At 54.3% G+C, this 120,461-nt stretch overlaps 9 protein-coding genes and 1 pseudogene across 22 annotated transcripts; 2 read left to right on the plus strand and 8 right to left on the minus strand.

Annotated features, from left to right (window-relative positions):
• The first annotated feature begins 7,960 nt into the window (after nucleotides 1–7,960).
• Nucleotides 7,961–23,349, plus strand: LOC120765870 (carbonic anhydrase 9-like). The gene is made up of 12 exons (XM_040091070.2): nucleotides 7,961–8,153; nucleotides 15,021–15,044; nucleotides 16,196–16,366; nucleotides 18,522–18,664; nucleotides 19,302–19,394; nucleotides 19,637–19,703; nucleotides 19,937–20,094; nucleotides 20,240–20,375; nucleotides 22,508–22,537; nucleotides 22,708–22,734; nucleotides 22,859–22,952; nucleotides 23,093–23,349. The coding sequence occupies exons 1-12, from the start codon at nucleotides 8,009–8,011 to the stop codon at nucleotides 23,154–23,156; spliced, it is 1,152 nt and encodes a 383-aa protein (XP_039947004.1). The 5' UTR covers nucleotides 7,961–8,008; the 3' UTR covers nucleotides 23,157–23,349.
• Nucleotides 23,350–24,088: 739 nt separating this feature from the next.
• Nucleotides 24,089–28,991, minus strand: LOC120765986 (gamma-secretase subunit Aph-1b-like). The gene is made up of 7 exons (XM_040091300.1): nucleotides 28,787–28,991; nucleotides 27,520–27,690; nucleotides 26,353–26,426; nucleotides 26,059–26,181; nucleotides 25,574–25,701; nucleotides 25,233–25,356; nucleotides 24,089–24,997 (listed from the first exon to the last, which is right to left on the minus strand). The coding sequence occupies exons 1-7, from the start codon at nucleotides 28,897–28,899 to the stop codon at nucleotides 24,960–24,962; spliced, it is 771 nt and encodes a 256-aa protein (XP_039947234.1). The 5' UTR covers nucleotides 28,900–28,991; the 3' UTR covers nucleotides 24,089–24,959.
• Nucleotides 28,992–33,788: 4,797 nt separating this feature from the next.
• TPM2 (tropomyosin 2) lies at nucleotides 33,789–47,251 on the minus strand. 11 transcript variants are annotated; one of them, XM_040091304.2, is made up of 9 exons: nucleotides 47,021–47,251; nucleotides 46,061–46,186; nucleotides 39,872–40,005; nucleotides 38,729–38,846; nucleotides 38,538–38,608; nucleotides 38,235–38,310; nucleotides 37,519–37,581; nucleotides 37,112–37,181; nucleotides 33,789–34,094 (listed from the first exon to the last, which is right to left on the minus strand). In XM_040091304.2, exons 1-9 carry the CDS (start codon nucleotides 47,132–47,134, stop codon nucleotides 34,012–34,014), a joined length of 855 nt encoding a protein of 284 aa, XP_039947238.1. In that variant the 5' UTR covers nucleotides 47,135–47,251; the 3' UTR covers nucleotides 33,789–34,011. The 11 variants fall into 11 exon arrangements, with proteins under 11 accessions (XP_039947238.1, XP_039947236.1, XP_039947242.1 ...); XM_040091302.2 differs by lacking the exon at nucleotides 38,235–38,310 and adding an exon at nucleotides 37,713–37,788 and having other exon boundaries at nucleotides 47,021–47,243; XM_040091309.2 differs by lacking the exons at nucleotides 33,789–34,094; nucleotides 38,235–38,310 and adding exons at nucleotides 34,106–35,344; nucleotides 37,713–37,788 and having other exon boundaries at nucleotides 47,021–47,243.
• Nucleotides 47,252–50,572: 3,321 nt separating this feature from the next.
• Nucleotides 50,573–86,113, minus strand: TLN1 (talin 1). Of its 2 annotated transcripts, XM_040089283.1 has the most exons (58): nucleotides 86,029–86,113; nucleotides 79,834–79,997; nucleotides 77,495–77,592; nucleotides 77,131–77,260; nucleotides 76,761–76,913; nucleotides 76,331–76,473; nucleotides 75,808–75,935; nucleotides 75,259–75,319; nucleotides 74,882–74,986; nucleotides 74,409–74,564; nucleotides 74,068–74,169; nucleotides 73,783–73,859; nucleotides 73,446–73,626; nucleotides 72,645–72,758; nucleotides 72,211–72,319; nucleotides 71,824–72,032; nucleotides 71,608–71,706; nucleotides 71,364–71,414; nucleotides 69,483–69,650; nucleotides 68,918–69,212; nucleotides 68,655–68,821; nucleotides 68,165–68,293; nucleotides 67,751–67,864; nucleotides 67,427–67,540; nucleotides 67,153–67,287; nucleotides 66,874–67,002; nucleotides 66,662–66,764; nucleotides 66,377–66,585; nucleotides 66,163–66,282; nucleotides 65,813–66,010; nucleotides 65,342–65,481; nucleotides 65,150–65,243; nucleotides 64,919–65,008; nucleotides 64,626–64,748; nucleotides 64,301–64,444; nucleotides 63,808–63,969; nucleotides 63,579–63,719; nucleotides 63,162–63,343; nucleotides 62,691–62,823; nucleotides 62,471–62,572; nucleotides 62,210–62,380; nucleotides 61,898–62,047; nucleotides 61,666–61,767; nucleotides 61,443–61,562; nucleotides 61,011–61,157; nucleotides 60,093–60,259; nucleotides 59,667–59,850; nucleotides 59,296–59,421; nucleotides 58,887–59,003; nucleotides 58,622–58,807; nucleotides 58,415–58,522; nucleotides 55,338–55,443; nucleotides 55,072–55,196; nucleotides 54,655–54,780; nucleotides 54,458–54,520; nucleotides 53,587–53,769; nucleotides 52,802–52,927; nucleotides 50,573–51,784 (listed from the first exon to the last, which is right to left on the minus strand). In XM_040089283.1, the coding sequence occupies exons 2-58, from the start codon at nucleotides 79,961–79,963 to the stop codon at nucleotides 51,653–51,655; spliced, it is 7,677 nt and encodes a 2,558-aa protein (XP_039945217.1). In that variant the 5' UTR covers nucleotides 79,964–79,997; nucleotides 86,029–86,113; the 3' UTR covers nucleotides 50,573–51,652. The 2 variants fall into 2 exon arrangements, with proteins under 2 accessions (XP_039945217.1, XP_039945219.1); XM_040089285.2 differs by lacking the exon at nucleotides 71,364–71,414.
• Nucleotides 86,114–86,544: 431 nt separating this feature from the next.
• Nucleotides 86,545–93,620, plus strand: CREB3 (cAMP responsive element binding protein 3). 3 transcript variants are annotated; one of them, XM_040090754.2, is made up of 11 exons: nucleotides 86,545–86,593; nucleotides 87,057–87,503; nucleotides 88,065–88,273; nucleotides 88,356–88,614; nucleotides 88,834–88,946; nucleotides 89,177–89,269; nucleotides 89,779–89,885; nucleotides 91,202–91,270; nucleotides 91,427–91,511; nucleotides 91,647–91,728; nucleotides 92,182–93,620. In XM_040090754.2, the coding sequence occupies exons 3-11, from the start codon at nucleotides 88,136–88,138 to the stop codon at nucleotides 92,520–92,522; spliced, it is 1,287 nt and encodes a 428-aa protein (XP_039946688.1). In that variant the 5' UTR covers nucleotides 86,545–86,593; nucleotides 87,057–87,503; nucleotides 88,065–88,135; the 3' UTR covers nucleotides 92,523–93,620. The 3 variants fall into 3 exon arrangements, with proteins under 3 accessions (XP_039946688.1, XP_039946689.1, XP_039946690.1); XM_040090755.2 differs by having other exon boundaries at nucleotides 88,136–88,273; XM_040090756.2 differs by lacking the exon at nucleotides 86,545–86,593 and adding an exon at nucleotides 86,705–86,727.
• Nucleotides 93,621–96,585: 2,965 nt separating this feature from the next.
• On the minus strand, nucleotides 96,586–98,239 carry LOC120765728 (avidin-like). The gene is made up of 4 exons (XM_040090889.2): nucleotides 98,152–98,239; nucleotides 97,421–97,631; nucleotides 97,184–97,316; nucleotides 96,586–96,807 (listed from the first exon to the last, which is right to left on the minus strand). Exons 1-4 carry the CDS (start codon nucleotides 98,221–98,223, stop codon nucleotides 96,774–96,776), a joined length of 450 nt encoding a protein of 149 aa, XP_039946823.1. The 5' UTR covers nucleotides 98,224–98,239; the 3' UTR covers nucleotides 96,586–96,773.
• Nucleotides 98,240–100,122: 1,883 nt separating this feature from the next.
• Nucleotides 100,123–101,751, minus strand: LOC120765669 (avidin-like). Its single transcript, XM_040090757.1, has 4 exons — nucleotides 101,643–101,751; nucleotides 100,893–101,106; nucleotides 100,370–100,490; nucleotides 100,123–100,222 (listed from the first exon to the last, which is right to left on the minus strand). The coding sequence occupies exons 1-4, from the start codon at nucleotides 101,712–101,714 to the stop codon at nucleotides 100,123–100,125; spliced, it is 507 nt and encodes a 168-aa protein (XP_039946691.1). The 5' UTR covers nucleotides 101,715–101,751.
• Nucleotides 101,752–106,177: 4,426 nt separating this feature from the next.
• On the minus strand, nucleotides 106,178–108,435 carry LOC120765501 (avidin-like). The gene is made up of 5 exons (XM_040090420.2): nucleotides 108,234–108,435; nucleotides 107,222–107,338; nucleotides 106,906–107,119; nucleotides 106,434–106,554; nucleotides 106,178–106,352 (listed from the first exon to the last, which is right to left on the minus strand). Exons 1-5 carry the CDS (start codon nucleotides 108,306–108,308, stop codon nucleotides 106,319–106,321), a joined length of 561 nt encoding a protein of 186 aa, XP_039946354.1. The 5' UTR covers nucleotides 108,309–108,435; the 3' UTR covers nucleotides 106,178–106,318.
• A 2,722-nt stretch (nucleotides 108,436–111,157) lies between these two features.
• On the minus strand, nucleotides 111,158–113,504 carry LOC120765279 (avidin-like; annotated as a pseudogene).
• Nucleotides 113,505–116,116: 2,612 nt separating this feature from the next.
• On the minus strand, nucleotides 116,117–117,536 carry LOC120765483 (avidin-like). The gene is made up of 4 exons (XM_040090393.1): nucleotides 117,419–117,536; nucleotides 117,122–117,335; nucleotides 116,583–116,703; nucleotides 116,117–116,260 (listed from the first exon to the last, which is right to left on the minus strand). Exons 1-4 carry the CDS (start codon nucleotides 117,488–117,490, stop codon nucleotides 116,224–116,226), a joined length of 444 nt encoding a protein of 147 aa, XP_039946327.1. The 5' UTR covers nucleotides 117,491–117,536; the 3' UTR covers nucleotides 116,117–116,223.
• Nucleotides 117,537–120,461: the final 2,925 nt, after the last annotated feature.

Consider the following 120,461-nt stretch of genomic DNA (forward strand, 5'->3'; position numbering starts at 1 on the left):
TTAGAGACATCCAGTTCTCTGTCCATGGGCTTCCACAAAAGTAGTGCCAGAGATGCTCAGGGCATGTGAACTCCCCAGCTCAGCTTCTGAGGGTGTTCTCTCCTGCTGCTAAACAACCTGCAGGGATGACTGTTAGGAGTTCTGCTGAAACTGGCTCTGTGTGGGGGTAATCTCTAGTCTGGAGGTTAATACCAGGACCCTCTGGCAAGATCCCAGATATGCTCAAGGTGGGGATTTACTGTGAAGCCTGAGTGACACAGGTCTCTGAAAAAGCATGGCACACGAAAGCCAAGCATGAGGGCAAGGAGGAGAGCAGGCTTAGGAAATAAAGGGTTTTTCCTTGGAAATCCATTTGTTAGAAAACAGTATTGAGTGTGAAGCAGAATGGTATGAATTCCTACCAGGATACTGTGCCAGAAGGAGCTAATGCTTTTCCAGACAAGAATGAATTACACTGAATCACAGAATAGTTTCGATTGGAAAGGACCTCAGAGATCATGGTGTTCCAATCCTCCTTCCCTGGGCAAGGACACCTTCCAACCTGGATCTTGGGTTAGTATGTGGGAAAAGGGAAGGGATTCCTCTTCCATGAGCAGTTTTGGTGAGGCTGTGGCTCATGTAAAGTGTCCTGTTCTGGTGTCCACATCTTTGAAATAACTTTGATGGAAAATTGGAGAACTCATAGGAAAAACATATGGACTCTAAGGCTGGAAAGGGGTCCTCCGAGGATTAATTTTAAGGGCTTTGTTTTGTTAATTTATCATGGTGGCTATTGAGGGGCACTTCAAGCGAGATATGGGAAACTACACAGTGACAGTTCAGCATCCTGGACTGGCCACAGAGCAGAATGAGAAGCAGCAGCATGGTGTTAGTCAGACTAATGAAAAACACAAGTGTGTCATTTCAACATCCATTGGAGGAGAGTTCTAAGAAAAATCCTAAGTCCCCTGAAGGTTTATGAGCTCCGGCTACGTGTTTCCCAGAAGTGAACCCTGGATCACGTGCAAGCTGCCAGGCTGGGTGCCAGGGTGATTGGGTAAGGTGATGCTTGGCAGAATGGTCTGGCCACTGTTTTTGCAGCTCTAAGTCTCTAACCTGCCACTGGGATCTTCCATCGCAGGTTCCTTTTATTTTATTTTAACTGCTTTACGTGAATGAGACAACGTAACAATAGTTCGGAGTGGTTATTTTTAAACTGCTCTTTCACAAATTCCCCTTTTTATATTTACCTTGTTGTCTTATGGCCCCAGCAGAGGCTTTACTACTCTAATTTCCTTTTTGGAGAAGCTCTTAAGGAAGAGAAAGTCATCATCCAGTACACCACACAGTCATCCACAATACCAGTAGTCTGTCTGAGTAGTCCTAATCGTCGTCAAGCATCTCCTAAGCTGCAAAAACATGTTTGGTTTCTAGGGTATAGAGTTTGCAGTGCTGGGGAAATTTCACCAGAAAGCATTTCACAATTTTTCTGTAAATTACAGGCAAGATCCTCAACTCCGCTCATTTCATATTCATTGAGACATTGTTTCTCTTTCCCTAATGCCGGTTCTCAACGGGGGAGTAGCTTGGGAGCTTCCTGTGACTATAACACAACTCAGAGCTTGCTCTCGAGCGGCTTGCACCAGCTAGGGCTTGCTCAATTTAAACATCTAGGGAACTAGCCTGAGCTGGTGGTCATTAATGACATTATTGTATACAGTCTCGTTACAGAAAATAACCTTATATCCACTGGGAAAAAAAAATTAATTACACTAAGTGAAAGGTTACAAATGTTTGCAATCATGACGCTTAATTTCAAGGACAGAAGTTAGAGCAATTACAGAAGCTAGTTAATGAAGTCACCTGGACTGAGAAGCACGAGGACTTGGCACAGAAAGAGGACTGGCATGGAATTTTTTACTTCTTTTAGTACAAAAAGCATTTGAAATTTGTGTGCTCAATAATGTCTAAATATTTTAGGAGGTGACTCCAGCCTTCCGTGGTTGTATATGTATGGTGAATTATACTGAGGATGAACAAATAATCTGAGCAATAATAAAAGTGGTCAATTAACAAAGAATGAGGTGACTCGAAGGTCAAACTGTGCATGGAAAACCTGAGAATTGTTCCCAGCTGATAACCTGCAGAGGAAACTCCAAAACTCCATGGAAAGGTGTTTAGTAGTCTTTGAAGGAGAAGAGCAGAGAGAAGGGGAACCTGCATGAAGACTAAAAATCCAGTGTTACGAGTGACTCCTCAACCGGACAAGCATCCACATCCATGTTGTGAGACAGAGGAACAGAAAAAGGGGACAAAATAAAAAGCAGGTGTAAGGACAGGCCATCGCATCCAGAATAAAGTCTAGAGATTAAGGTGCCCAGAGGGCTTGAAAATTGCACGATGAGAGCTGAAAGAAGCATTAGTTGGCCTACAGGTCTGGTGTCCAGCCAGAGGCAGTGTCAAAGCAGAGACTAAAAAAAGCACCTCACTTTCAGTGGAGAAGAGGGATCTGGATGCCTTTGGAAGAAGGAAAGTTATGGAATAAGCAAGAAGAAGGATAAAAAGAGGAATGCAAATTTGCTATAATGATGTTTTAGCTTACTAATGGAGATTCTCTCTGGACAAAGGAAATGTTCTGGGTTCCTTTCAGGAGGATTTCAACACGTTTTTAAAGTAGTTTCAAATGTGAGTATTAATGAGAGTCAGGATGACAAGGAATGCAAAAGTACAATTTTAAAAGGGAAAAGTAATGGTTCATCCTAAAAAAATAAAAAAGTACAGTACAGTAAAAAAGCCTGTACAGTAAAGGAGATATTACTGAAATGCACTGAAATGGATTTCAGTACTGATAAATACTGATAAATACTGTCATTAGGGACCTTCACAAGAGGGAAGAATGTGCCAATGTGAGAAACACTGCTGTGCAGCTGAAAATCAAATGGTTGCAGCAGAGGTGTGAAGACTGCCTGTCATGGAACCTTTTGTTCCTGAGTGCTCATGACTGCTAATTACAGTTCCTGGTATAAACTACTGCAGGGAAAAAGGAAAGGGGAAAAAAAAAAAAAAAAAAAAAAAAAAAAAAAAAAAAAAAAAAAAAAAACACACCACAACCACCCAAAACCACAGAAGAGCATGCAAACCACCTAATTGTGTGCTTACTGTGAGTGGTTCCACTTGTGGCAGGACAAGGGTTTTCCATGGAGGTTAAATGTATAGTTCAGCATGTCTACATTCAGGAAAGATTACTTCAACCTTGAAGAGGTGCAGAGATCCTGAGTAAAAGGGACATTTAATCTCTGACAAGCTAAACACATTCAGACTTCATTCTAAATTTTCAAAACATGGTTTTGGGATCTAAACTTTTCAAAACACATAGAAAGTATGGAGTTGCTGCCTATAAATATATGAGGAATAAATTAAATGCTGCCAAAAGGGCAGCCCTCATAGAGGAGTGAATAAATTCACTTTAAAGGAAAATTCAAAGAAGATTAATAAACTCTGAGGTTTTATAGTAGGACCAAGAAAACACAGGGTAGGAGGATGACAACTGCTTTCCACATGTGGCTTCATCATTTTGTGAGGCAGGCCACGAAGCTGCTTTTTAAAAAGAAGGATCAAACTCAATGCCCAGGGAAGGATTGTCAGTCCTGATTTGGATACAGATGTAGGTAAAGTCTTGTTCTGCTTGTGGCAATTAAAAAGATTGATGTATTCACTGCTAAAGAGAGATTATGGCACACCTCACGGTTCTTGGAAGTCCTTGCCAGTTTCACATCTCCACATTTTTGTCCTGCTGGAGCAACAGTATAGCTGGTGCTTGCCAGCAGCTGCTGGGGAGATTGCTTTCCTGCTTGGAACATACTGACATAAGGATCCAGAGGCTCTTATATAAATTTTGTCTGAAATCAGATTTTTTCTGTTTAAAAAAGTTTTATATTTTGAGATTCAGATCTGGTTGCAAGCTTCTTAAAATAAAATTCTGCTTCCCATTATTCAAGTTGTTTCTAACAAATAGGCAACAATGAGCATGTAAATATTATACATTATAATTGTGTATAGAAACACTAAAATGTGTATTTTAAACCCACCCAAACTATAGATGCTATATATTTTAAAGCTGCTCATATTTTAAAGCAGCTCATATACCTTAGGTTGGCCCAAGTCCAGGAGCTCCCTGGCCAGTTTATTCCCCTAGCTACCTGCTTCCTACAATTTGACCACACAGAAGAGCAGACCCGGATCTAGATTGGGTCAAGTACCCCACAGCACAAGTGCTGGGATTACTCTGAAACTTCGGACTGCTACCCTAGACATCCCAGAGAAAGCAACTAGCTAATTAATACTCTTGCCTCAAAATATCCCTTGTCATCCTACCCCCAGGCACTGGAAGCTGGTTATTTGCTGGAGACAAGTACTGTGCTGGTGTAGAGCTTGGGCAGGCGATGGCACTAGCGCAACAAATGTACAGGCGTGGAGATGAAAGTAAAGATGCCTGTGAGGAGACACTTCCTGCAGCTTTTGCAATTGCAAAGCAGGCTAACATCACCTCAAAGGAAAGACTGTTTTTAGTCTATTTTACCCAAATCTCAGTAGTGAAATACAAACTGCAGGTGCCGGTACCTGAGATTCACTTCAGTGAATGGCATAGATCAGCCTGATTTTGTTTGGAAACCATCCAGGGACCTTACCTCTAAATTGTGAATTGGCACAAGAGCAGCACTGATAAAACAGTGTCTTCGGTTTTTTACATTAAAAGTAACAGAAAAAAAAACCTCAATAACCTCAAGAATTCGCTAGTATGTCCCGTGGGAAAGGATTACTGGTACAGTTTTGAATCAGGCCCAGAGTGCCAAAAGTCTTCTAGACATCCAAGACTTTCCTTAACATGAGTTAATTTTCCTGTGAATGACATCCTTTTCCTGAGAATAAACCCTTTTACAAGCATTTAGAGATCGTCCCTCCCTACAACACTGGAGCTAAAACAAGACCAGCCAGTGTTTCCAGAAGTACACCCACTCTATCTCAGCCTGGTGCGTCTTGCGCTGCGCAGGATTGGAGAAGCTCCCTGGTATGCCAGTGCTTTGTGCCTCGGGCTGGATCCCTGCTGAGCCAAGCACAAGTTTGGTGCTGCATATTTCCAGATATCTCGCAGCAAACAAGGGCAGAGTGCTGGGCTGTTTGCAGAGGGCTGAATCCCTCTAATCAGAACTCCCCTGACATAATTCTGACAGGAAATCCCAGGGGACAGATTTTGGTGAGGATACAGCACTGGTGTGAACCTTGTACAGGACAACAAACCCCTTGTGCTCTTCCCTGTACGGCCGTCAAGGCTCACTGAATGTGGCTGTGATCTACAAATTCCAGCACTCCCAGGTGGCACTATCCAGACCAAGTGCCCTGATGATGGAGTCACCTTTCATTCTAAGTGTCCACAGCTGCCAAGTGTCATCTCTACAAAAGAGCTGACAAAGTGTAAGAGATCACAGGTGGAAAGAAGACACGTGCAGCTACAGCGGCTGTGATATGATATTCTCATCCTCAAAGAGCAGTAGAGAGGGAGGACAATGAAACCTAAGAAAGTCAGGGCAGCAAAGAGAATGCAGGGTAACCTCCCCGGAGAAGCAAGAAGAACTGATAGACTCAGGTGTGAGGTGGGAAATTTTATGGGGCTTGTCCTGGAAAAAAGTGTAGACTGAGTCTGTCGTTCCTCTATAAGACTGCCTTCTTCATCTCCCTTCAGGATAAAGACTGTTTAGATAAACCACAGGATCAGGAGCAGGAGAGAGCATTGGAATTAGGGCTTATAGTTTGTTTTGCCCCCACAGACCCATTTCGTTGAGGCTTCACAATGTCTTCTTATCTGATGGTTCAGTTTATCAGGTGTTGGAAAGAACGAGGTGGATCAGGATAATTGCATTGATCCTACCTGCAGATCACCCCTGGAGGCACAGTTCTCCATTAAGGCCAGGAGAGAGGGACCATCTCCGGCACCGCCCACGGCAGAAGCCCATGGTGCCAGGTAGCCAATGGCCAGCAGCTTGTGTCCCCAGCACAGGTTCCTTCTGCTCAACACAAAATCCAGCCCCTGCCAGATCTTCTGTGTGGCTTGATGGATCTCGAGATTTCTTGTAGCAGTGGCAAGCTTGTGGATATGGATGTATTCGCACGGCTATGCTGAGCACATTCATAAAGGAAGGTCTTGGGTTGACCAGTGATTTGGGCTGGGAAAGAGCTGGGCAAACTGGTTTAGCAGAGGTGTGGAGTCTATGGGGCATGGCGCAGGGCTGGGACTCTGGCAGTGCCGCAGAGCAAGGCACAATATCCCACTAACTTGTCCAGTACCCTTTTATGTGTGCACAAATTATATGTTGAAGGAAAGGATTTTCCCATTCCCTTCTTTACCACATGAAAACAATAATTTGTTGTTGGACTCAAACTTCGTGCTCGATGATTTTCATTGATTGTGCTCTAAATCCGCTATCCCGAAAAAGTAAGTGCTCGTTCCCTGCTCTCCGGTAAGATACAAGCCAGGATGCTATGGACACAGAGTTCAGTCCACCAGGCTGGGCAGCTATGATTGCTTTGCTCCTGCTTTACATGAAAATCACTCTTGCCCCTAAACAGCCCTGGGGCCCCATGCATGCTGTTTCTGTTCCTGATGGTTTTGTGATGGGAGAAACAAAACCATGGGCAAAAAATGAGAGGAGGTTTTACCCAAGATTTATTCAACAGCAGGATGGGGTGCTTTTTTTTTTTTTTTTTTTTTTAGGATTTTGTTTCTTTCTTGATAATCCCTGATGCTTACTGCACTTTTTTCTTGACAAGTGGTGAGCTGACTTCACCACGACTCTCTGGTCTCTTCTTTAATGTGTTTCATTAGCTGATTAAAGCCCACCCTTGTGCTGTGCATCCTTGATTACACCAAATGTGCAGCACTTTGCGTCCACCAACATGGACCTCAGTCTGTTGTCCATAGTCCCAGTCACTTTTGATGCAGGACCTTGTTCAAAGTTTTTGGTATCCAGGTACACTGTATACGTACACTGAGCAGCATCCACATGCTTTCTGCCACCTCTGAAGAGCAGGAGAAAGACTTCTGCCCAGAGTGGAGTTGTGCCATTCTCTAGCCTCCACAGAAATGTTTTACTTAAGTGTACATCATCAAGAAGAGGGGACATCCACCTCTGAGGAGTCCCTCACCCACCACTGAGGAGAGCAGAAAGCCATGGGGGGGGTCTGCACCTCAATACAACAGGGCCCTTCACCCATTGCACCGGAGAGTGGACATCCACCACAGAGAGACCCTTTGCTCAGAGGTCCCAACACCATTACTGAAGACTGAGGACAGCCACTGTCGAAGGGTTCTTCACCCAGCTCTGAGGAGAGAGGACATCCATGATGGAGGGCTCCCTGGCCGACCACTGAGGAGAGGGGGCAGTCATGGGCTGAGGGGTGCCAACTTCATCGCTGAGGAGAGCAGACACCCACTGCTGAGGAGAGCGGAAACTCATGGCTGACTGGTGCCAAACACATCACTGAGGAGCGGGGACACCCACTGCTGAGTGACCCCAACCACGACACCGAGGACAAGGGACACCGACTGCTGAGAGCCCCTTCACTCGTCACTGAGGAAAGGGGACACCCACTTGCTCAGGGATCTCTCACTGCTGGGGAGAGGGGCCCCCCACCTTTGAGGGGTCCTTGAACCATCACTGAAGAGAGGGGACGCCCGTAGCTGAAAGGACTGAGGAGCCGAGCGGGCTCCCCCGGCCCCGGCTCCACCGCACGTCCTGGCGCGGGACGGAGGTAGGGTAGGGGCACCCCCGGGGAGAATCCCGGGTTCGAGACCCGCGTCGGGCGGCTCACCTGCCTGGACCGTGCGGCGTCAGACTTTGGTTCCAGCCCCTATAAAAGGTAACGGAGGCGTGAGTCAGAGCCGCCGCCTCCTCCCCGCCCGCTCTCACTTACGTGCTGCCGGGCGGGCGGGCAGGCACGGAGCCGGCGTCCCGCACCCGCGCACTTGCTGGAGATGAACCGCGCCGCTCTGAGGGTCCCGCTCCTATTCCCCCTCCTGCTCCTGCTCCTGCTCCTGCCCGCCCTGGGCCGTGCCGGGTCCGACAGCGAGAGCGACCAGGAACACGGCGGCGAGGAACCCCCACACTCCCCGGGGAAAGGTAAGCAGGGGTCCCTGGGTGCGCGGGGTTCCACGAGTCGTGGGGCGTCCCGCTGCTGCCTTTGGGGTCCCCGTGCACGAGGAGCCTCGGAGCTTAGTTTGGGATCGCAAGTGCCTAAGCACCCTGATGCGTGGCAGCACCCCACTCTGAGTTTGGGGTCTCTCATACATGGGGTGCCCTGATGTACAGGGTTCCTTCCTTTGCTGGGCTGGGGGTCCTTGGTGAGCGGAGCGCTCCAGTGCAAGAGGTGCTGGATTTGCCATGTCTGATGCTTTGTGGAGAGGTGTCCCCAATGCCAGGGAGTTCTCCCCTTGCTTGGTTTCGGGTGGGGGGGCTGCTGTACCTCCTGCTGCACCCGTGTTAGAGCTCCAGGTGCGCCCCAGGATGAGGTGCCCCTGTGGAGATGTGTCTCCCCCGAGCATCGCCCAGCGGCGGGCGCTGCACCCCCCAGCACGTCCCTGCCTTTGTCCCTGCTCCCGCCAACTCCCGTGCGGCTGGACTGGCCCGACCCCTGCCCAGGGGCTGGGCACTCGCTTTGTCCGCAGCCCCTTTCCCTCACTAAGTCCCTATTGCATCAGACTGAGGGGCTCAGAGTTTCCCGAGATGGGGGTACAAGGGTTTTGCACCAAGCGGTCCCTGCTTGCTCCTGGGGACCGCCCGGAGGTTCCAACCCTGCACCGCGGCGCGGTGAGCGGTGGCCGGTCCCCTTTACCCTACAGAGTGTCGGCTGGGCTGCCCTGCATCCAGCTCGCCCCGCCACGGCCCGCCAAGAACGGGGTCTGGAGCCGCTGCAGAGTTGGAGGGGGGCTGCCTCACCGCTGACGACGTGACAGAACGCAGGGCTGCAGGGTTGTGTGCCCCTCCTCCTCCCCGTGAGATGTCTAGCTGGTGGTGATGTGGGGGCTTTCAGAGTTACAGGTTCAGGGCAAAAGTCCTGGGTCTTTGGTCTTGGTCCCTTTTCTGATTGGAGGCTACGGCACTGCCAGCGCTCTGCAGGGATTTTGGGGAGTGCTGTGGATTTGCTTTTCAGGGGCTGAGTGCTGCACTGGGACGTTGTTTTCCCCAGTCATGCTCCCTGTCCCCACTTTGCCCACAGGTTTATTTCCCGGGCTCAGCCTCATAGCATATCCCTGGTTTTCCCACTAGTAAGGAGTTGTCCTGGCCTGTGCCAGGACAGCTGCCATGTGGTAAGGCATGTGGTAGGACCAGGAATTGTTTCATGCCAGGAGCTGCTTTTGTTACTGCAATGAATCACTTTTCTTACCAGAGCCGCTCTTGCCGGGCTGAGCACTGGACAGGGATGGGGATGCAGGTGGTTCCTGCCACAGAGATTAAGTAACCCAGGCCACTGGGTAGGAGGGGGTCAGGCATTCAGCACACCGGTGTGCTGCGCTGGGCAGGGGGCTGGACACCGCGTGAGGTTTGGGATGGGTGGGTGGAAGGACTGCGATGGAGAAGGGGAAAGAAAGTGGCCAGGAGGTCAGTAGGGAACAGGCAAGTTAGCCCATGTTATACCAGTGTTAGAGGCTGAAGGTCTGGATGGAATCCCATGAGAAGCAGGTCATGGCTGGAACCCTCCAAGGTTCCTGCCAGGTGCCAGGAGCTGCATGTCCCAGCACCTCTGCTGGGTGGTGAGCTGGTTCCCTCTTCCTCGAGGCTTGTGCATGAGGTAGGGCTGGTGGCTCCCCAGCCCACGAGACTCAGCATGTGTTCAGGGATTTGCCATGAGATTGCTCCCTGAGAAGGCTGGTGTGTCCAGAGACCTGAGTCCCACACTAAGTGTGTCTTTGGGAAACAGTATCTCCCTTTCCCTGTTTCTTCTTCCTCCCATTCAGATGTGTTTTGATCTCAATGTCATCTTCTTGCCCATTCCCCAATGTCCTTTTCCTCCAAGTGAACTTATTTTTCTTGCTTAATACTTCTTATTCATCTCTCTCCCCAGCACTGATCTGTCCTCTGGGATTTCCCCATTTTTATCCCTTTTGTTGGGATGGCCTTTTCTCTGGCAGCACTCTGATTGTTTCCTGTTTCCCTCAGCACTTGCCGGTGCAACCGGATTCAGAAAGAGCAGGAACATGCCCTGGAGTAAAGCCTGCCTTATGCCTTCCTCCACCCAAACCCTTGCCCCTCCTGGGGGGAGCTGGCACAGTCTTGAGCTCCACAGCCCTAGCAGTCCTCCCCCAGGAGAACAAGGAACAATCCCTGCAGCGACCTGTGCTACCAGTGGTAGATTAAAGGCTGATCCCAAAGGCTTGGAGTGGGTCAGACTTTATAAACACAAAGGGGCTTTAATGCAGCCAGGCTTGGGAGAGATCAGTGCCCCCATGGGCAGCACATGGGGTGGTGTCCTGGGCTGAAAGTACATGGGTGCTGCTGCGCAGGGGTGCGTCTGGATGGAGAAACCATCCAGAGGTGGTGGGGCTGGGATGGCACAGCCCTCCCATAGAGACACCTCCTGTGAGGCTTGGCAGAAGGATGCTCAGGTTATGTGCCCCTATGCCCAGACCCTATGCCTCTGCTGTATTTTCCACCAACAGGAGAGGTGGCTTTGGACAGCATGAGCGCAGTGGCACAGTCCACCACCACAGTCAGGTTATTGCTTTCAAGGGACGGGGTGTTTGGGTGCATTTTGTAGGCTGGGACATGGCTGCTGTGGCTGCCAGGTTACTTTGGGACCTGCACTCTATGCATCTTTGCTTGTCCTGGTACCTCCTGTTCTACTGACCCCCAGGAATAACACCCCACTTACCCTGTCTTCTGGGCCATGAGCTCCACTGATCCCTTCATAGTCGGGGACTGATCCATGGACAGGGCACAGCAGGGTGGTCCTGACCTAGCATCTGTGAGTAGAACTCATTCCATGGGACTTTGAGCCAGGTGTGGCTCAGGATCAGGTCCCAATGGGAACAGAAGGCTCTGGCAGGATGCCAACACTCCCTGTGGCTGAGCACAAGGCACCACCACCATGTGCCCACCTGATAAGAGAGCAGGACGGAAGAACTAGAAGTAAGCCCACTGTCCTGCCTGCCACACACAAGCCATCAAGCTTCTGGAGTTCAAGGTGAGGAAACAGCACGAGTGGCTGTGTTGCTGTCAGGCAGCATCCACGCTGTGAGCAGCACATGTGCTTCAGCGTTGTCAGGTGCCCTACAGCAGCCTCAGATTGCATAATGAAAATATGAAAAAGTCAGCATGGGAGGTGCAGATCAATAGGGCAAATCCCCCTGGTCTCCTTCCTTATTGTTTGGCTCTGCTGAGGGTTGCCTCCTTGTCTGTGCGAATGATCCTGAGTCCTTTGGGTGCACAGTCCATTCCTGTGTGCCCCTGGTGAGGTCTACAGGGTGCAGCTTGCTGCATCAGTGCCTTTCCTATGTGGGATTCACAGCAGCCAGTGGTTGAGCTGGCTCTTCACGCTGCCAAAAGCTGCTCCTACCCTTCCTCCCGGGCTGCAGGACATGCCGAGCAGCACGCTGGTAATGGCAGCGTCTGCCTGAACTCAGCAGGAAGGTGTTGTTGAATGGTGTTGGATGTCAAGGAGGGAAAGGAGCTGGCACTTGCAGCAAAGCCTGCATCCCAGAATGGGAGGGCTGAGTGGGAGCAAGGAACAGCAGGAGAAAGCACAAAGGGAGGGTGTGAAGGGGGGAAACTCGTGGGAAACTTGGCTGATCGCGGGCTGCTGGGGAAAGGTGGGTGGCAGCCGGTACTCAGGTGGACTGGGGGGCTCTGAGCAGCTGAGAACAGAAGCCTGCAAGAGCAGGCAGCTCCTGTCAGCACTCTACTCTGTTCTCCCACTAGAATTCCTGCAAGGGGCTCTTCTTCTTGCACGTTATCTCCTGGTATGTGCATCGCATCACCAGGGCTATTTCCCCCTACGTTTTCGGGAGAGTTTTGCAGTCTCTGCCGGGGCAGTGGGCGCTCAGGGGAAAGGCAGGGCATGAGGGCATGCTGCAGCCCTGCCGAGGTGCGGCCACGTCTTTTGTGGTGAGCGGCAGCGCTTCAGCAGAAGAGAGACCTGGCATCACACAGCTTTCTGAAGGAGAAGACGTGCTCCGGCGGGACGTGTGGGAGGCAGACTGAATCACACAAACGGACACTTGGGCGGGGCAGTGGGTTAATGTTCACGGTAGAGGGATGCGAGATTGCAAATACCCCCAGCTGGAAGGGATGGGAGTAGTTAGTGCCGAGGCAGGGGCTGATGCTGAGCCTGACCCAGCGCCCCAGCTGGGCTCTCCTTGGCACTCTCCTGCAGCGCTCGGTGCCTGTGCCAAGGGGCCCAAGCCTGCACAGCTGCGCTCGAGAGATGCCTGCCCGAGGGGGTGGCCTGGCTCTGCCACCACTGCTTCCAGATCCACGGGGTGGGAAAACACACTAAGAGGAGCTTAGGCGGGTGGATAAGAGCTCATAGATCCTTTTGGGATTGATGCCAAGATACCCCTGGGGAAGTCTGTTGTGTTGAGGCGGATTGAACTGGCTCCTGGCAGCTACATCCTTTGGGGTGCCCAAAGCTGCCGAGCTGAGAGGGCCGGAAGCTGTGAGGAGGGTCCAGAGCCCCCTCGGGCTGTGGGAATAGGAGTGTGCTGGGAGATGTGGGAACTCGAGGTAATTGTCACAGTTGCTGACACAGCAGGGCAGGTGTCAGCACGGGGATATTGCTCAATATGTGATACAATGTTTGAGCTGCTTTCCGTCCAGGCAGAGTCCCTGGAGGTGAGCAAAAAACAGGGTGCCAGGGCTGGCCGTTCCAGTTGGGGCAAGAACCAAGGCACCATGTGCCAGTGCTGTGCCTTACCTATGCCAGGACTACCCCAATGTGAGTGTTTCTCTGTGTAGATAGTGCCAGGAGGGGTAGGAGAGTGGGAGCAGTCTGGGAAAAGATACACAGTGTTTCCAGAGGAGGGTCCGCGTTCTCTGGATTTTGTGCAAAGTCAGTGTTTGGGTAGCAGGTATCTTTTGTGTGAGCAAGGTGGGCAGGATAAGTGAATCTCAGCTTGCTATAGCACAGCTGGGTCCATCCCTGGGCAGTGCCATGCAAGCAGACACGGATAGGGCACTGCAGTTTTTCCTAGGGCACACGTGTCCTGGTGCGTGCAGCTGAGTCTTGCCCAGTACTCTGCGTGCTGCTCCTTCTTTCTATGCCTTTGGGAAGAGCAGCAGATTCCTGAGCATTGCTCCTGAGTGTCAGAAATGTGGCAGAGGTGAGTAACCAGTCATGCCAGAGGGAACCCTAAGGTCTGTTCCCATCTCTACAACACACAGTGCCCCTAGACACCCTCCAGCCCTTCCCAGCCCAGAGTGGCTGTGGTCATCCACTCTACAAGGCGGCAGATGCACCAAGACCCACAGCAGTGCCCATGCCTGGATCCTTGCTGAGTGAAGGGCAGGATCCTGCTGGGCTTAGGGCCTTGCATAGGACATCTGGGCCTGGGAAAGCTTGCCTCTTCCTTTCTCACCCCTGAGCTGGAATCCACTCCTATTAATAGCGTGTCGCTAGCTCTTGTCATCAGCAGGGATGGGGGCCAGAGCCGCTCCTGCTGAGGCTCTTCTGCATCCTGGCAAGGCTGGCAGATAAATGGCCCCACCAAGGGACAGAGATGATATTTGGGCTCAACTCTACCTCTTAAATGCCCCTCCATGTCATTACTGCTGCATGAATGCCCCCCTTTGCCCCAAACCTGTCCCATCCTGGCACTCTCTGCTCCTGCACTAGCAGGCTGGGGAGTGCCAACAGCCTGTCTGCAGTGACAGCGTTGCTGGTAAGGACAAATCAGAGGAGGAGAACATGAATTACCTGTTGTTCCAGTTAAAGGAGGCACATAATCCTTTTGGGCCATGTTTCCCTGCTTGGGCCAAATTTGAGCCCCACATGCTTTTGCCTAGAGCTGGTTGTTTAGAAGGGCTGGTGATAGCCAAGGTGTTTGGTCAGAGGCATCTGTGAAGAGGTTCTGGTGCACTTCTACACACAGCTCCAGTGATGTGCCAGGAATCCAGGCATTGCTGGCAGGCCTGGAGGAGAGTGACAGTGCAAGGGCTAGGCTCTTGGGTACTGGGTTCTCTCAGGACCTTCTCAGGAGGGCCCTGTCCCCTGTAGATATGCACATCACCAGCTGTGGGAAGATCAGGTCGCATCTTGCCCTGGTGTGGTCACAGTGTGACCTGTGAGTGACACAAGAAATTCAGAGGTCCTGGCATGAGATCTCCCATCCTCCCTCCTGGTTTTCCTAAGGAAAGGGTTTTGCATGGTAGGATTTGATGAAGCCCTGTGTTGGAATTTGGGTGATCATATGAATTAGAACAGAGGACAGGAGCTGAGCATTTGGCCTGACACATTTTCCTCTGGAAGTCCATGCCCACTGCAGGGGCACTTCCTGATGTAAAGAGAAGATTTTGATGCTCGTTTTCTTCCTCTGCTGTTGGTCCCAGGGTAGCTTTCCCTGGCGGGAGGAGGGCGTCTGCATGGTGAAGTGCATCTTCCTGCCCAAACTCCTTGTGGAGTGTGAGAGCTGCGCTTGTGAAGTGCCTTGTCTTGGGTCAGTGGGAAGTTTTGGCTGCTCTGGAGTAGCGGCTGGTACAGCTGCTCCATAGTGGAAGACAGTATCTCTGATTTTTCCTTTTTAAGGATGACAGCAAAATGCCAGCCCTGGGGTTTTCCCTCTGACTGACAACTGCAGGGAACCTGGCTGTGCTCCGAGGAGGCAGTACCCTCTGGGAACAGGTCCTTTGCTGGGATAGGGGGAGAAGTGAGAAAGCAAAGGCAGGGAGGGGGATGGAAGGCAGTGGGAGCCCAGAGACCCGCTGCCTGGCAGAGGTGTGTTTGCTGACAACCTTTCCCTTCCATTCATGTGGTTCTTTCTTTTCTTTTTTTTCAAGGCAAGAGCCATTGGAGCTATGAAGGTAAATACCCTGCAGTTACTTCTGCTTTTTTCCTACTACCCAGCAGATCCTGGAATGAAGCCAGCTGCGGTTAATTATTACAAGGCCTCTATGTGCACTCCACAACTCACCCTTCCCTCCTGCTTGACCCTGACACAGTGCCTGTACTCAGGCATGGATGGGCTGAAGAGCCAGAGGTTGATCTGGTTTCACCAGGAAGCAGCAGCTCCAATGAGAGCTTTCCCAGACCCCTGGATGTGGGGGGATGCCCTCAGGGAAGGGCTCCTCCCTGAATGAGAGCTGTCCTGACCCTGTGCCCAGTGGGGAAAAAGGCTGCTCTCCCCAGGCTGGACTTGCAGCCCATGCTGGGACTTTGACCAGCCCGGGGATTAGCTTGTCTTCACCTCTGCCCTCTGTCACCCTCCCTCCCCATCCTGCCTGGCCTGGCCCTCCCATCAAGGCCTGGGAGAGGGCTTCTCCACAGCACCCATGATGGGCTATGGCAGTGCTATGACACAGCACTGCTCCACAGTGCTATGGTAGATACACCCCTTAAAACTTACTGCACCATCACTCTGGGGTTTGGCTCAGCTGCTAATGCCCAGATCCACGTTTACAGGGGTCCTGCAAGGGCTGGCCGGGGGATTAGCCTGGGTTTGCACTGGCCCATGACGTGCCAGAAGCAGTCCTCTGCAGCACAAAGGGAGGTTTCTGTGGTACTGGGGAGAGGTGGCCATTTTGACGGCCAACCCAGCCATGTCAGCTGGCCCTGGTACCACAGGAGTACCGTGGTACCTTGCTCGAGCAGCACTGGGGGTGACACCTGCCAGAGGCCAGGCTGTGCAAGGCAGCAAGTGTGTGACGAGCTGCAGGGCAGCAGCTCCTCGGCTTGCCAAGTCCACTTGTAAATGATCTTCTTGCACTCTTCCTAAACACCCCAAAAATAGACTTTCCTGGCAGCTCACCATGCTCTGAGACCTTTCCTGACACAGCTGCATTCAGTCACATGTTGGCATAAAGCTGCTCCCAAGCTAACTTCATGGAAGCTAAACTGTGTGGCTACTTCCCTGGCCACTGCCAGCCCCCTTCCCCAACACCCCCAAACCTTCTTTCTGGAGGTGTCCTCACCCTGGAGATTCCACTGACAGTCCCTCCCTTCCTTCTTGCACCAGACCTGAGGCACTGGAGTACAGACTACTTGGACTGCGGGGGCACCAAGCAGTCACCCATCAATGTTGACACAGCTCAGGCCATCTTCAGCCCTGACCTGCGGCCGATCCAGCTCTCTGGCTACAGCCTGCCTGCCAACAAGCAGCTCAAGCTGAAGAACAATGGGCACACAGGTGGGGGCAGAGGCAACTTGAGGGGCTGGAGCACAAGGAGAGGATGCTCAGACACACCCAGCAGGACTGGGCTTCTCTGATGCCCTTCCCCTGGGCTCCAGGAAGGAGATTGTCTTGCAGGCTGCAGCTCTCTTGCCTTCTAGGCCAAAAGGGAAGCACAGGATGTACAAATTTTACAGGTCCATTTGTTTTCCTGGGTGAGGCGAAGGCCCAAGGTGCTCAGAGCCTTTGGGAGCTGGCTGCAGAAATGTGTTAACTCCATATTTTCTTTAAAAACATGTCCCTGATATTTCTGATGCAGGTTTTCAGCCACTGGTTCTTCCCCTATATTTCACTTTCAAAGGACTCATCAATTCTGGATGTGACTTAGACTTTAAGCTGTCTACATATGTCTTCTAGGGCACAACATTGACCACCTTACTTTGTCTGTACATAAGAAATCTACCTCAAGATCTTAAGAAATTTTAATAGGATTTCTTTTTTTCCCTTCTTCAATATTAGAATGTTTTTTGTAAAGTTCTGGACACAACTTACTCACATTATTTTAGTATCAGCCTCGGTATTCCAGATATGGAGGAAAACCACACCTTTACACAGGTGAGGATGGTTGGATCTGGTTGCTACCAGCTTTTTCTTGGAGGAGGCAGAATGTTTTGTGCACGCTGGTGTCTGCCAGTCCCTGAGCTAAGAAAAGGCTATGGAGAAAGGGACTTAAGGACCTGATGACGGTCTGATAAGGCACCTCCTTGCCCCGGTAGCCAACGAGATGGAGCTGACCTGTGTGTACAGCAAACTTGACAGGTCAGGCTTGCTGTGTATGGTCAGATCAGCTGCGTGCTGCATGCACAGAGCTCTATATGGTGGCCTCCTGCCCTAATGTGCCTGCAGAGTTAAACTAGTCGAGCTCAGTAGTTGCTATTTTAGACACCCTGTCATCTGGTGTTGCATGGTGTTTAGAAAAGCAGTAAGAGCATTTTCATTGGGAAGGGAGGACGTACTTTCTCACATGCTTTTAAGATGCCTTTTTTTTATTGTGGCAACCACTGCTCTGCTTTATGAAAAGCCATAAATAAATAAAATGTTTCAAGCCCAGTAAGATATTTGTACAGTTACTCATTTTGGTAACAAAGAACATATGCTATATAAGCTTTTTTGAGGGCCTGAAAATGACTCAGCTAGTTAGGAGGACAACAATGGTTTACTAATACAAAAGAAGTGTAAAAGCAGATAAACTCATAGGGAGGGAACAGTTTCTCACTTCCTGTATTTGAGTTTTCTATCTCTGAACCCAATGGCCGTGAACTTGGCCAATGACTCAACAGCCCTGTTACGTGGTTAATCCTAAGTCTGTGCCCCATCAGTGATGTTAATAAGGGACACCCCATCTGAAAATGAAAAAAAGAAAAGACCTTACATTAAAAATTAGGAAAGGGTGCTTAAAATGATAGGACAGCCCTTCTCAGGGTCCAAGGATGTTCCTGATATTTTTGCCACATGTCCAGGTAACTCGGTTTTAGGTTTGCCACGTTGCTACATAGGTCCAAAATAGTTGGATAAATCACGTTAAAGTAAAGAAAAAAAGCATGGTATCAATTTATGATACCCAAAGAGGTAAAATTTTGGCTGCAAGCTCTTTCAGAATTTTTAATGCTTCTGTACGACTAGCTTCAGTGCTGCCATGCACTTGCAGGCTGCTTCCTTTGAAAGGTTCCAGCTCGCCAAGAGTTGCAGCTCTCTGTCCAGCTACCCTGCTCTAGATATTCACCACTCTGCCAGTATCTTTCTCTATGAATTTTGTCCATTGTCTCTCTATATTATTCTCACTTACTGAATAAATCGTTGGATAACATTTGGCTTGGAGCTGGCCCCAGGAGCCTTTGCAGAGGGGCTCTTCACTTTCCAGCATTTTCGTAGCAGCTATTTTTGAAGCTGCAGTATTTACTGCAATATCTTACAACCTTAAGTCAGAAGTTGAACCCTGACACATTGGCAGGCTTGCCCACAGCCTCATGACAGATGAAAAGCAAAGTTTTCTGTTATGACCAGTTTCTAGAAGCCCAGGATGACAGCTTCCCTCGAGACACCTCCTTTGCATACCTGTGGAATGGACAGGGCTTTATGTTGTATTACCAATATCTTCCTTCTGCCTCTGCAGTTGTCCTTGAACTGCCCGAGTCCCTGGCCCTCACTGGTGGCTATGCCCAGCAGTACCGAGCTGTGCAGCTGCACCTGCACTGGGGCTCCCCATCAGGACCTGGCTCGGAGCACACCGTCAATGGGCGACGCTTTGCTGCTGAGGTAAGGAGCTCCCTCATGGTGCTGGGCAGGAAAGGCACTGGAATGCTGTCAGGCTCCTCGCCCGTGGCTCTGGTTGTTGCTGGATGTGGGCTGTAAGTCCTGTCCAGGATCCTGGGCAGCTCTGCAGCAGTGGAATTCAGTGTAGCTGGCCGCACTTTAGTGCTGAGCCAGGTTCATGCTGAAGCCTGGTCCTGGGCTGATGGAGCAGGAGCTGTGGCAGTCCCCAGGCTTTGGAAGCCAGCTTCCCTGGAGGCTGTGAGCCTGCTTTGGGAGCTACAGGGACTGTTTACTCTGTACACACTGTCCTTGTTCTCTGCCAGCTCCCATCTGGTCTTACCCCTCCTTCTCTAGCTGTTGTCCTCAAACTAAGCCTGGCTCTGCAGTATTAGCCTCTGTTGTACAGGACAGAGTGCTGTTTTGCTGTTCCTGAACCTGGAAGTTCCTGCAGACAGAGCTTCATGCTGGCTGCTTTGCAGCAGATTTTCTTGATCCCACCAACATTTTCCCTCCCCTACAGTGGTACCCATCACACCTGCGTGTCTCACACAGCCCTTGCGTCGGCAGGCTGTAGCCCAGTGGGAGTGAGCATCTCCCAGTGGTGTCCATCCAGCACTGGGATTGCATTTTTCCCTTCCAGATCCATGTGGTCCACTACAATACCAAGTATGACAGCTTTACAGAGGCAATGGTTCACCCAGACGGCTTGGCTGTACTGGGAGCCTTTCTAGAGGTGAGTTCCATGAATAAGCAGGGGTGAGCAGAGTTGGATACAGTTTTGGGGACTGGCAGAGGTGCAAATGTACTTCAGAAGAACAGGCGAGAAAGGGCAGATCAGGCCTGATAAGAATTAAGGGGTAACTGGGATAGGATGCCTCTCTCAAGGAGTAATACCTCCCTTCTGGCACTGCCATCACCGCCTTGTCTCCCTTTGACTCCTGGCCTTGTTGTTACCATGGGGTCTCTGTGTTGCAGGTTGGGCATGGGGAGAACCAATACTACCATGAAATACTTAAGCATCTGCTTGAAATCCAAGAAGTAGGTAAGGCCCTGTCCCATCTCATGCTTTGTCTCGGGCTGCAGCCCAGCAGAGAAACCAGCTGCTCAGCAGAGCAAGGCTGCAGCCAGCAGCCCACCTGCTTTCCCCTGCCTCCACAGGGCAAACCAACTGCTCTTTCTCCAGTGCCTGCAGTGACCAGACTGTCCATCATCTTCATGCCATTGTCCTCCAAGGGGTTTGTACCAGTCTCACTCCCATTATGTTTCCTCTCCCAGGAGAAGAAACCTTGGTGTCCGGATTTAACATTGCAGGTCTGCTGCCTGCCAACCTGAAACTCTACTTCCACTATAATGGCTCTCTGACCACCCCTCCCTGCTACCAGTCAGTCAAATGGACAATCTTCAACCAGACCATACTGCTCTCTCATCACCAGGTCTGTCAGGGCAATGAGCTCCGCACTGGGTCTTTTCCAGCCTCTCCCTGTAAGCTGGTGCAGGAGCCATGTGCCAGTGCACTGCATCTCATCTGCTCCCAGAGACGGGATGGATGCTACTCTGTTCACATTATTCTCCTTCTAGATGTCAATGCTGGTTTCGACCCTGAGAAGCCCTGACGACAAGCTTTTGCAGAACAACTACCGGCCAGTGCAGAATCTGCATGGGCGACGGGTGCTGGCGAGTTTCCCGACTGCCCCTTCAGTGAAGCACTCTCCTGGTAAGGAGCGCATGAGTGTGCTCAGGCTGCTCCCAGCAGCAGGGATGCAGTGATGGGACCAGCAGCAGGGGTCAGTGTTTTGTGTATCTTACAGAAACAGAGCATCTGTGTGGGTTAAACCTGCCTGGCAAGTGACATACGGCAGCACTAGTCTTACTGTCTTGCTCTCACCCATTTCTGCACTTCTTTCACCCTGCCTGGGGAAGATTGGTTTCTAGAAACTTATTCTATCCTTAGTCTCGCAGATATGACAGTAGCAGGACTAGGGGATGAATGGTCAAGAGCAAACAGGCAGGTCCTAGCACTCCAGCGAGCTACTTCAATCCCAAATGCAATGGATAAATTCAGTAGGAGCTGCCGGAGGTACAAGTTTGCAGTGAACACCCCTCCTCCACAAACCCTGTACGACAGGCAGTGCTGGGGACCCCTCCTGAAGGCTTGTGCTCTGCCAGTGGAGCCTCACAGCCATCCCAGCCAGGCACACAGTCCCCTGCCTGAGGGCTCCCTGAATTTTCACCCTCTATTTCTCCTTGAGGTCCTTTCTTGCATTGGTGGTTTCCAGGCATGGGTAGAAATCACTATTAATCCTCAGGTGTGACTATTGCTCTGCATCACTGAATTTTTTGCCCATTGCTGGTCTCTGAGGTCGCTGGGGGTTTTCTGCTCAACATCCTGTTCCCTTTCTGTTCTGATGGCATTTCCTACACCTTTTGTGAAGGTGACTAATAGAAGCAGCACAGGGTTGGTCCCAGGCCTCTGGGCAATGCCTCGATAACCACACAATGTGGTGCAAGGCACTTCCCTCACCATTCCACCTGCAGCCTGCTTGTTAATGGCTCCAGGCTTTTAATCACTGTGGTCTTCAGCCTGGCTTGCTGTTTCCCATGTGGCACTGCATCAAATGCTTCACTGAAGCTGGGAGAGATAAAATCTACTGCATTTTCTTTGTCTAGAATATCACTTATCAAAGAAGGATATCGGGTTAGGCTGGCATGCTCTATCTTTGGTAAACCTCTTAGATACTTTATCATATTTTCCATTTACCTCCAAGCCTTTCTTTTACTACTTTCTTGCAGAAGCCGTTCCAAAGCCTCCCAGCACTGGGGGAAGGGGGGAGTTGCCCAGCTCTACCTTTTTTTTTTTTTTCATTATTTGTTACTTCTATACAAAGATCCCCACTGTAGCAAAGCCACAAAGGTCTTGTTCCAGAAGTGCCAGGATAATGTCCCAGTACTCTTGAATGAGGTTACTGTCCCCTGCCTTGTGCACGCAGGATTGTTGGGGCTGCTCCCTACAACAGTGCTAACTGTCTGCTTTAGCCCTGGGGCTGCTGAGCACTGAGATGGAGTGCGGTCACATCTTGTTCTGCTTGCAGTTGCACCTTCTGTGCCCATGCTTGTTGATCTTTTTGCCAGTCACCTCCAGTTCAGGATAACCACTCCTGTCCCCAGTTGCTGGGTGGAGGTGGCAGCTTTCCTGCAGCAGCCATGTAGCTGAATAGAGCCCACAGATAGTGCCGCCCTGTGCACCATACCTGAACCATGTACAGGTGATAATGTAGCTCTTTATAAGCCATGCTTTGATGCTGGGCAAACATTTGTCCAGCACTGCTCCCTCCCAGCAGGGCCCAGGAGGGCCGCCAAGCCACCCCCAATCCAAGTGCCCTACCTGCAATGCGTGGCTGGCTCCTCCTGCGGAGCTGCTGACCGTCTCACTGCAGGCAACTGCCCCCATGGCTGCTGCCTGATGGGCTTGTCCCAGGTGCCTCAGATGCAGTCATGGGGTGCTGCATGGGGTGCTGCTCAGCACCCTGCCTGCCTCCTCGGCGGTGGCAACAACATTGGGGGAGTTTTTGGCTGGGCTCAGTGAGGCTCAGGTGTCGGCTGTGGTTCAGGGATCCTTTTTTCTCCCCTTTTCTCATGCCTCTGACATGGTGTCAGGGCTGGGCTTCCTGCAGCAAGATGCCGTGAGCTGCTGAGGATGTAGCAAGCAGTTTTCCCCGGCTCATTGGTGATGGGGAGTCTTGTGGGCAGCCCTACTTTGGAAATGGGGCCCAAAGGCCTGCAGGCTTGAGACTTACCTCCCCAGATACTTCAAAGGCAACCCCCTGACTGTGCTGCCTCTCTTTACAGATAGTGATGATTCAGCAACAGCAACAGCAGGTAGGTGAGGGGCTGGTACAAAGCAGGGGAAGGTGGGTAGGGGGTGTACCTGCCTGGGAACTGGGGTCCTGTGCAAGCCATGTGTGGAGTTGGGGGCAGGCAGCCACAGTGGGTTGCTCTAGCATCCACTCTGCTGGTTCTCATCCTCCGGTCTTTTGTCTCCTTTTCAGGAGGACATTCCAGCTCATTTCATGCAGGTAAGTGTGCTCAGCCAAGGCCAGTCCTTTGTGTCCCCTCTGCCCCTGATCTACCAAGCCTTGTCCTTGCCTCCTCTTACTCAGCCAGACCCCCAAGCGTAACACGCCTGTGCTTGGCTTGCAGGAGATGTGCTGGCCGTGCTCTTCGGGGTGCTCTTTGCCATCACAGCACTGGCTTTCCTGCTGTACATCTATAAGCACCGCAGCCAGAACACACGGTGAGCAATGGGCAGACACAGGAGGACAGCGCCTGGGGGCAGGATGGGTCCAGGGAATGAGAATGGGGTTCAATAGCAGTTTCAGGCAATAAGACCTCCTGCCTGGTCTAACAGTCCCTTCCTCTTTCTTTCCCTACCAGGCTGGACTCGCCGACCAAATCCAAGGTCATCTACACGGCAGCCAGCACCGAGAACACCGCGTAAACTCCACACCTCTGTGGCAGTCCCAGCGCCACTGGCTCAGCCTCTCACCTCCCCTCACCACCACCCCAAGTCAAAGAAGACCAGTGCTCCAGCACGCCTTGGCTGCACGGGCTGCCCACATGGACTGTTTGTCTGGGGGGCAGCATCTGGCCCCAATAGATATTTTTGTTATAAAAAAAGGGTAAAAACTATTAAAAAAAAAAAAGGAAAATCCTCCCATGCTACTAGTGTCTCTGCTGCCTTTGTGGGAAACCATGGGGCAGGAAAGAGCACCCTGGTGCACGTGGAACCACAGTGGAGAGGGGTGGGCAGGGACCCCTTCCCAACCAGCAAAGACGGCATCAGCCTCTGTGCACAGGCAGAGCTCCAGAGTAAGCAGCACAAGGCTTCTTCTACAGCCCAGCCCTGCCCTCCATCACTCTGGGACTTCTTCCTCCTCTTATTTGTGCAAAGGATTGGAAAAACATAGCTGTGGCTTGGTAAGGCTGAAGAAAGGCAGAGCTGAAAGCGGCAGAGCTACCGCTTGCTTGCTGGCCAGCCACCACCCAGCTCACCTCTGGCTTTATCATATCTGTATTAGCCAGAACAACCCTAGATCCGTGGCTACCTCCCACCTTTCATAGTGGCTCCTGTGGAGCTGGAGCCAAGTCCCAGGGAGTTTCATGGCCATGGCAAAACCAAAAGAAACTGTCCATGTCTGGGGGAGGAGAGGAACCTGCCAATCTCCAGCACTCAGCAGCCTCCACCCCAAAGCTGTAAAATAAGAGCTCAGCCACTGTTAGGATGGACAGAGCAGGAGCAAGGCCTGCAGGCAAACACGGTCCACAACTGCCAGATCATCCCTCTCCAGTCACAGCAGCACAAGCCATTGTTACCACTGCCCGTACCCTCCCCACAAGGGCAGTGCTGCTGGCCGCACACAACCCCACTTGTCTGTGGTACTTAATTTTATTGGTATAAAAGCCCACTGTGGATAAAACTGCCTTTTCAGCCCGATGGCAGTTTCTCCCTCCCAGCCCTGTGGCACAGAACCAGGGCTGGTACCCGCCTGAAAATCCCCAAGAACAGGAGAGGGCAATGATCCATTGGAATGGTCCCTTGAACCCCCTCCCAAATCTGTGCCGGCAACAGCTGTGGCATTGCATCTCCTCCCAAATCCTCCACCACCCTCCATACCGACTGGGTCCAAGACCCACTGTCTTTTTCCCTCTCCTCCTCCCATCTTGCATGCTGTCAGTATCCGTGGATGCCCCAGCATCATCCTGCTGCACCAGGATGCCAGCTTAGCCCTGCCAGGTCTATGGCTCCTGGGGCAGCAGGACTGGGCAAAGAGGTGGAGAAAGGAGCACTACAGCAGTCAGCCACGACCCAGGGCACAGCAGCACTTTGCAAAGCCCCTTCCTCCACTCTGCAGTGAGGAGGCAATGTGGACTCCCTGACCTGGCAAGGGGGGCAGCACATCTGTGGCAGCGGGGGGAGAAGCGATGGGTTTCTTTGGGCTCAAGCCTCCGGCAGTCACAGACAGGCTAACTGGGGCTGAGCTCACAGCAGGGCCAGCAAAGTCAGGTCCCCCAAAACTGAGGTGTTTTATGGGGACTCCCAAAGGGGTATTGGAGTGAGCCAGTCTCAGCCACATCGGTCGGCTGGCTACCACAGCTGGACCCCAGTGCCTGCCCCACCAGGGCTGGCTGGGGTCCCCCAGTCCAGGAGAAAAGATATTGCAAAGAAGGTGATGGTTGATCCTGCCACCAGGAGAGGAGGGGAGGGGAGGGGTGGCTGGGGACTGGAACATCCTGCAGGGCCTCAGGATCCTGGTTGGGGGCTGGCTCCACTCCGTAAACCTGCAGGAACCAAGAAGAGAAACAGTGAGTTTTCACCAAAATCTACCCCCCTTCTCCCAGGAGAGGCAACAACCTGATCATGGCCTCAAAAACCACCTACTCTTCTGGTATGGGAGACAAGGGGATGGTGCCCTTTGTCTGAGCCACGGGGACAGCCTCTCGTCATCCGAGCATCAGTTCTGGTACCCCACAAGGCCCAAAGTGTCCCCCACCCCCTTTCTGGAACAGCACTTACAGAGCAGGAAGCGACGCAGGTTCTGTGCAGATCCCCCCGAGAGCAGGTAAGCCCAGGCAGCAGCAGCAGCCATCAGCAGGTAGGAGGGCACCAGGCTGCCCACGTACAGGGGGTTGCAAAATGACTGCGGAGAGAGGCATGAGAAGGGTGAGCAGGCAGGAGAGGACAGGGGCAGGACATGTGGCAATGTCATCACTGATTGGGACAGGCAGCACCAACCCCAGGATTTGGTTTGTGAAGGGCCAGCTCCTTTGCTACTGCCAAAGGCTATTTCCTCCCAGTGCAGGCACCAGTACTCTGAATACAGGTGCCAGCACAGAGCCCTCCTCCCAGTTACTCACCAACCCTGAAACAGTGAGATGCATGATAACGACTGCCGCGATCTCCCACCAGCGTCGGTGCTCGCAGCCATGAAAGAAGAGGATCCCCCAGAAGGTGTGAAGGAAAATCAGCACCATGGTCATAAAAGCTGCAGGGAGAAGCAGAGGCGTCACCAGGGAATCATCCACCTGACATGGCCTGCAGGCTTGGGGAAGGGATGGAGATGAGTCAGTAAAGGGGGGGGGTAAAGAAACAGCCTGGCTAGACTGGGAGGTGCTGGGTCAGACTCTGAGTGTGGGAGACATGGAAAGAAGAGCAGGGAGGGTTGCAGGGAACAGCTAGAAGGGTTTGTCACGGAGATATGTGACAGGGGACTATAAGGGGCTCAGGTGGGTGAGGGTGCAGCGTGGAAAAGACAACACAAGAGGGAAAACTCCAGTGCCTCATCTGCTGCCTCTGTGCTGGGGCAGAGACATGAAGGGCATGAAGGGTGCCAGTTACTCACCTGAGGTCAGGAAATACAGCTGTGAATCTCCATGGATGCCCACAGTGCCAGGCCCTAATGCGTCTGCCAGGAGATTGATCATGGAGAAGGCGCCGCTCATGAGACCAAAGCCCACACCAGCCACTGCCAACACAGGGACACTGTTAAGTCCTGAACCTCCCAAGGGTCACCCCACGCACCTCCGAGCGAGCTTTGGCATGAGAACTGTCACTCTGCTCCCAGTACCATGCCCAGCCCTGCCCAGCCTTTCCCCCTGCCCCATGGTCAGGGTGCTCTGCTCTGCGCAGCACTCACCATATGCCATTTGCTGAATGGAAATGGGGGAGCAGCCGTCCTCGCTGAGGGCCACCAGCCCCTCGATGGCCTTCCTGTGGGGCACAGAGCACATTGGAGCCCAGCACAGCCAAGCCACCTCCCGAACACTATTCATTCTGCACCATGCCACCTTCCTGGCAACCTCCCCCCTCCCCGAGCAACACCCACCACGGAGATTGCCCGTGTGACTGTACCACCAGACAAACCAGGCATGTGAAAATCACGTGAGACCACACAGAAAGATTTTCCACAGAGGAATGTGGGTGCCAGCCAGCCCGGCAGAGCAGGGCTGGTGTGAGCAGGACGTTGGGTGTAAGGCAAGCGGCACCCCCGCATGGAGAGCAGCCCCACTGCAGGCGTGGGAGGCTGTACCTGATCTCCTCACTTAAAGATGTTGAGTAACAACGGAGGAGGTGCAGGAAAAGCTCAAAGAGTTAGAAAATTCTATGGGGAGAGAAACTGGGAGAGGAGAGGCTTCATAATTTGTGCCAGCTAGAGGTGGGACAGGTGAGGAGAATGTCAGGCAGCTCCTCAGCCCGGGGAAGACAGCAGCGTTTGGGACCGGAGATTTGCAAGGCAAAGGAAACACAGTGGTTTTATGTCAGAGGCTGCTCCACGGAGCTCTGCTACCCTCTGGCTGCCTGCCTCCGGCAGTGCCCTGCCACAGGGAGCAGCATGAGCTGGCCAACACGGCTCCCCCTCAGCATTCTCCCAGCCTCTATCCAGGAAGACCAGGGAATATAAAGGACATCTTCCTGCACCTGCCTGCCCAGCTCCAGTGTAGCATCCGTCCATCCACAGGACAGGGTGCAGCATGTGCTCCCCTGGCAGGAAAACCCCTGCGCTCCAAGACAATGGTATCAGGAAGGCTGGGCGCTGCCCAGGCTGCTTGGAGACTGTGGCCCAGGCTAGTCAGGGCACTGGATCCTCCAGACCTTAGGGCTGCTCTGCCCCACCACCACCTGAGATGTGCTAAGGTCAACACACTGAAACATGTGCCATCCACGTGCTCACGGTAAGCACTGAGGCAGCTTCCTGCCACACTTGACACTTCCCCCAGTCCAGCAGCTCACAGACAAAATCTGGCACCACCACAGCTGGGAAGAGTGTCCAGCAGCACTGGCACAATGGGGGAGATGCCATTACCTGAGGAGCTTGTAGTAAAGGAAGCGGAAGGCCTCCTGCAGCAACACAGAGAACATCACCCCAAAAATCAGGAGCCCCTTCTGCAGCCGCTCATCCTGGGGGTCGCTGGCTTTCACTGCGATAAACCAGATGAGGGACGAGAGCAGCAGTGACACTAGCCAGAAGAAAGCCCTGAAAGAGACAGAGCTTGTTGGCATCGGTGCTGTGCCAGAGCCCCTGCCATGCTGGGACTGGCACTAGCAGCTGTGCCTCAGCCTTGCCCACCCTCCAACCAGCACCCATGCCATTCTGGTACCAGTGCTGGGCAGGTGGTGTCTGTATGGGTCTCACTCCCGTGCTGTGCCTGCACTCCTGCTCTGCTGGTCACCAGAAGAGGCACAAGTGCCCCTGTTGTGCCCACAGCAGTACCAGCACGTGCGCCAGGCTCATATCCATGCTAGTATCAGTTCCAATAGCACATCCTTCTGATCCCACAGTAGTTTCCTAGCTGCACACATGCACCAGTACCATTACCAAGCCTCCACTGATACTGTATGAGTTCTTGTGTCTACGATCTGCAGTGACAGTAAGAGAAACAATATTGGCGCTCCTGTCATGCAAGCAACAGCACCAGCAGGAGTACTGGGGACTCCAATGAGCCCACCACAGCACCAGCAGGAGTACTGGGGACTCCAATGAGCCCACCGCGGCACCAGCAGGAGTACTGGGGACTCCAGTGAGCCCACCGCAGCACCAGCAGGAGTACTGGGGACTCCAGTGAGCCCACCGCAGCACCAGCAGGAGTACTGGGGACTCCAGTGAGCCCACCGCAGCACCAGCAGGAGTACTGGGGACTCCAATGAGCCCACCACAGCACCAGCAGGAGTACTGGGGAACTCCAGTGAGCCCACCACAGCACCAGCAGGAGTACTGGAGTGCCTGTTGCAGCCACGGTGGTGCCTCAGCCGCTACCAGTCACATGCCTAACAAACCCCTGATGCCACCACCACCCTGTCACACCCGTACTGGTACCAGCACTGCTGTCACGCCCATACTGTAGCAGCACCGTCAGTGGTACCAGGAGCCGTGTTCCGCGAGGTGACTGTGTTGAGACACTGGGACCAGCACCCCATCATATCCGAACTGGTACCAGCAACAGAATCAGTGCCCCGCCACGATCGTTCCGCTAGCAGCACCGGCGCCGGTCCCAGCGCCCCGCCACGCCCACGCCGCTCCCGGAGCCGACCCCGGTCCCACACCACGGCAGCACCAGGCATCGCTGACTGACCCGGCGATGAGGATGATGATGCGGAGCGGGTCGCGGGCGATGGTGAAGATGAAGAGGCTGAAGGCGGGCCCGAAGGCGATGAAGGTGCACCCGAAGAATACGGCGAGCGTCATTTCGGCGGGAGCGGGGTCACGGGACCGGGGTCGGACCCGGAGCTCGGACCGGACGGGCCCCGCGGCCCCTTCCCCCTCCGCCGCCCTTCCGGGGCCGATGACGTCACACGTGCGCGCGCCGCCGCTGCCGGAAGCAGCGTCGAGGGGCGGGGCCAGGCCCGTCAGTCACGGGGGGTGTTGGATATCGGGAGGGGCCCGCCCCGAGCGTGGGGAGCGCCCGAACGGGCGCCGCTGGGAGGAGTTGCGGCGCCGGCCTGCACGCTCTCAGAGGCGCGGTGTCACCCCTGGGGGTCCTGTGCGGGAGCTGGACTCGATGATCCCTGTGGGTCTCTCCCAGCTTGGCATGCCCCGTGATCCTGTGGGGACGCAGCCTGCGCCCAGGGGAGCTTGGCCTCGTCCCCACGGCCACCCCGCGAGTGGGGCCCTGCGCGGCCCCCCAGGAGCAGAGGCTGGGCGAGGTGTGCAGGATGTCGCGCCCTCAGTGGTTCTGTGTTCCCTCCACTTGGCACCTCCAGTCAACCCCATTTCAACGAGACTGGCAGGGAAAGGCACTTCACGACAGTTCCCGCTTACGGACCCGCACCCCAACACACACCCTTCCTGCCTCCAGAAGACTTTGGACAGGAGCATTGGATGTAGAGTTCCGTCAGCTACTGAACCGGCAGAAATACCGTGCCCATGCCAGTCTGGGCACATGAAGGAAGGTCAGAGAAAGATTTTGAGGGGTCTGGGTTTCGTTAAGTCACGGAAAACAGGCCCTCATTCTGAGAGGCCCGATTCACAACAGAGCACTCCAGTGTGCAGTACAGAGGGCTCTCCTGAACCAGGGAAATCCCAGGGGAGCATGAGATGTCTGTCCCGGCATATCCCCACCAGCTCATGGGCTTTCCTTCACAGCCAGCAAGTTGGTAGGTAGCTGGCAGCAGAAATCACAGGATCTTTTCCGCTTCTTCCGGGGACACAACTGACGTTCGGCTTCATCACCAGGGTTTGTTTACAGGGCCAAGTCGTGCCCCACCACAAGGGGGAGAGAGGGGAATAGTTTTGTCCCTGCCTAAGATTTCATAACTTTGCAATACAGCCCAGAGTCAGCCCACCTGGCCCGGAGAAAGTCACATCTCACTCTGTAAGCCAGGGACGTCCACTTACAATCCGTGTGTTACTTTCAGTTATTGCTCTAGGGGTTCTGCCTGCTTGGCTAAGAGAGCCAAGCAATGAGCTTGCTCCTGGGTGAGGACCCAGAGGGGTGGAGATGAAGGCTGGGGCTTGCCAGCTGGGAGATGCGTCTCTAGTGGCTTCGACATCAGGGAGGATGGGTCACAGCAGGAAGTGTCATCAGAGACATCACCAGGCTGCCCTATCCCCACCACACGTGGATCCTGGTGACCAGTGAGTGTGCATGCAGAGGAATGTTGGGCTGGATGGGGATAGAGGCCATGCCAGGGGGTTTCTAACAAGAAGCAATGCGAGTGCCTCAGGGCAGACAGGGCAGAGCACTGTACTGGGAGTTGAAAGAAGAGGAGCTGAGACCTCTCAGTGGTGGCAAGTGCCTAGAGAGGCTTTGGGGTGACATCCTGGTGTCCCCAGTGCACTGCCCCCTCCCACCCTTTTCATCCACCAGGCCTTGACTCCAAGACTTGTGTTCTTCTTGACTCTGATGACTTTCCAGCCCATGCTGCAGCATCATGACCAGGCCAACATGGACACAGCCAAACAGATAGAAGAGTGTGAGGAATATCTGCATCATGAGATGGCTTGGCTGCTGCAGGTGATAGAGGGAAAGAGGGGCACCATGGAAGCCCCATTCCTTTTGGCAGTGCAGCAGCAGTGGCTGTTTTGAGGTGCTGTAGCAGCTCTGGTCACTGTGGGCTGCTGGCTGGACAGGAGAAGGAAGCATACCTCTGCCAGCTGCAGGGAGCAGGAGAGCTCCAGCAGCAAGAAGAACAATGGCCAGAAGGAGTTCAAAGGTGCCCACAGTGGTCTCAGATCTTTGTGATCATCACCAATGGAAACGTTTCAGCTATGGCCAGATGGGGCTGTGAGTAAAATGATCTAGTTGAGAGTGCCCATTGTGGCAATGTTCTTTAGAGATCCCTTCTGACCCCAGCTTTTCTGTGATTCTAAAGCAGGACCTTCCCAGCACTTGAAGCGTGGACAGGCGTGATAGAATCAAGACCAGTGATTTTATCATCTCCTAAGGCAATACTGTGACGTTCACCAAAATTGTGATCCTAGCCCAATCCCCGAAAACAATAAACATCATCATAGGGAAGACATCCTGCAAGAAAGGCATCACATAACAGAACCCTGCTAACAAGTGTTTTTTATTTATTTTCTTTTGCTCTGAAAGACAATAAATCAACCTTGTTACCAGCAACTGCTAAACCAGTGCAGTGAATTGTCCACAAGAGTCCCTTTCTGCCTGTTACCCCGTCGTAGGACTGTCTTGCAGCAGAGATGCTCCAGTGCTGGTCCCAGATCCCCTGGGTAAATGGAGCAGGGGCCACGTGTCCTCCTGTACTGCACACTCCACTCTCACAGGCAGCGCAGCCCCCAGCACTGCATATGGGGCACGCTCATACAAAATTGAGCGCCATGTGGTCCTGGCTATCCATGCTTCCCTCCAACTGCCTTGTCCTTTGCTGGCATTGAGAAGTCCGTAATATCGATTTGGGGGCTGGGAGATGTGTGTGGCACTTGGCTTTAGGGGGCCTGACCTGTTTCAAAATCCCCCAGAGCCTTGCAAAACCCTCAGAACTTGATAACACAGTTTTTCTGGCTCTCATCCCAATGTCTCAAGCTGTAGATGCGGGGAGAAACTGAGGGGTGGCAGTAGTCTGTGCCTGGCTCTGTACAGCTTGACATGTCTCATCAAAATATCTCAGATGCTCTTTGTGTGGTCCTCCCACTCCAGCATGTAGTTCAAGGGCAGTGAGCAGGAAGGATTCAGAGATGAAATGAGGCACTGGAGAGATGAGAAAACTGGAGCAGAGAGCAGAGGTGAGAGGCTGCTGAGAGTTAATGTGCTGGTATATCAATAGGGTGGCAACCAACAGCAGGGCTGAAAGCTCTCTGGGGAGATCTTCAGTCTGCCAAGCCAAAATAAACAAATCCAAAGGTTGAAATTCCACGGGAGAGGTGGAGAGAGAGGAAGGGAAGAGGGCACAGGTACTTCAGTCCCCATCGTGGGTTGGTGACCCCTGTGGAGAGACAGGTTCGCATGTCAGCAGTTCCACAGTGCCCCATGCTCCCAGAACTTTCCCTGGCCTACCTATTTCTCTGTGAGGCCACAGGGGAAAGGAGATGGGTGGAAGAATGGAGGAAATGCAAGGCTTTGCTGAACCATGACATAGCTCATGTCTTTCTCAGGCTGAGCATCACCTGGGAACAGCAGTCAGGACCTCAGTGCCAAATCACGCGCAGTTCAAAGGAATAAAAAGACTCTTGCAGCGAGGTGTAAACAGTTAAATCAAGTGGACTGGTCCAAACCAGGAGGCAGCAGCAGCTAATGGGGAAAAAACAGTGGGTGTGAAAGGGCTCTTTGTCCCAGCAGGAAGGCGAAGGGCGCCCAGAGGCTGGGCACTGGGACGCACCCTAACTGGGGCACAGGGCAGGCTTGTTTGCAGTGTAGGGTGCAGGCTTCCAGAGAAGAGGTGCTGTTACACGCTGGTTCTCTTCAAAGGCAGACAACCCCCTGCCTGGAAGGTGCTTTGACTAAACAGCAGAATGGCTCAGCTGATGCACTGCAGAAGAGGAAGGCGGGCCCAAGGAGGAGCTCCAGCCCTTGTGCAGGGACAGCTCAGCAGTCCAAGACACCGAGTACTGTCCTCCCTTCCAGCTCCTCCAGGCCCAGGGTGGGAGGCTGAAGCTGACAGCGGACTTTGCAACCTTGGAAGAGTGAACTGAAGATGAGCACTCCATGCACGGGGAGTCTTTTTCCCTGCTGTAGAAGGCCTTAGAACCACAAAACAGAATTGCGGGGCCACAGATAAGGCAGGAGGCCAGCAGCACCTGGGCAGGAAAGAGATGCAATCTCAACACCCTCCTTTCCTGACCCGAGAGGCACAGCAAATAAAGGAAAGCAGATAACAAAAGCTATCCCTGTCAGGCTCTTGCTGGGTCTGGCTCAACGAGGGGTCAGCATGAATTGTGTTTCCTGGCAGTATGTGGATGTGCTTTAAGAGGGATATCCGCTGGGTAGCGTGAGACAACAGGGCTTGGTCCACATCATGGAGGAGCCTGAAGCGAAGGGCAGGACTAGATAATGGCTTTGGGCATCCCCAGGAAATCCAGCCCACTTTGGTAACAGCAGTGAGACACATCCGGCTGCTCTTCAATTTGTGTTGGAGAAAATACAGGAAGCCAGGAAGAAACTTCCTGAATACTTTGTCTGCTGCATTAATATTTGCTAGCTTCTACAGCTGTCCCTCAGGCAGGCTTTCAGTCACTGGCAATAGAAACTGCAACTAGTACAAAGGGTAAGCAGCTAATCCCCTACCTGGAGAAGACCCTGACAACTAATAATGTGTGCATGCATGATCATGTGCTTGTGTGTTTCCTCATTGTCATAAACACAAACCCTCCATGGAGACGTCAAGGACCTTGTAGCTTCCCCAGCTGGCCCGCAGCTATGGAAGGGGACACACCAGTGACATGGTTTATCACTGTGTACTTGAAGAGGATGGTGAGTTTGGACTGAGCTTGACACCTGGAGGTTTCCTCTGTGTTCCAAGGAAGCGATGAGGGAACACAGTCCAAACCATGAGGTTCCAAGCCTGCCAGTGCCACCGAGGTCCTGCAGATCTTCCAAGCGTGAACTGGGGAGGGAGACCCACACCTCCTCTCCCAGTGCCTGTACCCACCCAAAGAACCAAACACAGACATCTATTTTGTCAAACTGCTTTAATATTTGGACATAAAGACAGGACAGAGCCGGTTAGGCTGTGCACAAACAAGATCCCCTTGAGCAACAGTGCAAGGCTGCTGAGCTTCCCTTCTCAATGGAGGTGTGGATTTGGCCAAGATGCAGTTCAGCTGATGACGACATCCTGAGCATGCCAGTGGGGTGCATGTGTTGGGTAGGGATAAGGGATGGGGGCTTGCGAGGACAGCTCAGAGATTGTTCAGCTCCAGTAAGGTCTGGTCCAGGACCTGGTGTATCCCCACGTTCTCCTCTTTGGCACTGGCCAGGCTCTCTGTGAATACAAGGGACACCCAGCCACACACACAAACACAACCCAAATGTACCCAGGTGTAGCAGGACCCACACACACCACACCAAGCACAGACACACACACACACACACACACACACAGATGGACATTTCAGTACAGCAATGGCCTCCAGTCAAATGGGGCATTCCCTGCGGAGCATAGTCCACACAAGTAGCCCCATTTCTGGCAGGGATGAGTCCAGCTACTGTGGGATCTGCCAGGGAAGTCAGGCCAGTCAGGCTGGTCACTGGGGCAGGTAGTTACCACTCTTCAGCATTTCCATCTTCCCAGGGTGCCCCATTGCCCATGGCTGAGCACTGTGCAGCAGTGCTGCTGGCAAGTACCATTATTTGGCCAGACACTGGGGCATCACCACTGGCCAGCCGTGGGCACGTGCACAAACCCTTGGCCAGCAGAAGCAGAGAACCAATGCCTGCTGCATGACCCAGCAGTGCTCCATGAAGGAAAGGAGTGAGAAAACAGCCCATTAACAGCCCAGGAGAGTGGGCAGAGGACAGAGAGATAAGGAGCAGAGCTAACAAGGCTACAAGGATAAGCTCTGGCAGGCAGCCTGCTGCCAAGGCAGTCTCCCTCTGGTGTTCACTTCCAAATAGCATCCTGCTTCCCGCAGAGATGGAGATGGAACAAGACTGCTGTCCACCCAGCCCCATCTCCCAGTGTGCCCTGCTAGCCTCTTCCCTGTCCCAGGGAAGGCCTCCCAGCCTTCCCAGCACCCTCTAAGTACCTCATTCTAAGGGGATCCTCCTAGCACAAGGGGCAAGGGGTGGTTGCCCCCTTTGGGGCAACCAGGGTGAGGAGGAAGAGGCTGCCCAGTGACTCCTGGGACAAGGGGAGGAAGGCAGCAATACAAACCACCGCACCTCTCCCAGCAGAGCTAAGATGATGCCAGAGGACAGCTATCACTATGTGGGCATCCCAGGACATCACAAAACCCTTCATATCTCTCCCACAAAAAAACTGATCAACTCCAGAGGGGCTTCCTGTCCTGCCCAAGCAGGGTAGTTATCCCTATGAGGATAAGGCAAGGCTTCACACCCTGCCTCACCCCAGTGGGAAGGGACTCCCAGCCCAGAGCCAGCCTGGCCAAAATGGGGCAGGGAGGCTGGGCCAGGGCCAGGAGCTCTGGGCAGCTCAGTTGTTAAGTTCAGTAAGGATGACCCGCAGCTCGTTAGTGAGAACACGGTTTTTCTCGGCCTCCTGCTGAGAGCGCTCTAGAGAAAATGGAGACATCAACGCAGCACAGGAAAGAGAGAGAAAAAAGTTAGTGAAAAGTGACAGCATTTCTGAAAGCCTTAACTGGAAACACCACAGGCTACCCAGCAAGTGGTGGGATACAGCTGGACTGGCAGGAGGCAGCCAGTCTTGGTGCAGAGACAAGGATGTAGGTCCATGAGTTTGGAAACTGGGTTCTGGGACATGGTAGGGTGGTGAGGAAGGAGGTGGTGGATCAGAACCAATTTAGGGATCACTGCTGAAGGATAGCGCCAGCCTCTTCACAAGGGAAGGTGATGCAGAAGCTATGACAGGGCTGGGATTGCTGCTTGTAGGCAGTGTCTGGGAATGGAGACAGGGAACGGACAGGACCCAGTCTAACCCTGATATTTCATGCTGAAAGACTCATGGAGAAGATGGCATGAGATGAGGAAAGCTGTGTACGAGAGTCAGAAGGTGGCTGGGGTCAGCAAAATGGCCCTGTCCTGCTCAGCCGGGCAGCGTGGGAGCCTCTTGGGTCTCAGCCATGGTCAGCCCGGGAGGGCTGTGAGCTGCCTGCAACCACCTCCTACTACACTGCTGACAGTACCCACATGAGACAGGCAGGAGATGAGGGATAGAGTGGCATGAAGAAAACAAAGGAGAAACCAATGTTAAAATTTTATTGATACCAACTCATTAACCCAGAGGGACAGAACACAAAAGAAAAGGCATGAGATGCAAACTGAAGAGCAATGTGCAAAGGACAGAAGGGTGAGGGAGGAGTGGGGGTTGCCTGCCTGCCGGGGAACAAGGTGTCTGCACAGTTGGATCCAACCCTCTATCCCCCAGGCCTGAGCTTTGGCAGTGGAGGTGCCGCTTCCCCAGTGCAGGTCATCCCCATGCTGGGGCCAGCAAGCAGCACCGGGGAACTTTGCTGGAAGTATATGAGGGGGGAAATGGCCCCCCAGCCCCGGAGCTGCAGGGTCCCCAGTGCTTCTGCTGCTGGGGAGCCAAGGAGGGAGCTGCTGGAACAAAGGGCTTCTGGGCACAGTCCTCATCCCCAGGGCAATGCTGTGGCACGGGCCTACAACTACACTGTCCAGTCAGTATGTGGGGCTGCTCTCCTGCCCTGAACAAACAGCTCTAAGCACCTACATCTTGTCTCCCCAAAGAGGGGTACAGCGGGAACACCCCAAGTCAGCTCCTGTCCCAGAGGAGCTGATGGACAGGCACAGGCTAGGTAGGACAGAGGAGGACAGAGAGGGCAGGGAGAGAAGTGGGATGGCCAGGCAGGCAAACAGCTGAGCTGGGGAGAGAAGAGACAGGCAGGGAGCGGGTGCAGTGCTGGTGCCCTGCGTGGGGCTCAGAGGGAGGTGATGTCGTTAAGTGCATTGTCCAGCTCCTCGCTGATGGCTTTGTACTTCATCTTCTGCGCATACACTTCATCTGCAGGTGGGGCCAGGCAGGGAGCAAATGGTGGAATAGAGTGGAGGACACAAAGTAGAGAGAAAGAGTGGCTGTGAACAGCAGGCTGAGGGCAGCAGGGGTGTGCGGGCACAGGCAGCAAGGATGTGACCCTATTCCCCAGCCAAGGGCAGGGCCCAGACCCCAGGAGCTCTGTGCTCCTGCACCAGGTGCCACAGCATCTCCACGCTCCGCTCCCTGCTCCCAGAACTCCTGCCCACCCCCTCCCTCTGGCCAAGAACTGTCCAGACCCACCAGGGGCACGGTGTGTCCAGTGCTGCCCCAGGAAAGAGGGACACGGCGCTGGTGGGGCATTTTACCTTCTAGGTCATCAATGGTTTTCTCCAGCTTCGCCACAGACCTCTCTGCAAACTCCGCCCGGGTCTCAGCCTGTGAGAAGCACAGTGGGGAAAGGATGAGCTGCAGGACACAACGGGTGGTGCAGGCTGCACTGCACTCCAAATCTGCCCCATTTGCAGATTGGTACCCTTCCCCAGAAGCCCTCCTGTGGGAAAGGCAAGGGACAAGAAGTGACTAGGGCTCCATGCAGCCTCACACCCTAAATCAGAACAGACTAATGAAGGTCATCCCACACCCAGGTACCTGCTATGATGCAGGGCTGCAGTTTAGGAAACCATGAGAGAACATAGGCATAATGGGGTCAAAATTCATTCAGGATGGCAAGCTCATGCCTGCACTGATTTAGTGGCAGCCCTACACCCCTTACCTCCTTCAGCTTTTCCCCTAGAAGCTTGATTTCCTCCTCGTACTTATCCTCCTTGGTGGAATACTGCATAGACAGAGACAGGCACCTGTGAGTCCCAAGGCATGCCTCCAGCTGTCCTTCACCCCAGCAGGACACCACAGCATTCCCAGACCCCACACACTCTTCCCAACCCCAGCAGCCTCACTAGGTCCTACCTTGTCAGCCTGGGCCTCCAGGGACTTCAAGTTGTTGGTGACAATTTTCAGCTCCTCCTCTAGGTCACCACATTTACTACATCCCAAGCAGGGCCGGCAGGAGGGGGGGAGTGGGGCCAGAGGGCAGGAGAGAGGCAGGAGCAGAAAGAACAGGCACGGGGAAGCAGGAAAGAAAGAGAGAAAACCAGTTGAGAGAGGAGAAAACTCAGTGCAGGTGGACCAGGAGCAGAGCCACTGCAAGCAGGAGCTGCCGGGACGCATCTGTTCATCCATTCCTTGTGCTTCCTTGCACGGATACCTCGTGCATCACCACCAGCCAAGCTCTCACTGGTCCCGCCAAGGGGAAGCAGGGATGGAGGGATGGAGGAGCATGCCCGGCCTGCACCTTCTGGAGAGGGAGGCGAAGGGAGGCCAGTGGTGGAGGCAGTGGTGCAGAAAGGAGAGAGGTGGCTCGCATGGTTCGAGAGACAGCGACAGAGAGAGGGGGCTGCTGCACATCGCCCCGCACCCCTGTCCCAGTACCTCTTCCTCTGAGGCAATGAGGGATTTGAGAGACTGGTCCATGGTCCGCAGCTCTTCTTCCAACTGTCTCACTCGGCTGGGGTGGAAGAGGGGCACCCCAGGAAGGGGACAGCAGAGAACAGGGTCAAGGATGTGATGCCGGTAGGTTGGCACACCCCTACCCCCAGCCTGCAATCCCAAAGACCACCCCAATGACAGACGCTGCTGCTTCAAGGGACAGACGTCCCCATCCCTGTCTGCCAGGGATTTGGGACAAGGGCTGTGTGGGACCCCTGCACGCTGCCCAATAGGAGCCCCACTCACCTCTCTGCCACCTCTGCCCTCTCCTCTGAGCGCTCCAGCTCTCCCTCAAGGACAACCAGCTTGCGAGCAACCTGTTCATGGCAGCAAGTGACCCATATTAGCCCTGTGCTTGCCCCAGCTGGGACAAAGGGCTACGAGGAGATGGCTCTGGGTGCTGCCAGGGTGTCAAGACTGGGAAATGGGGTACACACCTCCTCATATTTGCGGTCAGCCTCCTCTGCTATGTGCTTCGCCTCCTTCAGCTGCATTTCCTGGAGTTCCATCTTCTCTTCATCTTTCATGGCCCTGTTTTCGATGACCTTCATGCCTCTAAGGAAAGACCATGCCAGGAGATGTTACTGCTGTGGGTCAAGGTGTCATCTGCACATCCTGCCTGCCCATCTGCACATCCTGTACCCTAACTACACCACCCTCAAGAGTCAGAGACATGGGACATTGCTTGGGGAGGATGGTACATATTAGGATCACACCACCAGTACCCCAAAAATGCTTTTGTGCAGAATTACAGTGGAGCTGGCTCCAGGGCTATGTTCCAGAGAGAGGAATGGCTATGGTGCCCCTCAAGCAGGCAGGTCCTAACTCATGTTTCGGGGGGGGGAAAGGTGTGCAGCCCAGGATGAGCCAGCCACAACCTCCAAAAAAACAGCCTGACAGGCTTAGGAAACATGGGAAAACATCCTGTGGTAAAGCCTTTCTCATTTGGGGTGATGTTCACAAAGGGGATTACCAAACCCCCACAGAAGGGGCTCCTGCAGAGTCTTCTCTTCTCACTCAGATGCTGTTGCTCAAACTGATCTTTGCCAATGGAGGGAAGAGCACATCTAACTGCCAGGAACGCTGTGACATGTCTGGGCACTCCCATACAACTTGAGCGCCCTTGCCTGCACAGCTCCAGTCTGGGAAACCTGCTTGCCGTGAAGATCAGGCAACATACACCCTGTAGAACTCTTTGTGAATGAGGCTGTCTTGTCCTCAAATCTGACTTTAGCTACCAGCACAGAGGCTCCCTCTTGGGCTGTTATTGTGTCTTGGAGCATAGAAAGCTGCTTTGGGGAATAGAAGACGCTCCTATCTTCCTGTGGCTTTGGTTACACTCTGGTGTTTTTATAAATACCAGATAAAATTTTTAGGATTTTATGTGCGCTCTGGATAAGGGTGTCTGTATCTGGGGGACTTCTTTGCATTGTGGCTTTGCTCTCTCCCTTTGAAGTCTGTGGGAAAACCAACAGAAACCCCAGCAAGGTCACCTCAGAGGGACCCCACTGCAAAACTAAGGGGGGGCATCTGCAATCGATGGTACCTGATACCACTCCCACTGTCCTTTTCCATCCTACCTCTCGCTTTCATCAGCCGCCTTCTCAGCTTCCTCCAGCTTCTGCAGGGCAGTGGCCAGACGCTCCTGGGCACGATCCAGCTCCTCCTCTACCAGCTGGATACGGCGGTTGAGGGAAGCCACTTCAGCCTCAGCCTGGGGGAACAGAAACACCTCAGTCATCCCAAGTGAAATATATATATTGAAAAAAGCATTTTCAATGATTACTCCTATTTACCATCCAGAACACCCCTTGGCACTGTGCAACAAGCCCATGTTCACTGGCATGGCATGCCTAACCATGCATTCCCTTGCCTCTCTATAAGATTATCTCCATCCCTAGTTGGCTTCTCCCAACCTTGCAGCGCCAGCTTGGCATGTGCAGCCCCACCATGTCCTCACACTTGCAGCTCCCACTCTGGAGGGGGTCAGGGCACATTCGCTGGGGCAGGGTGGCCATAGCAGCCGTGCCGTCACGGGGATGGTATTTGGGGTTTGCAGAGCAGTGAGTAAAGGGGGAGGAATGCCCTGTGTGGCTTCGCTCCCGAAAAGGAGATTGGAGCTGCTTGTGGATTTCCTGTTTACAGAGGCGGTGGAGTGAGCAGGGAGCTTCTCCTGCAGGAACCCCCAGGGCCCTGTGCAACAGGGCAGCCTGAAGCCAAGCACAGAGCCCCCCCAGCTGATGTACAGCACAGTGCTGGGAGCAGTGGAGCGAGTCACCCTCAGCAGGCTGGCGCCTGGCCAGGATGAGGCTGACAGGACCAGAGCCCTCCCTTTCCCAGGCTCCCCACGAACAGGGCTGGGAGCTGGGGCTGGCCAGGAGCAGTGGCCCTGGCCCTCTGCCAGCCTGTTGACGCCTGGCCTTGCACTCTTTCCATTTGGTAAAGGCCTCCTGCTCCATTGCCACAGTCAGGAAATGCTGCCTCAGCAGCTCTCAGCCCCGCTTCCCATTAGGGGGGTGCAGGGAAGACAAACCCCTGAATATCAAGGGATGGGTGGCAATAAGATCTCACTGTGGGGAGCAGCTCCATGCACCAACCCAGGAGACAGCAGCTCCTGCTTATTCACAGGCTGCAGCAGGACCGGCTGGCTGCAGTGCCTGGACACATCCACCCTCACGCTCCGACACTGGGAATGCCCGAGGGAATGCTAGCCAAGCACAGGGACTATGGGAGCAGGAAGGGGCCGTCACCCTGCATGGCCCCACTGAGCACCTGCAATCCCCTGTGAGGAGTTGGCAGGGTGGGGACAGGCGCAGCCAGCACCTCTTTGAGACGGCTGCCAGCCCCACATCCGCCAGCCCCACATCCCCCAGCCCCACAGCCGCCTCCGCCCTATGATCACCCGTTCTGCAGACACTCCGAGACTTTGTCCCTTGCCAGACTGCCCAATGGGGAACTGGTGCTGGCACCCACAGGGCAATGCTCTGCCTGCAGCATCAACCTCACTGCATCGGTAGATTTTTTTTTTCCAGGGATTCACCCCCAAAGTGGGTCAGAGCTGCCCGGATGGACACGGGAATATGAGCTCTCCCGGCAGCTCCCGGTGACCGGGGAACACGATCTGAGGCTGCAGGAAGGGGCCGTTTCCTCCACACACAGCCCGAGTGACAACAACCCGGGTACCGCACCCAGCTCTGCCGCTCCTGATATGGTGAGAATGTTGAATGAGTGGGCATAGGAAAAAGAAAGAAAGGAAGAAAATAGAAACCTCCAACAACTACAGAGACAAACCAGGAAAAAGCTGCAGCTTGGGCATGCCACCCCGCTGCCAAAATGGAAATTTTGTCCTGAGGCAGTGTGAAGGGGTGGCTTGTCCCCACGAAGGGACAGGCTGGAGCTAAACCTCTGCGACCGCAGAGTCCGCTGGAAGCCAGACAAGAGCCAGGGCGTGGGATTCTTAGCTGGGTACGCCGGCCTTCGAAGGAAGGGATCCTTTCCCAGGAGACACCCGATCCCAAGGCAGGGCTGGCCGCTGCCCGCGCCCGGCCAGCCGGGAAGCCCTGGGGAGCCCCGCTGCCCGCAGCATTCTCCCGCCAGACCGACGGAGGAGCGGGGCGGCTGGCGGAGGCTGCCCGCAGGCAGGGACTGCCGAGCTCCCTGCCCCGGGGCTCTCGCCAGCTGGGTGGCAGCTCCCCGCGGCTCCCCGGGGACCGCCCGGCGCTCCTGCGCCCCGGGGGCAGCCAGCTCAGCTACCGGGGCGCAGGGGGGCCGGGGCCGGCCCGCCCGAAGGGATGCCGGCACGGGGCCGGAGCCGGCGGGGCATCCCGAGGAGCTGCCGGGGTGCCCCCCGCCCTCCTCTTCCCAATCCCAGCGGCCCTTACCCGCTCCCGGGCCTGCCGCTCGGCATCGGCCTCCCGCTGCAGGTGCTCGGCGCGCTCCTCCGCCTCGTCGGCCACCTGCTGCAGGCTCTGGATCTTCTTCTTGACGGCATCGATGGAGCTGGCGCTGGCCATGGCGGGGGCTGACGGCGGGGAGGCCACACCGCCGAGCCCTTTGTGGGATCCGCCCGGCTCGGGCAGGAAGCGCTCAGGCAGCGGCCGCTCCCGCCGCCCGCCCTGCCTCCATCCCTTCCTGCTCCTCCTCCTCCTCCTCCTCCTCCTGCTGCTGCTACTGCTCCTGCTATTGCTGCCTCCGACCGACCTGCTCTGCCGCTCCCCCGGGCTAGGCGTGCGGTGCTCACCCACGGCAGGAGAGGGTTCCCACGTCGGGAGGGACGCAGAGTGCCCCTCATCCCAGATAGGACAGAGGGTGCCCCTGGGCAGGGTGCGTGGTCCTCCCCAGGCTTTGGTCACTGTCTCTGCATCTCCGTCAAGGCAAGATGCACAGTTGCTTCTGGGCAGGGCACACTGCCCCCCCATCCCGGGTCAGCATGCGTGGTCCCCGGCAGATGCATGGTCCCCACTGAAAGGGTACATGGTACCCCAGAGTGGCCCAGGATGCATGCTGCCCCCCAGGAGGGATGCACAGTCCCACTGAAATCCCCCAGAGCAATGGAGAGGACCCCAGGAAAATACACTCTTTTCCAGTAGTCCTCAGAGTCTGTGAATGCTGAAGCCTGTCCTGTGTGAGCCCCCGAGGCCAAAGGTGCAATGTACCCATGTGTACTCCCCAAGTGCTGCCCTCGCCAGCCATTGCTGCGGAACTGGAGAGGGTCGTAGTATTTTTCTTTATGGGAAGTCAGTAAGAGGCATGAGCAGAGCCTGCTCCTGGGCATCCTCTGGGGGTACCTGGGCTGCAGCCAGGTGCCCAGCATCCGTCACATTCAGTCCCTTGGAATCTGCTCCCCAATATGAGGACCTGTCAGCCCCACAGAGACTCATGGGGCCCATGGGACTCATGGCACCTCCTGCCCTGGGGACTGTGCCCTATGGAGGAGGTCAAACCTTCAGCTCCTGGCTCTCCATCCTGGCTAGGGCACATGTCTTGATCCATCAGAAGTTGGAGCTGGTGGCATTCAATCCTCCCTTAAGATGTACTGACAGCTCCCTGGCTGCACTTCACACCTGTCTCCAGGAATGCCAGTTCTCAGGCTGACCCCACCAGCTGGCATTAGCTCCAGGGCCAGGGGTCCTGGGGGTGACTCAGCCACACTGCTCTCTGCACCCTGCAGATCCACGTCCCCTTGCCAAGAGGCAGCGGAAGAGGCAATACTGTGGGCCCCTGGGAGCGCACAGCCTTGGGCTTGGCCTTGAGCCCAGCTGGTACTGCCCCTTCCCAGTCCGAGGCCAGGATGTCTGTAATGCAGAAGCCAGGACATGGGGGCCCAGAGCAGAAGCAAGGGTACTTGGCAGCAGTGGGGCAGGGATGAGCCAGCTGCAGGCAGGAGGAGGTCAGGTTGGGGGGCAGCCACCCTCATCCTGCAGGAGTCAGGCTAGGTGCCTCCTGCTGTGGCCCCACCCCGAGATGCAGTCACTTCCCAGCACAGTCCAGTTCCCTCCCACCAGCTGAGGGAATCGCCAAATAAGAACAAAGTCTTGGCTGGGGAAAGCAGCTGGGGCGGGAACGCGGGTGAAGCTTTTGGGATCATGGCCTGGGAACGGCAGAGTTTCCCTAAGGCCCCTTCGGGGTGGAAGGGGACAGACCAATGCTGGGGATGTGGGGCAGTGGAGGGGGGTGTTCTGGCCTAAACCGGCTGTCCCAGCTGCACCATTTCCAGCAGCTCTTGCCCATCGTGACCCAGGCACCATGGGCTGTCCCTCCTGGGTTCTAGGACCACGATGGTGTCACAGAGCTGCTGGGAAGCTCTGTGGAGTTACTGATCAAGAGTCAGGCATTCCCTGCTCTGTGCACAATCTGACACCTCTCCAAGTGCCTAGGGCAAAGTATTTGCACTCTTTAAGGCAGTCCCCATGGCCTTCATGCCCCATCATCCAGCGCCAGCAGCAGGGCAGGGCCATACTGAGGTGGGTGTTTATTCTTTTATGGCATTGATATTTTTGCCAAGAGCAGGAGGCTGCCTGGATTGCTGGTATGAGCCTGAGCTGTCTGAGGAATTAGGACACTCTGTGCTTGCAGTCACCCACTGTCCTGGCAGCCAGGGAGGACACAGGGGTGCCTGGGGTGGGTGTGCTCTGAGGGTCCACCCAATGCTTCCTCTGCTGGAAACAGGAGCAGTGCTGCACCTTGCACCAGGGAGAAGGTGACACCAGCCCTAGCACTTAGCGCTGTCAGCACATCCAGGTCCCTGGCGTGAAGGGGTGACTCCCAGAGCCCCACACATGGCACAGCCTGTCCAGGCTTTGGCATGGACCTGGGCGGGCTGTGCTGGTGATGAAGCCCTAGCCCTGCTGCAGCCAACGTCCTTCACATGGCTCCTGCTCCGGCCCTTCCCCGGTGGCTCCCATCCACTGTATCTTCTGGTATGGGACTCTCCATGCTGAAACCTACAGATTTGCCAAACTGCTGTGGACCAAGAGCAGGGAAACTCTCTCCCTTCCCAGGATGGCATCACATAGCCCACTGCCAGAAGGTAAGCACACGGCCTAGCTGACATCTGCCCAGTACCACTGTTTGCCCCTTCCTCTGAGCCCTGCATCGGGAACGGCACATCCACTCTCAGCCACACCGAGTTTGCCCTGTCCCATACCAGCACAGAACCAATTTGATCAATGTGAACACCACTGCACACAGCAGCCACCTTGCCCAGCTTTGGCATGTCTACCCCATGCCAGGTTGAATGTGCCCTTTCAGAGGATTCTCAATGTTTTAGAAGAGAGTCATCTGTAGGATCAGCAAAGAGGTCTGAGGAGACCCCTGACTGCTGCCCAGGGATTCTGGGCTGCCACAGGACTGGTGTTGCCATTCTTCGTCCTTGTCCACTCAGCCCTGTCCTTGGCGGCGGCCTCAGAGACTTGATGCATCTCCCCCATTTAGCTCCATAAACCAGCTGGGATTGAATTTTTTGTTCTCAATGCTGAAAAGCCTAGCTATGCCTTGCTGGCTGTGCTCCAGACAGCTCTCCTTTAGCTTCTCCTCCAGTTTCCAGGGTTGGTTTTCATCAAAGAGGGGCTGGCTATCAAAAGGAGGATTTATTTATAGGGTGTCAAATACCCTGTGTGGCACCACAGGTCGTTATACCCCATTCCCAAGTGGCCCCGTGGCCGCACACAGCTGTTCCACCCTTCATCCTGGCCAGGCACAAGCCAATTTCAACACCTTCCTAACATCTCCCCAGAGGGATCTATTTCCCAGGAGAAACATCAGTCATGGCACTAAATAAAACTCTTCCTGGCTTTGTCCTTCTCAGGGTACAAAGTAGCACGCTGGACCCCAAATCCACCCAAATCCCCTTCCATACACCCCAAGCATTCATTCTTCCTTGCACCCAGCACTCAGCAAGAGATTTTTCCATTTCTCTACTGTGCCACGGTTTAGCAGGCACCACAGTTTTTCCTACATGCATTGAGGAGGTACATGCCTGGGGACTTGTGACACAGCTTGGGACACTTGTCCCCATTAGCTTTGGGAAGCCAGGCTGTAGGCTCCCCACAAAACTCAAGAGAGGACCAGCAAACAGCTGCCCACCACAGCTGGCCTGGCCCCCGCGCCCCAGACAGGACCCATCAGCCCAGTTCGGTGTCAGCATCGAAGGAATGGGATCCTGACAGTCTTCCCCTCGGACGCTTTCCATATAAGGGCCCCCTCTTCCTTTAACCCCCCCCGAGGTCCAGAGCCTGTGCAGGGGAGGAGCTGCTGGCATGCCTACTTACATCTGTAGCTTTCTTCTCTGCCTGCTCCAGCTTCTCCTGGGCCTCCTTGACAGACTCGGAGTACTTCTCCACCTCATCCTCAGTGCCCTTCAGCTTCTTCTGCAGGCCCTGCTGTTCCTCCTCCAGCTGGGGAAAGGACAAAGTGTGGGGGTCAGGGGAGATGGCGGTGTCTGCAAGGCTGGAAGGGGATCTGTCCTCCCATTCTCCTCCTGGGGGCACCCAGCCTATGGGGGGCACAGCAGGAAAACATGGATGTGTCCTCTGACAGCTGTGGATCTACGGGCCCTTGGGGGGCTCTTCTTGTAGAGCAGTTCCCGGGACCCCTGAGCATGGTGGAGGTAAGGGGGTGGCAGTCTCCCTCCCTGTACAGGGGGCTGGAAAACTCCTGACTTGGGGATACAGCTCTGGGGACACCACTGCGTGTTCCCATCTCTTGGCAGTTGCGGTGGGAGTATGCAGTCCCCAGGGTTCTCCCTGGCACAGGGATAGGGAGGTGGAACTGGGGTGTCCCACTGGGGTAAGACAGGTTTGGGGGGACCAGCGTAAAAAATCAAGGAAAAGTGTTGGTTCCTGGGGACAGATCCACATGGGGTGATGTCACTGGGGACATGGTCCTAGAGAGGTAAGGTCTCAAGGGCTGTCAATCCCTAGAGATGGCATCCACAAGCAGGACACCCAGTGGGGCAAGGTCCTTGGGCCAGGACATGCTTAGGACATGCTGGACAACCGGTGTGGGAAGAATCAGTATGGGAATTGCATGCTACTAGAGAGAGCAGTGTCCCCAGGCTAGGCGATCAGTGGGATGGAATCCCCAGGGCTGGGCACTCAGCGGGATGGGGCTTCCAGGACTAGGGTGGAAGGTCCCTAGGCTGGACTCCCAGCAGAACAGGGTCCTGGGGCAGAACAACCCTAGAGTGGGGGGTACCCAGGGAATGCCGGGGAAGACCGTGGGACACCCACCTGCTTGCAGCGATCTTCCGCCTGCTTCTTGTCAGCCTCCGCTTGCTCGGCGCGGTCGATGGCATTCTCCTTGTCCAGTTTCAGCATCTGCATCTTCTTCTTGATGGCCTCCATGGTGGCGGGGTGTCGGGCGGCTGGGCGCGGGGCGGCAGAAGGACGCGGAGCACCGGGAGCGGCGGGAGCACCGGGAGTGGAGGGAGCACCGGCACTGTGTTCCCCGCCCCGCCGAGCTGCCTAAAAGCTGGGGAGGGGCCGTGCCGGGCGGGGGCTGCCCCGGTACCTCCCCCGCCGCCCGCCAGCACCTTTTAGGGACTGGCTCGCCACCGGCCCGCGCACCGAGTGGGACGGGGGGGCGGCCCCCTCGTCGGGCATCGCCGCAGCCCTGGCGCCTGGCACCCAGCGGGTCACGGCGCTAGGGACAATCCGGCGGTACGGGGCAAGAGGGGCCCCGGGATACTGTGCTATGGGTACCCTGGTGGCACTGGGTGATGGACACCCCGGGGCAACGCTCCCTGTGACACTGGGTGAGGGACGCTCCGTAGCACTGTGCCAGGAGTAGCCCAGTGGCACCGGGCAAGGTACATCCTTGGCACTGGGTACGGGTACCCTGGTGGCACTGGCTCCTGTTAGAGTTGTCCTCATGCTAGTGCCCTAGGTACACCACATGCCCTATCACAGCACCCTGGAGTCTGAGGGACCCTGCTTGCTGGCACTGGCTTGGGGACACCTCAAGGGCTGGCATGGCATTTGGGAGCACCAATGGGCTGGCACTGAAGTGTAGGAGACACACGCAGCCTGTGATTGCACTGAGGGACACGTTTGGCTGGCATTGCCCACACGGGGAAAATCCCCTAGGAGAGAAGTGATAAGAGCCCCTGACTTTCCCATCCAGCTGCTGGGGGGCAGGAGAGCCAGAGCTCTATGCAAACTTCTTGACATCCACCTTTCTCCTGTCTTGCACCTTGGTGCCACCATCCCTGGCACCCACAAGGACACCTGGCACATGCACAGCCCTTAGAGTGGCATTTTAGAGCTACCCAGGGCATACAGGCAGCTCACTGCCCCTCTTCATCCTCCTGCTCTAAATAAACTGTATTCCACAGGCAAAAAAATGCAAACCCTTCAAATCCCAGCTCCTCCAAAAATAACCTGTACTTTAATAACGATCGTAAATGCTTCTGGCACATTCCCAGCTGCAGGGTGGGCCGTGGGTCGGGGGGGCTGGAAGGAGCTGGCGGAGGGGCCATGGGAGTCGTGTGGCACGTGTGGAAGGCTGGGATGGGATGGGATGGGATGGGATGGGATGGGATGGGATGGGATGGGATGGGATGGGATGGGATGGGATGGGGACAGGAGGGGTGCACAGGCTACCCCAGCCCACTGCCCCTGCTTGACACAGCAGTGGGCTTGCAGCCAGCCCTTGCTTGACACAGCTTCTCGGCAGCAGTGATCCAACAAAAGGGGAACAAAAAGTTTTTGACAGCTGGAGAAAGTGCCTTTTAGGAGCCCTCAAGCCCCGATGGTGGAGGGCATAGGAGGGGTGTGAGCAGTCAAGGACCAACAGGCTGCTGGCTCCATGGGGAAAGCAGAAGAGCCCCTGCTGGACTTTGGAGAGCAGCTGTAAGTACTGATGAGTTAGGCACATATTTGGACAAGGAGTCTGTGACTGCCAGCGCATGGCTTCTGAGGGGAGGGGAAAGATTCATCTCCCATCATTCCTGGGAGAGAATAATTGTTTTTCTGTGAGATGTTTCAGCCTGGAGCAATTTCATGGGTTTGACAAACTTCATGTGCTCAGTGCATGGGGCAAAGATGATGATGGGCATGGTGCAAGCAGCAAGGAAATTGCCCTGGAGCCAGGCCAGCCCTCAGATATGCCCCCAAAGGATGTTGTGCTCCCTCTCTGCCCCTCCCCTTTGCTCCAGGCACCATAGCCATGTCTGATGGACACTGCTGCAATCATCCAGGAGCCAAGGTCCATGACTCTGCCCTTAAACCCATCCTCTGTGCTAACTTGTGGTACAGGGGGTGCAAAGAGGTGTGGATGTACATCCCTTCCATTGCTGCCCCAGGTCTCAGGGCTTGTCCTGGGCTGTTGTCTCCAGGGATGGCAATCCCCTCTATATTTGACGCTAGGGTCAAACCATATTCCCAAGGAAACTCTTGGCCTGACAACTTATGGGACCTTTACAGGTGCAATCCATGCTACTGATTATCACCCCATCCCTGGGCTCCCCAAGAAGTTGGAACATGGTGTGCCCACTAACTTCCGACTTTGCTGAATTTGTATCCCTGAAGAGGCCTGGCACCTTATGACTGTGTCATCCCAGCTCCAAACCTCTGTATGTACAGTTCCTGAATCTGCCTGCCAAAATAACCCTTTGATCAGTGTATGAGATTGAGGGGCAGTGGTTAATCACACCCCCTTGTCCTTCCCCTGGTGTTTATGTCACCACCTCTTGGTTGTAGCCAAGCTGGAGGACACAGCAGTGGATATGCTTACAGCCCTGTGCAGGGGGGTGCTGGAGCTCCCTTGTCCCCAGGATGCCAGGATGAAGCCAGAGCTGCTGTCACACTGTGCCTGCTCGCTGTCCTTGCTGGACACTCCAAAGGGCCCCAGGTCAAAGCCGGTACCTGGATGAGATCCTGGTGCCAGGTCAGGCCAGTGCAGATTGTCAGGGGACAGCTGGGAGGACTGGGATGCCTGTGAGAACTACAAATCCACCCTGGAGCCTGGCCAGGGCTAAGTGTCTTAGGAGAAACAGCCCCTCCACACCCCCAGGGACACGACCAGAAGGGGACAGGGGTTGCTGTCCAGGATACTGCAGGATGCTGTCCTTGCCACGGATGTTTGTAGCTCACGCTACCATGAACAGCCCCAGAGGCAAAGGACATGTGCCAACCTGCTGTGCCCGTGTTGCAGCCCACAATGTCCCTGTTGCGCCCTGCAATCACCCCCACCTGCCCTGCCACTGCTTAGGCCCCCCAAATCCCTGCTGAGTGACAGGGTGGGAACAGGTGGGGACATGCTGGGGCAGCTGCTGCCGGCACAGGTTGGCTCGGGGGGGCTATTTTGGGGCGTGAGATCAACGCTGGCAGCCAGGAAGGCTCCGGCCACATTCCCAGACCCACACCACACCAGACTATTGCTTCCCCACCAGTGTCTGTGGGGTGGGATGTCCCCCCACCTGCACCCCTATTGCACCCTACACAGGAATATGGTTGGCTGGTAGCAGGAATGGGGCCAGGAGCTGAGCTCCACATACAGATACCCACCCCTGCATTCCCTGAAGCCCAAATCCCCCTGAAACAAAATCCCCAAGATCCCCTCCTGAAGTGGTGGCCCCCGGCAGCACCTGCGAGGTCGGCACATGGCTGGCAGCAGGGGTCCGGCCTGGCGGGTGCCTGGGGCTGGACGTGCCTCAAATATTTTCCATGCTGTATAAGCACCCGTGGTACACTCGCCCCTCCCTTTGCCGGGAGGGAAAGCGCCCAGGCCCCCCTGCCCTCCCGTCTCCTGGAGAGGCGCGTTGATACCCAGTTGGCAAGAAAGCAGGAAAACCATATTTTATTGATGAATGCATCTTTCTGAGGAGACACTGGCATCCCCCACCCCACCCCGGAGGCTTGGGGGGGAGCTGGTTTCCTTCAATCTTTAATATGGGATGCTTAAAGTATCAAAATGGTGAGAGAAGCCTCAGCGAGTGCAAAGGGGAAGGGACAGGGGTCCCGGGACCAAGGAGGGGTGGGATACTGGGCTACGTGACCCCGGTGAGAGCTGGCTGTTAGTGGGCAGGGCATGAGCTGGCAGGGAAATAAATGAACTTTGAAAGCCGCAGGCTCAATACTAGAGAAATGGAAAAGTTACAAAAATACTGCAGATCTTGGAAAACAATGCAGGCACTTGGGAAGAAGGAGAAGGCAGAGCTGGCTGGGGCCACAGCTGGGGGGAAGCCCTGCAGGAAGGCAAAAAACAGCTCTGGGGGTGAACTCATCACATCATCCCCCATCCTGAGTGGTGGCACTGTGGCTTTCAGCCTTGCTGCTGCCCGGAGGGGCCTGGGCTGAAGATACTCATGGGGTGGACTCAGGGCCTTCCAGGGTAGCTGTAGAGGCAGATTCAGCCAGCAATAAGGCATTAGAGGTGAAAGGCAGCTCCACGCAAGAGCTCAGCGAGAGGTGGCTGCTCCCTGCACATCATTGCACAGGAAAGGGCAAGCCACCCGCCTGTCCCCATCCCACGTGGAGGAGAGAAAAAAGGGGCACAAGAGGGAAGGAAGAAGGCACAAGTAAATATCCCCTTGCAGTGGAGAGCTCTGTGGGCCCGCACCCCGGGGCTGGCGGGTGAGCCCTGAGCCAGTGCAGCCCCGGCTCCCACCCCAACCGAGTCCCTCCGAGCGCTCTGATTGTGCCTTGGGTGTGCATGGGAAGGTGGGCTGGGCAGCAAAGCAGAGTTGCTGGTGCAGCACCGGCTTGGAGGGGCAGCTGAGTTAGTCCTGTTGCTCTGGGTGCGGGCAGAGCTCTGGTCTAGCCCAGACAGCCCTTCGCTTGTGGCGGGTCATCTTAAATAGAAGCAGGCAGGTGGGCAGGCGGGCAGGCACCAGTCTGTGCGGTGAGCAGAGGGCGTGCGGCTCAGTTCTGCTCCTCGTCCCGCAGCTCTGAGGGCAGGAACTTGTACTGCTGCTGCCGGATCATTGCCAGCTTCTTCCTTGCTTCCTCCAGCTCCCGCTCCTTGCGCAGCATCTCCTCCTGGGCAGCGATAATCTGCCAGGAGAGAACCCCAGGGTCACAATTGCCTCCCACAGGGATGGCCAGAGCCTCTGCCACAGCAATGTCAACCCCAGAGCAGGGCTCTCTGGCTGCTGCTTCCCTCTCATCACAGCCACTGCCTCACTGGGCACGGATGGCTGTTTGTCCCCGGAGAGGGAGCACGGTACTCTGGACATAAAGCAGAACAGCACTGCTTCTCGGCTCAGCCCTATTTGCTGTGTAGAGGGTCACAGTTGCAGGGAGCCAGTACCACCGGATTGTCCTCACACTAGGTAGATCTCACCCTCTACCCACTGCTCTGCTTTTTCCATGTACCACAATGCTGGGATACTGTGGGCTCTGCACCAAGGACAAGCTAGGGCTTTACACTCCTGGGAGCATGCACCATCACCCACTGCTACCTGTAGTGGGGGAAGGAGAAGCCTCATTGTTTAACGGGTGCTCAGCGGGATAGGTTGTAGCAATGTATCTGAATAACAGGCCATTCTGTCTATACCAGCCAAAATGTCTGTAGATAACAAGCCACCTGCAGTCCTGTTTTCAGAGCTCTCAGGAATTCATCAAAGCTACTAAGACAACAACAGGACTAAAATTAAGAATGAAGAGCCAGCGAAACTGTCTACAAAAAATGAAAAACTTAGATAGATGACACACAATGTGATAATGGACACCTGACCAAGCAGGTGTCCTGAAGGATGTGTGCCTGCCTCGTAAACGAGTGGCTTTGTCAATTGAGAGATACCTGTATGGGTGGACAGTAGTTCTAGAATCTGTAACTGGACTTGAATGTAAACTTGAATGTAATAAAGTGGCTTCTGCTGAAATTATATTGATTCTGTTATTCAGCTGCCCATTTTCCCTGCAGTGGGTGAATTCACAGCATTTCTGTGAGGCTCTCTCAAGACATGACCTGTGCTGGTAGGTGGTAGTACATGCTTCTGAGACCGGCACACACAGGTTGTGGTAGCACCTGAGCTGCTCCGGCCCTGCTGGAGCAGCCTCACTCCTCACCTGTGCAATTCCCCCAACCATCTTCTCCTTCACCACCACCGTTTCATCATGGTCCTGGAAGGCAGCTGCCTTCTGCGCTGCCTTCACCAGATTGTCTGATGCCCTCTTCACGGCATTTCCAGCGGCCTGCAATACGGAGGAAGGAGGAGAGCGTCAGTGTGGGTTACAGCCCCAGGATATGATTGCTACAAAGGGTCTGAAGGAACTCCTGCTCCAGAGTGGGCAGCAAGCAGGACCGGCAGCCAGGAGTGATGGGAGCTGCAGGGATTCCTTTACATGGCTCGCTGCCTTGTCACACGCTCATGACCATTTCAGGCGCTTCTGCTCCCAGCCAGGTTCTGGCTTGTCCCTGAGCAGCAGGGCAGGGACTGGGAGGCAACCCCGCTGCCTCTCCCCAGCCCTTGGCCCCAGTGCTGAGACCCCATGTTAATCCCCCAACACATGGGCATCAACCTCTTGTGTGCCATGGCCTCTGAGGATTAACAGTACTACAGAATATGCACCACGCACATTAACCTCTTCAACGCCAGTGAGGAAGCGTATCCATTTCACGTATTCCTGTGCCAGGCTGCTGCTCCTGAAAGCTGCCAGGCTGAGCAACACAGCATCATTCACATGCCTGGCACACAGTGAAATCCAAGCAACATGGAGCCTGTGTTCCAATGAACTTCCCACCGATGGCATACAGGCAGGGATCATGAGCCCTAGACAGCATCCATGGGCCCTCACTCCACTCCCAGCGACCCTTCAAACAACAAGGCCTGAAGAGGCAGCCTAGGACTCACCTGGAGCCGCTTCATGGCCTCCGAGTCATGGTCAGCCTTCACCTTGCAGGCCACCAGGAGCTGGGCGGTGGAAGCAGCCACCTGCTTGGCAGAGGAGATGAGCTTCTCCTCACTAGCATGGCCCTGCACTGCGGCGTTGGCGGCTTCGCAAAGGTTGTTGGTGGCAGCAGCCACCATGCGTGCCTGTGGCGAGAGTGATGCCTTAAGTTTTAGCTTTCACGTTTTTCAGATTTTGTGCTACCTAGGGGTGTAGTTCTGAGCCTCATATTAAGTGTTAGTAAACTCTCTTCACAAAGTAGGTAGACCAAACAAATCCTTTTCCTGCTGAGGACCAAGAACAACTTTCAGGCCCAAAAACATAAACAACAGTGGACTGAAGGGAAAAACAAGAAGGATGAGACCTCACAACCCAAAGCTGTAATTGGACAATTAAACCCCAATATGCAAATGGACCAAAACTTTTATAAAAGTGTGAGACCTCGTGACCTGGAGTCCATTTTTGTGACCATTCTAAGGCCACCTTGGGTGTAGCCCTGGCCAGGCTCTTGTACTGCCCAAGGTGTACCCTTAAAGGACTTTCAGTAAATACCTACTTTATTCTCTAGCTCTGTCCAGTCTCTGTTCCAGGTCAGCCTTCCCAAGGCATCAAGAGAGGCTGTCAGGGGAGGTACAAAAGCCCCGATGGGTTTCAAGGAGGTTGTGGGGCATGGGATGGAAAGAACCACCCTCCACAGCATGTGGGAGAGGAAGGAACAAGCATGGCTGCTTCTTCCACTGAAGACAAGCAGAAAGGCAGAGCATCCTCATGTTTGCAGCAGGAGACAAGAGGAAAATTCCCCCCTCAACCCCTCATCATGACCTTGATACTCACAGCTGAAATTAGACCCTGGGACCACTGTCCATCATCCACTGCATTGGCTGGGATGGCGCCCACCTATGAAGAAGGAAGGGAGGAGTAAAGGGTCACCACCCTGCACACCTCTTGTCACAGGCATGAGGGTTACAAGCAGCCCCAGAAGAAGAGAGAACCCTTCTCTACATTTTCTTCTTCCCCTCTTATGGCCTTACTTTTCCTTGGGCCACTAATTCCCGCTGGGCTGCTGAGGCTGCCTTCACCAGGGCACTTGTGGCTGCAGCAATGGATTTGGCAGCTTCCAGGATCTGCTCCTCAAAGTTCAGGCTCTCGTCTGCTTGCTGTGGGCAAAAGCAGAAAGTGAGTCCCAAGCAGGAGTTCTGGGACAGATGGAGCAGAACAGGAGGATGGCTGCAGGGGGCTGAGGGAAAACAAAGCTGGATTAAGAACTGTGGGGTGAAGCAGGGCACCGGCTACCCGAGGAAAGTCCAGCTGGGGATGTGGGAGGTAGCAGGAGTACAGGAGGAGGGACCAGCTGTCAGATAGGGCTTCAAAACTGACTCTCATATGCAGGAGAGCCCCAGCCCACCTCGAGCTGAGCATGAAGGTTAGACACGGCTCAGTGCTGCTACCTTGGGCTTGGCTCTTGGTTTCAGCTGCTCCAGCTTCTTGGCTGCAGCCTCAATAGCAGCTGCTGCCCCCAGCAGCTCATTCTCAGCGATGACAGTGGGGTCTTCTGGGTCAACCCACTCCGTCCCTAGAATACCGGGAAGCCAGGCAGGTTACACCTGCATGCAGCCTCATTTGTGATTTTCCCTGCCTCCTCCAGCAGCTGCTGAGCCCTCCACCCTAATCCCCAGCCCCTGGTCCTGCCCCTCTGAGCAGGATCTTTCCTTACCTTTCATGGCCTCGGCTGCCTGGATGAGCTCGGTGACAGAGCTGGCCACACGCTTGGAGTAGCCTGCCAGCTGCTGCTTCAGCTCGTGGGTCGGCTTCTGCAGGATCTGGGGGGAAGGAGCAGATGTTAGCACCTGGAAAATGGGGACTTCACATGTCTTTTGGGGTGCGCTCCCCAGAGAAGTAGGGTGGGATCCCCCCAGCCCCCTCCCACATGTGTACACATCAGGCACTGTCTGAGATGCTTTCTCAAGTGACTCTGGTTATTCTCTTTGTGCCCCAGGACAGGATGGAGTTTGCAAGACAGAAGAGCTTCCCCAGGGCCCTCCTGCATCAACAGCCTCTGGGATATCTTACAGACACAAGACCCTCACCACAAGCCTTTCTGCACTCAGCAGCTACCCATGCCAAGGTTTCTCCCCTGCAAATCATTTCAAGCTCCAGAAGCATATCCCCATCTCTGTCCCCGTTTTGGAGGTTTGTTTGCGAACACAAGCTGGGCAAAGGACCATATCCTGGAGTGACGTCCCAGCCGAGGAGGGCTGGCCCCATCAGGATGAGGTGGCAGGCAGTGCCCTAAGGGTCTCCTCTGGGTTGGAGGCACACATGCACACACCACAGCACATGTGTGCACGCACACAGGGTCTGTATGCACAAGCAGAGCTCACTGCTGGCCTGACTTGCACCATACAGGCAGCAGCTGCCCATCAGCTACAGCAGGGGTGAGTACACAAACACAAACACATGGACCCCAGGGTCCCTGTGGACACACACACAAGTCCCACCCCAGCACTGGGCTGGGCACACACACACACACACACACCATGAGCAAGGCTCATGCTGAGGTTAGAGACTAGCAGGCACCCCAATGTTGCCTTACTCACCGGCTGACAGAGAGGAGGGAGAAGAGAGAAAAGAAAGCAGTGAACGCCCCAGCCAGGAGGAGGGGAGATAGGGGAAGGTGGGTGCTTTTCAGTGAGGGGTGAAGGGCAGCCAAGAGGAGAAGTGGGAACAAAGGATCAGAGATCCTGAGTAGGGAGCTCTGCTGCTACCATTACCTCTTACTCCAGCCTTGCAGGGCCAGGCAAGACAGGGCACCTGGATGAGGCTCCCACAGCCAGACGAGCCACCTACACTCAGAGTAGCCATTGATTCACTCTCCTTCTCACACCCTTTACACCTTATTTCTCCACACCCTGAATTGTTTCATTGCAGTTTTGAGCCACATAATCTCTCTGCTTTTGGAGGGAGTGACCTATTGTTGCCAAATAACAAGTCCCCATGAAGTTCAAATTGCTATCCCTCCCCAGTGAAATAATGCAGGCTTTCCCACTCCTCTTCTGGGAGCCATGTTTTCCAGCCCAAGACAAATAACCCTTATTCTTGAACCCTAACCGTACTTGTTCATGCTCTGCAGAAGGCACTGGTTCCCTTGGGGACACAGTGTACAGCAATGACCTTGCTGCTGCTGGGGAATGAGGCAGCACCCCGTCTGCCATCTGCCATTTCCCCTCCCATTCCCCTAGATCCTTCCTGCTTGTGGTTTCCCAGGAACCAACTGTCCTCTGATAAACAGGACCCATGAGCTTCACTCCTGTCTTTGCAGACCAGAGTGCTGCGGAGACTGAGGCTGAGTCATGGCTTTTTCCTGGCCTTGTGTTGGGCCATCCCAAGAGAGTCACAAAAGCAGTTTGAGGCTCAGAGTACTCAAGCTGATGGCACACAGTGATGGCTGGTTTGCTCTCAAGAGTACATCTAGTCTAAATGCCTTATTACTAAGCCTGCTGTCTGACATGTTGAAAATTGCTGAATTATCTCTGTCTGGAGCTGAAGGCACCCCGGAGGCTACGAGCTTACTAAGAGGCACCTCCAGTGAACATTTTAAGGGATGTTCCAATGTGTGATAGTCAAAACATTGCACGGCAGCAGGACGGCAACACCCAAAATACAGGGGAATGCCGTGTTCCGGCAAGTAGACTGACCTCGGGCACTGCCACACTAAGTCATTAGCCTAATCATCTGTTAACAACAGGTCAGCCAGAGAATTTCTACTCAGCACTCCAGCCTTGGCTGCCATGATTCATGTGCGCCTGAAGCATCTTCCAGGCAGACATTTGATCTGGATGCAGAGGATGGAAAACTCACTGCCCCCCTTGGAACCATACCCCAGTGGTTACCTCCCTTGAATAAAACCACCCTTTGACTTCTCCTCTACTCAGCTTCAATTTCTAGCCATTGATCTGCCCACCTCCCCCTGCTGCTGCCAGTGCTGGTTACCCTCTGCCTAAGGGAGCTTTCCCTGCAGGAAGCCACGGCCTGGGCTTCACCACTTTGTAGCTGGTGATCCCAGACAGCAGACTCACACTAACTACCTTAGCACAACCTTGACTCAGAGTTGAATCACTGTCAGTCTTTGTCCTGACCCCAGCTTGAGAGATCTCACAGCACCATGGGTTGAGTGTGCACATCCCCACAGTGCCCCTGACTCCACTTTTGTGGTCTTGCCAAGAATGCAAACTATTGGAAGAACTTCACTGGATCTTTTCTACCATGCTAGAGGCTTAATTTACTTCTTGTAAACTAATGTTGCAGCTGAAGTCCTTGGGAGGACACATTCAGAGAGACACTGGATCAAAAGGGTGCAGCGGGCTTTTGCAGTCATTATCTTTGCTATGGCAGGCACTGTCCATCTCCCACACATAGTGCTGTGGGCATGTGGGCGTGCTTTTTTTTCCCACTGCCTGAGGTCTATTATTCCTATCACTTTTACTGGAAGCTGTATTTTTACAAGATTATGCTACCGTGTTATCAATTTCCAGCCTCCATCTGTTTGCAGCCAGTTAATCTCCATCTGTTGTTAGCAAAATACCTTTCTTAGAGCCTGTTGAGCTCTAAGACATCTGCTTTCATGGCAGGGGCACGGACACACGCTGTGCCAGCACAGGCAGTGAATGGGGCTGTGCAAAGACCTCCGTGGGAAGAGGTGAAGAGCCCAGAGGACCTTGGGGATATAGGGAACACCCCGGCAATCCATAGTCAGCGTCTGCCCATCCTGGGAACCGAGGTGGGGACACTCACCACCAGCACATGCTCCAGCAGCTCCAGGTAGCCCTCAGCACACTCCTTGCCAAAGCGCAGCGCCCGCTGCCGCACGTCCCCGCTCACCTCCGGGTGGTAGGCTGCTTCCTGCAACCCAGAGACAGGGTAACCCCGATTCACATCCAGCACCATCCCGCCTCCACCCACAAATCCGTGCTAGAGATCCACACCCGCCGCCCGCCCCACCTTGCAGGAGCGCAGCATGTCTGCAATGGCCCGGCGGCTCAGGTTGGCCGTGGCGATGACATCCTCCTGCCGGCATGAGTTGCCAGCGGCCACCGCTTTGGCTGTGGCCATTGTGATGCCTTTCGTCATGCGGATGAAATCCTCCGGGGTGGAGACCTTGGCAGGAGGAACCGGGGAGGAGAAGACCTGCGAGGCGAGAGGCAGTGGTGAGGCACGGGGTGGCAGCTGAGTAGCGCGGCAGCCACAGCACCGCAGTCTTACTCACAGCCAGCTCTTGGCGAATGTGCTCAATCGTAGCCTCCAGTGCCCGTGTCCCCTTCGTGGCCTCGTCCTCGACAGCCTTCACTGTCTTCAGCAAGGAAGTGACGTTTGTCACCATCACCTATGGAAGGACAAAGAGAGCCAGGTGAATCCCCACACAAGCTCTGGCCTGTTGCCAGCACCTGTCCTTCCACTGTGGATCAGTCTAAAACTGCCCCCTCTCCATACTCCATTCACACTGCCTCAACTGCTCCTCTGCATGCCGTGTTCCACCTTTTATGTGTCCCTTCCTACCCTTTTGTCCTGACTGCACCCCAGTTGTGCTCCTGTGCCCACACAGGTAGAAAAAAACCCTTTCTCTTTTTCCAGCCCCACTGGCTCTTCCCCTTCTTCTTATTACAACCAGCACAGACCTTGGCAGAGTTCTTCAGCTGGTAGACAGCAGGGTCATCTCCAGCTTTCCCAGCAGCTGCTTTGGTGGCACCAATCAGGTCTCCAAGTGCCTTGGCCACATCCTTCACAGCATTGATCAGGACCACCTGGGGAGAGCAAGACCAGGGGAATGGCTAAGCTAAAGTCACACTTAGGCAGGGGGCGGTGTGGCCCAGCAGTGAGAGATTTGAGCACCACAGCGCACACAGGGAGTCCAGCTCAGCAAGCACCAGCCAAAGCCCAGCCTCCTCTCTTCCCAACTCTTGAGATCCAGCCTGAGCACCACATGACATCTGCATCCCTCAACCCCTCCAGGAAAGGTACCAGCAGCTGCCCACACACCCAATCACACCTGGGTTTCTGGGTCTTCAGATCCCAGGCTGGCAGCACCCAGCTTCACCACCTCTGCCAGGCGGGTGATGGTGGACACAGAGGACTGGGCAGCCTGGGCAAGCTTCTCCTGGCTGGCCGTGGCATTCTGCACCAACACCTTGGTGTCCTCCACCAGTGCCTTGGCTGTCTTCAAAATGCCCTCCCTGGAGAGAAAAAGTGCGTCAGGGAGGAAACAGCCCTCTACTGCACACATGGTCCTTGGGGTACAGAGATACTGTGGACCCTGTTCTTCTCCATGTACGAACTGGAGTTTCGGGAAACTGAGCTAGCACGACCTGAGCTTGAAGTTCTCCTTAGGGCTGGTCCACAGCTCAGAAAGACCACGGGACAGAGCTTGACAACCCTGTCTCTGGCTGAGCAGAGGCGGGACATGGTGCCTGGGTACCTGTGGTCAGCAAAGGTCTCAGAGTTCTCCCGGTTGAGGGTTCCTGCTGTAGCAAACATGATGGTGGTGTCAAGGTCAGCAATGATGCCGGAGACAGCACTGGCTGCTGTGATGCAAGCTTGTGTCCCACGGTTCCCAGCCTGAAGAGCTGCCAGCACATGAGACACCTGTGGGGTACAAGTAAAGTGACTGGGGAAACAGAGCAGGTTCTGGGAACCCTCACTGCACACACCTCCAACACCTCCAAGGGTGGAGCTGCTTCATACCAAGGAGAGGAACTGAGAATATTTTGGTCTGCATGCTCACTCTTAGCTTCCAGTTATTTATTTTTACTTTGCACCCATCATGTTTGGTGGCCTAAGAGATGCCAGACTCTGCTAGTTTTCAAATTAGTAAGATTTGCAGATGCCAGGCACAACTGACAAGTGTTTTGTGTTTTTTCTTACAAGCACTGCTGCTCTATCCTTATCAACTAGACTGTTTAAGCCACATTTTCATCTGTTCTTCAGAAATGAGCTCTTTTGATTGGCTTGATGGACAGGATGCCAGCAAAAGGCGAAGGCGAGCCTGATCTCTGAACATGAGCTGCAAGCATTGCTGCAGATGCTTTGCCCAACTGTGCAACAATTGATTTGGAGAGCCCTGGCCTGTCACCTGTGTAGGTCAGTTTTTCCAGGCAGGCTGCAGCACCTGGACATCACACTCACCCACCACAAGCACCAAGTGCTGTTAACAGTGTCTACACAAGGGGACCCATGCTTCACCCCCTCAGCTGGGCAGTGGGAGTGCGGCCAAGAGAGCCAACAGAATCCAACAGGACCAGGAAAGAACCCGACGTGGTAACTCCAAGGCCACATGGCTGAATCCAGCATCCCTCCCACCTCAGCATGCTGTCAAACCTCTCTCTCGACCACCTACCTTCTCAGAAACCTTGCGTGCACTCTCTATCAGCTCCTTCTTGGTGTAGGCATCACTGGGGCTGCACTGCAGGGCTCCAGCCTTGGTGACCAGGGCAGCACAGCCATGACCCAGCTCCTGCACCCGGCGCTTGATGTGGGAGCCAATCTGCAGAGGAAAGTGTGTGTGACAGTCAGCAGGGAACTAAGCCCTGCATCTGTGATACCCGCTGAGAAACACCCGCCACCCAGCTCCTCTTTCCCAATCCTCCCACTCAGGAGAAGGAAAAAGGAAACACAGCTTTGCTCCTTGTTTCCATGCCATGTTTCAGAGGAGTGTGAAAGCTGCCTGCCCCCAGCTCCAATGAGAGGTTCAAGTGTCCCTGTCCTCTGTTCTCACACCCGCCCCTGCTCTGCCTCACAGCACACTTCAGCACCTCCCCCAGGCTCGCACCTCCTCGTTCTCAGCAGTGAGCGCAGCTGGCTTGGCCTCTTGTGCCAGCTGCCCATAGTCATGGGTGAGTTGGTTGGCCAGTGTGCCCAGCTCATCTGGGTTGGTGGTGGATTTGGTGACCTGTTGATAGAAGAAGAGCAGGAGTTGGACAGGGCAAGGAGGGTAGCAGCCTGACTGAGTGGCAGGCAGTGCATTCTACAGTGACAGGCTTGCTTGCACCTACCATTTCCTGCACAGTCACTGCAATAGCCTTGGCTGTCTTCACCATCGTGGTCTGGTAATCCACAAAGGTTCCTTCTGGCTCACCCATGGGCCCCTCGTCCAGCTGCAAGAGACCACCAGGAGATTCTGGCTCCAGCTCTGATCCACAAGGTCTTTACCTTGTAGGGTTTGACCCTGACTCTTCCTCTCTCCCATACCCAGCCCTGTCCAAGTCCTCTCCTTGCTCTCCTCACCTGGTTGATAGCTTGGGTGATGGAATCCACCATGCCCCCCACAACACCTGCAGCACTGGCTGCTTCGTTCAGGGTGGTGGTCAGGTCCTCCACCGCTTCCTTCATCATCTGCACAGCCTCTTCCAGAGCTTCCTGAGTGTGGGCAGCTTGCTGCAGGGAGAAGCCAGAGTGAGGGAAGGCAGGCAGCGGCTCCCCTCCCAACATGGATGCTGCACATTACCCTGGGTTTTCCATGTCTGGCACACGTGTTTGCACCATGCAGCACCCACATGCAAAGGAGGACACGCCACTGACAAGTGCCCTCCTGCTCACCTTGGGGTTCCCACCAGCCTCCTTGGCTGTGTACAGCATCTGCAAGGCGGATTCAGCCAGTGTTTTGGTCTGGTCCAGGAGGTTCATCTGCTGCTGGTGGTTGGGTGTTTTGGAGGCAGCGCCAACAGCTGCCATAATGAGTGGCTCAAAATACTGAGCCATCTGGGACACCTAGGGAAGAGCAGTGTCAGCACCAGCAGCTTCCAGCCCTAGCTGCATTGTAACTCTCTTCCCCAGGCACCAAGTGCCTCACCCCATTACCTTGTGCCCCAGCTGGGAGGCCTCAGCCCGTGCTGCAGCAGCCACAGGTTCGATCAGGTTGTTGATCTCCTGGACAGCTGTGATCATCTGATTGTGCAACGCCTGTGCAAAGAGAGGGTGTTGTATGAGGCTGCAGCAGGGTGGGTGTCCCTTCATGCTGCTGAGAGCCTGGGGAAGGATGCCCAGTCCCTTAGGCTTCCCCAGCACATCCCTGACCCACCTCCTGGGAGATATCTTGCCGGGGGGCCAGCTGCTGGCTGATGGCAGCAAGGGATGCCTGGTCCACCTCCCGCAGGCATCTGTTCAGGACCTCAATGGCCTCATCACACTCCCGCTGTCCTGGAGCTTTGTCCCTAAGCAATAGATTAATCAGCCAAGCACTAGCAGCTGCTACACCACCTCTTCGCCCCCAGGCTCAGCTGGTACTCATGATGGGCAAGACCCCTCTCCCGGGCTTTACAGCAACCCATTGTGACCGAGCCTGGGCACATCAATCTGTGTTCCCATCAACCCCTGTGAGAACTGGAGGAGCAGCTTCCAGGAAAGACAAAAGGGATAGCATCCCGTCCCTTGCCTCCCTGCACCAGCTGCATCCAAGGACATGACGAGCCAAAACATCCCCATGAATGCTTGCTCAGGGCAGGGGTATGTGCCAGCAGGGACAGAGCCACAGCTACAGGACTCTGCTCACCTCATGTTGGTGATCAGCTTCTTGATGGAGTCCGAGACTGTGCGCGAGTGACCAGCAAGCACTGACCACTGTGGTGGGTCCTTGGGGTTGACAGCCAGAGAGCGGGCAGTCTGAATGAGGCCGGCAGAGCTCTCCAGCATGGTCTTGGCTGAAATGACAATGGGCTCCATGGCTCTGCGCCCCTGCACAGGGAGACAACATGCTGGTGAGGTAAGGGAGTGTGCATGGGAAGCTGCTCCCTCTCCCATCACCCTTACCCTGAAGCAGCCCTTTGAAGCCCAAGGCTTGCTTCCACTTCCCTATCACATCCCCTCAGTGCAGCCCCCCCCAGGCTCAGGGAAGGCACAGCTTCTCTCCACCCCAGAGCTGAGCCTGTCACAGCCAGGCTCCAGCCTCCCTGTCCCAGCAGCATCCCACCTCTGGGCTGATCTGAGCAGGAACGGTGGCGAACTCCGGATTGGAGGCAAAGGCTGTCAGGTTATCCACAGCCTCTATGAGAGGGGCAGTGGCAGCACGGCACCGCTCCCGGTTCTCTTCATTGAACTCGCCATCCAGGGCCTGGTGTGGAGAGACCAGAGCAGTTACCTAACCTCCACTGTATCCCAAATCCCATCACCACCACACTGCCTCAGAAAGGACTCTCTACCTTGATGGTCTTCACCAGGTTGGCTGTGCTGTTGGCCACCTCCTTGGCCGACTGGACAAACTGGCGCTTAGCCACAGGATTCGCGGTGCGGGAGGATGCCAAACGGCATGTGTTGCACAGGGCTGAGGTGTGTTTTGCTACAATGGTGGCTGCTGACAGCACCTGCAGGGGAAAGCACAGTAAGGCAGGATCCACCATGACCTGCTATTCCTACAGCCCTCCTTTCTCACCCACCCTATGCAGGGCACCAGTGACCACAGGCATCCCTTTTGGGACCCAAGAAGGATCACCAAGATCCTGCATGCCCACAGAGCCCCCTGTCTGCACTGTCACCACTGCACCAAAGCTACCAGCTGGTCCTCAGTGCAGCTAATGGGGCCTGATAAGAATAGCCATCATCTTGGCCAACTCTTGGGAAGCAGTACTTTCAACTAACCTCATACCCATTTTGATGCAAGCAAATGCCTGTAATGGAGCCCCACCCCACACTCACCTGGGACTGAGTACAGGCAGGGTCCACTAGGTTCTGGCATGCCATCTGGATGGCTTGGTTAGCTCTAGCAAACTGAGTGGGGTCCACCAACCCCTGCTGTCCAGCCTGGCTGTTGGGATCTGAGACCCCCACAAGGTAGGCAGCCTAGGAGAGCATGGGAAACATGGTGAGAGAGAGCCTGCACACTGCAGGGAGGCTCACAGAGGACATGGGCTGCCAGGGAATCTGGCAGCATTTCCCACTGATTTGGAAGGGCAGGGGTGGGCTGCATGCAACAGCTATGCCCCTGGGGTAAGGCTCAGGGCGGGGACTGAGTGTGTCTCACCTGGGCAGCTGCCTCTGTCAGCCCACAGAGAGCTTTGGAAGCGGCACTGATGGAGTCACCGAACTCAGGCAGTTTGCTGTTCTTGGCATTCTGGGAGATACCAGCCATGGACTCTCCCAGCACCTGCAGTACACACCACACACTGGCTACGGAGACCGCCTCCGACTCCCAAAGTGCTCCCAGGATTAGAGCTCACTGGGCCTCATTAGCAGCGGAGGAACCACCTTTCCCTTTGTTGCCATATCCTTCCCAAGCCCTCCCTGTTCTCCCTCAAACTTCCATTCAGGGCTTACCTTGGAGTTCTCCATGACACTGTCAAGGCAGTTGAAGTAGGACATGTCATTGACAGTCTGGGTGGGGTTCTCCAACAATTCCTTCACCGTCTGCAGGGACACAGAGCAAAGTTCTGCATCCTCCACTTGTACCTCCTCTTCATTCCCTCCTGTTCCTTGCAATGGGGTGCAGCTCCCCCCACACCCATCATCTCAACCCCTCCAGAGCCTTGCCAATACGTGGCTTCTTACCTCCAGCTCCCGCAGGGCATTGTCACATTCCTTCTGGCCTGGGGCCTGCTGAGTGCACATGGTGATCAGCTGGTTAATGCTGTCAGTCACAGCCCTGCCAAGGACATGGGATACAAATCCACAGATCAATGTCTGCCCTACCACGCAGCCCCACTGCTATGGCAGCAGCTCTCAGGGAGCAGTTCCTCTCACCGTGCTGCTGCTGCCAGCTGATTCTTGAGGTTGGGGGCAGCGGGGTCAGCAGAGAGAGCCTTTGCAGCCAGCAGCAGCTTGCTGGAGGACATGGAAATGCCCTTCAAGTTCGACACGACCTGTGCCTGGTCCTCCTTATTCTGCAAGGAGCCAAGATTAGTTTTCTGCAGCACCTTTTTGAAATCCACACCCATCCTGGGTCTTCTCTGGGGATTTTCAAGCTGAGCTACTTCCCTTCATCCAGCTTGTCCACCAACAGCAAGGATACATAAATTCTTGCTGAACTAACCGAAACCACCTTCTCCCTGTTGCTGTGATTTTGCGCAGTTCCAGATCCCATCTCCCTGGCTGCATTGGCCACAGCCACGCTAACCACCACTGCCTGGCCACCCTGCCTTTGGTCAGCCACCTTCTCAGATATCCCAAATCTTTCCCTGAATTCAGGATGCCCCAACAGGCATTTCCTCTCACCGGGGACTGGCTGGCCATCTCCACTCCTGCCTGCAGGAACTCATTGAAGTCATGTCCGAATTTGCCAGAGGACTTGGCCAGATCTTGAGGGGTGCCACGCGACGCCTGCACCAGCTCATTGGCAGACTGATTGAGCCCTGCTGCTGCCTGGTTCAGCTGGCTCTGTGCCTCCTGGAAGCTCTTGGTGCTGGGAGGGAACTGGAAGGAAGGAGAGAGGTTAGGAGAGGCAGAGAGATGAGTTAAGAGAGAGGATGAAAGTCTGGCACATGCTTGGGGATATACTAGAGGAACCCGATGCAGTTGGACAAACTTGCCATTGCCAGAAGACCTCCCCCTTCCCCTCAGCTCACCGAATCTGAGAGCAGCCTCTTGCTGGCCTCTCCCACCATGCGAATGGCAGCATCCACATCCCGCTGCCCTGGCAGGCAGTTAACGCAGCGATTCAGGGCCTGTGACACTGCCTTGGCCACCTGCAGGGAAGCAAAGAGAGGTCACCACCTCCCAGCCAGACCCACACCCTTCCCATACCCTGATAGGGCACACTGGGGTACCCACTGTTCCCACCTGGGCCAGGCGCTGCTGGCTCTCTGGGTCACCGGGCTTGGCTACTGCTTTCCGGGCCTCCTCAATGAGGTTGTTGGCTTTGTCCATGACATCACTGGCGCACTCCAGCATGGCACTCTGTGCCTGTGGGTCGGAGGTGTTGGCTGCCACACCACGGGCAGCCTGGCTGAGTGAGCGCAGGGCTTGGGCCACTTCCCGGGCAGCAATTCCTGGGGGGATGGAGAGGTCAATCAATGCCTGTCAGCTCAGTGCCCCTTCCCCCAGCTTCGTTGTGGAGGCCAGTACCTGTGTAGTTCTCATTGCCCTGGGCCACCTCTCCCAGGAGGTGAGCGATGGCAGAGCTGACAGCTTTGGTGCTGTTCCCCAGGTCCTGGGCACACTTCTCCATCTGCAGGGGGGCCGAGTTGGGACATGCTGGTGAGCTGCACCTTGTCGCACACTGAGGCAACTCCACTGCCCCAGAGTCCACCCTGAGCCACCCTTCCCTGCACCCTCACCGTCTCTCCTGGCAGAGGCTTGAGCTTGCCATCACGGGCAGCTGACTTGGCTTCCTGCAAGTCCCTCTCCAGGCTCTGCACCAGACCCAATGCAGAATCTATCTCCAGGGGTCCGCATGCCTCCTGGGCCTGTGACGGGGCAGAAGGGAAGGTGAGCAGGTGACCACTGAGCCCACCTGGCTGCAGCAGACACCAGAACCTGCCACCAGGCTGTCCCCACCATTTCCCACTGCTTTGCACAGCTGGTGCCTCACTGCAGGATGGGACTCAGCCTCTCACCTTCTGGGCAGCTGTGCGGAGCTCAGCTAGAGCTGCAGCCAAGTTCTTGGCACACTGGCTGAGCTGCATAGCAGAGGCTTGGTCTGTTATAGTGGGGACAGTCGCCTTGGCTGCAGCTACCATCTTCCCACCGGGCTGTTGGACCAGAAAAAAAGCAGTGAGAAGGGGACAAGCATGTGTCTCAGCTGTCTGTGTGCAGAAGATCTCCAAGTTCTTAAAAGGGACAGGCATGGTAAGAGAGCTGTAATGACAGAGCTGTCATGGGTATGTGTACCTGCAGGAAGTTCTGGCTGGCAGCAATGAGAGCCAGCTGAGCACTGGGGCTGTCCGGCTGGGACTGGCTTCCTCGCACACCTTGCACCAGCATTGGGATCTGCTCTGCCACCACCTGCCAGAGAAAAGTGTCACTGGAGAGGATCAGTCAGAAGGACATGGATTCAACCCAGGACCAGTGACCAAAAGATCATCTCCTACAGGAACTAAGTGAGGAGGCCAGGATCCAGTCTGACCACTGTGGTGGAGCAGGAAGCACCGGTATGGCTCATGGGAGATAAGACGGGGAGAGGGAGCACAGGAGATGCCAGGATCAGGCCCTTACCTTGCAGCTCTGCACCAGCTGCTGCTGCGCGGCGGGGTTCTTGTTGGAGGAGGAGGCATGCTGTGCGGCAGCAATGGTCTGCGTGGCCGAGGCAGCGGCCTGCTTGGCTGCGTGCTGGCACAGGGAGGCACAGGTTAACACTGGCAGTCTGTATCAAGCCCTCCCACCACGACCAGAGCCCAGATCCCCCAAACAGCTTCTCCTGTGCCTACTCCTGTGGCACCCCAGCATCCCCAGCACCCCAAAGAACACAGTGCACAAGGGAAGGGAGATCTCTCTATGATGCAGCATGGACACTGTACTTGAAAAGGACTTTACCCCTCTGGAAAGAGGAGTTATATGGGGACTCCTGGTCAGGTTTCGCTTACTGACTGTGCTTGCTTGCCCCCTGCAGATCCTTGCCCACCGTCTCACCTCCAGCTTGTGCACAAGCTTCTTCTTGATGGCATTCTGGGCTGCAGCATTGGTTGCCATGCGGAGCCCTTCTGCTGCCTCACGCAGCCGCTGCTGCTGCTCCTCACTGTCCGGGTGGGCTGCAGCTCCCTGGAGAAAACAGAAAATGCATCACACCTCTCAGGGACCATCAAGTCACTTTTCCTCCTGAAGCAGCACCTCTGCTTTGGCCCCCTCAAGGAAGCCCTGTTTATGGTACTCAGAAGATGTTCAAAGCCTCTCTGGAAGAGTCCAGCAGCAGGAAAGGTAACAGCTTCTCTGCTACCACCCACAGCTTCCTGAAGCCCCTTCACAGGAGGAGCCCAGCCCACAGGTCCCTGGCTCAGTGCAAGACATTGCACTAGGAACTGCTGCTAAACCAGGGGCTGCTCATCCCCTACCCAGCACTGAGCCAATAGCATTGGACAGGGCTGAGGCCAAAGCCAGCATCCATCCTTCCCCATACACTGACCTTTGCGGCCTCCACCATCTTGGCAGTGGCATCAGCCAGGATCTTGGCTGCACTCAGAAGCTTGCGTGAATTCTCCAGGTCTGTCTCTCCCTCAGCATCAGCTTTGATGGCATTGACAAGGTCAGAGGTGGCCTGGGCCAGAATACGAGCCTGACGCACCATTTCCCCTGGAACAGAATGGAAGTGTGGCCTGTCAGCAAGTCTCAAGGACTCTCTGATATCACCCTATCCATTGTGTTCTACCCTAGGTGTCTCACTCTCACCTGCATCGCCCATGGAGCTGAATATATTCTCGGTGACATTGAGGATGGTGTCAGTGGCCTGGTCGTAGCGCCCGATGGGCTGCCCACCCAAGGCATGCTGCTTGATGTGCTGCAGCAGGTCGTTCAGGGCCTGGGTAACAGCCGTGGCTGCCACCCCCACCTGCTTCAGGAGCTGGTCATCACTGGTGGCTGCCTTAGAGGCCTCCACACAGCCCTCAGCCGATTTGGCCACCAATTTGCCAGCCTCAATCAGCTGTTCCTGGCAAACTGGGGAGCTGATTGTAGGAGCCACAACCTGGAAGGAAGGAGAAAGGCTGGGCAGCAAGCATGGTATGCTCCATGGAGGAGCTATCCCAAACTTCTGTTCCCCCAAAGAGGATCCCCATTGCTTGGGCACAGTGGCTGTGTCTCCAACAAGAGGCAGCCCACATTTCCTGTGCCAGATTCCCAATGTCCTGCCTTAGGACATGTGGTCCTGGCATACCTAGGACTCCGCTGCAAAGCTGTCCCCCAGCCAGGTGAAGCTCACAGCCATGCTGAGGCAAGGGTTAACCTTGCTGCTTACCTTGGTGCAGGCCACGAGCTGGGAGGTGGAGAGGGCGCACTGGGTGGCCGCTGCGATCACCTGTGTCTGCAGTGTGGCATCCTCTGTTTTCTGAGCCACATTCTTGGCTTTGAGCACCAGTGCAGCGGCAGCGTTGGCCACCGCCTTTGCCAGCTGCATAAGCATGTCCTGGGAAGGGACAGAAAGGGTCAACGAGGCAGCCACAGCAGTGGGAGCAGCCGAAGCCATCTCATGAAATATTCAGTTGGGAAATGTGAGCCCTCAGGGGCCTTTCATCCACTCTGTCCCAGCATCAGCAGCACTGAATACCTGGAAAGGCTGGCAATACCTTGACCCCATCTCCACTGTGCGATACAGCTGGCAGTGAGGCTGTATCCTGGCCCTGAGCTGCAGCCTGCGCTGCCACCAACACCACCTGCAGGAGCTAGGACAATGCTCAGCATCACTACAATACCCACTCCCTAGGCAACCATCAGTCCCCAGTCGTACCACAGCAAGAACCTCCTGCAAGGCACTGCTGGTACTGCCTGGATTTGATTTGGTTTGCAAACATTTGAACACAGTGAAAAGATGACAAACCCTTATGGCCAAACAGCAGGCACAAGTCAGCCATGGCACACCCATACCATGGGCAGCTGCCAGCAAAAGGCAAGTGGCAGATGCTCCCATACTGGTCACCTGTATTGCAGGTATGCCAGCTATCTTTATTTTCAATTCTAACTTGTTGGCCGACAAGCTAGAATACATCTCTGCTGTTATTCCCAAAGCTAAAAGAGAGGTGGGACAAGGCAACCAGCCTCCTCTCTCCTGGGTGGCAGGTACACAACAGGTGCCAGGAGGCAACAGGCAGGGACCAGCACATGGCGAACGGCTTTCCTGCAGGGCATCAGATAGGACAGCACACTGCAGCCTTCAGGATTAGCCCCTGTGGCACACTGCTGGTGAAAACTGGCAGCAGCAGCACTAAATAGCGAAAACCTTGGTAGGCAGGAGAGGGCTCTCTGCCTGCTGCAGCTGCCAACCTCCTGCGGTGTGTGTGTTCACAGCCAGTGGCCCCGCACCCCACAACACGTAAGCCTCCAGCCACCAAATCAGAAGAGTCACAGCATCCCCTTGCCTCCTGCAAGCCAAGACTACTCCCACTGCAATCCATCACCTTTTGCAACAGGAGGAAAGACTGAAGAGTGCATGCATCCAATTCAAGAGTCCCCAGACCACAGCGTCTGCACCCATGGAGGAAGTACGTACACTCGGGTCTGACAGCTGTGAGGCAGAACATCCTGCTGCTTGACTGCAAACTGTCTTCCAGGTCCTAAATCTGACCTTTGGGGATATTCTGTCCTGGCACTGCTCTGTGGCCAAACACGGCTTCCTGCCCTGTTCCTAGCTTTTCTGCTCCCCTTGGATATCTTTCAAGGCCTCCCTACTCAGTTGAAGCTCTGTGGCTGCCATGGAAAGAAACATCTTCTTCCTGAAGTATTTTGGTCTATCATATGTCTAGATTGTCCTCCCCAGCACAGTGTGCTACCTCCTTTTTGCTGGAAGAAGCAATCATGGAAAAGCAAGCCAGTTGGCAGTCAGTTCATCTAAAAAAATCCGCCACACAGGGCTCCACCCATACTGGGTCTCTGATGGGGGCAGACAGGCAGCTCCCACAGGCAGGGAGCAGCAGGCAGGAGCTGAGGTGGCTGCAAGGGATGATCTCCAGAGCAGCACTTGCTCCAGCAGCGACCCGAGTGCATGAACTTCTGAGATCCAACCACCAGAAAAGCAGAATTTTGCAAGAGCCCTTCTCCAAAGATTTCAGATGATCTTTCCCAGATGAGCCCCCTTCACTCGAGATGGCAGGGAGTACCAAGCCAAGCCTACAGGCCTGTTTACCGTCTTTGGTTCAGAGGCAGGCAGGATCCAAGCACACCGGTTTTCTGGGATCTATACAGAATCCACAAGGTAAGAAGTGTTACATCACTCTAGAGACAGAGATGGGCAATGGCCTGTCACCTCCCTCATAAAGTCACCACCAGGCACCGGTGAATGTTCAGCCTGGACCCTTCCTGTGAGGTCCTGTGCAAAGGCTGATGGTTTTAGGGAGTGGGTGTCCCTGGTTGCTGCTGGCTGCACTCACCTGGAACCGAGGGTCAGTGTCACTCTCTCCTATCTGCTGCAGAAGCTCCCCACTGGTTTGCCCCACCAGGCCAGCAGCCTGCAGGAGATTCTGGCGAGGCTGCAAGGAATGAAGCAAAATCGACAAGAGGGTCATGAGCAAGCCTTAAAACTTCACTCAGTGGTTTCCCTTGGCTTCCCCCTTCCTCTTGGTCCCACAGCCCCTCCAGCTCCCTACCTCAGCACTGGCAGGCTGTGCTGTTTTCAGCAGGTCTGATACGGCACTTGCCAGATTCTTGGCTGCCTGCAGAAGCTGCCGCCCATTCCCTCCCTCATCCTCCATCAGCGCAGCCAGCAGCTTCACACCCTTAGACATCTCCGTCAGGTTAGAAGAGATGGTGGTGACGGCGCAGCCCACGGCAGTGTAGTCCGTGTCTGCTGGATCTCCTGCACAGGGAAGAGAGGAGTCAGGATGGGATGTGTTTCAAATGATGCTCCAAGAGCATCCCCACACCTGTCACTGATGTGGTTTCCCTTTTAGGAAGCAGGAGTCCTTCAGCTCAGACAAGAGAGATCAAGCATTTTTCTGAACTGGGGCATCCCTCTACTCCAACTCTCCATATACCTGCAGTGAGGTTGACAACTGAGGCTGTGCCAGCAGTTATGGCATCTACTTGGGAGTGGATCTCATGTTTCGACTCATCCATCTTGTTTTTGCGCCAAGCTTTTGATGCCTGAATGGGGAGAACAGGATCAGGAGATGATTGCAGAAGTGGTGAGTAGCTGCACATACACTCACAAAGAGAAGGGGAAAGAAGAAGATATAAAGAAAAGAGACGGAAGTCCTGTAACCACACAAATTCTCTAGTCCAATCTGACCAAACAACACGACCAAGTGTCCCCTCCATGTCTGCCCACAGAGTGCGATACAACTCCATCTCTTTTCAGCTGGCAGATCTTCCCAGGAGCAGCTAACAGTTTTGCAAAGGTGGCCAGCCTTACCCAGCCCAGCTTCCTGCAAGGCCCACCCCCAGCATTCCACCTTCACCCAGCACTCACAGCATCCTGCCCAAGAGGTGGCAAGGTCTCAAAGTCATCCAGCGTGGCCTGGGCTGCATGCACAGCCTGCATGCTGGAGTTGATAGTGCCGGTCAGCGCTTGCTGGGCTGAGGTCTGCAACACAGAGACAGACTGCGTGAGATATGCCAAAGGCTTGGAATCTAGGATTACACATTTGGCTCAAATGCTCCTCTGCAACGTGCTGCTGGTGGCACTGCTCTAGGCAGGTCTCCCCAAAGTGGGGCACACTTAGCAAAAAGGGAGACTCCCCTCTACACCTCCCACTGGAAAATGCTTCATCCCACCATGGTTACAATAAAGTCTCACAGTTAAACAGCTCTCGGGGAGTGGGGAGAAGATGCTGTGAGATCCCACAAGGCTTTCACAGCAAGCCCCCACACCAGGCTGCATATAGTAAAAGAAATCAGCCTCCTCATGGCCTTTTCCAAGTGCTCCCCCCATCTCCTGTGCCCCAGCTGCACACAAGATGGGGGCACCAAAACATGGTATTGAGTCTGCTGCAAACCACAGATCTAGTGGGGCTGTCCAGTTATAACCTGAATTAGAAGCTGCAGTCATTATCCAGATGGAAATGCTGGGGTGTGGCTCAAGTTTGCCGAGAAGGCTCAGGAGGATGCCGGTTCAGCCAGGCCAGCAAGCATGCAAGGCCAGTGGCACAGTGCCTCTCCTCTTCACAGCCAAGACAATGCCTTGGTCATGGATCCAAACAGATTGGTCTACACAAGTCTGACAACCACCTCTCATAGTTTGTGCCATACGGTGAGCGTAAGGAGAGCTTACCAGGGGAGGCATGTGCCCTCGGTGCATCTGGCCACTGGTGATTTGCAGCTGAGGCTGTGGCATCGTGCCCACCTGGAAGTTTTCTGGCCCTCCAGCTCCTGTCCGCATGATGGCTGGCAGGGCCACTGAGCCCAGCTCTGCCTTGCCTACATGGTTAAACTGCTGCTGCACGACTGTCGACCTGAAAAGGGTAGAAATACCAGGTAAAGGGACGCTACAGTGCTGGCCCCAGGCTCTGTGGGAGCAGCAGCTCCTCCTCCTTGCTGTGCTGCAAGCCTCACTGGAGCACACTCTCCACTCAACTTCTAGGCAGCTGCCTTGCTCCTGGAAGACTTACTTCTTTGGAGACACAGAGTCTTCCAGCATAGTGGACTCCTCATCACCCTCCAGTCCAAAGTGGTCCTTGCTCTTTTTCTGCAAAAGGAAAGAGAAAATTACACCCTCAAGCCCCCCCCTCCTCCTGTAGCCCAGACACCATACCAGGGCCACAGGGTCCACCTGCCCTGCCTCCAGCTTCCCCAACAGTACCATCTGCCAATGGCTGTTTGGAGGCAGCTGGAAGGCACATTCTGTATGCCTCTCCGAAGAGGGGCTACCAGTGCACTTCTCAGCATAGCCTCACCTTTTTGAGGATGATATCGATGTAGCCAGCAATCAGCTGGGCGATCTGCTCCCCTTCTGTCGTCTGCACTGAGTAGTAACCATCCTGGTAATCTCCAAAATCCTGCAACAGCAGGGCACAGGGTAGCACCGGAGCAGGGCACTGGCGGCCATCCTGAGCCCCTGTGGTATGCACTAAGCACCCAAGTGCCAGCCTCCAAAGCAAGTGCTGGGAGAGGCACCAGAGGAGGGCAAGGCTGTGCCACCATGGAGCAACAGCCAAGAGAGGGACTGGAGTGAGAGTAGCCCCCCAACAGGGGCACCAGTGGGGAGGAGGCAAGGGAAACCAGTGCTGGACCCTACCAGGGTGAAGCTCTTGGGCGAGGCTGCCCAACGCTTGATGTTGGTCAGGCTCCACTCCTGAATCACTTCCTTGGTCTTCTCGTCCACGCGCATCACGCTCTCCTTGGTGATCCCCAGCAGCCGTGGCACCAGCTTGTTCTTCCCCTTCATCTTCTCCTGTGGGCCACAACAGAAGGGCTGTGGGCTATCCCTGAGATGGACCCATCAAGGCAGAGACATCTGAGGTCTGCCACAGCTACCAAAACACACGCAAGGCCACACTTTCCAGTGGTGACAATTATCACACATAGCTCAACAAAGAGAAAAAGCATGAACCAAGGAGTAGGAAGGCAGTGCACAGGGAAATGCAACAGGGGAGATGCAGAAAAAAATGGAGCAACATAGGTTGAAGCAGCTGCAGACACAGCAGATGGACATTGAAGAAGCAGAATTTTGGTGAGTCTGAAGTGGGACCAGGGGAGCAGCTGTTCTACCTTGACCAAGAAGAAGGAGACCCCATAGGTCTTGAGGGAACGGGCAAGTTTCACATAGCGAACTTTGGCTTCGATCTCACTCATGTCCCCACAGCTCCTGTGGGCCTGCAACAGCAAAGACAGAACACTGCAACAGCTCCACAGTCCTGCCTTGACAACATTGCACAGCCTTTGTGGGCTCTCCCTTCCCCACCAGCATCCTCTGCCCCAGCTCTGATCTCTGAGACCTTAGGAGCTGCCTTGTCTGCCCACCTACAGCTCCTGCTCCTGTTTCTCACCCACCAGACTGCTGTGTGCTACCTCCTCAGACAGGAGCGCCTCAACCTTTAGTGAGGAGGAACAAGAAGTCCAGATCTTAGCCTCCCCACTGCACATACCATGAAGATCTTGCGTTCTCCTTTCTGCTTGATGTACTCCTTGGGCAGGAAATCCTTGAGCCTGCCAAGAGACAGCCAAGTGAGTTGTCAGCAGAGCCCAAAGCCAGTGTCTGTCCTTGACTATGAACAAGTCCAACCCAAAGCCTCAAATAGGCCCCTGCCAGGACACAAGCTGGAAGTTTTTGGAAGCAGTAAGAATGTAGGAGATTGCTGCAGTTATGAAAGCTGTCCTTGAGTTGCCCTAGCTGTGATGCTGAGAATGCACCCCTTTGTGCAGCAGTAAGGCAGGTCAGAGGGTGTGCTGGGGCCACCCCCACAGCAGCAGACTGCATGTCCCTATAGGGCTGCCAGAGGGAACAGGATGGGGGGCTGGCATCCCTTGCAGCTGGTGTGGATCCTTATGTTTGGGCATTGTGCTGTGGGGAGCAGAGGGGTTGCACCAGAGGCACCCAAACCCCCACAGAGACCTACAAGGCAATGTGGCGCTGGGTGCTGCAAAGGTGCTCCAGCTGCCTCAAGAAAAGCCCAGGGGCTCCCCAGGACACTCACTCCAGAAAGCCTGGCTTGTGCTTCTGCTCGTTATATGGCCCAAACTGGATCTGACACTGGTGGCCAGCAAACTCACAGGCTTTGTCAAAGGAGACAGGGTGGGAACCGTTCAGGATGTCATCACGAGCCTGTGTGGGAATAGAAGACACTGTTGTGGGCTGGGCAGCCAGGCAGCCCTGTCACTGCTCTCCTCCATATCAAGCACAATATGTTTTACAGATTTAAAATAAGTGGCTCTGAGAAACAGGAGTATGTAGGACCAGGTTGTTCCCTACAGCCTGGAAGAGGAACAGTGGCAGGATTTCAGGATGGTTCCTACCAGACAGAGCTGACATGGGGTTCCCTGGGGAGCTCTGGAGTACGCAGAGGATAGGGCTGGGATTGCCAGTGGTGGCTCTTACCCAGGACATAAGCGGGTACGCCAAAGTACCCCCCCATCATGGCTCCTGACAAAACCTTCAGCCACCAGCCTTGTCAGACACTGGCAGGAGGCAGAGGAACCAGGTGCTCTGGGAAGCTGTACCTGCACATAGAGCAGGTTGAGCTGCACAGGATCTCTTGAGTCCACGTTCTGATCAGAGTAGAAGAACTTGCGCCGCAGCAGCAGAGTTTCATTGTCATCGATGCCTTGTTCACGCAGCGTCCGGCCATGATCCAGCCAGTTCACTGCAGACAATGCCAGGATGTGAACAGGGACAGGCACCAAGGCAATGGATGGTCCCAGCCTCAGGGCTGCTCATGCTGAGCAAGAAATGGATGTCTGCCTGATGCATCCCAGCTCTCACCCTTCTGCCCTGGGCACCCAGGAAGGAGGTATTCTATGGAGTGTGGGCACATGTTCCCTCATCCACATGCTCCTCTCCACACCCTCTTCCCCTTACAGGGGTCCCTGCTCCCCTCCCCAAGGCCAACAGCACAGGCTGACCCCATTGCGAGCACACCCAGACACCTACACTCATCATCTGTGTGCAACTTCTGCTTGAGCTTTTCCATCTTCTTCTCATCTCGCAGCAAGGTCTTGTCCTTCTTGAGGGTGCCAGTAACCTCTTCCTTCTTCTCTTCCATGATCTCCCGTACAAGTGAGTATTCATCATAGTTGGTGATGCCTGCAGGAGAGCAGAGAACTAAACTCAGAAGGACTGTTCCGCCAAACACAGAGCATGAAGCAACACTGGGATGCAGAGCAGTGTCACACACCCCTCAGACACCCCTGCTGCCAGGCCATCTGCCACAGAGCTGCTGCTGCTCCCCCAGAAGCCTGTCAGATTCTGCCATTCTCTCCCCACCTCCCTTCTTCCTCCCCCATTGCTGTCTTCTCCTCACCAATCCGGGCACAAATTGTCATGAGCATGTCCGTGACAGTTTTGGAGTCATCCACCATCACTGTTTTCACTGTCCCGTCCAGCATGCGTATCTTCAGGGGCCGCTGCTTCTTCTTGTACTCCATGGTATCCTGCAGGCACAGCAGAGCACAGCTACCAGCAGTGCCATCAGGGCAGGGCACCCCCACCCCACCATCAGGCCAACAGCTCCCCCCTGCCTGGTGCAATTGTGGGGGTGACAGGGCGTGCTGCAGGGTGCAACGCAAAGCAGCACAGCAGGCACCCAGACCACCGCCACGCTGCAAGCAAGACATCCGACCACAGAGCAAAGGATGCAGCTGGAAGGATGTGGGATGGATACTTACCCCATTGCGAAGCATATAGTAGTCCAGAGCCTTCCCGGCCTCCAGCCAGATCCCTTTCTTTGGATCTTCATCCGAGAGGAAGAGCCCAAAATCATTGGCTAAAAAATAGGTAAAGTCTCTGACAGGGTAGTCCTGAGCAGCTCAGGGCCCTTAAGATGCCACTCTGTGCTGACAGATATGCACTGGTGCAGCTGAGTGTGTGAAGCACAGCAGCCCTGTCAACGCTGAAGCCTAAACCTAATGAGTGGGCAACAAAGCTGGAACGCAAGCTCTGAGGTTTTACCACAGTTATCTATGGGAAAAATCATCTGCAGCAGCCTGTGCATCGTTGAACTCTGAACTGACTGACACAACAGAAGGAAAAACTTGCAGTTGTGGCTGACAGCTCTCTGAAATCTTCACTGCAATGTGTAGTAGTCACAAAAATAAGGTAGTAAAATGCTGGGGATCACCAGGAAGGTGCTGGGAACTGGTCTATAAAATCTAGGCAATCCACACCTTGAGTATTCTTTGGTGGTAGGATCTGCATCTACTCAGAAAACTCCTCAGTTTGAAAAGATACAGAGAGACAATTTGAACGATGAAACCTTGGTGTGAGGAACTGGGGGAGCTGGGACTCCTCTTTTTGCAAAAGAGACTGAAGGAGAATGGGCTCAAGGCTTACAAGGTGTCAGAGGTGGTGAGTAAATATCGTTCACCAAATCCTGCTCCCTCAGGGTGGGGTACCTGGTGAAAGAGCTGCTGATGGAGCCTGGGGAGTGGCTCCCCAGCTTGGACCCACAAGGACATGGCTGTTTTCTTGTAGCAAGGGGCCAGAACCACGCCTGGCCCTTCCCTTGAAAGGTCTTTCTCCACCTCTGCAACAATCCTGCACCGCAGGCTGTCTTGGTTGGCTATGTTTATAACTCGTCATCTTATTGGCAGCTCTCTTTGGGGAGGGACAAATTCCTGAGCCGCCCTGCGCTTGCCTAGCTAACACTGCTATTAGGATCCTACTAAATAGGGAGCAGAAAAATCATGAAAGCTTGCCATTTTATTTTTGAAGTAAAAAAACCCCAAAAAACCAAAAAAACCCAACCAAACTGTTTTCAAAGCAAATTCCAAGCGGATAAGTCCAAAGCACTGAAAACCGAGCAGCTTGCCCCAGATCCACGGGTTGGGCGGGGAGAGGCACTTCCTGAGACAGAGCAAGAGCAGAGATGGAAACTTACACCGAAGCTCCCCCAGCCCAAATGTGAAAAAAAAAAAAAAAAAAAAAATCTGGGCAGCTCAAAAAAGGAGCCTGAGTGCCTGTGTGTAAGGACAGCAAAGAGAAGTCAAAGCTGCAAGGAACACATCGGAAAAGAAAGGCTGTGAGCAACTGAAAAGGAACGCAGGAATAAGAAGTTCCCTTTAAGGCCTTCCCCTTGCTGCTTTTTTTATAAACAGGCTGGCTCACACCCAGCAGCAGGAAATGCAATGCTCTTTCCAACACCACTATAGCCCTGCATATCCAGAGACATCCAGTCCCTTGCTGAAGCTAAAAGCCATGGTCTGCTGGACTGCTGACCAGCTGGGCAAGGCGCGAGAAGGCATTTCCTTTCAACCTCAAGGAATGTGCTGCTCCCAGATGTTGCTGCACTCCCCCTCCTCTTCCCACGACTCTTGACCTCCACTTTGCTGTCTCTCCTCTGTGGCACAGGGGTTGCAGGGACTCAAGAGAGTCCCTGAGACAGCATCCCAGAGGTTCAACCCCCCTATCCATGATGGGGACAGGCCACATCCGCGTGGGTGTGAGTCACATCATGAGCTCATGAGACACAGGCTAAATTGTGAGCCGAGCAGCAGCAAAAAATACTGGAGTTGAGGCAGCCTAGAAAGGTAATGGAGTGCCAACATGGGTCTGGTGGAGGGCTGCCAGTGGGACACAGACCCAGTGGAGATTATATATATCCCGAGAAAGGAAAACTTAACTCAAATGCTTTATTAATGTTTGCTATGACCCCTGCAACTGTTTAAACCCACACAGCCCTAGCTAGTGGTGATGCATGCAAGCAGGACAGAAGAGCAAAGACAGAAAGGGCAGCGGACTCAAAATGCTTAAAGAGTTATTTTACTTCCAAATGTGATTTCATAACATCTAAACACACACACGTTCTTTTGGAGTGTTGAGGAGGGAGTCTGAGAAGCTCAGACCCTCACATCAACAGGGCAAGAGAACTTGGACCCTGGTGCCCCTGCCCCACTTCTCTGGGATAGTGCCACAGAGGCACAGACAGAAAAGAAAAGGGAGACAAGTGAAATGCTAGGAACTAAGCCAAGACAGCCCTGGCATGGCAGCTATCCCACCATGGACTTACACTGTCCTATCTGTGCCTCAGGCACCCGCTCACGGATCATCTGACAGGCGTCGTACACCATGGTGGAGGGCTCAAACTGCATCGTCTTCACCACATTGCCGATGCTGATCTTCAGCGAGAGGGCAACCATGGTGGCAGCTGGGCTGTCCCCTCTCCTGCGTCACCTGCCAGAGGAGACAGATGGGTGAGCTCTTACTGCTGATCCCAGCAGCCTGCAGTGTGCTTGCTCTCTCCGCCTTCAGCAGCACCTGAAAGCCAGGACTCAGCTTCCCGGGGCAAGCAAGGGCTATAGCCTGTGCTGGTGAACCTGTGAGAGGTCACACTTTCCAGACCCTGGGACCTGAGACCAGCACTGGGACCTCTAACTCCTTGTCCTGAGGTCCTGCTTCCATGCGGGAGTGACAACAGCTGGTATTCACAACAGAGACACTGCCAGGGAGAGGAAGTGAGCTTGAGCGGGCTGCTCTAGATATGCTGCACACTAGATAAGCTGTGAAAGCATGATGGAAGGGGTTATTAATAAACCTGCCATGACACAGAAGCCACAAGAGGAAAACCAAGCTTTGACCCAAAGCTGGCAGGGCCCCGCTCCAGCTATCAGGACCCCTCATGTTGCCAGCAGACAGCGCTGAGCTGGCAGCCTAAACAGAGGGATGGAAAAGCCTGAAGCTATGCCGGGAGGCAACATAAGGGCATCAGGCATTGAATTCACACATTAAATACAATTACCTGTGAAAAGCACCACTCACACCCCAGGAGTGCTCCTGAGATCAGGGTTTATGGCAGCAGATACCACACCAACCCAGGGCACAGGAGGATGCACAGAAGGGCAAGGGACCAGCCGTGGCAGGTCTCACTGCACCAGCATGCAAGAACAACACCATGTCCTTTGAAAAAGGACTCAAGCTGGGCACAGCTTGAAGGTTCACTTCACAGAATAGAATCATGGAATCATCAGGGTTGGAAGATCACCCAATCCAACCACCCATGTAGCACTACCACAGTAACCCCTAAATCACTAGACCTTATCACCCTGCACCAGATCCAGACGCCTCTTAAATAGCTCCAGGGATGGTGACTCCACCACCTCCCTGAGCAACCTATTCCAATGCCTCATCACCTTAACAATGAAATATTTTTTTTTCTGATACCTAATCTGAACTTTCCCTGTCTCTCAACTTAAGGCTATTTCCTCTTGTCCCCTCACTGCAGGCTTGGAAGAGACTGGCCCCCATCTCACTACAACCTCCTTTCAGGTAGTTCCAGAGTGCAGGCTTAAAGGATTGCATAGAGCAGCTTCAGAGCAAGTGCTCCTCAAGAGAGCTCCAAAACACCAGCTTTAATAACACATAATCTGTAGAACTGCAACATCTGTATTGCAGAGTAAAAGCTGAGAGAAGTAGCAGAAGTAAGTGCCTCAAGTGCCTGATGCAGTTTATTAGGGCCCTTCTCTTTGGGTCTACCCACTGCGAAACAGATTTCAGTGCTTTCCCAGGTTGCCAAACACCTCAGGGGCCCCTACCAAGTCCTTTGCTCCTGCCCATGCCCTTCTCAGCATTCCCTGTCCTTGTCTAGCCCCAACCTGATGCTCTCTAGCAGTAACATGCCTTTTCCCCTCCCTGAGAGCCTGCTCATACATAGGGAGTCCCCAGTTCTGCTGACCCAGGATGCCATGTCCTTAAACTCCAGTGACAGGAAGAGGCAAGAACACTGGTGGGATGCACATCTGCTTATTCTCTTTTAGACTGATTTGCTCCTACCAGACTTCCTATTATGGCTGTCAGGTAAAGCTGATCTTGCACCCTCAGCCTGGCCCGGGAAAGTTCTTGGGCAAAATGTGCTGGCAGCTTTCCTCACAGTGCAGCAGCACTTGGTAAGTCTGTGCATCCCTGCCTGGCACTGCCAGCTCTGGTCCCCCTGGGCAGGGGTACACCAGTGCAGGCTTCCAAACACAGACCTGAGCAGCCTAGCGGCAGGATCTGTGTCCAGTTTTGGCCAGGAGCAAGTCAGAGGGCAGGGGCCCTGCTCCTGCAGGGCCATAAAGCCACACTGGTAGTGCGGGGTGGGAGGCAGAGACCAAGGAGCGTGCCGCCTCCGCCAGCACATGGAGCGGCTCCAGCTCTGCATTCCTGAGCCATTCTGCAATGTTTCTGCGGAGGCCCGTGGCCCCCACTGTCTCCGCTGCTGAGGAATGAAATGCACTTCAGCTCCAGAGCCCAATGGGAAGAGGGAAGGAGGTGGCAGAGGCACCCGCCTGTGCCACTGCCATCTATCCAGAAGCACTAGCAAAGCTGTGGAGCTGAATGAACGAAGAACACCGTGTCATGGAAAGGGTTTTCCAAGTATTTTATATGCAGGGCAGGCTTCTGCGGTCACCAGGCCATCTTCTCTACATCTAAAAATGTTCTCAAGTTGAGCATAAAGCTGCTTTCCATCCCTTGGCAGGAAAAGGAGAACATGCCACTGACAAGACAAGGTCAGAGACCACAGAGGAAGGAGTGGAGGATGTTGGGCAGTAGAGAGGAACTGAGAGGAGCCAGGGCATCTAGCACTATTTCTGCACCTTCTTGTTGCCCTCACAAAGCCACTCAAAACCAGGCACTGCACCAGAGGCACCCCTTAGCACACCCTTCACAGAGGTCACTGTGCTTCCCAAGACCCCACAAGAAGATGGCCACTCAAGCCTTTCCACTCTCAAACACTAAAAAAAAAAAAAAATAAAAAAAAAAAAAAAAAAAAAAAAAAGACAGAGCTCAGCAAGGAAGAAGCTGATGACATCAAGGAAGACCTCAGGGAAAAGGGAGATGGTTCACTTCAATTTCCATATTCTACGGAAAAAATACAGGCTCTAGCATCTGAACTTTCCCAACAGCAGTGTCTAGAGCAGAAACATTCCCTGCTGCAAAAGGACACCTCCTCAAGCCAGAGTGAGGTTTGTCAGCAAAACATGGCAATTAATCACACAAGGTTTGTAAATCTGCTGCTTGGTGCGAGGGCATCAGTGCAGGGCTCAGCCCCCACAGACCTCTCTCCTCTGGGAACCATGTGGAAGGAGAAAAGCTGGGCTAAAATGAGACAGCGTGGGAGCCTGGCAGCGCAAAACAGAAAAAGAAAAAAGGAAAAGGACAGTGAAACTTAAGCTGTCCTCCTAGAAAGAAAAAATACCAAAAAACTCAAACAAACCAAGTCTCAATGAACCAAATTTTTGCTGGCTCACCTCCAGAAAAAGTAAACCCATTCTCAGTCAAACCTATTCTCAATCATGTTGTCAGTATGCAAAGTCAGATAAGGCACCAGAGCAGCTGGATTAACCCACTTCGGCCTTTTATAGCAAGCTGTGTGCAACCCGTTTTGAACCATGGGCATGTTTCTGAGCCGATCCCAAGATGATGAAGGGGTCCCATCACTTCCCCCACGAGCTGTTGAGACTTCCTCCATCTCACCCCATGAAAGGTGAGCAAAAACAAGGTGATGGAGGCATCCAGGCTCTGCCTGAGGGCACAGTCAGTGCAGGCAGGGCTCAAGGAACCACCGTGTCATTGCCAGAGACCACTGACAGTGAGGTTTTGCTCACATGGTAGAACTGCTGTATTTCTGTCGGACTTCACTGCTGCAGTAACGATTACAGGGGGAGGGTTTGTGCCTTAAAAGACAAAAAATCAACCAAAATTCAACTAAAGACAGCTGGAACACTTGTGATGAGTTTCCAGAAAAAGCTGCAAATCTTCAAATGCAACAGTTCTGCCATTTTTATTACACTCTCTCTTAAGGGATACTCTGAAAGAGATTTGGTAATCCGGTTTGGTTTTTTTCCTTCTTTTTTTTATGGCAATACCAAATATTACCTGGGAAAGTCCCCACTGCAGACCACCCCTGGGCTAGGAGTTGGCTGCAGGAAGCTTATTCAGCTGTAAACCATCCCAGTGCCGAGGTTTTCCACAGGCACAGCCCAGTGAGTACAGCCACTGGCACCTCCAGGAAGATACCAGGCCACGCAAATGCAATGCCTGCAGCAGCAGCTTGGCTGACATGTCAGCATCTGCAGTCCAGCACCATCAACAGGGTCAAAAATTAAGCTGGAAAGAAACCAGACTAGGCTCTGGCTGGGTTGTCCTCTGTTCTCCAGTATAGGACCAGTATACACAGCCACAGCAGGCACTGAGGTAGACAGGGCTCAGCCCTGCACCAATGGGAAGGCTGAGCCAGCTGCCCCGGCTGGTTTAGTGTCACACGCTGCTGAGACCATTCAGCACAGTTCCTCTTTCCCAGCTGCATGCCCACACCAGAAGGGAGGACGGTTTCTTCCAGCTGAGACCAAGTTTGCTCCTGGAGAGCATGAGAGGCTGTCAAGGCCAGACACAGCACACCTGTGACCACTCTGCCGTTTTCCACGGCTAGGACAGGAGCATCCCCTCACTCATGCAGGGAGGGCAGGCCTATTCGGCATGGGAAATGGGCAGGGGCTGGGCAGCTGGGCTGGAGGATCACAGTTGCTGCCTGCCTGCTTACATGCACTGAGCTGAAGCAGCTCTGGTCATTAACTGCCCGCATTTCACACACATCTCGCATCCTGTCTGCTTCTGCTGGGCATCCCCTGACCTCCAAAGGCATGGAGCGCAAACCATGGCACAAACACACTGCCCATGACAAAGGCTTGCAGGGGGGTCAGTGCGACTCCAGCTGCAGCCTCTCCTGCACCCTCAGCAAGCTCACTCTCTAGCACAGGACTCCAATAGCAGGGGTTGAGGTGAAGTGGATGCTATCGTGACCTCTGAAAGACACTGGGTGCCCTGATCCAGGCACCCACACTTCCCACAAGAAACTTGCCCAGCACTGTGCTGCTGGACAGGCAGAAAAATGAAAGATGAGAGCGTGGCTACATTTTGAGGTCACTTCACCAAGCAGACAGCAAAGCTCAGTTCTGAAAAGAACAGCATCCCTCAGGACCCTCTTCCCCTTTCCTCAGTCTTCCCACTCCTCCTTCCCTCAATCTAACGGGATACATCACTTCGGGAAGCACCAGATTCCTGCCACTGCCATTCAGCAAGCAAACTGAGTGCTTGGCTAGTGCTCCCCACACACCATCACAGATTCACTTAGCACTTGGAGGGTTTCACCCCATGACCTAGGGAGAGGCAGGTGGTCTGGATCCTTTACTGGGCAACTCACAGATTTTGGCAAAACTAAAGATCCTAAAAATATGTGCCCTCCCCTTCTCAGCAGCGAGGCCCGGGGAAAGAGAAGGGAGTAAACAATTATCGTTACCAAATATGGGTCTAACAGCTAGCAATGAAGCCACGGTAGAAACATGTAGACATCCTGCCGGCAGATTCAAAGGGATGGGGAGCTTGCAGTGGCTCGGGCAGGATCCACCAGGGAACGGGCAGAAGACGGGGCAGCGTTTCCCCCTGCTTGGTTAGTTGCTTCGGCCAGGACATGGTGGGGACTCAGGCCTTGCCCGATTTGGGCCAGTCCCACCCTGCACGGGAATCCGGGGCCTATGGCTAGCTGCCTGTCCTGGTGGGAACTGTTGAGGTGAACTCCCTGGCTTCGGTGTGGCTATGGGGAGCGTTGTGCCCGCGTGTCCCCACCCAAAACCACGCAACAGAACACACACACACACCCTTGCCGTTTGCTTTTCCCCACGTCCCAGCAGGGTGGGCTGGGTACCGGGGAAAAAGCCGCGCCTGGCCTGCCCCAAAGGTCGCCCCACGGTCCACAGCCCGTTGGCCACGGCCAGGCTCGTCCAGCTCGGTCCCCAAGGACTCCCGAGCTGGGGATGCTGACCCGGGCGGACTCCAGGCCCAGGCCTGGTGGAGCAGGGCAGGAGCAGGGCAAGAGCAGGGCCGGGGATAACGTGGCCGCGCCAGCCCGTGCTCTCCGGAGCCTCCGGTGGGCGTCGGTGTTCGGGTGGCCCCGGCCCCACGGGCGATCTAGGCACGCCCCAAAGCCTGAGTGAACCCCGGAACTCCCCGGGCCACTGCAGCCCCGCGGACAAGCCCGGGTAACCGGGAAGCTACTTCCTCCCTGCCTCCCCGCCATTTACCGGGCGGGGTGCGGGGCAGGGTCCCCGGGACATCCGTTTCCGGCGGCCCCCCGAGAGCCAGGGCGCTGCCGCTCCGCAGAACCCCACTCCGCAGCACCCCCTCCCCGGTTACCGGGACACCGTGTCACCTCCGTCCCCCGTCCCCGTACCTTTGCGCGGGCAGGAGCAGCGCGGCGGCCCCGCGACACTGAGGGGAGCTGAGCGCCGGCACCGCCCGCTTCCCTCCACCCCCCCACCGCGCATGCGCCGGGACACGGCGCGGCCCCGCACGGTGCCCTGGGGCTGTCCTCCGCCTGGACACCGCGCCACGGGCATCCCGCTCCCACGGACAGCGCTACTCCGTAACCACGCGGCCCGACCCGCCGCCCCGGGGCTGGGCACGGTTCCGCGCCCGCGCAGCACGGCCACGCTCCGCCCGCTGCTCACACCACACCGCACCTCCAGGCGCCCGCCCGCCCCGGGACAGCCCCGGAGCTCCGCATGACCCCGAGCCCACCGCCCTCCCCTCAACCCGTGTCTCCCCTCCTTTCCCCACCCGTCCCGCGCTCCCACCGCCCGCGCGCGCTCCCGCCGCCCACGTGCCGCCCCCTCCCCCCATCCCCAGACCAATGGGGGACCGGGGCGTCAGCGCGGGAGGGAAGGGGGCGGGGCGCGCGGGGCCCGCCGGGAGACGGGGTGACGTCACCGCGGTGCGTTGGGAGCGGCGGGGCTGAGGTATGGGGCGGGAGCCCGGGGGCCACGACCGGGGGTCCGCTGCTAGGAGGGTCCAGGAGGTCCGGGGATCAGGAGATCCGGGGTCGGGCCTGCGGCCGGGGCTGGGCTGAGAGGGGCTGCTTGGTTCTTCTCGGGTGGGTGTCCTGGCCCCTGCGCTTCCTTCACCCTTCCTTCTGCCGAACCTGCTCCTCCTGTGCCTGCCCGGCACTCGCTCCCTGGGGGGAAACTCCTCCGATTTTGCGGAAGCCATGGGCCCTGGCATTGCCCGGGTTTGCCCAGCTCCTCTTCCTCTTGCTGATCCACTTTCTGCTGACAGCCCTCCTCCCAGTCAGCTGGCACAGCAGCCCTGGCAGGGGACCACCCTGGTCCTCTGGTTTTGGGGTGGGGTTTCAGGTGTTTTTGGTAGTATTCTGGTTTTTTTGGTTGTTTTTTTGTTTGGGTTTTTTTTTTTTTTTTTCCCCAGGCTGTGACATCTGACAGCTAGATGTGAAAGCTTGGCGGTGCTGATGGAGAGGTGCGATGGATGCCTGCGCTCTGACAGCCTGAGCGGTGCCTTGTCTCAGGCATCGCCCACGAGCCGGCCAGGCTGATCCCAGTGAGAGCCATGCGAGGCCACATCTCCTCAGGGACCGAGGCTCCTGGGCCATGTCTTGTCTGGACATAACAGCAGCAGCCCGAGCTGGGACCGGACAAAGCTGAAGCTGCCACAGCCGTCCAGGTGCACAAGCGCCAGGGCAGTGTTTGGCTGCGAGTCCCTCACTGCCCTCTAAGTACCTGCGGCCGCCTCCAGCCGCTGAGCTCTGCCACTCTCGTGCTGCCGAGCCCTGACCTTCCTGGCAGCAGGGGCAGCTCTCCTGATCACTCCTCAGGGCTGAGAGACGCTTTACTGGTGTCTGATCTCTGCAGTGAGGTAAGGAGCATTTTACTTTCAGCCTAAAGATATATTGTGTCCTAGTGACATTTTTGTATATACGTCTATTTACTTATTACAGGTGATTGCTAATCACCATTTGATTACCACTTAATTTCTGTTCAGTCATCAATTACTTAGAATTTGATCATAATTTAATCATTAACGAAATCCCTTTAGTTAAAACCTCAACAAAGACTGCTCTTAATTTTACTGGGACAGGAAGCTCTCCCTGCTGGCTGCACACCAGGAGATATGGCACCTTCAGGCTTCTGTGGAGCAGCAGAATCTTGCATGCTCTCCACACCATTAAGTCTGGGATTATTTCACTTTTCCTCTCCTTCCTGCAGCTTTTATGCTCTGGGTGGAGCATGGCTCTGTGGCAGGGTCACAATAACCTTGTGGGGAAAATACTGTATTGTTGTCACGAGTGGTGTTCTAACAGCCTTGCTGGAGAAGTGCCTGTGAACTGGCCATCCCTACAGTTGACATTGCATGGAGATAATTTGTCTGTAGGGTCTGAGGGACACCTTAAAGCAAGGCTGGTGTCTCCTGTTGCAGCTTTGTCTCACTTTGTGCCTGTGACACTGCTTTGGGAGAGCTGATTCCAGTTCTTCGGGTGTCCTGCTCAGATGTCGTGCCCGGAGGAGCTGGGTGCCCTGGCAGATGGGGATCTGCTTGACTTTCTCCTGAAGGATGATGCTCCCTGCCCTGAAATCCCAGGGGAGCAGAATGGTCTGCTGGAAGACTGGGGCCTGCCAATGCCTGAGGTGAGTTCTTTGTGGGAAATTGCTGCTGAACTGAGGTTTAGGAGGTTTGTCTCCCTGCTGACTAAAAGCTGTTCCTCTGCAGCTCCTGGACAAGGAGATGGATGACTTCATCAGCTCACTGCTGAGCCCTTTAGAAGATGAACCAGACAGGCTCAGTTATTTGCCTGCCAGCAATGACAGCAGCAATTCTGAGGATCAGCATCTGTCCCATTCCCTTGGTAGCAATATTGCCAGCCGAGACATTGTGCAGGTAGATCATAACTACTCCCTTCACCAGGACTGGCCTGCACTGGGAAGTGTGAAGTCTGACATGGCAGAAGGAGATGTTACCATTGAGCTAGGTGAGTGATGTATATGGACTCTTTCTGCCCTGGCTACAGGCAGGAAAGAGAAGAGCAGTCCCATATTGGTTTGTTTTGGTGGATGTCAGGCAGTAATGGAGAGAGCCGAGAGTAGAGCCTTTCTGCTGTTGTAAAATTGCTGTTTCATGCTACTCAAAGCTGGCTGGTCAGGTGCTGCCTCACTGAGGCCCAGCATTTGACTCATCTTTCCTTCCCCAGGGGCGTGGGTGGATTTGGAAGGCGCAAGCGAGGCACTGGGACAGAGCACTAGTTCCCTCATTGCTGTTGCTGTGGAAGATGAGTCCGAGCTTGTTCCTGGAGCCATTGTACAGGTACTGACTCCCATGCCTGTGGATCCCTGTCTTTGCTTCTGCTCACATCTCTCCTTCTCTTCTGACTTGGCTCATATGAGGGGTATCTCTGACGGAGAACATGACACTGCTTTGGGAGAGCTGATTCCAGTTCTTTGTGTTTGCTGCATGCCCTCTCTGACCCGGGGTGGACTCCGGAGTGAACTTCTGTATTTTGCATTCTCAGTAGGCTTATTTTTGCTCTTTGCTAGTCTGACTTCCCAGAGCTGGTTTTGACAGAGGAGGAGAAGCAGCTCCTGGAGAAAGAAGGTGTTACATTACCAACTTGTCTGCCACTGACCAAAGTGAGTCCTCACTAGAATCAAATAGACTTAGACCACTCAAATGTGTCAGGTAGTGTAGGGGTTTGAAACTACAGGACAGTACCTTGATGAGAATATTGTTGTCTAGGTGCTGTGTTCAGGGCAGTGTTCATCTGGGTTTGGTGTCCTTTTCCTCCTTTTGAGTCCAGAGTGTTGTCCATGTGCACAGAAGCTTCTGGCTGCTGTCAGTCTCCCTGCTCATGGGTTGCAGGAGACAGTTACACCACAAGTGCCTCCAGCTATTTTTTCCTGCTTGCCTCGTGGCTTGTGAGCTGTGTGCTTTTCATTTCCCTTAGGTGTGCCTTACTTCTGCTACATTATGGAAGCTGCTGGCTGCAACAGCAGGCCAGGGTTTGCCTTGCAGTTTATTCAGTGGTGTGGAAAGGACAGAGGATACAAGCAATTTGGCTGGGCACTGAGATGTGTGGGTGGTCTAAGAGGGTGGGATTGCTAACACCGTGGGATTGCTGTTAATGAGATGGTCCTTGCAGGCTGAGGAGCGAGTTCTTAGGAAAGTGCGTCGTAAGATTCGGAACAAGCAGGCAGCTCAGGATAGTCGTCGCCGGAGGAAGATCTATGTGGATGGCCTGGAAAACAGGTATGGTCACACAGCGGTGTAATACGACACTGATGTTCTTTTAGGAATCCTTGGCAAAATGATGATGGCACTAAATTGTAGTTTCAATCAGAATTTCATTTTCCTATCATGTTACAATTAGAACAGATAGCAGAGGATTTGTGATTATAATGGCATAGTTTTTCTAAAAGCAGAACAATGTAGTACAGTCTATAAGCAGTGTAATACAGGATTTATCAACTTACAATTTCTAATCACCTGCATTCCAACATATCTTAACTTAAAATTCCTAGTTACCCGGGCCCTCTGCAGATTGGATCAGATCTTAATAGATGGTTCTGTGTATTAATATAATGATCCTAACATAGATTCAAAAATGATACAAAGGATACAGGCCTCGGTCTCGGTCATGGGAGGAAGCAGGCAATGGTAGGTGTGTCCCTGAGCAGAGGGGTCCTGAACTGTCCAGCAGAAATTCTACTCCCAAGGTGCCCCTTAGGACTTTCTTATTGGTGGATTTTTGTGGACAGTGCACTCTGTGCCGTTGTGCTTCCCTGCTCTGTGGTAGGGCTGTCAGCAACACAGAGCTGGCTGTGCTCCTGCGACCTTCAGGGGTGGTAAGGGAAGAACCTGGTGCCCAGGGACTTTCAGGCTAGCATAGAGGAGAAGAAGAAATCTATTTGTTTTGGTACTTGCTGCGCAGGACCTTTGGGGCCTGATAACGAGGGGAAGGGAATGAATATATGACCTGGTGGGTAACAGAATGGCTGCTCCCTTCCTGTGTGGCCTCAGTTGTGCCGACCACATTACCAGGTCCAGGAACAGGGGGTGCTTGTCACAGGCTGCTGTGCTGTTTGGCTGCTGGGCTCATGCCACTCTGGGCAGAAAGTGAGGCTGGCCCTGTGGGGCAACAGCTCTCTGCAGAAGGTTCTGAACATCAGGGTAGAGCCTGCCTGGTGCTCTTGTCCTTGGAGATGTCCCAGAGCTCGCTCTGTTCAAGCCAGATAGCCAACCTGCAAGGTCAAATGTGTTTTGCAGGTCAGATTAGTTAGTAATGCTGCCTGATTTCTCAGATCTGAAGGGCTGGTGTGCCACTAGGAGTGAGCATCCATTAGGCTTAGTCAACAGCTTCTCTGCAGGACTGGCAGGGCTTCATCCCTCCCCGTATCTGGTATGAAGTGGTGTTCTCTAGGCTTTGCTGCAGGTGATATCAGGTGGACCCCAGGACCATTTTGTCTGCCCCAGCCACCCAGAGGTGGTGACTCTTGTGAAGTCTCCGCTTTTGACCAACAAAATCTCTCTCTTTTTCCCCCACACCTCTCATCCTTCCTGGGAAGGGTGGCAGCCTGCACAGCTGAAAACCATGAACTGGAGAAGAAGGTGCAGCAGTTGCAGAAGCAGAACATGTGAGTTTGTCTTACTGGGTTTGGCAGGAGATGGTGGTGGGCAAGGTTGTTCCTCTTCTCGGGACTGTGGCCTGTCCCTGGCTGCAAAGGGTGGAGGGAAGTGTGCAGCTCTAGGTCCAGCTGCTGTGCTAACCTGCGTTTCCTCCTCTCCTGCAGGTCACTGCTCAGGCAGTTGCAGAAACTTCAGGCCTTGGTGAGACGGTCCGCGCCCAAAACTACCAGAAGAAAAACCTGCACCATGGTAAGTGGCTTCAGCCCCAGTGTCTGTGGAGGTGTCTCTGCTGTCCTCACAAGTTTGGGAGAGAGGCATTTGTTGCATTTAGTGACGCCCCTCCATCTCCTTTGCTGAGATCTATGCTGTTCTTTCTGTTTCCAGATCGTGGTTCTCTCCTTCTGCCTTGTTCTGTCCCCCAGCATCCGCTCACCAGGGAGTGCAGAGCCACAGCGGGAGCTCAAGGGTGAGTGCCCAGCTTGCAGCTGAGGTGCCCGGGCTGGGGCTGAGGTGTGGCTCCAGGTGAATGGCTGCCCTTCAGAGCACAGCACCTTCCCCAGAGACAGCCTGAACTTGGGGGCACTTCGAGCTCAGCATCCCCTTGCCTGGGATGACCATGAAGTTTGGCTTGCTGTCTCGCCCCAGCTCTGGACTCTTTCTTAGTCCTGTTGCAGAGGCCTGCCTGGAAGCAGGGCCCTGGGCCAGGGGCGGTGCAAGGACAGGAGAGTTCCTGTCCCTCTTGGAGCACAAACCGTGCTTGTGCCTGGCAGCTGTGCAGCATCCTCTTGCTGCCTCCCCTGGGAAGAGGAAGTCCTGGTTAAACAGTTTGTCCTCTCTCCTGGGCTCTGTGGTGGCTCCATGCTCAGCACAGGAGGGTGGGAAGCTGGAAATGACAGTGTTGGCTCTACCTCTCTTACAGTGCTGTCACGGCAGATCCGCGAGTTTCCAAACCAGGGTGCACCTGATGTGCAGCATGACACTGAGCTAGAGGGCTTCAGCCCAGAGCCTGGGGACTCCTTGCTGTCAGGCAACCTCAGTCAGTCATGGGAAGAGGAGCAAAGTCCACTTAACTCCAGTCCCAGATCTTTCAACAGCAACTCATCCTCTGACCCTCCGGCAGCAGCAGGCTCGGAGCCAGGCCTGCACCAGAGTGACCCTTTGCCAGCAGCTGTGCTGGTGCCATGGAAATCCAAGGGTCAGGAGTGGGTGGAACACCCTGACAGAGTTCTTATCCAGCAGCACCATGCCAACGAGATGTGACCAATGCTGCGTCCTGCTCCTTGGGATGATACTGGGCATCCCTTGGGGCAGGGATGTAGCTGCACTAACAGATTATCTATCCAAGCAGTTTCTTCTGAATACTTTCCTGATTGCCACCAACTCAAAGGGTTTATCAGGGAGAAATCATTCTGACATGTTTTATTAGAATCCATCTGAAAAGGGACAGAAAATTCTGAGAACTTCACTATGGCTGCTGATGTGGCTTGCACATGGCTGCTGATGGCTTGTGGGGATGGGCTGTGGCAGGGAGGATGGAGGCAGGTGGACTGAGGTGCCAGTATGTGGTCTGACTGGATGCAGTTGGTGGTGGTGGCCACTGCCCTGCTTCTTCACTGCCCAGCTGGAGATGAACAGGTACTTCTTAGTCTGTGTTGTGGCCCCAAACATGTGTCCCATGTCACTGCCCCTTAATCGTGTAGTGCTGCCTGATTTCTACGAGTGAGGGAGCAAGTTGACCCTCAGTGCTCTCACAGGAGTAGTCCTGCCTTCTGCTGCGACAGACCCAGCATGTCGCCTGTTTCTGCTAGCTTTTGAGCCATGACCACAGCTCCCAGCCTGGCTAGAGAAGGTAATGTGGAGTCCTTCCTGAGCCGTGTGTGCTGTTTGCCTGCTGTAAGAGCTGAGTCTTTCATGTCCTGCAGACTTCTGGGCTTCAGGGAGCAGGTATGCTTTGAGCCAAACTGCTGAGGCAGCATGTTCATAGAGCAAACAGAGCTGCTTGCTCTTCTGAAGGCTTTCCTGGCTACAGGACAGTTTCAAAGCTGTGTCCTTTGTGTGCCGAAGCCTTGCTGTGCTGGCTGGTGATCCAGTCAATGGTTCTGGGCTGAACAGAAACACTTTCAGCTGGTGAGCAGTGTCTTTGCCAGAGTGCGGCTTAGCGGTACCTGTAGAGATCTGGTCCTACTGCAGGACATTCCGTAGAGTCATATAGAATGGTTTGGCTTGGAAGGGGCCTCTAAAGGTCATCTACTCCAGTTCCCCATGCAATGAGCAGGGATAGCTTCAATTTGGATCAGAACAATAATTAATAGCTTCCTCATTAATAGAGACTAAATAAATATTAATGGTGTGTGACCATGTCCACTCTGGTTGTTTTGGCAAGGTGCTGGGCTTCTGGGTGAAAGCTGTGGGCTGCACCTGGGGCAGGGAGCCTTGTGGGAGAAGCCCAGGGGAGGCTCAGGGGCTGTCCCTCTGATGCAGGGGAAGTCCACATGGCTTTGGATGTGCTGAGGGGCTTGTTGAGGCACAGCGTGGGTTTGCAGGGCTGGTGCTCTGCTCTCACCCTGCTTCAAGGGTGTGAAAGCACTCTTGGAGGAAAGTCTGTGTGGTGAGCGCTCAGCACCTACCACACAGACACAAGCCCCCAGCGCTGCGGAAGTGAGCAGCTTCCCCTGGAGGAAGCGTGAGGAGCCAGTGTCAGCCTCCACCACTGCTTTCGTAATGGGGAGCTGCACAATCGCAGGAAGTGGAGCAGAGCCAGGGTGCTGCAACAGCCACTGGGTGGGCCTTGCCTGCTGTGAGGTTGCTAAATTCAGGCTTGTCTCTGGGTCTGTTTGGGGTCACTTGGTCCACAGGAGGCACTGGCAAACCTTGAGGTCAGGCTGCAGCGCCCAGAGTAAGATTTGGAGGCATGGCAGCTCAGCAAGGCAGTGAGTGCAGGAAGCTTCACACTTGCATCCCACCCAGGGAGCAAAAACAAACAGGGTGTGAGACAACGTTGTGTCAGGAGGGGAAACAGCCGAGGAGAGGCTTGCCCAGGGCCTCTGCCTCAGGACAGATAGCAGCACGCTCCCAACATGGCTGTGTCATAACTGCCCTGCCAGGACTAAAAGCCCTTGAGCATCACCAGGGAACTACTGGAACTCTTAGCCCAGGAGGTGTGCATGGCATCAGGAATATCTCGGACCCCATCTACACTTTAGTTTAATGTTTTGTGGTTTGAGGCCAAGGTACATAATGTCTTGTTCCCACAATACTTTCAATTTTTGCAATTCAGGGTTGTGTGTGTAATGGCCTGTTCCCCCTTTAGTTTCATTTTTTGCAGTTCAAGGCCAGAGTGTAATGGCCTGTTCCGCCTTTAGTTTCATTTTTTTTGCAGTTCAAGAGTGTGTAGTGTCACAGATGCTACACAGTGTCCCTGACCCAGCACAAATTAATATCGAATGAGCCATGTGAAGTAATACAATGGTGGTGTTGCCAGCAAAGTTGGGAGCAGCCGCGTGAGCTGGTGTTTGCCTGGGTATGATGGGGTCAGTATTGCTTTGTAGCAGTCTGGCTTGCTTGGCCAGATGTCAGGAAGGGAGATAACGCTGGGAGAGCAGGCTGGGAGCCAGGAGCTGGGAGTCTTGGGGAGGGTTGCTCCATGGTCTCAGCTCGTAATGACCCAGGCCTGCTATTCTTCATTGCTTTCTGTGTTCCTGCGCCAGTCCCACAGCAAGCAGCTCTGAGCTGGGGAGAGGAACGAAGTTCAGCCTGGACCTCATGCCATGGGTTAAAGGGCAGCAATGGTAAAAGTGCTCATAATGAGTCCTTTGGCTGAGGACTTTATTGTATCAAGCAGAGGAGCAGGAGCCCCCTGATATTCCTGCCACCCTCCTTGTCCTCTTTGATGCAGTCCCTGTTCTTTTTCCTAGTGTGCTGCAGGGATCAGAGCATTGTCTGCATGAACACTGGTACTGCTTACATGCACACACAGCCCCACACTTTGCCTTAGGTCAGTGGTGTGGTCCCAGTTTGCATACCCACCTTGTTACCTCTATTAGCCCAAATCATCCTGTGTCTCCCTTGTGTACCAGCAAGTGCCTGTGTCAGCATTGTGGGACTACACTGGCAGACTGGAAGCATGAGCTTTTCAGGCAAAACATCCTGGACAGTCCTTGGCAAAGTCACAGATGGGTGTTGCCAGATGGAAACAGAATCTTTTTTACTTAGTGACTCCTCAAGTATCAGAGTTATCTTCTCCTGTTCATGATAGTGACGTATTGAAAATTGTGAAAGCATAAAATGAAATTTGCTTTCTTTTGCCAAGGAAGTTCTGGGCTCCAAAACACTTCCTGATCATGGCTTTAAAGGAATCAGGTTTGCCTGTTTTTTTTTTTTTAATTAATTAGGGTTTCTCAGAGAGACGGAAAATTCAGTCAGTAGCAGAAACAAGATATATCCACCTCCTCAAGGGAAATCTACATCCTGTGTCATCATCCATCCTATTTTTATCCACTAGCACCAGCTGCTGGGTAAACAGAAAAACTAACAGAAATCTGAAAAATGGTTTAAAAAGCAACTAGAAATACAGTGATGGAGCCACTGCCTCCTCCCAGCTCTCACAGCTGGCCACCTCAGCCCTGGGCCTGCTGAAGCCCCAAGGGTCGTGTTAGGACCACTTTGGCAAAGTGTCTAAGGCACAAGGCAGAGAGGTCATGCTGTGATGCCTAAAAAAGTCCAGCCAGTGCCAGATGCGCCCTTCCCCTATTCTCTTTCCCTGGCTGTGTCTGGACATCAGGGTCTTGGCTGGAAACACACCCCCATGCATTACTCGGGGGACACAGCCCTGCCGAAGGGGCGGGGTACTTGGGAGCTTTCCCCAGGCCTGGGATGGGAGGGCAGCTGGCAGCCGGCCACCGCTGCACATCCGCCGGGGCTGGGAACCGGAGGCTGACGGCTCTGCAAGAGTCATTTGCAACCGCCCCGTGCATTCGGGCACCCGAGAGCTTCCTCTGCTCCACTCACACGGGGAAGGGTCTGCTGTACTGGCCACGGCAGCACACTGGGGCTGTGCCTCATCCTTCTGCCTGACCATAGCCCGGTTTGTTCCCCATCTCTAGGGACATCTGGGAGTGACCCCGAGGGACATGGTACCCAGAGCACAACATCATCAGGTTTGCAGGCACAGTACTGCTGTGCGCTGCCAGGGAGGGGAGCTGGGACAGTCCCCATCCCCAGGGACCCTGCTGCCCTCAGCCTTGTTGTCTTTTTCAGTCCCAGTGCAGCATGAAACCTCCCTGTGGGAGGGTGGCTGCTGGGTGAAACAAACCCCAGAAACTTGAGGCAGGGCAGAAGACAGAGCCAAGCCCTGCATCCCCACAGAAACCCTTTATTTTGCATCTGGTGAACTTGCCTAAGAAAGCGTGAAGCTCTGGCCTGAGAACTGCTCAAGTGCAGCATGTTGGTGGAGGCAAAGTCTGCCTAGGGACTGCCTGCTGTCCTGAGCTTGCTGGATTTTCCCACTTGCTGTTATTTTATCCGTGTGAAGGTGCTGGTGCCAGTCCTGCAGAAAACACCAAATCAGATGGGGTCATGTGTGCTGTGGAGAGTAGAGGGGAAACCCAAGTGGAGCACTGTGTGGCTGACTTGGTTACTACAGCTACCCTCTGCCTGTAGCAGAGGCTGTGCCAGGTGCTGCCATCTTTTCCTCTTCTCTCCCTGCTGCGGAGAGCAGAAAGATGGTCCCGGGGAGGGCCCTGTGTGGCCAGACCCCATCCTGGGATCCCCCACCCTGAGGCATGTTAGCCCTTGCATATCACTGGTGACAAGCCCATTCCACCGTCACAGTCCTCCCACACTTCACCCTGTGGGATTTCTCCCTCCTCCAGCCTGAGTTGCAGGAGACCCTGACAGAGCAGTAGCTGGGACCCAGCACTCACCGGGTGGCTTTCCAGTCCTCTGCAGGATTGTTGGCTGCCTCTCGCAGGAGCCACAGGGCATGCAGGGTCTCCTCCCCGTTGGTGTCCACATAGCACTGGCCCAGGAAGACAGTTGTCCGGGCAGTCTCTGAGTCTGGAAGGGTTTAAGGTGATGTGAGTCAGGCAATGAGGCAAAAAGTCACCCCAAAGAGTCCTGCTGGCATCCCCACTGCAGGATGATGGCCTCCTGCTGCCTACCTCGGAGCCGCCAGTTCACAGTGAAGGAGAAGATGGGCTGTGGAACCAGCCCTGTGTCTTGCTGTGACCCCTCCAGTGGTGAGGTGAGGAGTTCTGAGTAGCCAGCGGCAGGTCCCGGCAGGTAAAAACCGGAGAATCTGTTGTCCTTGTCCAGGGTGGAGACAACCATCCGGCAGTTGGTGTCACTCCGCCACGACCCGGAGAGAAGGCACTGCAAGGACGGTGCTGTGGGTTAGAGTGACCAGGCAGGGAGGGGGGCATCCTGCTCCCACCCCTTCACCCTGGCACTGCCCAGAGATGTCTGCAGCAGTGGGGGGTGTGCCACAGACCTGATGTGCCCCCAGCATCACCCATCTCAGTGTGAGAATCATGCCTGAGCTCTGCATTCAGAGCATTCTGATTGCTCAGCCTCTGTCCTAGATGGTTTCATCCACCCACATGCTGAAGCAGTAGATCTACTGCTTTCTCTACACTCTAGGGGGGAAATCAGGAGCTCTCTAGGGTATGGCTCTGCTTTCCTCTGAATGATTCCCTGCAGCAAGAAGCATCCTTGCAGGAGCAGTCCCCTCCTCTCAACCTCGTCACAGCTTCCCTCAGCACTGCACAGTGCTGTTCCCACCAGTCTCAGCAGCCCAGCTCTGGCTCCCTGTTGAGCTATGATGCCCCAGCAGCAGACTTCGGGGTCTAGCAGGATGTCAGCACCACATCCCCACTGCCACCTGTCCCTGTACCTTCCTCTCCACATGGGCAACACACACTGCCAGGGCAAGGATGACGACCAGGGCAAAAACGCTTCTTCCCATGGCTCCAAGGCTGCTAAGAGAGGCTGCTAAGAGCTCCTGCCAGCCCTGCAGCCCGGCACCCTTTATAGGGCTGTAACTGGAGCCCCACCAGCACCAGGATGGCAGCTGTGAGATGAATGGCTTGATGTCAGGGTGCCCGGGACAGGCGAGGGAGGTGAGGAGGTCTGCATGACCTGGCCAGGGCTGAAGGAACGCAGGAATAAGCACGACTGTGCAGAGGGGCAGGGGCACAAGTTTTTTATAAGGCCCTATAGTAGCCTGGAAAGTATCAATACCTTCTTTGGGAGTCTGCCTCCTGTGCACGAAGGCTGGAAATTACTACCTATTTCAACATTTACCCCCTCCCTGCTTTGCTGGGGCCAGTGCCTGACCAGGGTGCTGCAGAACTGTATGGAAGGGAAAGCTTACTCATTTTAGAAGCAGTAACATTTCTCCAGCCTCTACTGGAGGTCAGCCGCTAATTTTGATGCTTTTGCTAACAGGTGCTGAGAGTTAGAGGAAGAAGTAATGGCAGCAGCATTACTGAGGTCCCAGTGAGTGAGTTTGCCAAACACACAGAGCATGATAACCAGCATTGTATTCTTCCTTGTATTTGCTCCTCTAAAGGACCTTTGATGTGCAAAACGCAGCATGCAATGTCCCTGCCTTCCTGAGCCTTTGCTGTGATGCCTGTAGCTGGCATATGGCTGTGGCAGCTGAAAATTCAGGTAGGATTCAGCTGAATCAACACCTGCTGTTTCCAAGATAGTGTTTGGGGCAGGGCATGGCAACAGGGCTGCAGTGTGCAGACTGGGACCAGGGGAGTGCCCCTTTGGGATGGCACCTCTTAGTGCCCACTGCTAGCTCTGGCACATCCTGGCACCTTGGGCTCAGCACATCTCTTGCTCATCTAGGTAGCCTCAAAAGCTGGGCCAAGTGGAAAACACCCTTCTCCTAACACATCCCTTCTCCTTTTAGTCTTTTTTCAGTCCCAAACTCATGACCTATCACAGGGACTCAGAGAAATTCCCCCTGGGGATTCTTTTACTGTTGTTCTGGATGCCACACTCTGTTCTTTTGGCCTGCTCCTGCCTTTCTGTGCTGTTTGGCAGGGACAAGCCACCTTGTTAGAGATCCCAGGGTGGTGGCAGGTATCCCTCCACTTCATGACACCATGCTGCAGCTTCACTAGAGCTGGGCCAGGCTTGATGGACCCTGTGGCCACGGTGCTGTCATCCCTGGGGCTGGAATATTTTTGTAGCTCTTCCACAAAAGGTTTCCTCTTCAGCTATGGACCTGCCAAAAGCTTTGTGTCAAAAGAGCTGGCTGTTTGGCAGGTGTCCGCAGAGGCAAATAGAGAGGCACTGCCAAAACACACTGATAGAGAAGGGGAAAATCCCTGAGTGTAACCCAGGTAGACGGGATGGGATGGGAGCTTTCACTTGTGAACATTTTACTTGAGGTGCCATACAGGACAGAGAAAGTGCTTAATCAACATTTAAAATCTACTGATAATGCTGCTTCCATTGCCCAATCCAACAGAGCATGGAGTCCCAGTACTGGAAAGGGAATGGATATGAGGGCACTGCAAGGAAGTGAGTTGAATCCAGGATGCTGCTGCTAGCTCTGTCACCATCAGGCAGGTGGGGAACGATGACACAGGATGGAAGTTTGGGTTTAGGTGAGATGGGAGATGAACCCGGGAGGTGGATGGTTGGGATCAGGGGGAGATGCAGAAGTCCCTGCGGAAGGGCGGTGGTGAGACCTCACCTCAGCAGGGTATCTCCAGGTAGAAAAGGTGTAGCAAGGACAGACTTTGAGAAAAGGCAACCACAGCTATGATTTTTAAATTTTATTCTCAGCTGGGAGGCAGGTTTTTCTTGCCTTGTTGAGGGATTAGGCTGCAGCCAGACCATCCCATCATGGGGCTGGTGAAGACACAACCTCACAGAGAGGAGACAAGCTTGGCAGGATCTTTTCTTTTGTGATGCGTTTGCGTGTGAAGACATTTCTGCCCACCCTGTGAGAAGTTGAGAGTTTCTGTGGGACAGCCCCCAGACACTGCCCACTCAGAGCTGCCAGTGCTCACAGCAGTGATGGGATGTCCCTAAATATCCCACAAGTTCCCTCCTCTGTGGAATTAGAGCCCCCCATATCCCCCCACTACCTCGTAGCTTTCCAGTCCTCCTCAAGGGACCCAGCAGCTTCACGCAGCAGCCACATGGTGCTCAGTGTCTCCTTTCCACCTGCATCCACAAAGCATTGCCCCACGAAGGCGGTGGTAGCATCTGGGGGGAAGCATTTATTGGGAGATCCATGGGGAAACTGGCTGCTTCCCCTGCCCCACTGTCCTCCCAGACACAGCAGTGCTCCTGCTCAACCCCCAAAACCAATGCTGCGAGGGACCTGCCCATCCCTGCGGCTCCCTTGGACTAGACAGGATTTGTAGCACCGCATCCCATTTGCACTCATGGGGTCTGGAGCCACCATGGTTGCCCCAAAGATGTTGGGTGAGGAAGGGCTCTCCTGTTCAAGCCCAGCACGGAGCCTTAGCACCATGCTGTGCAGGTGTTGCTTTGCTGCACCAAAGCATCACCCTGCCAAATTCCTGGCAAAAGAAAATTCCTGCTGGCTGCAGGGGCAGCTTCCATTGACACTGCTGTGCCATCCCCAGGTATGCCCAGACTTACTGGAGAACTTGTCCCAGCGCACAGTGAAGGCAAAGGTGGGCCAGCCCTCTTCTCCAAGCTGCTGCTGGGCACCCCTCAGTGGGGAGATCTGGGCACAGTCCCCAGAGAGGGTGACTCTTGTGAGGTATTGTCCCTGGAAGTCCCCGTTGTCCCTCAACGTGGAAATCTCCATCAGTGAGTCCTGGTCATTCCTCCACAGTCCGTTGAGCTGGCACTGAAGGATTACAGCCACATAGTCTCTGTCCCTGCATGCAGAGGGACCCCATCCCTGCTGCTGCCCCACACCAGGGGAGCCACAAGCCCTGCTGTGGGGGCATCTGCGGGGCATTGGCTACCCCTAATACCAGTTTGGGGAAAGGCTGTCCCAGGATGCTGCTGAGAGGATGGTGAAGCAAGGCCAGAATGTCCCAGCCCTGCAGCATGCTCAGTACACCCAGACACAGACCCAGATATCGGATGGGGGGGGGGGGGGGGCGGGGCGGGATACCCCATGCACGGTGCTTCCAGGCACAAACCCCAAGGGATGGAATGCCCTGTGCATGGTTCCCTTATGGGAGCAAATCTTGCTTGGGGTGGTACCAGGTGGCTGAGGGAGATCCAGGGGTACCTTGCCCTCTGCCTGGACTCGGTTCTTGCAAAGCTCTCCTGCTTGTCTAAGCCTAAAATGGCATTTAAAGGAGAACTCCTGTCTGCCCACACTGCATCCCAGGGCTATGTCTGCCACGCTCCCATTGTCACGCATTCCCGTACCTTCCTGCCTGCCGGAGCAACACTCTCAGCCAGCGCCACGGCGAGGACGAGGATGAAAGCGCCGCCCCCCATAGCTGCGAGGCTGTGAAATCCCCAGCCCAGCTCCCTCTCTGCCCTGTATCCCGAACTCCTTTATAGGGCTGTAACAGGAGCCACGACGGCTGGCATCAGGCGTGAGCGTCCTGATGTCAGCGTGCCCAGGCCAGGTGAGGTGAGGAGGTCTGCCTGACCGGGGCAGCGCAGGAGGAACGCGGGGATGAGCACGGCTGTGCAGGGAGGTGGGGGTGCGGGGATGATTTAACATTCCACGGCCCAAGAGGCTCCGTCAACCCCTTTCCTTGCTCAGTGCCGGAGCCCTGGGGGCGGGCGCGGCTTGACATTGTCCCACTGCCGCTGACCCAGTGCTGCCACCTAAACACGGGCTGCAGCAAGAGCAGTCCGGCCAGCTACGCTCTGCTGCGCTGACTGGTGATGTGTCTGCCCGCAGACGCCGGCTCAGCCCTGTCACCGTCCCCGCCGGCAGTTAAGTGTCTGCTGCTCTTTCTGTTCTCCGTCCCGGCTGTTTCCTTGGGTTTGGGACCTAAGGCTGTCACTGCAGCAGGAACTCTTGAATCAGTCATTCTTCCAGGTGCAGAAGGGCTTTCCTGGGAGATATGTAGATGTTAAAACTTGCTTGTTCCTGTGGGAGGGTATGTTCCGTGCATGGTGCTTCCCTAGACACCGTGGGAGGCGATGCCGTGTGCATGATACTTTGAGGCTGGGCAGGGCCCTGTCTGACCATTCCCAAGGAGTTCCCGGTGGTGCAAGTCTGTAATGGGGGTGCTCAGGCTGCCTGGCATTTGCACAGGGACACGGCACAGACACATCCTCTAAGATACCACTCTAACCAGGTGAACGTGTCACTGCCAATGCTGCAGGGGAAAATACAAGTGGCATCTGGCTGTATCCAGATCATGGGGTGCCTCGCTGGCCCCTGCCCAAGCACAAGGGATGAGATCTACTTTAAGAATCCTTCTCATCTTTCCTGGGCCTGAACACAAAGAAACACACTCTCCTCTTCCTCAGGGAGCAGGATCCTATGCTCAAATTGCACTTTGCTTTTAATTTAAAAAAATTTAGAGCTGTGTTAATTCCCATCCTGGGGACTTGCTGCAAAAGCTCTTAGGATCCTGATGCTGCTCTCCCTTGCTAGCTGCCCAGCTGGCTCCCAGCACTCAGGGCTTGGCACTCCCCCCTGGGCTCCATGCAACACCCACGGGCAAACCCAGTACAGAACAAGGATGGACAAATGCCTGACAGCCCACTACTAGCTTTCCAGTTATCCTCGAGCATGTCAGCCTCATCTTGCATGATCCATGCGGTCCTCACTATTTCATTTCTGTCGTCATCTATGAAGATTTGGCCCGTGGAGGCAGTGATGGAGTCTGCAGTCTGTGAAGGGATGGGATGAGACAGTGATGGGATGGGGCTGTCCCTCTTAGGAACCCAGTTTGTCAGTGGGAAAGGCTGCTTGTGGGTGATGTTTCCCAGCCTCTTGTCCTGCTGGGACCTTGAACAGGCATGGGATATGCAGGGTGTGGTGGCATAAGTCCAGCTGAACTGGACATCAGAGGAAGGGCTGGGATACTCCAAGAACATCTCACTGGAGACTAGAGGAGCTCTGAGAATATGAGAGGGAGGCTGGGAAAGGAGAAGCACCTGAAAAGCTCTAGTTGACAGCTGAAGCTGGGCTGGCTCTTCTGGTTCAAGTGTGTCACCTGCAGTGTTGATGCCCAGACCTTGTTCATGGTGGTAGCAGCCAGTGAAGTTGCCTTCTCCGCTCACAGCCAAGATGGTTACATTGGAGCCGAGGTCAGTGACCCACTGCCTGGTCAGGGTGTAGTGCAGTGGACAGGACTCAGCACTGGTGCCACAGCACAGCCTGGGTGGGGCAGGGTGGCAGGAGTGGGTAACCCTCTGAACCAAGTAGGGCAAGCTGGACCAGCTGCAGGTCCCTCATCTACACAAGGGGTTATACTGCTGAATTTCATAAGCTCAGCTGTGGGGTGGGGAGGCAGAACACATCTGGGAGTGTGCCCTGCTTCCAAGCCAGCCCCAGGAAGGGCTGAGAACATAACTAAGGAGTTCCTCCACTCTCTCAGGATGGCAGTCTGTGGTTGACAAGGCTACAGCTGGAACAGAGCCATGAAGAGAGGCGGAAGAGCAGAGCACAATGTGTGGTCCTGACCAGAGGACCACGCAGAAATGATGGAGGGGATGGGAGCTATGTATCTTCACTCATCAGGGAAGTTATGGCTTCCAAATCAAATTTACTCTTTTGTAATCTCTGTTGAGTGGGGGCGGGGGGCTACCAGGTTTCAGTACACCCAAACCCACCAACCATGCAGTCCCTTAATTGACCTGGGAATTCCCTGCCTCTGTCTGCTTAGGTGGCTTAACAGCTGCACTGAGAGAGATGTTGGGCACCAATATGTTCAGTGTTGAGACATTTGTAAACGGTCAACAGGAGCATTCCCCACAGAAATGGTTATGTAGGACAGTGTTCCACATGTGGTTAAGAAATATAAGTGCTGGAGGACCCCTGCAGTTGAAACTTCTTCTCCATTCTAACAGTGACTATCTGTTTGAAGGGATTTGGTCCTTACGCAAGCATCACCCTGTGCCAAGATCCTTATAAATTTGTTTTTCAGGATTTTGTTTTGTTTTGTTTTTTTTAACACTGTATGTGTGAACAGCTGTGCCATACAGACATGTCCATGTGATTTCAGGTGCCTCCTGCCTCCACCAGCTCCCCCTGCCCCTGGAGGCATTCACAGTGTGTGAATGACCCTGATCACATCTTGTCTTGCAGCAGAAACAGTGGGTTTTCCTGCAATGGGGCTGGAGGAGAAGCTCTGCTCATGTTTGCCTTGCTGATGAGGCCATGCTAGAAGAAAACAAAGGGTGCTGGGTTTGCAGACCAACACCGTGAGCAGGTTTGTAGCTGAATAAAACCCAGAGCTGAGGGAAGCTGAATGTCCATGGAGAAACACCCCCATCCCTAACCACTCCCAGATGCCTGCAGGCACCCCTGGAACACCAGGTCCTATCATACGTCACCCTAAATCCCAGGTATGCCAGGGATGCATTGCAGCCCAGCTGGGTGCACTCATGTAGGGACTGGCCTTGGAAATAGCTCTGCCAGCTCATGCCTGCCATGTTTCTCACCAGCAGTGTGGCTACCTGCTGGGGTTTTGCAAGATGCTCCAACTGTGGTCAGCACTGCTGCCTTGCTGAAGTATCCTGGGAATGCTGCACAGCCTTGGGAGAGTCCTGCCCTGCAGAAATGTTGGCATGAAGGCAATAATGAGGTCAGGAGGATGCATGCAGTGAGGGTGAAGGCTTAGCAGGGTGCCTCACTGCTGAGCAAGTCATGCCTCACATGAGAGCAGAGTCCTGTGGTCCCTCTGCCTCTCGCTTTCCCAGTTCTCAGCCTCCTCTAAAAGCACTGTAAAAGGCGGTGCAGATACATAAATACATAGCAGAGGGCTGGTGTAAAGGCATTCTGGTCAAAAATGCTTTAAGGGAACTTAAAAAGCTGGAGAAATGCCAGTGAGGCATTGAGAAGGGAAGAGCAGCACTGCTCTAGAAGCGGAAGATGAACACCAGGGAGAAAGACATGAGAAACAAACCACATGTGAGTTTGCAACAAGGCAGGCAAAAAAAAGAGCAGGCAAACTTGCTAAAGCCACAGGTGCTGTTAGCAGAAAGCTAACAGCTTTTTGCTAACAGCACCTGTTAGAAAAATTCTCCCACCCACAGCATTTGTGGCAGAAAAGCCAGGGGAGCAATGGGGTTGGGAGCCCCAGCAGCTCAGTCCTACTTTTAAGTTCACCAAATCCCAGGCAGTACACCAGCTCAGAGCATGCAGCACTGTCCTGTGTTATTTTGAGACTCAAATACAAGGACTAAGTTTCAGATTCAGACCCAGAGCTGATTTCCAGGAAATCATTTGCTTTGGCTTAGAGGGGTGTCTAAGGAAGCACAGGCACTGCCTGTTTTGGTTGGTCACATAGTCCACTGGGCAGAGATTTGAGTGGTATTTGCTGTCATTAGCTTTCCAGTAAATCACACATTTCCTAGGAAGAGTAATAGGCTGGGTGTACTCCAGCTACTGGCCCTGTGTGGCTGGTACAGAGCAACCCTTGGCACTTTACAGGAATGTGGATGCAGCCAAGGTCCATCACCTGCCTGCTTAAAGGCCATGTCAGAGCCAGAACCTCTGGGTTTCCAGTCAGGTTTTTGGGATACAGAAGGCCTCCCCAGCTCACCTTCCCATCACATTCACCATGTTTTCAGTAGGAAAAATTGAGTGCTGGTCACAGTTAGTGTCAGAGGGTTGCTTTGGGGATGCACCAGTCCTGTTTGGGCTGGAAAATGGGCCAGTCCCTTCTCAGAATAATGGAATGAGGGTTTCATCCCACACCCACCCTCTCTACGGTGTTTTAGCACAGCTTTTCCAGGATATATCCACAGACTGCACAAGGTTATGTTTAAATATCTTTAATTTTATTTGGCATTTTTTGACACATCTTCCCCCAGAGCTGGAAACATCAAGGCATGCTGGCACACACGGATCCTGCTTGGGGGACTCCTGTATCCCAAGCACAGCCAGAAGAAGATGCTTCTCCCCGCTTTCAGCCCATTCGAGTGAAGGTGTTGCGGCCGGTCCTGTGGGGAAGCAGTAGCCCATTGGTGCCCAGCCAGCAGGAGGGTAAGGATCCCAGATGGACTGGGGCTTCCTTGGCTCACCTGGTGGCTTTCCAGTCATCTGGCTCCAAGTCAACTTTCTCCCGCAGCAGCCAGGAGGTGTGCAGGACCTCCTTCCCATCAGCCCCATTGAAGCACTGGCCCACAAAGACAGCTGTGGAGTCTAAAGCAGTGGTGGCAGTTAGCATCCCAACAGAACACCAGCTGATTTTGGAGCTTCACAGGCATCAGCTGGCTTAATGCTCATGGAGCCTGAGTGGATCCCGATATTTGCAGGGAAATGCTGTGTGGCAGAGGTGTTGTCAAAGCAACCCTTTGTTCTGCCTCACCCACACCTTGTTTTGGGAGGTGTACTGCTGTCTGCAGACACCATCCAGACTGGGGAGTGACCAGGGAAGGAGAGACACGAGACAGCAGAGAGAACAGAGGGATCAGGACGGGCATTGGGACCTGCCTGAGCTCCCCTCTCCATCCCACCACCCCATCCAACAACAGCCATCATGCAACTACAGACCTGAGAACTTCTTCCAGTTGACAGTGAAGCCGAAGGTGCACTGTCCATTCTCATCCAGGTGCTGGGAGCCAATCAGTGGGGATGGCTGGATGGGTTTCTTGGTGCTTGACACGGCGGTGTAGTACTCGCCAAAGAAGGTTCCATCATTGTCTACCTTGAACACTTGCATCTTGGAGCCCAGATCGTTCTTCCACAAGCCAGTCAGGTTGCATGGCTGCAGATAAGCAGCCGTGTCCCTGGGGGCTGCCTGTACACAGCCCATACAGGCTGAGCCCCCTGCCCACAACCCCAACACCCACGGGGTGCTGGCACTCACCTTGATATCCCTTTCACCTTTCCCCATGTAGCTCGGATACCACCTGCTTTTGTCTGCCTTTTCCTCTTTCTCGCTGGCCTTTTTCTCCCCAGGGTGCTCACTTCCCTGGCAGAGGAGCTTGGAAAAGAGCAAAAACACAGGTCAGGCTGTGGATGGTGTCACTGCAGAGTGTTTCTGGAGTCCTGAGAGTGCTCGAGCATTCCTTTTCAAAACACATGATTCATAAAGTTGATGCTATCTCAGCTACATCAAGAGGGCCAAAAGCTAGGGTAAGCCAAGCAAAGGGGAGAGCTGAAGAGGAAAAGTGAAAGGTTGGAGCCCTGGATGGCAGGAACGTGGGTGGGACCCCTGCTGTAGCCCTGGCAGGTGAGCTGTGGGAATCCAGGGCACATCTGCCCGTGTTTGTGGGTACCTGTGCTTTGCTCAGCACACATGTAGCACAACAGGGAAGCTCACTGGGATGGCCATAGCCCTCAGGTCCACAGGGAACTCCGTCTCAGCCAGAGCCCTGCACATCACATCTGCAGTTCTAAGTGCTGCCTGTTCTCTCCCACACTGCACCGTCCGAGACAGGGGCAAGTCACCCACTGGGGTAGGGTCCCCATGCGACCTCTGCCCCAATTTCCTTCCAACCTCCCTTCCTGGGAGGGAACTGGGGCATTTTCACATGTATGGCCCCTGCACCAGAGAGGGAATCTCCATGCACATCCCTCCCGGGCACACGGACAACCCTGGAGCATCGCTTCCCTCACCTCCGTCGGCAGGAGGTCCCGTCTGGATACCCGCTGGAGCAAGGAGGGGATCCTCTTGTTTCCGAGTATTCCCCCCGCAGATAGGTCTTCCACGCGCGTCCCACCCCTAACAAGCGCTACAGCTCCCATATCAAGTTCCCCCCCTCCAGCGAGTCTGCCACTCGTATCGTCCCCCGAACACCGGGATCCCCAGGCGTGCTCCCATGCAGACTTTCCTGGAGCTGAGTTTCCCAGGCGTGTCTCCCCGCAGGAGCTCCCACCTGGAAACCTGCGGCTGCCGCGGCCACGGACACCCCCACAGGCAGGGCGAGAGCGGAGAGGACGCGGCGGCTCATCGGGATGCAGCTCGGGATGCAGCTCGGGGTGCAGCGGCGGCAACGAATCACGCCGTGACAGTGATTCACAGACTTTTATTCTTCGGTTCCGCCACTGTTTCCGGGAAAGCCTCGGGAGGTATCTGAGGGAAGGACTGGTACTGGGACAAGGAAGCAAAAGGAGAGAGGGACGGGGACAGGTGTGGGAACAGGGACAGGAGTTAGAACAGCGATGGGGACAGGGATGTAGACAGGACGTAGACAGGATGTAGACAGGACGAGTCTGTACGTTGTGGTGCGATGGGAACGGGAACTGGGGTGGGGGCAGGGCAAGGATGAGGGATGGGGGATTTGCACGTGCATGGGGACGGGAACAGAGACAGGGATGGGGGCAGGGCAGGGATGGCGGATTGGAGGCAGGGATGGGGGTAGGTATGGGGACTGGGACAGGATGGACACAGAGTTGGGATGGGCAAAACAATTGGGATGCAGGAGGGGTTGCGTGGGGCTGCCCACTGACATCACCCATCCTGGGGGTCTTTAGCCCCACGTCTATTGGTGGAGGGCTAGGTCTACGTTTCCATCCTGCCCTGCAGGAGCTCCTGTGTCCCAAAGCACCCTCTGGTCACTGCAGGGCATGGACAGAAGGACAGAGAGTCATGAGGGCTGGGCAAGGTAAGTGTGCAGGTACAGCAGGTGATCTGCAGTGGGTCCAAGGAATTGGAAGATGAAGGAAGCAAACCCGCCCCAACAGCAATAGGAAAACTTCTAAGTACGGCATTGCAGGCTGGAGGTGAGCAGCCCAGGTTGCACATACGAGGCAAAAGGATAAAGCAAGTGAAAGGTTAGTAAAAGGGCAGGAACACATAGGGCGAGGGACAGGATGTGGGATAGATAGGACAGACGATGAACAGACTGTGATGCAGAGAGGGTGGTGCCCCCAGTGCTGATTTCTTGTAAACTCTACAGTTTTACTTTCAGTTTCCTTATTAAGCAAGCACAATGCTTGGATCATTCTCTGTCCTGTTGACTGCCTTAGGAGAAACCAGAAACCCTAAGATTTGCAGCTGTGGGGGTAATGAAAGGACAGAAATTAAGTCTTGTGTCCTGGGCCAACATGGTTCTCAGTGACCTCGTGTGCCCCACTGTGCAGGGCTCCCAGCCTCACCCTCCACTTTAGCTGGGGTCCCAATGCATTAGCCTGACAGACCACTCAGACAAGTCTTTGGGTGCTTATGGTGCTGGTGGCAGCCACAGTGGGTGTTTTGGAAGAGGAAGCGGGAGAATGAGCCCAGCACGACCAGGGCAGTGCCAAGGATCAATGGGGATGAACTGAGGGCTCTGCACAGAATGCAGGCAGGAGGACGAGAGTGCAAGGATGAGGATGCAGGGTGACTTTTGACTAAAAAGCTGGAGCACCAGGCACATCAACCTGTTGTGCTCAGTCAGTACAAGCATACCCTGGAGCGTCTCAGATGTGTGTATGTGGGGTGCAGCCCCAGAGCCCAGGAGGGAATGAGGGGAAAGAGAGAAGGCTGAGGAAGGCTGGCGAAGGACAGGCATGCTGTCAGAGGAAGAGGATGGCAGACAGGCCCTGACACTTTCTTGGGGCACTGTGTGCTTTCTGCCCCAAAGTCCCTGCCCCATCCGGCAGTCTCTTGCCCCAGCAGCCCTGCAGTCCCCAGGGAGCATTGCCCTTAACACCCTTTGCACCTCTCCCTGCCCACACAGCTTCTCCTTGTGGTCAGGAGCAGGGGCTGGGAGCTGTGAATCATGGATTAAGTAACTAGTGAGTTGGAAACTTCATGAGCTGCTGAAATTATGGATTAATGAGTCTAATGTTAGACCGGTGCAAAGGGTATTTGGCCTGTTTGATTTGTTTCCTTTCCTAAGGTGCTGATAAAATAAAGTTTAATGTTCAGAGAACATCCTGTGAATATGAACATCAGAAAGGATCCATATCCTGTTCCACCCTCCGGCTGATCAGGTGCCAAGGATCAGTGGGGATGAGCTGACAGCCAGTCAGTGGAAAGTACATGTACACCTGCATACTGTACAACAGGTACACCTTCAGTATCTGTCTTTAGCCACCCAGGCTGCCCAGTAGCTCCCCATGGAGTCCCAGGTCTCTCTCCTGATGCCCCCAGCATCCAGCCTGGATTCTGGACCACTCCAACACCCCAGACTTCCCTCGGTGAGGGCTGGCATCCAGCTCTCCCCCAACACGTGCATGCAGCACCAAGACTGCCAAACACAGCAGTAGCTGGAAATGGAGTTTTATGGGAAGATGGGGCAGAGAGGGGTGCAGAGACACCAGATGAGGCCAGGCGAGAGTGCTGGCTTGCCTGCACACAGCTTTTCCCCCTACCCTCAGCTGTGGGGTATCCTGCTGCCCCACACTGTGGATGCTGCCTGCAGCCTCCCAGCACAGGGCCCCTTTGAATGTCCCAAATGGGTGCACAAGCAAGAAGGCACCTGCTGAGGCATGAAGCCATGATCAGGAAGCAGAATTACCCAGCTACTGTCCCCCAACCCCACCTTTCCACCTGCAAAGCCCCTCCAAAACACTTTCCTGTTGTCCCCCTGCCAGCACCTTGCTCTCCCTGTGGCTGCAGAGTGGCTGCTTGTATATCAGAGACACAAGGGACATAGCTCTTTGCTGTGTGGGGAAAGATTTGGCTCCATGTGTGAGGACAGCAAGTGTGGGAATGGGGAGCCCCACCAGCAGGTTGCTGGGAGGCACTGGGAAGAAGCAGGGCAAGGTGAGGCTGTGTTTCCTTGCCAGGAGCCCAGCTCGGGACTGGGACAGTGGGGAGGCTTGGGGAGGCAGAAGGACAGCAGGGTGCAGGCAGCACTGGTCCCTGTTCCCATCACTTGATGAAGGTGAAGATGGAAGTGCCGACCCTGCAGGGAAGATGTGTCAGCTAGGTGGAAGGGAGGGCTGTGGGGAGAGAAGGCAGGGGCAGAGCTCACCTGGGGGCTTTCCAGGTGTCCTTGTGCGACAGGACCTCTTCCCGCAGGAGCCACGTGGACTCCAGTGTCTCCTTCCCACAGTGATCCACAAAGCACTGGCAAAGGCAATGGTGGAGTCTGGAAAGGCTCAAGAGAGGCAGAGTGGGGTGAGAGCCTGCACCGCAAGATAGGGAAGCCTGGGCCACCTGATCCTGGAGACAGACAGACAGACAGACAGACAGACAAACACCAGAAGCTACATGCCCTGGACAGAGTGAGGGCCTTCCCTGCCAGACTGGCCAGATGGACCGCTTCCATATTATGATGGATTGGCACAGTTTTGTTTTCTGGTTATAGGGAAAGGTGAGATGTTTTTCCCTGCCAGGACTGCGGAGTGGTTTTAGCGGGGGAGGACAGGGACCTATCAGAACTCTAGCCAAGATATTGGCAGCTAGTTTGACCAATAAGGATGCCAATGCGACTTTGGAAAGGACATTTAAAACTCCAGCCTTCAGCAGATGGCTCTCTTGCTTCCGAATCAGCCACGGGGTAACATCATGGGCGGCCAGGCCGGGCCCGGGTCAGGCCCTGCTCCCTCTCTGGGCGGCCGGGCCGGGCTCAGCCGGGCCTCTGAGGGCCGCTGCCCGCACAGGGAGAGCCTGGGCCGGCTGAGCCCCTTTCCCTGCCTGCTGTCCAGGGAGAGGGGCGGCTGCGGTTCGGCAGTGCTGGCCACGTGCTCAGGACTGTGGCAGAAGGGGCCAAAACACGGCCCAGCTTAATCGCCGCTGGCAGCAGAGAAAGAAAGCTTCATAACAACTCTGAGCCAGGCTGCCCTGGATGAGACCGAGGGGTGGAAAAATGGACATCTGCCAACTTCCTCCATCAGCACAGCTTTGTATTTTCTTCAGCCCTGCAGCCCCGGGCCTGTACGTGGCCCTTGCAGGCCTGGGTGGATTTAACCCTTTCCTGGCAACATGGAGCTTCTAAAGAACAACTTTTCCTTGAGAGAAAGAGGAAAGAAAACAGAGGGCACATAAAACAGACACTGCATGAAGTCAGTGGGTTAGAAGTGAAAGAACTGAAAATATTGGAATAGGATTGAAGAAGTGGACATTTTTAACTGGACTTCTCTGGGGTAAACTATGGAGAAATGGACTGTTCTTTGTAGCATCTTAGTGTTGTTGGGGAGAATACTAATTCTAATCAATTGATGTAATTGAGATTTAACTGAGAACTTTAAAGCCCCCGCTCCTGGGTTAAAGGAGGTCTCAGCCTTTGAGACAAAGATGATCTTAGACTAGAAGAAGTATTTGGAAATAGTACCCCAGATACACTGAGAGGCCTTGCTGATAGAACATCACAGTCTGCAAAAACTCCGGGTGGTAGCAGATGTGTACCATTTAAAAGCCGCTGGACTATTTTGCTTGTAGCAAGCATCCCCATGAAAACCCTAGAGAAACTCTTCTCCTAAAGTAATGAGTGATTATGTCTAAATAGTGAAACTGACTGAAAATCACAAGTTGTATCTTTCTGTGTTGTTTAATAAGAAAGTTAATAGTTTGTAAGGGGAGAGAAGAGTGTTTTAAATTGTCAGTCAGTTTTAGTTTAAGTTTTCTTTTTCTAATTTTTTAAATTCTTTTAGTGTGTGTTAATAAAAGTATTTTTGTTCATTTTTAAGCTTAAGCCTGTTTTGCTTTTTCTCCTAATCTCTCCCTCCCACAGAAAAATAATAAATACTAAAACCTCTACATTAATTGATGTTTCTGCCTGGTTTCATTAAATTAAGACCATTACACATATGAACCCAACAGAGATTTCGGCATCAGCCCTGCCATGCCCCTTGGACAGACAGATGGACACCTCCATCATCTCTTCCAGACAATCCTGAAACCCGCCACAGACAGACCACTCTCCCACCACCACTTCCCATGGCAGGAATGTGTGTGTGTGGCCCCACTGTGCCCACAGCTAGGGTACCTCTGGGTGCTGCGGACAGGGGGATCCCCGCTCCCAGCATGGGCAGGGGATCACAGTCACTGCTGTACCTGAGAACTGCCACTGCACAGTGAAACCAAACGTGGGGTGTTTCTTGGCACTGGGATGCTGCTGGATCCCTTGCAAGGGTGACTCCAAGATCTGCTTGTTGGTAGCTGCCACTACAGTGTGGTAGAAGCCTGAGAAGGTCCCAGCTGTGTTCATGGCCAAGATGGTCATATTGGAGCCCAGCTCATTTCTCAACAGGCCCTTCAGGTCACACTGGGTCATGTGGGTAGCTTGGGCAGTGCTGAGCCACAGTTCCCTCTCCACCCGCCACCCCAGCTTCCCTAAGCAGTGGGATGTGTGTCCAATAGCAGGACTCCTTTGTGTGGCAACGGAGACCAATGCATGGGCACCAGCTGGACAGCACTTCTCCCTCCTTGGGCAGGGCATGGCAGAGCTGGGAATACTCCAGCCTATACCTCCCTATTTCAGAGGCAGATGACCCACAGAGCCCCCAGGGACAGCACAGCCAGAGCTGGCAGCCTCCTTGGTCACGGACACTGCACCGTGGAGTGGCACGGCATGGCAGGACATGGCAGGACACAAGATGAACAGACAAACTCTGTGTGCTGGGGTGTCACAGGACAGCACAGCATGGCATGGTAAAAACCTGCAACCCTGTCAGCCCTGCACACCGTGTCCCAGGGGTGGCACAGCATGGCACAGGACGGCACAGCACCGCAGGCTGTGGCACAGCACAGCATGGAGCAGCACAGCACGGCAAGGCAAGGCATAGCGCCAGAAAGCACTGAAGGAGCAGGCAGCCCCTTGGCCATTCCCAGTCCACCACAGGGATGGCACTGCCAGGGCGTGCAGCCCCTCAGCCCCTCAGCCTGCACCCGGGACAGCATGGCTCGGCTCGGCTCGGCCAGACTCTGCCACAGAGCTGCCTTTATCTCCTGGATGCAGCATCACAGGGCACGAGCAGGGCCAGGGCGAGCAGCAGCAGCAGCAGCAGCAGCAGCCCGGGGTTCCCACGGTGGCAGTGGCTGCGCGGTGCCCAGGCTCTGCCTGCGGTGCTGCCAGCACCCGCCCAGCCCCTTTTATAGCAGAGGGGGCTGTGGCCGGGCAGCGGCTGCCAAAACCGGGCCTCCTGCCAAAGGACACCCCGTGGGAGACGGGCAACCAGCCACTGCTCCAGGCTCGATGGGCTCCTGTTCCCCTGGGGCAGCTGGGGGTCCCAAGGACCATGGCTGTGTGGAGAGTCTGCATAGGAGGACTCTGCCGTGGAGGGTGACAGCAGGGGACATGCATCAGGCCTCGGGTATGGTGACAGAAGGGACCGTAGCGGGGGTATTGGGGATGTGTGTGCTAAGCCAAGACATTGTCCAGAAAAATTGGATTTGTTACCTGGTGCATAACAAGGCAGTAATTGTACACCTCAAGGGAGACATTGATAATTTATTTTAGTTCCACAAACCTGGGTCCTCAGTGTTATTCCAAAGATCAAGCATACCAACCAGCAAAACATTTTGCTATTTACACATTTTAGCAAACAAAAGCATTAATGTTCATTGGCTACAAGTTATTTAGTTCTCTTTTTAAATACTATTCTCTCTCCTATTGGTTAAGAATTCTCCTGCATCTGATGCTAATTAACCTGTAGGCTCAGCCTTTCTCTTCTCTTGAGCTGGTGGGTTCCTTGACTCAGTGGGCCATTGTTAGGGGTTAAGTTTGGTTTTGATTTTTTTTTCTTTCCCTATAGAATTTCCCCCCCCCCCATAAGTTGCTAAGAGACTAAATACTGATGCTTAAAGGGTACTTGACCCACACAAAAGAAGTGGGAGTGTGGTAGATCACTTAGTTTGGGGGGGAGGGAAATGCTCAGGGGCTCCCAGGAGCTGGGGGTGGTTTCTTCCGCTCTCGGTTTCTGAGAGGACGGTCGGGCGACTGCTGCGTGAGGAGTCCACTGTTAACGGAGGGTCCGGTCCTGAGAATTCTATCATCTGCCAGAGCGCCCAAGAATTCGGAGTTCTTCGCCTGCTCTGCTGGAGCTGGGTCAGCCCGGGTCCAGCCGCCGCGGCTTCTCCGGCACTGCTCACTTCGCCCGCCGGGACACCCCCTGCCTGCCGGGACACCCCATTGTTTCCAGCGCCGAGTTTCCACCGTTTTGGTTTGGTGCTCTGGGGATCCCAAGAGATCAGACTGTCCGGGACTCGTGAGACAAAGCCCCTCGGGGTTCTTGGTTCTGTTTATTATTATTATAATTGCTGTTGTTGTTTGTTTGTCCTGTTATATTTACAAGTAAAGGACTGTTATTCCTTTCCTCATAGCTCTGACTGAAAAGCCTTTTTACTCTTCTAAATTATAATAACTCGGAGGGAAGGGATTGGAATTCCCCATTCCTAGAGAGGCCCCGCCTCTCCCTAGCAGATACCTGTCTTTTCAAACCAAGACAGCCATAAGTCACGATCTGCCCCTGCCAGAATTTACCTTCTACCCAGTCAGAGCTGATTCAGCGCTGAGTTTTTGCTGATCCAGTTGTCTTTATTAGTTTTTTCTGATCTTGGGGGTTTTGCCAAATGTCTGTAAATTCTGCACTCTTTGTGTCCACTACCAGTGGTATATTGTTCATCCCAAGTTTTGTAACTTCCACCCAGGTCTGAGATCATTGAAGCCCATCAAGACCTAAACCTTTACAAGGCAGTTCTACCAAGTAATATCTCTTTCTAACACCTGGACATAGCTTAGAGCTTGTTTGCTGCTGTTTCACAGACTAAATCTCCTTTCCTGTTGATTACGCTTGAAAGCATTAAAAAATCAATCAAAGAACAAACCTTTTAAAGAAATATTTTACTTTTCCCGCATTTTGCAACAGTAAGACAGGAGACTGCGAGTATTTGCAGCAAAGCTTTATTGGGAGAAGCAGGTGGTGCTGCAGGAGCAGGGGCCACAGCCCTGGCGCTGCTGCTGGCCCGGGAGCCCCCCGCTGCTACCCTCACACCTATGACTGCAGACGGGTGAAGATGTTGGTGCCGACCCTGCGGGGACGAGGAGGAAATGTAAGGGAGGGATGTGGCAGTGTCCAAACACGCACCCAGCTCTGTATCCCCCCACCATATTTGCCCCTTGGCAGGACCCCAGGGGATGGTATTTTTCCTGTGTCTTACCCATGCACAAAACAATCAAGTGAACCTTGCCATAGAGCTTTGTTAAGTAGTGCTTTTAAAACAGATATTAGAACTGCTTTTGCCAACACCTGTAAGAGTGGCTCTGCAAGCAACCTAAACCCCTCATCTGTGACATCCCCAGCCCCTCGGGGGTGCACAGGGGCCCTGTGCAGGGCAGGGACAGGGTGCTCACCTGGTGGCTTTCCAGTCACTTTTGATGCTCTCCACACGTGATCTCAGCAGCCACATGGTCTTCAAAACCTCCTTTCCATCATCATCCACAAAGCACTGGCCCGTGAAAACAGTGATGGAGTCTGCAGGGACAGGACAGGAGGAGGAGGGGAGCATTGCCAAGGTGACCGGTCAGTAGCTGCTCCAGCAGAGGGGACAGTAGACCCCTGCTGTCCCTGGCCTCCAGGACAGTGGGGATGGGGAAAGCAGGCAGGAAGGCTCAGAGGGCTGGGGGTGTCACACGGAGATGGGCAGACAGTGCAGGCTTCAGCCCCTGCTGCCTCTCCTGCACCTCGGGATTGGGAGCTGACAGCAACCAAGGAGCTCCAGGGAAAAGGATGGGGGAGCCTCAGAGAAGGGAGAGGGAGAGCAGTGAGGATAGTGCAGGGGAAAACAGGGAACCAGCAAGGACACTGCAGGGAGTGCAGAAAAACTTCAAGAGCAAAACAGGGAGGGCAGGGGAGGTCCACGGATACCATAAGGAGGCTGAGAAAGAAGTACCTGAAAAGCTCCAGTTGACGGTGAAGCCGAAGGTGGGCTGGCCCTTCTGGTTAGGGCCCCTCTGCTGGGCCCCCTGCAGTGGCGACACCTTGATCTCGTTGGAGGTGGCTGTCACAGCCGTGTGGTAGGAGCCAGCGAAGCCACCATTTGCGTTCACGGTCGTGATGGTCATGTTGGAGCCCAGGTCATTGACCCACGTCCCAGTCAGGGAGCACTGGAGAGCAGGGAATTCAGCACGGCTGCCTGCAGCCACAGGCCCCTGCCCACCCCACCCTGTGCATCCTGCCCTGACAGTACCTTTTTCACAGAGAGGCCCTGAGCCCCCAGGGCCAGGAAGAGCACGAGGAGGAAGGGAGTTGCTTGCACCATCTCTGCAGCAGGCAGACAGCTGATGTACCTGGGGATGTGCTCCTTGCAGGTCTCTGCTGGTGCTCCTGGTCCCTCTCCCTTTTATTGCTGCTACGGCTGTGGTTGGCAACAACAAAAGGGCATTGTGCAATCTGGGTGTTTCCAAACCTGCGGTTCCCAGCTATACGAGGGGGTAATTGCAGCAAACATTCCCAGAAATGAGCACTGAAAGTGTCCATCCTCACTCCCCTGGCACCCTGCAGGGAGGCCGTGGCTCCTGCTGATCGGTGATTGCCAGGAAATAGTAGACAGGGAAAACCCCTCTCCGGAGCTGTTGTCCATTCTGTCACCCATTTGCCACATCAATTCTGTGCCCAGGTCTTGAGGATCCTTAACCCCGGTGCCCTCAGGACTGGCTGCAGTATACGCCTCACCCTGCTCTTCCTCACCCAGGTATGCTCATGAAAACCCACCCACCACTCAGATTCTTTTGGGACTCGGCTTCACGGCTCCCCCTCTGCCCAGCCCGGTACTGATGGGTCTAACAAAGGTCTGACAGTTCGTGCCAAGCTGTTGGTTTTACAAACGGCTTTGTGTTGGAAGGAAATTATTTAGTTAATGAAAAGCAAACATTCACTGAATATCTGGGACATCGGATTTTAATAGTGATGAAAGTATTTACACAGGGATTCTAAGACAGCTCTAAGAAGATAATTTCATAATTCCCCTTATACTTGTTGTTGGCCAGGGAGGCTGAAGTGAATGGATTCAGTCCAGAGTTTCTCACCCATTTCTAAATGGTTTTCAAGGCAGTCTCCTAAAATACATGTTTTAGTTCCCCCAGCCATCGTAGCAAAAGCTGTTGGAACCTATTCACCAGAAAATAATACTTTTTGTAAATGGGGGACAAGGTAGCTCTTTGCAAAGTCTCAAAAATAAACAATATCCTTTTGTATTTTTCTCAGTCTTTGCTTTCTCGTAAATTTGACATTTGAGCCCTCGTTTCTCTCTGACAGTAAAATTCGTTGCTATCCAGGTTGGAGAGTATCGTATTTCTGCTGCTGGCATCTCCACACACCCTCTCCTCCCTGCAGGAGCCCTGAAGCCCTCTTGCACCCTGCCTGGAAGAGATCCCTGTCAAGAAAGCTGGCTGCTCACTGGACATTCCCGCCCCGGTGTTTGCTGCCCCAGAAATCAACTGCATAATAATGTGTGTTTTCCCATATTGCTGCCATTTGCTCTGACTGGTTTTTGGCAAGCAGGTGCTGCCCAGAGCATTGCCAATGTTTGAGATAACAAATAAGGTTAATCTGGGAAGGTTGCAGGGTGCAGGAGGGGCAGACGTCATGACTTCTCCATCACCCCATCACCATGGTTCAGGGAGCTCCTGCTGGAACCCTGTGGATGGACGCCACAAAGTCTCCATGCTGCTGACGGCAGCCCGCAGCTCATTCACAGATGTAGGTTTGTTTAGCATCACACAAACAATATCCTTTATTTGTTCACGTAATCTTTATTTTTCCTGTATTTAATAATCCCCATGGCTTATCTAGCAGGTTCAGGGGCCAGTTCAGTGCTCAAGCAAGCAGATTTCTTGACTGGACTCAGCTGAGCACTGAGGTGTCTCCATGGGGTTTGTGTTCTCCAAAGATCAGAGAGCAAGATGGCTTGGAGCTGGCAATCGTCTGCATGACTAAATTGTGCAATGCCATACCTGAGTCCTGGCACAGCAGGAAGTGGGGGCAACCAGCAGGCATGGAAGAAATCCAAAGCAGGAAACACTGAAGAAGTTAAAAATCAGCAGGGCTGTGGCTTAAAGTATGTTCAGGGTGTTGCAAAAAATAAGGGTTGGTGAATAATAATAAGGAACAGTTAATGAACAATTTAACTTGCTGCTCAAACTGGGGTTGGGTCAGCCTTGAAAAACAGTGGTGCAGGCAAAATATCTGTGACCGGGGACTGTCCTTTCAGCCCTCAGATACATCCATGCAGAAGCTGACGAAAGCTGAACCTGCCAGATACAAGACTTATTAAGGTGATACAGCCCAAAGTGAAAGATAAATCAGAAATATCCTTTTATACAGACTGAACTCCAATCTTTGGAAAGGCACATTGCCCGGAGTTAAGGAACAGTGTTCATGCGTCAAAGTGATACCAGTCCAGCCAGAAGCTGTGCGGGCTTCAGTGCCTGCTCTTGCTCCTTGCCAGCTGGATTGGGACATCACTACTCTTGTTGGAAGCTGCCAACAGAAGGCAAATGGAGGTGGGAACCCCAGGTGTTACTCACTGATGTCCTGGTACCCCTGTCCCACCAACCTTGCCACAGTTACCCTAAGGGACTACATCTCCATCCCTTTCCATCATCTGTGGGCTTTGCCATGTGAGGACAACACCAGCTGCTCTGGGGGTGCTGCATCCAGGGCAACCTGTCCTTCCTGGATATTGTTATTTCTCTACTCATGTGGCTTCAGGAACACTCCCCTGGAGAGAGAAGAAAAGGCCATTTGTTACCCACTGACAGCCCTGGGCCACCAGAGTGATTCCCTACCTGCACAAGCTGTCAAGACAGACAAGTGGGGGAAGAATGCTCACAACAAGTAGCGTAGGCTACTTTCCATCCCAGTCCTAAAGGCTGCTAAAGACTTAGGGAACACTAAGCTATAAAGTGGACAGAAAGAGCTTATAGCCCTTGCTGTGGTGTCCTCAGGGCCCTCCTGCCCTTCACTGTGATAATCAGAGGTGCCCTGCCCTACCTGTGGTGCTCACAGAGCTCTGCCACCCTCCCTGTTATGTTCTTTATGCTCTTTTTCTGTCTGGTGCCATCCGAGATCAGGTATCTCCCTGTCCCTACCCTGCACAGGTCCCCCATACATCCCCAGAGAGGACTGAGCTATCCTACCCCATGGGTGTCCCCACACATGCAGGACCCATGCTTAGGGAGGCTGCTTAGGGAGGCTGGAGCAGGAGCTGTGACTCAGCACTGACCAAGGCA

This window comes from Hirundo rustica, chromosome Z, assembly GCF_015227805.2.
Source record: "Hirundo rustica isolate bHirRus1 chromosome Z, bHirRus1.pri.v3, whole genome shotgun sequence".
In the NCBI taxonomy this organism is placed as follows: Eukaryota; Metazoa; Chordata; class Aves; order Passeriformes; family Hirundinidae; genus Hirundo; species Hirundo rustica.

Bases quoted from the DNA above. Each gene is read 5' to 3' on its own strand.
- LOC120765501 (XM_040090420.2), bottom strand. From the start codon at position 108,308: ATGAGCCGCCGCGTCCTCTCCGCTCTCGCCCTGCCTGTGGGGGTGTCC. The intron at 107,120-107,221 runs GTGAGTGCCAGC...GCTTATCTGCAG, and splicing joins AAGGTGAAAGGGATATCAAG to CCATGCAACCTGACTGGCTT. The intron at 106,353-106,433 runs GTGAGCCAAGGA...GCTTCCCCACAG, and splicing joins GATGACTGGAAAGCCACCAG to GACCGGCCGCAACACCTTCA.
- TLN1 (XM_040089283.1), bottom strand. From the start codon at position 79,963: ATGGTTGCCCTCTCGCTGAAGATCAGCATCGGCAATGTGGTGAAGACG. The intron at 67,288-67,426 runs GTACACATACCC...CTGGTCCAACAG, and splicing joins CCAGCCAGAACTTCCTGCAG to CCCGGTGGGAAGATGGTAGC. The intron at 63,720-63,807 runs GTAGAGAGTCCT...TCTCCACACCAG, and splicing joins ACCTGGTGAAGACCATCAAG to GCCCTGGATGGCGAGTTCAA.
- LOC120765483 (XM_040090393.1), bottom strand. From the start codon at position 117,490: ATGGTGCAAGCAACTCCCTTCCTCCTCGTGCTCTTCCTGGCCCTGGGG. The intron at 117,336-117,418 runs GTACTGTCAGGG...CCTGCTCTCCAG, and splicing joins AGGGCCTCTCTGTGAAAAAG to TGCTCCCTGACTGGGACGTG. The intron at 116,704-117,121 runs GTACTTCTTTCT...CTGTCCCTGCAG, and splicing joins CGTCAACTGGAGCTTTTCAG to ACTCCATCACTGTTTTCACG.
- LOC120765669 (XM_040090757.1), bottom strand. From the start codon at position 101,714: ATGGGGGGCGGCGCTTTCATCCTCGTCCTCGCCGTGGCGCTGGCTGAG. The intron at 101,107-101,642 runs GTACGGGAATGC...GTAATCCTTCAG, and splicing joins TTGCTCCGGCAGGCAGGAAG to TGCCAGCTCAACGGACTGTG. The intron at 100,491-100,892 runs GTAAGTCTGGGC...GCTTCCCCCCAG, and splicing joins GCGCTGGGACAAGTTCTCCA to ATGCTACCACCGCCTTCGTG.
- TPM2 (XM_040091304.2), bottom strand. From the start codon at position 47,134: ATGGAGGCCATCAAGAAGAAGATGCAGATGCTGAAACTGGACAAGGAG. The intron at 38,847-39,871 runs GTAGGATGGAAA...GTCTTTCCTTAG, and splicing joins GCGGCTGATGAAAGCGAGAG to AGGCATGAAGGTCATCGAAA. The intron at 38,609-38,728 runs GTGTGTACCCCA...TGCCATGAACAG, and splicing joins CTGACCGCAAATATGAGGAG to GTTGCTCGCAAGCTGGTTGT.
- LOC120765870 (XM_040091070.2), top strand. From the start codon at position 8,009: ATGAACCGCGCCGCTCTGAGGGTCCCGCTCCTATTCCCCCTCCTGCTC. The intron at 15,045-16,195 runs GTAAATACCCTG...TTCTTGCACCAG, and splicing joins GAGCCATTGGAGCTATGAAG to ACCTGAGGCACTGGAGTACA. The intron at 18,665-19,301 runs GTAAGGAGCTCC...TTTCCCTTCCAG, and splicing joins GGCGACGCTTTGCTGCTGAG to ATCCATGTGGTCCACTACAA.
- LOC120765728 (XM_040090889.2), bottom strand. From the start codon at position 98,223: ATGGGAAGAAGCGTTTTTGCCCTGGTCGTCATCCTTGCCCTGGCAGTG. The intron at 97,317-97,420 runs GTAGGCAGCAGG...AAACCCTTCCAG, and splicing joins TGTGAACTGGCGGCTCCGAG to ACTCAGAGACTGCCCGGACA. The intron at 96,808-97,183 runs GTGAGTGCTGGG...TGTTTTCTGCAG, and splicing joins GAGGACTGGAAAGCCACCCG to GACTGGCACCAGCACCTTCA.
- LOC120765986 (XM_040091300.1), bottom strand. From the start codon at position 28,899: ATGACGCTCGCCGTATTCTTCGGGTGCACCTTCATCGCCTTCGGGCCC. The intron at 27,691-28,786 runs GTCAGTCAGCGA...TGTCTCTTTCAG, and splicing joins ATCATCATCCTCATCGCCGG to GGCTTTCTTCTGGCTAGTGT. The intron at 25,702-26,058 runs GTGAGTAACTGG...TTCTCCCTGCAG, and splicing joins GCTGTATTTCCTGACCTCAG to CTTTTATGACCATGGTGCTG.
- CREB3 (XM_040090754.2), top strand. From the start codon at position 88,136: ATGTCGTGCCCGGAGGAGCTGGGTGCCCTGGCAGATGGGGATCTGCTT. The intron at 88,274-88,355 runs GTGAGTTCTTTG...GTTCCTCTGCAG, and splicing joins GGGGCCTGCCAATGCCTGAG to CTCCTGGACAAGGAGATGGA. The intron at 88,947-89,176 runs GTACTGACTCCC...GCTCTTTGCTAG, and splicing joins TTCCTGGAGCCATTGTACAG to TCTGACTTCCCAGAGCTGGT.